A 144,179-nucleotide genomic window follows, 5' to 3' on the forward strand; every position below is an offset into this window, starting at 1 on the left:
AAAGGGTAAGAAGGCACCACTTTAGGTGCTTTTAATAGTTTAAGTAACAGGTGCAGACATTTTATACCAGCCCTAGGGAAGGTGTAAATGTCTGTGCTAATATTTGTCATGTGCATACATACTTTATAATCTATACACATACTTGTATGCTCTACCGAAACTCCATCCTGTGCATGCCTACTGGTAAAGTACACGCCATCATTTCACAACACGTACGTTTCAATTAGTTGGAGTCATTTCCACATGTCTGTTTCCACATCTGTATATAAATGATTAAAATACGAATTCTAAAAGCAGAAATAGTTTAAGTAAAGGTAAGTCCATATAAATAAACAGAAAAGGTGTAATGAAGGGGATCAGAAATAATGTGCTTCACATAAAAGGTCAAGGAATTTTAGTACATATATAAGTACATAAGTATTACACAAGTACATAAGTATTGCCATACTGGGAAAGACCAAAGGTCCATCAAGCCCAGCATCCTGTTTCCAGCAGTAGCCAATCCAGGTCACAAATACCTGGCAAGATCCAAAAAAAGAACATAACATTCTATGCTGCTTATCCCAGAAATAAGTAGTGGACTTTCCCCAAGTCAATTTAATAATGGTCTATGGCCGTCCAGACCGTTTTTAAACCCTGCTAAACTAACCTCCTTTACCACATTCTCAAGAAACAAATTCCATAGTTTAATGACACGTTGAATGAAGAAAGATTTCTGTGATTCATATTAAATTAATATTTTTGTTCCAAGATTCATTCTCTTCAAACCTCTTTTGCCCCTGTCCCTTTGTTGTTTCAACCTCTGTCCCCTCCTAGTTCATCTAGGTCCCACTGTTCCACACTTAGCATTCCTTCTCCTAAGATTCCAATTGCTTCTTTAACTAAAATGAATTATACCACCTGTCTTTTGGACCCTATTCCATCTACCTGGTTAAAACTGTCCTCTCTTGGCTTACTACCTTTCTTTCATCAGATTATATCAACTAATCTTTCCACAGATATTTATTTATTCATAACATTTGTACCCCACATTAGCCTGAAATAAACTCGTTCAAACAATAAAGTGAATAAAATATAATAATGTACAGAATATAACACAAATTACAATAAGTTCAAGAAGCAAATTAAAACATGTGCAGTAAGTAACCAGCGATTTAGACTATCTCAAGGACAAACAAATAATAAAGGGTGGATAGGTGCGAACATAATTAGGCAGGACTAGATGGGAAATGAGATTAAGAAAAGGGTGTGGACAAAATTCAAATAGTTCTTTGTATTCAGAAAGGCCAGACTGAAGAAATGTGTTTGGGGAGGCTAAAGGGGGTGGGGTTAGGGGTGGGGCCAGGGGTGGAGTCACAAGGAGCTGCCTGTGCCTGTAGTGGGAATTGAACTCAGTTCGTCAGTTCCCCAGGACCAAAGTCCACCACCCTAACCACTAGGCCACTCCTCCACTCTACCTTTGCTGTCTGATCATTTAGTTTTTCTATTCGCTTTGGTCCCAGTGTCTCCTGTTTTATGCAGTGTCTTCTTTCCATTTGATATTTTTTCTCTCACTATGTCCACCATAGTGTGTGTGTCCTGTCTTTCATCTGTAGACCTGTCCCTATCCTTCCTCCAGTTTCAGCATCTGCCCTCAAAGTATTCCGATCCATCCCTTAAATTCAGCAGGTTTCCCTCCATCCATATCCAGCATTTCTCCTCACTCCCCTCCCCTCAATCCATGTGTATCTACTTCCTCTGTCTTCCCTCCCCTCCATCCATGTACAGCATTTCTCCTCTCTCCTTTCACCTCCATCCATGTGCATCTCCTTCCTTTGTCTTTCCTTCCCTCCATCCTTGTCCAACATTTCTCCTCTCTTCCCTGCCCTCCACTCCATCATCCATGTCCAGCATTTCTCCTCTCTTCCCTCCCCTCCATCCATATGCATCGCCTTCTTGACTTCCCTCCCCTCCATCCAGCTGAGGGCGGGAAGGAAGGAGGGACCGTCGGAGAGCTGTCTGGCTGCAGCGCTGCGCCAGCCATTCATTTGGGGGGGCAGCAGCCAGGGGAAGGTCACGGTTGGCCTGGGGAGGCTTAGCCTCTCCAAGCCTCTTATATAAGGTGCCTATGATTAGGCTATACCTGCACTCCTTGAGTACGTATAAACATAGGGGGATAGCTATTCAGTGCAATTTAGCCAGGTAGAAGTGGTTTCTACATGGTTAAACCAAACTGCAAGAAGCATTTTCTCCTGCATTATAGGGCCCTTTTACCAAGTTGTGGTAATGGCCATGTGGTAACTTCTCACTTGCCATGCGGCAATTTCAGGGGGGAACACTTACCGCCACCCGCACTAATCCAGCGGTAAAAATACGGAAATAAATTTCCGTAGCACTTGAAATTGCACACGCTGGGGTGCAATTACCACCAGGTTGCTGCGGTAGCCTTGTGGTAGTTCCGGATTGGTGCACGCCAACCCTTTAGTAAAAGGGCCCCTAAATGCACATTACTGCTTAATACAGTTTAGTAAAAGTGCCCCAAAGATTCTGTGTCAGTGCTTTTGGCATAGATGACAAATTGAATCCATTTTCAATGAAAGCTCAAGCCTAAGGAACATGGAAGTGGTACACCATTATTACTAGCAACCTGTGACACATCCTTCTGGGTTCAGAAGGAAATTCTATATATGCCGCCTTAAACATCAGTGCCGTAAAACCACACAGTTAGTGTGATTCTATAAATTACGCCTAAAGTTAGGCATAGTTTATAGAATACACTCAAGTGCCATTCTTGCGCCTAAAATTTAGGCGTACCCATTTTAGGCCACCTAAAACTAGGCCTAACAATCTGCGCCTAAGTTAGGTGCAGATCAGGTGTATTCCATCATAGTGTGCAAAGATTTTTGAAATGCCCACAACCTGCCCAGTCCACGCCCATGGCCACATCCCCTTTTTGACTGTACACATTAGAATTTACACACACTGCGTTATAGAAAACATCTAGAAATTTGTTTGTGTAAATTCTAAATAAAGCCAATTACTGCCACTAATTGGTTGTTAAATACCAATTATCAGTGCTGTTTGGCCTGTTAATCAATTAAGTTGTGTGCACAATTTGGCCATTCGGCTAAATTAGTGTGCACAACTTCAGGCACCATATATAGAATTTGGGGGTCAGTAAATAGAATCCAGTTATTTATTTATCAGATTGAACTGAATCCTCTATAACCCTGCTTACCTGGGATGAAGAGCAGAATCATAAAACGGATTGTCTCTTCTCAGCTATGACTGATTACTAGAGTATATTTGAATTGGGCATTAGAGCCTTTGCTCGACCATAGATCAGATATACAGTGCAATCTGCTTAAGTGCAAGGTTCTGGGACCAAAGAAATACATGCAGTTAACTGGAGCTTGCACTTAACCGTTGTGACTCAAAAAAGAAGCTTGACATCTGATAAACATATGTACAGTACTGTTTATTATACGTACAGTATACAGTCTCCATTAACTGGCGTTATACAGTCTCCATTAACTGACGTTAGGCTTACTTGAAGTAATCAGTCATAGTCCTCTGTACACTCTTGTGTCTGTGAGTTCTATAGACTACGTCTGCCAGATGGTAAAAACTGTCATAGCACTGACATCCAGTGGCCTCCAGATAGGCCTGCACGGTGTTGAGACGCTCCAGCGCTCTTACAAAGGTGACAGGAGGTTGTTGAATTTCGTCAGCATGTGCCTCGCTGCTCATTTCATCATCTGTTTCATCATCAGCCGTTGCCTGTGTGTAGGCACATATCTGGACATCAGTGCTGTCGTCAGCTGTTTGTAGATCGTAATCAATTGTTACGTAGTGCTGAAACTCCTCTTCAGTAACACTGGCTGGGATGTCAATAACAGTTGCATCTTTTTCATCCCTCTCCACATCCCTAACAAAGCTTGCCCAATTGTAGCAGTTCACAGTGGTTGCCTGTGTAACATGATTCCAGGCTTCTTTCTGCATATGTAGGGAATCCAACAGTGATCAATTAAAAGCCAGTTCAACAGCACGTTTATTCTTGCCAGTCTGGTCATCCATAACGCTCATCAGACGACGTAGCACAAGAGCCTGATAATGCTGTTTGAAATTGGCTATTATGCCCTGATCCATAGGTTGAATCAGAGAGGTAGTGTTTGGTGGCAGGAAGACCACCTTGACATTAGACAGCCTGACATGATCACTGTGTGCAGCACAATTATCACAAAGCAACAAAATCTGATGCTTTTGTGCCCGCATTCTAGTGTCTAACTTCTTTAGCCACTGCTTCCAAATTTCCCCAGTCATCCATGAATTTGCGTTAGCCTCGTATGACACAGGAAGTCGCTTAACATTCTTGAAGCAACAGGGCTGTTTGCTGTTTCCAATGACGAGTGGTTCCAACTTCTCGCTCCCATCCATATTGCAGCAAAGGAGGATCGTCGGTCGGTCCTTTGACATTTTACCTCCAGTAGTTTCGGCATGTTTGAATGCAAGTGTTCCATCAGGAATCGCTCACCAGTAGAGACCATTTTCGTCAGCATTGAAAATGTCACGAGGTGCAAACTTGTTCAAGATGGTAGGAAGAACTGAAACAACCCAATTTTCAGCACCAAAATCATCAACGTCTTGTTTTTCACCATGCTGTTTCTTGAATTTTATGTTGTTCCTCTCCTTCCATCTTTCCAACCATCCAACAGTGGCTTTGAATTCAGTTAGTCCAAGACTTTCAGCTAGCTGATTAGCTTTCTCCATAAGCAGTGGACCACTGACAGGAAACTGTCTACTCCTGACTTGAGAAAACCACCGAAGAAGAGCATCTTCTACATCCTCAGCTTTTCCCGCCCGTTTGCGTTTCCATTATGGATTTGTATTGTTTTGCCAGTCTTCCAGAAGCTGGTCTTTCTGCTTCAAGATATGTGAAATTTGACTGGGATTGACACCATATTCTTTAGCAATAGATGCTTGACTTTGTTTGTTTTCTCATTTTTAAGAACTTCTATTCATTCAGCCAGTGTTAAAAATCTTACAGTTGCACAACGACGACGACCCCAGTGTATACTCTAACAACATTCTTTCGCTTATTCTGCCTGTGGCAGTTAAAGGGGCGGTAAATCTGGAATCTCGTTGGTTGTCACGCGCCAATCGGCTTCCATATTCCGTGTGCGCGCTTATGCGGAGTCTTTCCTGCGGAGGAGAGGTCTTAAACCATGCATATAAGCAAATCTTGCACTTATCAGTGGTGCACTAAACCAAAGTTTGTCCCCATAGAAATTGATGGTGCCAAAAACGAGACCGAAGTACGACATGCAGTTAAACAGAGCATGCGCTTATCCGGCGTGCACTTAAATGGAGTGCACTGTAGTTGTGATATAGAGAGAGCCAGATATAATTGCCACCTTTGAAAATTAATGATGTTATGTCTTTTTACTCTTGAATTGAACTGAAAGTAATCTTTTCTAGTCTTTGTTGATGACGTATTGACTTTAAAAGTGGAAACCCCTATTGTATTGTGTTGCTATATTCGAGAAACTGAACTGTGTTTCATTTTCTTGTCTGTATACTTACTACAGTCCACCCAAGTAAAGCAATCCCCGTGGGAAAGAACCAACCTTTGTGTGAAGATCAAGTTAATCGCTCTATTTAGTATTAAATTCACTGACCAGAGCTCCAATTTTCTATAGTCCTGGGAAGACCATTACATCTATAGCAGCATGTCAGGCCATGAAGAAGCATAAATACATAAGCATCAGGCTTCTGCTCACAAGTTTAGAGTGGTTTGGGCTCTTTTTTCCATGTTTGAACTTTGTCTGGCTATAGTGTAGATATGTCCACTGTTCATGCTGGTTTTTGGCAGGGGAAGGGAAAGTGCACCATGCTGTGAAGATGATGATATAACTGGATTCACCACCTAATCACAGCTAAGTTTTGTTTTGATTCAATTCTTTTTCTATCTAGGAATCCTTTGTGTTTATCCCAGTATCTAATTAAGTAAAAGACATGAAGTTTGTACCTCAGGCAATAGAGGGTTAAGGTGCCCTTGTACTAAGCTGTGCTAGTAAATATGTGCTACTTTTTTGTGTATACCTGACCTTGTTTCTGCCATTTTCAGGGCACAGACCCTAGAAGTCTGCCCAGAACTAGCCCCGCCTCCCACCACCAGCTCTGCCACTCAATCTCGGCTAAGCTTCTGAGGATCCTTTCCTTCTGAACATAATTCCTTTATGTTTATCCCTCGCATTTTTGAATTCTGTTACCGTTTTCATCTTCACCACCTCCCGCGGGAGGGCATTCCAAGTATCCACCATTCTCTCTGAGAAAAAATACTTCCTGACATTTTTCTTGAGTCTGCCCCCCTTCAATCTCATTTTATGTCCTCTAGTTCTACCGCCTTCCCATCTACAAAAAAGGTTCATTTGCGGATTAATACCTTTCAAATATTTGAACGTCTGTATCCATAAGCGCCCCGTATAAGAGGCTTGGGGAGGCTAAGCCTCCCCAGCCCGCCACTGCCCCGCCCCGCCGCCGCCGTACCTTTAAATATTATAGTTTTGCTGGAGTCGCGGGCAGCCAGCATTGAAGACATCGGCAGGCTTACGCCGGTTCCAACAGCCTTCCCTTCCCTCGTTGCAAGTCGGATGATGGCTCCGCCCTCTTCTGACGTATTTCCTGTTTCTACGAGGGCGGAGCCATCATCCGACTTGCAACGAGGGAAAGGAAGGCTGCTGGAACCGGCGTAAGCCTGCCGATGTCTTCAATGCCGGCTGCCCACGACTCCAGCAAAACTATAATATTTAAAGGTGGGGGGGGGGGCGGAAGGAAACAGGGCAGACGGGAGAGGAGAGGAGGGTTGCTGCACATGGTGGAAGAAGGGGAGAGGAGAGTTGCTGGATGGAGGGAAGGGGAGAGGAGGGTTGCTGGATGGAGGGAAGGGGAGAGGAGGGTTGCTGTACATGGTGGAAGAAGGGGAGAGGAGGGTTGCTGGATATGGTTGAAGAAGGGAGAGGAGGGTTGCTGGATGGAGGGAAGGGGAGAGGAGGGTTGCTGGATGGAGGGAAGGGGAGAGGAGGGTTGCTGGACATGGTGGAAGAAGGGGAGAGGAGGGTTGCTGGACATGGTGGAAGAAGGGGAGAGGAGAGGGCAGGGGAGAGGAGGGTTGCTGGATGGAGGGAAGGGGAGAGGAGGGTTGCTGGACATGGTGGAAGAAGGGGAGAGGAGGGTTGCTGGATGGAGGGAAGGGGAGAGGAGGGTTGCTGGACATGGTGGAAGAAGGGGAGAGGAGAGGGCAGGGGAGAGGAGGGTTGCTGGATGGAGGGAAGGGAAGGGGAGAGGAGGGTTGCTGGACATGGAGGGGGAGGGAGGAGTGAGGAAGGAGATGAGATAACAGAAAAGGAAGAGAGTAGAAAAACTGCACATGGATGAAGAAAATAGGCAAAAGCTGGATCCACTGGACAGTCAAGTTTGCGGAGGACCCAGCTTTTACTTACAGATGTAGGACAAGAAATGAAGAAGAAAGGCAGAAAGTAAACAAATAAATGGAAAGGAAGCCCTGGAAACGGAGTTAAGAGGACAGATAGCAACAGAATCGGATACTGGGCCAGCACAATCAGAAAAACAAAGTCACCAGACAACAAAGGTAGAAAAGATCATTTTATTTTCATTATAGTGTTTGGAATATGTCCACTTTGAGAATTAGGTGTTCAACATTAAAAGTTGATTTACTTATTTATGATATTTTATCCCACATTAAACATGAATTAGGATGTTTTGTGGCTCTACATGAGAATTGTGATATTATGATCCCTTGTTTCAATATTGTTGACGGTCTGCATTTTCCGTATGGGTGGTATATTGGTGTATTAGGTTCTGCCCAATGTAATATTTATGGTACAGTAAGGTTCAGAGTGTGTTTTTGCACAAAGTTGTGCATAGTGTTTTGCAGTTCAGCGATTGTGGTTAGTATATGCTTTGAGCAACCACTTTATTCTTTGACATATGATACATAGCTAATATCTAAATTTAATAAAAGGTATTAATTGTGACATTTTTTTTTTCTGTGTGTGATCAGACAATTATGGATTTAAGCTCCACCCCTGGCCCCACCCCTAACCCTGCCCCCTTTAGCCTCCCCAAACAGTTGGGCCACCGACCGCCTATGTCTGTATCATATCACCCCTGTTTCTCCTTTCCTCCAGGGTATACATATTCAGGTCAGCAAGTCTCTCCTCATACGTCTTGTAATGCAAATCCCATACCATTCTCGTAGCTTTTCTTTGCACCGCTTCATTTCTTTTTACATCCTTAGCAAGATATGGCCTCCAAAACTGAACACAATACTCCAGGTAGGGCCTCACCAACGACTTATACAGGGGCATTAAAACCTCTTTTCTTCTGCTGGTCACACCTCTCTCTATACAGCCTAGCAACCTTCTAGCTACGGCCACCGTCTTGTCATACTGTTTCGTCGCCTTTAGATCCTCAGGGTGGATTTCTACACCCTTACGTGACCCTTTCCCACGTGCTGTCTATCTCTAGTGCAGCCGTCAAAAAGGGCTTTTTTCTTTTTGTTGAATTTTTGACCTTGAGGCCATTTTTAAATATTTAGGTGGGAGTAGTGTATAGCTAGGTGGGTCACCAGGGGAGGGGCCGCTCCCCCAAACAGATTTCTGACAGCACCGGCGCCTATTTTTGATGCAATCTGTTGCATTTAAACTAAGTGCTGGCATTGTCGGCAGTTCGCTCTCTTCTCTGCTCCCCTCCCCCCATGCCCTCAACCTGGCTACGCTTCTGGGTGGGAGCACTTACCTTCTCCTATTTAAGATGTGCTAAGGGCTCCCACGTTATGGTGCCTTAACTAGTTAGCACAGTGGTAATGTCTGCACACTAACTGATTAGTACGTCTACACCCATTCTCCATCCATGTGTCCTATGTTAGGCCATTTTTGCTATGTTAGACACACGTTAACATCTAATGCAGCTTAGTAAAAGGGCCCTTAAATGACTAGCCCAAGGTCACAGGAAGCAGCAGTAGGATTTAAACTGGGCTTCCCTGAGTCTCAGCCTATTGCTGCAACCATTAGGCTAAATGTGCTCTGGTCATATGAGCAGAATACTGCCTTAACCCTATGCCAGCTCGGAGCTGGTGTTAGTAAAGTTCCATTAAAACTGTTCTCTTTCCTCCCTCCCTCCCAACCAAGCCAAGCAGCCTAGGCTATCCCCACCACCCGCTCAGACATCAGCACGGGGAGCTGCAGGACCAGTGGACCTCCAGCCCCCCTGGTGGTCTAGTGCCACCCAACCTCCCCTCCCATACCTTAAAATGATGAGGATAGAGTAGCACTCCTCATCCTTTCAATACCACCTCCAAATGGTGGTGCCCTGCCCTAGTGGGCAGGGCTTCCCTGCCATATAAGGGAGTTTCCTAAATTTGCATGCTATTAGCTCTGATCAAAAGGTCATTTCCCCACACTGTCCTAGCGCTAACTTTACAGCACTGTTTGGAACAGCACAGGGAAATTGATCATCGGGACCTTAACTTTAGACACAACCAATAACACCATGTCAAAGGCTGGTGTAAATGCTTGCACATAAATGCTGTCGATTACACACATAACTGACAGTATTCTAAAAGGTTGGCATGTAAGTGCTTGGCATGCCCCTGCCTCTTTCATGCCCAAACCCCTCTCTATAGAATTTAGGCACTAACATTAAAGAATAGTGCCTAACTGCCGTCATGCGCATAATTGCAAATTAGTACCAGTAAGTACCAATTAACACCAATTATCACCAATAATTGGTTGTTAGTGCCAATTCATGCCATATTAATTGATTAACATATGTGCGTTACTGTCATTACCCTATAACCTTCACATACACTTTTTGCAAACCAAGGGGTCCTTTTACTAAGCTGCGGTAAGCACTAATGCGTGCTTATCACGGCAAAACTGGCCTTATCGAGTAGTGACGGCAGATAAAGACCTGAATGGTCCATCCAGTCTGCCCAACAGTCACATTCATTCTCGATTCTAGATTAAATCAACAGTGAACGTGCTATTATATACTTAATCATGGTCTTTCTTTGCAGTTTTTGGGACATAAACCGTAGAAGTCCACCCAGCTCTGTCCTTGTATTCCAGCTTCTGGAGTTGCTGTCAAATTCCATCCGAATCCGTCTTCTCATTTGCGGTACACAAATTTTCATGTGCTAAAAAAATAGATATTATTTTTTAGTGCTGGGTTGGGTCTGGGGGTGGAGAGTAGCCATGTTCTACTTTAATTGGTTAGAACAGCCACATTGTCACATCCTAACTGATTAGTGCGTAATAGATGGCAGTAGAGACTCATGCACTAATGGGAAAATTAGTGCATAGCCAATAGTTCAAAAAATAGAAAAAAATGGCCATTTTACCCATGTCGTAAAAATGGACTTAGTGCAAGGGAACAGTGGTGTCCTATGTCGGCTACCACCCAGGGTAGATCGCCGCTGCGCACCCCCTGGCGAATCACCTCCCCCCCCCCAGCGCATCACTCCCCCTGATGCATCACCCTCAGTGCATCACTTCCACCCTCCCAGCCCATCACCTCCTGTAGGTGGAGGGAGCAGTCACGCGGCTGTCGTCTCCACCGGGTCCCTACCCTGGAACAGGAAGTAACACCAGAAGGAGCAGGGAACTCCCTTGCAGCGTGCACCCAGGGCAGACCACCCCCACCGCCCTTGGTATGCCACTGAGTGGGAATGACCTGTGTAAGCACATGTTAATGCTTCTTTTTACCGCAGTTTGGTTAAAGGGCCCCTAAAAGCGAGAACGTGCGTTCAAGATTTTAGAATTAGGGGGATAATGCCACTTACTCATAGCTGAGTAATTCCATGTGACTTGATGTGTCAACATTTAAAAAGTTTTTAAGGCTACAGCAACACATGAATATTTGCAACAATCAACAGCAAGCTGCAAATTTTATCATGGAAGCAGATGACAAGCTTTGCAGATCTCACATTGCTGCAGATATCTACAGCATGAGTGCAGCTTGCTGGCAGTTTCAGAAGACTACATAAGTACATAAGTACATAAGTAGTGCCATACTGGGAAAGACCAAAGGTCCATCTAGCCCAGCATCCTGTCACCGACAGTGGCCAATCCAGGTCAAGGGCACCTGGCACGCTCCCCAAACGTAAAAACATTCCAGACAAGTTATACCTAAAAATGCGGAATTTTTCCAAGTCTAGAACTGTGCTTTTTGAATGTTAGCACTCATGGGCATAGATTGGGGGGGCGAGGGGGGCATTGCCCCCCCAAATGACGATGACAACGACAACATCACGACGACTTAATGTTCTTGCCCATAGCGGCCAACTGGCGGGCGGGACGCCACTCCAATAATAAAAGCAGCAAGCAGCCAGGCTCGACTCCGTCCTTCGCTTCCTGCCCTCTCAGCGTCCCACCCACCTGAAAGGAAATGACATCAGAGGAAGGCGGGACGCAGAGAGGGCAGGAAGCGAAGGATGGAGTCGAGCCTGGCTGCTTGCTGCTTTTACGCCCGCCCGTTCGCCGCTGCAGCTTCGGGAGTGGAGTGGAAATGAGCCGGCCTATCTAGTCCACTGTAAGGAAGGAAGCCATTTGGTAAATCTCTGTTTCCACTCCCGCGCACAGCCGTCGCCGTTCATTCAAAACACAGCAAGCAAACCTGTGAGCTGCTGCATCCACGTTGTCATTCTTTATTGAGAGAGAGAGTGGGGGGAGATGCTGTGTAGGGGAAGAGAGGGGGGGGAGGGAGATGCTGGATAGAATGGGGAAGGAGATGGAAAGAAACAGGATGGACAGGGGAGAGAGGAGAATTGCTGGACAACAGGGATTTAAGGAGGGGACAGGGGAGAGAGGAAATTTGCTAGAGATGGATGGAGGAGAAGGCAGGGGAGAATGGAGAGTTGCTGGACATGGAGCGGAGGGCAGGGAAAGGAGGAGAATTGCTGGACATGGATGGATGGAGGGGAAAGTGGAGAGAGGAAATTGGCTGGATATGGATGGATGAAGGAGAGGGCAGGGGAGAATGGAGAGTTGCTGGACATGGATGGATGGAGGGGAGGGGAGGGCAGGAGAGAGAGGAGAATTGCTGAACATGGATGGATGAATGGAGGGGGCAGGGGACAGAGGACATTTGCTGGATATGGATGGATGGAGGAGAGGGCAGGGGAGAATGGAGAGTTGCTGGACATGGAGTGGAGGGCAGGGGAAGGAGGAGAATTGCTAGACATGGATGGATGTAGGGGAAAGGGGAGAGAGAAAATTGGCTGGATATGGATGGATGGAGGAGAGGGCAGGGGAGAATGGAGAGTTGCTGGACATGGATGGATGGAGGGGAGGGGAGGGCAGGAGAGAGAGGAGAATTGCTGAACATGGATGGATGAATGGAGGGGGCAGGGAACAGAGGACATTTGCTGGATATGGGTGGATGGAGGAGAGGGCAGGGGAGAATGGAGAGTTGCTGGACGGATGGATGGAGGGAGGGGAAAGAAGTCAGGGAGGAGATGCACATGGATGGGAGGGCAGGGAAGAGGGGAGAAATGTTGGACAAGGATGGAGGGAAGGAAAGACAAAGGAAGGAGATGCACATAGATGGAGGGGAAGGGAGAGAGGAGAAATGCTGGACATGGCCATGGGGAGGAAAGACAGAGGAAGTAGATGCACATGGATGGAGGGGAGTGAGGAGAAATGCTGGATATGGATGGAGGGAAAACTGCTGAGTTTAAGGGCTGGTTTGGAACACGTTGAGGGCAGATACTGAAACTTGAGGAAGGATAGGGACAGGGCTACAGATGGTAGACAGGACGCATAAGGTCACAGGAGGATGGTGGACACGGTGAGAGAAAAAATATCAAATGGAAAGAAGACACTGCATAAAACAGAAGACACTGGGACCAAAGCGAATAGAAAAACTAAATGATCAGACAACAAAGGTAGAAAAAAGTATTTTATTCAGAATTTATTAATTGGAATATGTCAGCTTTTAGAAATGTGCATCTGTGATATTTTGCATGTAAGTTTCAATTTTTCTGGTATTGCTGCATTCAGAGTGTGACTTCTTGAGTTAACTATCCAGTTCAGTATTTTGCCTTCATATTTTTTGATTTCTAGTTCCTTGTGCCATGTCTGTTGTGTCATGTGTTTTTCATGTGTGATCAAGGTGCAGTATTCTGCTAGTGTGTAGTATTTGCAGCCCTTTTTGTTTTGCTTTTTTTTCATGAGGTAGTGTATTGGTGTTTTAGAGCCTAGTGTAATTACAGTTCTGCCTTTTCACGCATAAGGTTGTAGCTCGTCCTGTCGTTGGAATTAGTGCTGTTATGGTTTAGTAAGGATATCAGTGTGTTTTTGCACAAATTTGTGAATAGCGTTTTGCAGTGGAGAGATTGTGTGTTGGCCTTACTGAGGTGACACCAAAACATCAGAAAGGGTGTAGAGCCTAAATCATGACACACACTACCTCTTGAAGGATCTACATATATAGCCTATACATTTCTAAGGTCGACACTGGCATGGTATGGGAAAGGGGGTGAGGAAATACTACTGGAGAGGAAGAGGGAGTGCTGGGAAGGGAGAAAGAGCTGGCTTGATATCTCATACATATTCATTATGGTTATTCCCAAAAACAGCCAGCTGTTTTTCCCTTCCTTCCTTCCTCCATACAGTATTAGCATATTCATTTGAATATATATATATATATATATATATATATATATATATATATGCAAATGAATATGCTAATATGCCCCGCCCCAGCCTTTGCCCCCCCCCCTCAAATGAAACAGTCAAACTACGCCCATGTTAGCACTGTAAACTCTTATTTGTTGTATAACTGTCTGCCCTAAATACTAATTAACTGAGCAAGCAATTCCCTGCCTCTTTCCCTGCAGATCTAAGCACCCAGTTGGAAGTCCTTTAAGTTTGGAATGCCTGGGTGAAACCTATTTTTGGCATGTTGGGAATTTTGGCCTTCAGCAAAAAAAAAAAAACCTTACACCTTAGAAAATTTTACTTACTTAATGTTGTATGAGGAAATGTGTGAAACAAATCCAAGGAAAGTGGTCTGCCTACCAGGGTTGGAGCTAGGGTTTCTGGCAGAAGTGTGCTGGGAAATTTTTAACAACAGGCTCTCTCTCCGGGCATAGCCAGCCCTGCAATTTGGGCGGGGCCAAAGGTGGACTAGAGGGGGCAACACATTCTTGTCTCTCCTCCCACCCCCTAGGCATACCTTTGCTGGCAGGGATGCCATGCCCCACCAGCAAAATAAATGGACTACCACTGCTCCCCGCTACTTGTTTCTGGATCTGAGCAGCATGACAGGAATTCTCACACTTACTTGCTTGAGAAGTCCTGGCATGCTGTTCAGAGCTACTTTAACAACCGGTTCCCAAAATTCTTAAAAATCTAACAAATGGCTCTGGTGAGCAGCTCCAGCACACCACTGGTTTCTGGTGATTTCTAGTTCCTGCAAACTAGAAATCAGCAGCACCCCTCTCCCTCTCCCCAGGGTTGCTGCTGCCACAGCCATCAGCAACCTATCTCTACTGCAATACAGTCCAGGAAGGAATTGTAGTGTAAGCTGCACAGTTTCCCGTCTGGTGAGACTTGAAGGCATTAGAAAAGTACCTTAGGCATGTATTTCTCAAAAGCTTTATTTTATGAAAACCTGTCCATCAAATAAAATGTTTCAAAGTAGTTTTCACAGGTAGTTTCTAGAATGCACATATGTTTACATAAATTTGGGGGAGGTGTCCCTGGAAATGGGCTTAGGGCAGGGATTGCAACAACACACATAGAGGCCCTTTTACTAAAGTGAGATAAAGTTTTCCACATACCATGTGATAAGTGCCCAAATTACTGCACCATAAGGGCCTGATTCAGTAAATGGTGCTCAAAATTCAGTGCCAGAAACAATCACTGTGCAGCACTGTTCTATAAAGGATGCACCAGGCTGAGAGGAAGATGCACAAAGGTGCCGTTAAGAATCCATCAGTCGGCAAGCTGAGCATGCGCAGAACAGTCAATTGCTATGCTTGATTGCTCTGCGCATGCTATAGATGGCTGACATACACGCAGACAAGCTGCGTGTATGATAGCAGTAAATGTAGCCCTTTTATTTTTTTTGTAAGCACAAAAGCGCGTTTTTTGGGGGGGTATGGACAGAACTGTGTTGGGGCTCCCTGCCTCCCCGCTGCTGCTGCTGCTGCTCTTGGCTCTGTGTTCTCCAATCAGTGTTGCCATATAAAAAAAGAATTCCCACCCAATACAGCCCAAAACCCGCCCAAAAACCGCACACACCCCACCCCCGCCGTCATCAACCCCGCCCCTTCTGTCATCACCCCCCCCAATATGTCACCTTGCCCCGCCCAATACATCACCAAACCCCGCCTCTGTTGCCGTTAGCCCCACCCCCCGCCGGCCGAAAAACCGCCCAAAACCAGCACGAAAAAAAAAACTAGCCCAAAAAACCGCAACCCGCCGCGGGCAAAAGTTTCCCGCGGCGGGTTGCGGAAAACCACCCAATTGGGCGGGAAAACCGCCCATCTGGCAACCCTGATCAGCATCAGGGTTTGGTTCCACCCCCAACTCTTCCTGCTGCTTCTTTCTATTGGCCGGCTGACATCCTGGAACACCCATCTCCCTGAAGATGGACTCTCATTTGCTGGCTGCTGTCCTAACTCCTCCTCCCTGTAGGACTTCCCAAATGACATCACTTTAGAGCTGTTAGCTGATTGGATCCGAATTTCCTGGTGTCCCCCTCCAGTAGTGAGTGGACGGGACATCCCAAGCTGACACTGTACAATTGGTTTAGCCCCTCTCTGTTGTGCTAGCATGGGGGATGCTGTTTGCCAGCAGAGGTTGTTTGACCCTTGTCTTCCTTGCATTTTTGGTAAGTCACCATTGCTTTTATGCTGCTCCCCCCCCCCCCCCCCCATTTCTCACCAGTAAAATGTCATTTGAGAAAAGAATCATGGCACTGCTTTCATACACGCAAAGAAGCTGCGTGTAAACCGGTGTACTTTTTGTGTGTGTGCTCCATCTTCCCTGCCTGTTTCTCCCCTTTTTCCTACTTGCAATAATGAAGAACCGTCAGGTCCAGACCTCCTGTTAAAATTTCCACGGTAAAGGTACGGACTGTTTTTGTGCATGGGTTCGGAAACGGTAGTGCATTGCACTGCATGCACATTATAATAGTAATTAGCTCATTATAATAGCTTTGCATTCCGTTTTCATTAGATGCTACCGTGACAGGAAAATGGCTCGGAGAACCCTTTTGTGCATTTCCCTGTTTACTACTTGCGCGCTAAACCGGCTAGAACTAGTTTAAAAACCACGTTGCTGGCTCGTTAAGTTTAATGCATCTGGCTCTGAGTGATGTTTATAGAATAGCATTTAGTGCCAATTCCTGTGCCCAACTTTGGGCAGCAGGATTTTTGCCTTCTGAAACCTGGTGTGAATACCGACACACAATTTGGGTGCACATCCCTGATATTCTATAGCACTGCACCCACATTTTCAGAAAGCCCCTGACCCCTCCCCCTATGCCACTCCCATGACCATGCCCCCTTTTGGAATGCACACTATGGGATTTAGGCATCCAGTGTTGTAGAATAGCACAAGGCAGGTGCCTAAGCAAATCCTAATTTGAGAGGGGCATGTCAGGGTATATTACTATGCCCTAACTGGTTAGCGCAGGATTGCCGCAACAGCCCTTAGGCCTACAAAATAAGTGGCAGTAATTGTTTTTTTAAATGACCGTGTGCTAATGGCAACATTAATACAAAAAAAAAACCTGCTGCGACAAAAATGCTCTTACTGTGCAAGAAAAACCTGTGCAAGGGCACACTAACGTCACTTTTTGCCACAGCTTAGCAAAAGGGCCCCTATATCGAATTGTTTTAGTGAAAAAAAATGTACCTGGATCCAAGATGGCGATCGCGTAGGAAGCGTCAACGGACACGCTTTTGAGATTGATCGAATCTCACTGAAGCGAGCATCTTACCCCGTCTGTGTAATGGGGAAAAGACGAGGCAAAGTTCGGGAGGCTCCCCTCGCCCCGGGCGGAATGCCCCAGCTCAAACAGACGACTTTGGATCGCTTTGGAGCAGTGCCCGTTCCCACGATGGTTTCCACTCCTTCTGCTCGAGTCAGTGCTTCGTCACTGAACAGCAGCGGAGACGGGGCTTCCCTAAGCCCCGTCGAACGTGCGGCGCCCCCTCAACCCGGAAGAGAATCTCTCTTGGTGAGCCCTGACGTCTTGGACCGAAGCGGAGTACTGAGCGTTCAGGGAGAGAGCCTACCGGAGAGAAGATCTGGAGCTGACAGCCAAAGAGCCTCGGAAACGCCATCAACTCATGCAGTTTTATCTAAAACTGTGAGTATTCTGGAGCAAGCTGTGAAAGCCCCTCAACCGGAGGTTTTGTTGGGAGAGATAGAAAAACCAGCCGTAGTGACATTAGAGTCACTTTGGGACTTGACATTTAATACTCGAACTGCTTTAAAAACTTTAATTTTTCAAAATATAGAGACAATTAAAGCACTGTCTGAGACTGCATTGAACCAACTACAAATTAATGTTTCTCAAGCCTCTGAAGTCAAAAAACTGACTGAAAGAACTGAAAAATTGGAACTTTTTGAACAGGCTTCAATTAAGGAGAGAAACTATACTCTTAGACGTTTGGAATATCTGGAAAATCAATCTAAAAGATTGTCTCTTCGTTTTTTGAATTTTCCCAGATCACCTTTGATTTCTCCAGTCCAAATGCTTGCTCTGGGATTGGTAGCATGGAATGTTGCTACTATTTGGGCTTTTTCAGGTACTTGCGACCTGAATTGGCCACTGTTGGAAACCGGATACTGGGCTGGATGGACCAGTATGGCTATTCTTATGTTCTTATTTTTTGTACAAATAATGCCAGACAGACATTTTTGTGCCTGCTTTTTTGGCGTTCATATTTTGTAAGTTTCATTTTGGAAAATGGCTGTTCATTTTGGATGTTTTCAGCACAAGAACATCCTTCTCAGGTATTTTCAAAAGGAAATCCCATTTTTCTAGTCTGAAAATAGCTGTGAGATGGACATTTGGGGTTTATTTTTGTTTTTTTGATTAGAGAGGTATGGTAGCCGTGTTCATAGGCGCCGACTCCGTGGGTGCTCGAGCACCCCCAATATTTCATCCACCGGAAGTTCATCCCTCCCTCCCTCCTCCCATCGAGTTCCAGGCCCCCTCCCTCGTTGGGGTTATGGCAGCAGCAGCGGTAAAAAGCATGCAGGCTCGGCTCAGTGCTTAGTTGTTTTCCCTTCTCTCTCTCTCAGCTCTGGTCCCGCTTTCATTTCCTGTTTCCGCAAGGGCGGGACCACAGCTGAGAGAGAGAGAAGGGAAAACAACTAAGCACCGAGCCGAGCCAGCATGCTTTTTACCGCTGCTGCCGCCCTAACCCTGACGAGGTAAGATAGATGACTTTTAAAATTCAGAGGGAGGGGGCCTGGAACTCGAAGGGAGGGAGGGAGGAAGGGAGGGATGATGACCCTGGAACTGGGAGGGAGGGAGGGACCCTAGAACTCGAAGGGAGGGAGGGGGCCTGGAACTGGGAGGGAGGGGAACCTGGAACTCGGAGGGGGGATGAGGGAGGGGGGACGGGGGACATGGGAGGGGGAGGGGGACGAGGGAGAGGGGGAATGCACCACCTGTAAAAAAAAAAAAATTCAGCACCCCCAATCATTTTGAAAAGTTGGCTCCTATTGCCTTGTTAGTCCACTTTTAAAGGTAATCAATAGAAATAAAAAAAAAAAAAATATGGAAAAGAAAATAAGATGATACCTTTTTTATTAGACATAATACATTTCTTGATTAGTTTTCAAAGATTGCCCTTCTTCATCAGATCGGAAATAAGCAAATGTTGGTAGATGACAGTATATATGAGTGAAACATCAAAGCATTTCAGTGACAGTCTATATGCATGTTTTTTTGATGTAATGAGCAGAATGACCCAATTCTGACTTGGACTTTTATTTTTTTTTTTTTAATGTCCCTCCACAAACGCAGTAAAACTGAAATGTAGGCAGAGTACTGTGTGAAAAGTTACTTTAATAAAGAAAAGCATGGGATATTCTTAAGGGAATATGCATTCATGCATACTCACATATCTCACATATCTCCCCTGACGACTCTGCCTCAGTCGCGGCCCTTTGTCATGGAGGCTATCTCTTCTCCCACACTCCCCACCCAGATGGCCGCGGTGGAGGCGTCGGGCTACTTCTCTCACCCTCCTGTAGTTTCCAACCCCTCCTCCTACCGCAGTCTCACTGCTTCTCGTCCTTCGAAGCTCACTCCATCCGGCTATTCTACCCATTACCACTCAGAGTTGCAGTCATCTACCGCCCCCCTGACAAGCCCCTCTCTTCATTCCTTACTGACTTCGACACTTGGCTCACCGTCTTTCTTGATCCCGCATCTCCATCCCTCATTCTTGGTGATTTTAACATTCACGTTGACAACCCATCCAACTCCTACGCTTCTAAATTCCTCACTCTGATATCCTCCTTTAACCTCCGACTATGCTCTACCACCCCTACTCACCGTGATGGCCATTGTCTCGACCTCCTTCTCTTCTCTTCCTGCTCACCTTCCAATTTCTGCACCTCAGTCCTTCCTATCTCAGATCATCACCTAATCACCCTCACACTTCATCACCCTCCCCCTCAACCTCGTCCAACTATAACCACGCCTTCAGGAATCTCCAAGCTGTCGACCCCCCTACCCTATCCTCTCACATCTCCAATCTCTTCCCTTCCATCTCATCTTCTGAATCTGTCAACACGGCTGTCTCTACCTACAATGAAACTCTCTCCACTGCTCTGGATACCCTAGCACCATCTGTCTCTCGCCCCACTAAGCGCACTAATCCTCAGCCCTGGTTAACCCCTTGCATCCGTTACCTTCGCTCCTGCACCCAATCTGCTGAACGACTCTGGAGGAAATCTCGCACCCTATCAGACTTCACCCATTACAAATTCATGCTATCCTCCTTCCAGTCCTCCCTATTCCTTGCCAAACAGGAATATTATTCTCAATTAACCAATTCTCTTGGCTCCAACCCTCGGCGCCTCGGCGCCTCTTCGCCACCCTCAACTCCCTACTTAAAGTACCCTCCGCTCTCACCCCTCCCCCTCACTGTCTCCTCAAACACTAGCTGACCACTTCCGCGATAAAGTGCAGAAGATTAACCTTGAATTCACTTCCAAGCCTTCTCCTCCCTGTGACTTCTTAACCCACTCCCTCAACCAACCTAACCCGGCCTCCCTTTCCTCCTTCCCTGAGATCACCGAAGAAGAAACTGCTTGCCTTCTTTCTTCCTCTAAGTGAACCACCTGTTCCTCGGATCCCATTCCCACCAATCTGCTTACCAACATCTCTCCTACAGTTAACCCCTCAATCTGTCACATCCTCAACCTCTCTCTCTCCACTGCTACTGTCCCTGACACCTTCAAGCACGCTGTAGTCACACCACTTCTCAAAAAACCATCACTTGACCCCACCTATCCCTCCAACTACCGCCCCATCTCTCTTCTACCCTTCCTTTCCAAATTACTTGAACGTGCTGTCCACAGCCATTGCCTTGACTTCCTCTCCTCTCAGGCTGTCCTCGACCCGCTTCAATCTGGCTTTCGCCCACTACACTCGACAGAAACAGCACTCTCTAAAGTCTGCAATGACCTGTTCCTCGCCAAATCCAAAGGCCATTATTCCATCCTCATCCTCCTCGACCTATCCGCCGCCTTTAATACCGTCAATCATAATTTACTTCTTGACACACTGTCCTCATTTGGGTTTCAGGGCTCCGTCCTCTCCTGGTTCTCCTCGTATCTTTCCCAACGCACCTTCAGAGTATCTTCTAATGGCTCCTCTTCCACCCCCATCCCGCTCTCTGTTGGGGTTCCTCAAGGATCTGTCCTTGGACCACTTCTCTTCTCGATATACACCTCTTCCCTAGGCTCGTTGATCTCATCACATGGTTTCCAGTACCATCTCTATGCCGATGACACCCAGCTTTACCTCTCCACTCCCAACATCACAGTCGAAACCCAGGCCAAAGTTTCAGCCTGCCTTTCCGACATCGCTGCCTGGATGTCCAACCGGCATCTGAAATTGAACATGGCAAAGACTGAGCTCCTTATCTTTCCACCCAAACCCTCTTCTCCTCTTCCCCCACTTTCCGTCTCTGTTGACAACACCCTCATCCTCCCCGTCTCTTCAGCACGCAATCTCAGAGTCATCTTCGATTCCTCCCTCTCCTTCTCTGCCCATATCCAGCAGACAGCTAAGACCTGTCGCTTCTTCCTCTATAATATTAGCAAAATTCGCCCATTCCTCTCTGAACAGACCACCCGAACCCTCGTCCACTCGCTCGTTACCTCTCGTCTTGACTTTTGCAACCTTCTCCTCGCTGGCCTCCCGCTTAGCCACCTATCCCCCCTTCAATCTGTCCAAAATTCCGCCACATGTCTTATCTACCGCGTGAACCGATACTCTCATATCACCCCTCTCCTCAAGTCGTTTCACTGGCTCCCAATCCACTACCGTTTACAGTTCAAGCTTCTCCTATTGACCTTCAAGTGCACTCAATCTGCTGCCCCCCATTACCTCTCTACCCTCCTCTCCCCGTATGTTCCCACCCGTAACCTCCGCTCTCAGGACAAATCACTCCTATCTGTACCCTTCTCCACCACCGCTAACTCCAGACTCCGCCCCTTCTGCCTCGCAGCACCTTATGCCTGGAACAGACTTCCTGAGCCCATACGCCATGCGCCCTCCCTGCCCATCTTCAAGTCCTTACTCAAGGCCCATCTCTTCTCCCTTGCTTTTGGCGCCTAACCACCTTCCCCATTCCTGTTACCTACACTGACTACGTAGTCTGTTACCGTTAGATTGTAAGCTCTCTTGAGCAGGGACTGTCCCTCCCCGTGTTTAAACTTGTACAGCGCTGCGTAACCCTGGCAGTGCTATAGAAATGCTAAGTAGTAGTAGTAGTAAAACAAGGCTTCTGAAAGTGAGGACAATTCCATGGGGAGCTAAGGAACTATAACCATACTATCTCCTTTCATTGCAATTTCTTAACATCCTGTCCCTAACAAGTATTTAATATTTTCCAAAATGTTTTGGAAAGGAATTATACTCCTGCATCTTTCTAAGCTGCAATAACATATTGCATATTGAAAAGCATTCCTGTCATAGGAATGTATTTATCAACCCATGGCAAGCATTAATAAGAGTTATTTATTTTAAGAGAGACTATTCACTAGTAATATGTATTCAACATTTCAGAGGTTGATAAATAGATCTCTATAATTTATGTATATAGGACAGGACCCAGTGCAGACCTTTCTCAGAGAGTTCATTTGAACTTTCTTACAGCATTTTGTAGCTTTAATAAAATTTATGGTGTGTGCAGGAAACCCACTATCCATTTGGCATTCATTATTTACAACCACATTTTCTAACTTTATGGGGAAATTTAATTAAACATTTCCATCCTGTATTTTTCATGTCACAACCAAATGATTTGGCATGAGTATATGTGAAGTAGTTTCTGAAATTAAAATATAGGAGCTGTGCCCTTCTTCGTCAGAATGTAGAACAAGGTATCTTCACAGGTTGCATATCCCTCAGGAATGTTAATAAGTCTGGGCTGCTCTTGGCACATCTGTGTGAATCAACAGAATGTGTCCCTGTCTGCCCTGATTGTAATCATCTTCTCCCCTGTCCTTTGATGTCCTTCTGTGAATCTCCTAATGACCCTTATTGGGTCTCCAAATTCCCTGCTCCTGCATGCTTGATGTAATCTTTGGTAAATCTGCCATTGTTACCCTATTCCTCTGGGCTGATTCTGAAAATATCACAGTTCATATGTGTACTGTGGGCCCTGTCTACATAGGCACGCTAATGTTTTTAGCCGCACTAACCATGTAGATGCCTATTATATTCCTATGGGCATCTACACGACTAGCGCGTGCTAATTTTTAGCGCATGCTAAATACGCTAGCGCACCTTTGTAAACATGGCCCTGTATGTCTTTGTAGTTTCTTTGTTATATGAAAATGAATGCATTATTATCTACCGATACCTATACAGACTGAGACTGGACTTAATGGTGTAGAATCAACACAGTTAAGGAGTTTACCTTGAAAACAACAAGAAATACAAGGAATTCAGGATATTTCATTGCTACTAGAAGAATTGATATCTGAAGTAGCACAACGTCGAACTTTAATAGTTTCTTTTGTATTCGAGCAAGATTTAAATTCTGTGATGAAAATATACTTTAATTCCCTTAAAACTTTTTGTGGTCAAAGAATTTGGATTTTTCCAGATGTTGCTGAAACAACACAAGACAGAAGGAAAAAAAAAATTTGAATCTTAGAGAAGAAACGAGCTATAGGGGCAACATATTTACTAGCATACCCTTGTAAATGTTTAGTTAAATATATGGGCAACAAATATGTTTTCTTTGAACCGGAGCACCTTAAAACATTCTTAGAAATGAAAAAGCTATCTATTAAGCCAAATGAGTAAAAGAAGGACAACATGACTGATTAAAGAATATAATGGGGATATAGGCCAGGCCATTTGCTAATGTTTGTCTGATAGTTATTTTTTGATCTCCTATTATCTTAATCACCCCCTGCCATTTTTGTGGTCTAAAGAATTGAAGAAATTGATTTAAAATTTTTTTCTTTAACTTGTTACCTTACTAATTTGTACTCAATATTTTTCAATGTATTACAAATACATGTTTATCGTGTAAAGATTGTTAAAACAATATAAATAAAATATTAAAAAAAAAAAAGAAAATGAATACATTAAGGACTAGATTCTGTAAATGGTGCCCAGACTTGGGTGCCAAACAAAATTAGCACTGAGCTCTATTCTATAAATGACACTGTGGTTTGGGCACCGTTTATAGAATAGTGAGTAGCACTGGAATCCATGCCCAACTTTGGACATGAGGATTACACCAACTGAAAAATAGTATAAATCCTCATGTGTAAATTAGGCGCTGATCCCCCGAATTCTACACTAGTGCGGATATCTGTAGTGAACACCCCTGACCCGGCGATGCCCCTCCCATGGCCATGCCCCCCTTTTCAGTTGTGCGCTAAAAGATTTATGCACGCATCTTTCTAGAATAGCACTTAGCAAAATGCACGCACAGATCCAAATTGTTGGCAATTCTTGCCGGAAATCGGCTCGTTACTCAGTTCAATTGTACGTGCACATTGGGCGTATGCACAGTCTGGAGCACCATAAAAGTGTCCAGGCCCCTGTCACTCTGCTGCACTTCTCCACTGTCCCACCGCTAGTCCTATAACAATTGGGTTGTGGTGCACATGTGCGCCCCAGGCGGGTGTGCATGACAACAGACGCAGAAGGACGCTATCCCACAAGCCACTCCGAGTGGGTGTGGCGGGGTTGAGGCTGGGGTCATGGCAGCGCCATGACAGTAATGCATTGCAAGATGTATATGTACATTCAAATTATTGCCAATAATTGATTATTAGCGCCCAATTATTGGTGATAATTGGTTCATTACCTGATTCAATTGTGCGTGCAAATTGGGTGCTTGCCCAAATTTACACGCACAATTTTGTGCGCAATATATAGGATCCAGTGGTAAGTGCTTAACACCCTTTATTAGAAGGGCCCCTAGGTTTCATTGTGGTAAAATACATCTTAATAACGTCCCCCTTAACATAAGAATATAAGGAATTGACAAACTAGTATTAAAATTCCCTCTTTACCCTATAAAATACTCTCAACACCTCTGTTCCCTAAACTAGCCACTTGCATATGCTTCCTTGTTAATGTTCTTTTATCACATTGTATGTTTTGGTCTCACCAAACTAATTTTTTGCAAACTGCCTTGCTTTCAGTGGTGATGTATTCTTGAAGCAAATAGACTTAACAAGCTAGTTACATCAAAGACCCTAGCATGTGAGTACTAAGTTGATTGATGTAAATGGAATTAACTTGAGAACTGATGTGAGCTGTTGTCTGTCAAAATGAAATGCTGACCTGTTTTTTGAGGCCTGCTATCTTGACTTCCTGTTTGGCATCATGAGATAATGGTATATGACCTACCCCAACCTACAATTCAGAAGTTTATACTGTTTAGAAATTACTGTTTTATTTGTATCTCATTATGTATAAGTGACAGTATCAGGAGGCTGGCCTGAGTAAGCAATGAGGAGAACCACATGTAGCAAGTGTGCAGTGTGTTGAATGATTTTTAAACATTTCAAAATGTAGTTTCATGCCATTGAGAAAACCCTTTTTTGAATAGGGCTATCTCTTATTTTACAATGTCATAAGTTTGATTCAGTAAAAACTTTTTTGTCATTGCTAAAAATGGGTTAATGAATAAGGTCAAGAATATAATGCTGCCTATAATTGCAGTGATGTGAGAATGGTGTCCTGATCTGAGAAACTAGGCTTTTTGTTTTTGCATCTCTTCTATTGCTCCACAAGTCTACAGAAAAATCTTATTAGATAGTGGAAAAGGATTGAGCTGGTATATCAGATGTGTGACTGTAGGGGACGATTGTCTACACTGCTGGCAACATGAGAGCAAAATAAAGACCATGCAGCTGGAGTTCACTGATTCAGATGGGCAAGAATGACTTACACAGTGGGGGTAATATAGAAAGCTACCATGGGTAGAAGTGCATGGTTAATGAGGGTTTAATTCACACATTAGAGGATGAGGGATAGAGCACCTGAATTAAATGCATGCAGAGGAGACTATTAATTAAATCACAGCAATGCAGAGATATTTCTACTGGCGCTCAATGCAAGTACACCGAGAAATTTACCACCATGTCTGAGGCAGTGAACAAGGGTACCCCGGCCCCTAACATGGCGTTCTGCATTACCCCCTTTCCATGATAGTCTAACAGCACCTTCCACCCCAACATAAAACTAAAATGCCCTAGTAGTCTAATGGCTCCCCCTCCTCTCTCTCCACGAACTGATCCAATCATCTCCCCACCCCACAACATAAAACCAAAAAAGCCTTAGAAGTCTAGTGGCCCCCTCCCTCCTCCCAAGCATACTGCCCCATTAAAAAAATTCTCTGGTGTCTAGCAGCAACCCCCACCCCTAAACAGCCCAGGCCTCTCCAGACCCCCTTCTCTCCATCCTCCAGGATGTACCTTCAAGAGGTAGGATCAATGCCCATTCGCTTGTCCCTTAGTGCCGCCATCTTGGAAAATAGTGGTACCTGGGATGTATCACGTGGGGCGAGTCTTTCAAATAAGGGAATTTTTCCCTTGTTTGGTAGTCTCCACCCAGATTATTAAACCATTGAACCTGACTTACCCAGAGCTCTGAAAAACTGACTACCTGTCTCACATCAGTTCAAGAATGGGCCAAAAAATAACAAACTTAAACCAAGCTTCTATGGGTCCCTAACACAAGTGGGCACATACCTGACATCAAAATATCTTTTGGGAAATATGAACTCCCCCTCAAATCACAAGTCAGGAACCTTGGAATACAGCTAGATTCATCACTTACTCTGATCCCTCAATTCCAAGCAACTTTCAAGAGCTGCTGCTATCATTTGCGACAACTATACTGCCTGCATCCTTGCATTGAGATGGCAAATCTTGTCTCAGTTGTGCATGCCATGATAACATCAAGACCGGATTACTGCAATGCTCTCTACACTAGTCTGACTACAAAGGGTCTGCACCAGCCCCAATTCATTCAGATTGCTGCAGCAAAACCAATAGAAGATTCTATGTGCCGTAACCACATCACACCATTTTTTGGCAAAACATTCACTGGCTACCAGTACAATACAGGGCTAACATTTAAAACTCTATTATTTATTTAGATTTTGCTCACACCTTTTTCAGTAGTAGCTCAAGGTAAGTTACATTCAGGTACTCTGGATATTTCTCAGTCCCAGGAGGGCTCACAATCTAAGTTTGTACCTGAGGCAGTGGAGGGTTAAGTGACTTGCCCAAGCTGACAAGGAGCAGTAGTGGGATTTGAACTGGCCATCTCGGGATTGGAAGACCGGTGTTCTAACCACTAGGCCACTCCTCCACTCTATGTTTCATCTTCAAGGCCCTTAAAGGAAATGGTGCAGAGTACTTGAACAGGATTTCCCTCTACACACATTCAAGGTCACTAAGGTCCTCCCAAGGAGTATCCCTAACCACATCCTCTCAAAAAGACATCACACAATGTGATACCCACCAGTGAGCCTTCTCTGGAGTAGCTCTCACACTTTAGCATAAGACTATCTCTACTTCAGGAAGCAGGTAAAAGCTTGGCTCTTCAACCAGGCCTTAATGGAAGAAGTAACTAACTTGCTAGTCACACACACACACCTGTTGCTCTAATTTATCTATCTATATGTTCCATCTTTGCTTATACCTTATGCTGTCTAATAAAATGTTTTATTGCGTATTCTGTTGACATTGTAATGTAGCACACTATGCCATACTTTGTATTATTGCTTGAATATTTTTACTGCTGTAATTGTCTATTGCTTATGTTTGACTTATTCTTGCTGTACACCTCCTTGAGTGAATTCCTTCAAAAAGGCAGCAAATAAAACCTAATAAGTTAAATTAAATAAGAGAAAATTCTTTTATTTCACAGATTAACCCCACGTGGTGTCCCTGGATGCACTGTGCAGGGTCAGGTGCCATCATTTTCTAAAATGGGGGCACTGAGGCAGGAGCGAGTAGGCATCACTCCTGCCTCATTGGAGAGGAGGTCTGGGAGGCCCAGAGGGTGGGGAAAGTGGAAGGACAGGGCAAGGGGGAATTTTTTAATGAAAGAGCAAGGGGGTTGGGTCAGTGAGAGGGAGAGGGCCACTAAATTACAAGGGTGTTTTGGTTTTATTTTGGGGGTGGGGGAGATCAAATCATTTAGGTTTGATTTGGGGGGAGGGAGGAGCCGCTAAACTACCAGGGTGTTTTGGTTTTATGTGGGGGCTGGAAGGTTAGATCAGTTTGGTTTGGATTGAGAAGAGGGAAGGGGGGCTCTAGACTATCAGGGGCCAATGCAGACCTGCAACTCTTTTTTTTTTTTTTAATATTCCCCTTCTTGTCAGTGCGTGAGCCAATCATCACTCACACAATGACTGAAAGGGAGACGTTTTACAGTGAGCTACAGATTACTACGGCAATTTTAATTTGCATGCTCATGCATTTTGACAGTAATTTTGGCTGAATTCTTATGTTAGAAGCCTGTGGCTCTAACACATGGCTTTCTGCATTGGCCACAGTGTGTGAACTTAGACAACCTTGTTGTGACCAAGGAAATGAGAAGAAAGGAAAAGATAAAAAGGGAAGGAGGAAGCTGGAAGATGTGTAAAGACTGAGCAGGGAGTAAGACAAAGAATGGAAAGAGGTAAGAGAAACATTTGGAATCTATCCTACCCTCATTAGGCACCATTCACACTTCTTTTATGATAGCAGAACATCCTTATTTACGATCTCCTCTTTCTTGCCTGATCTCTCATTGGTCATACATTCACTAATTAATTCCCTGCACACTCACCCAACAACCCTACACCATTCTCACTTTTCTTTCTCCCCTCCCCCCCCCATACCCTTCTCCTCTGAGCCCCTAACTCACATTAGAAGTGCCCCATCCTCCAGAGGGCAGGAGCAATCCTCTCTCTTGCCTAGCAGTACCATCTTGGTAGATGCTACCAACTGACCCCTAGAAACAGTATTTAATTATTTATTAATTGATAGGATTTATTTGCCACCTTTTGGAAGAAATTCACCTAAACTGGACATAGGCAACAGACAATTACAGCAGAAAAATATTCAACAACAGTACATATTATGGCATAGTATGCTACTTATAATGTCAACACAATACACATTAAAACATCTTTTTAGACAGCATAGGGTATAAGTGGGGGTAGAATACATGAACAGATAAGACAGTAGCAGGAATTAGAAAATAAGGGTGACTAAGAAGGGAAAATTGCATGTGGAGTCAGAAAAGGTGCATGAAAATGATCTCAATTAAAGTAGAAGTGAATAAGCAAGTCCTGCTATGCTGTAGCTGGTATTAGTCCTTATGTGTCTGTCTGACTAGCTAGTTAATTGCTTCTTTCATTGAAGGCTTGGGAGAAGAGCCAAGTTTTCACCTGCTTCCTGAAGTAGAGAGAGTCTTGTGTTGAGCGAAGCCTTTCAGGGAATGCATTCCAGACTGTGGGGGAGAAGGCATGCTGGTGGGTGTCACATCATGGAATAACCTTTGTAGAGGGTGCGGTTAGGAATATTCTTTGGGAGGACCTTAGCAACCTTGGAGGCATGTAGAGGGAGATCCTGTTCTTCAAGTACTCTGGCCAATTCCCTTAGGATTCTTAAAGATCAGGCATAGAGTTTTAAATTTCGCCCTTATTGCACTGGTAGCCAGTGAAGATTTTGCAGAAAGGAGTGCTGTGATCACATCACATACAACCTTCTTTCCGTTATGTTACAGCATTATGAATCAATTGGAGCTGGTGTAAACCCTTTGTAGTGAAACAAACACAGAAGGCGATCTCTCCACAGGAGAAATGAAGAACACCAGGTACACACAGTGGATACAAAAAGAGTCCTCTCTCATGTGATGTCTTCCCAAACGATGTCTTTATTAAAATCAATAAAAACCTGACACGAATCGTGCTTCGGCCACACCGGCCTGCATCAGGGGTTTATCACCTTAAGTTGAAACAGATGAAACAGCTGAATTGCAATCAAATTGTAAAAGGCCAGGATGTCTGTTGGGGGTTAGGCAGCTCTCACGCTCTTTCCTTCAAAGACAACGTTCCACCCCGGCTCAGTACACGGTGACAGTATCAATCATGGTGGTAATCCGAGGTCAGCACCCATGGTGGTGATGAGGTGTTGCCAAACAGTATGGGCTGTTGCCTATCTGATAGATAGATAGATAGATAGATAGATAGATAGATAGATAGATAGATAGATAGATAGATAGATAGATAGATAGATAGATAGATAGATAGGAACTGAACCGGGTTCTATCAGTTATGCTAGCACTGTGGTCCACAGAGTCAAAAGCTGTTGAGAAATCCAGCAGTACTAATGCTGAGGCAAATCCCATATTTTGATTTCTGTGAAGGTCTAATAAGGATTCAAGGACCATCTCTGTTCCACAACTGGGTCTGAATCCAGATTGTTGTGGAGATAGCCAGCTTCTCTCTTCTAGTCAATCAATATCCTGAATGCAGACTGTTCTATAAGTTTTCCTACAAATGGGATGGTAGATGATTGTGTAAGATCACAAGGAATGCCAGTGGGATTTGAACCGGGCTTCCCTGGTTCTCAGCCAACTGCTCTATTAGGCTATCCCTCCACTCCAATGTTATTCTGATTGTCACAGTGCTTCTCGGTCTTGCCAGTAACTCAGTTTCCCCACTTGATTCATGAGGATTTCGGCCTGCAGGCCTCTTACACACAAAGACAATCCTTTGCCTTGGATCAGGCTTTCCATCTAGATAAAGGCAGAAGCTGTAACAGGGGCAACAACTTTAGTAACAGGATGTTTCCCAGCTACTTATTCTCTTTCATAGTGAATTATTTGATTTTTTTTTCACTCTCTTTTCATACTTGTTTTATATCTTTGTATTTCCTTCAGTATAGGAGGAAAAGCATTTCCAATTTCTACAATGTTGTACTGCATGTAGAGCCTACTTCCTTGGTGTTTTTAATTCATATGTTGTCTAATGTATGGTCCCTTATTCTGTATTTAGTGAGGGTCTGTCTGAGTTCTGCATGTGTGTCTGCTAATTTGTAGTTCCCATGAAGGGATCTGTCACAGTCTGGCTTGATCTATTTTCCCAGAAGGAGGTGTTTTGGTGGACTAGGGCTCAGTGAAATACTTGCAGTGCTGCCTGTGCAATGCTATGTGAGTCCTGCAAGTTATTGTTGTTTTGGTATGGCACATTTACTACTTAGTGCCAAATGTTTTTTGACGTAGGTATCAACTGTTTTTTTTTTTTTGCAGTGTTTTCAGTAATTGGTTTGGTTGTCACCACCACAGTAGGGCATGTCAGTATAATAGGCATGTTTCAAGTAATATTTTTACCTAAGAAAATTGATGGTGTGACATGACTGTCAAAGCCTTTTGTAGCATATACATTGCAGAAGACCATACATTAAATATAAAATACATTTTCATAGATTAAATACTTTTTTGCCTGGTCATACTCCTTTTCATAGACTTAATAGGCCAATAAATTAGATCTTCAAATCTTTTAGAATAGCATAGTCAAAATGCTATGACTCTAATGGTTTCTGCACTGTGGCATACTTCATATTACATCAAAACTGTGTCATTTGCCTTAAGCTTAATGCTTTGTAGGGTAGACTATTTTTGAGTCTGCTAAATAGCACAACCTATTAAAGTAAGCAGTCATTAGGTGCCATACCGTTTTGGGTGTAAGGTGCATAACTGTAGCACCGAAACTCAGCAATTAACTTACTAAAGCACGATGAATGCTGTTTGGACTTAAGGTTCATCATCTTCTGAGTTGAGATATAAGCAGTAAGAACTATACTAGTGTTAATTAGAAATAAATGTAAATGGGTCAAACAAATGGTCCATCTAGCCCAGTATCCTGCTTCCAACAGTGGCCAATCCAGGTCACAAGTACCTGGCAGAAACCCATTCTATGCTACCAATCCCAGGGCAAACAGTGGCTTTCCCATGTCTATCTCAATAGCAGATTATGGACTTTTCCTCCAGGAACTTGTCCAAACCTTTTCTAAAACTAGATATGCTAATCATTGTTACCACATCCTCTGGCAATGAATTCCAGAGCTTAACTATTCTTTGAGTGAAAAAATATGTCCTCCTATTTATTTTAAAAGCATTTCCACGTATTTTCTTTGCATGTCCCGAAAATTACATAAAAGTAAGAGGAAAAGAAGGCCGCTCTGGTACTCGAACGTAGTAGCTGAAAAGATAAGGGAAAGGAGGTTACAGTGGCGTAGCCAGACAGCCAGTTTTGGGTGGACCTGAGCCCAAAGTGGGTGGGCACAAAATTTTCTCTTCTCCGCCCTACCTCCACCTCAAAATATAAATACATTAGCTAATGAGAATCCTCAAGCTCAGTCAGCTGAAGACTTTCTCTGAAGGTGGCCAGAACTCTCTTTTACCAAGCTTGGCAGGCAGCAGCAATGACCCTAAGCCACTGATGCCAGCACCCCACACATGCTTAGCTGTCGATGGCTCAAGGATGCTGTTGCCAGAGCTTGGTAGAAGGGAGTTCTGGCCGCCTTTGGAGGAGGTCCTTAGCTGGGGATGTCTGGGAATCCTCACCAGCTATACAGCAAGGGTTAGGACTGGTGTTAGACCTGCTTGGGCCCAGGTCAGAAAATAAAGGAGGGCTCCCCTCCCCGATTCCCTCTCCTCTTTGCCTCCCTTCCAATTTCCCACCTGCCATTACTATCACACCAACAGAACCTCACCAAATACAGAACAAGGGATCACAAATTAGAAATAAAAATATTTAGACAAAAATTGAAAAGGAACCCCAAGAAGTTAAACATAGCATTACTGCAACACTGGAGACATAAAACATGCATTTCCTTTTCTACAGAACACAATACAAAGACATTTCCTATGCACATTTCCAAAAGCTAACATATTCCATTTAAAACATTCAAAATAAAATGCTTTGTTTCTACCTTTGTTGTCTGGACATTTTATTTTTCCATCTTGCTGGTTCCAATTTCTCTTTTCTGCTTTCCTCTCTGCCGTCTGCTAATTCTTCTTCAAGCGGCTGTAGTCCATTTGTCTTTTCTCCTCTCTCCTGTCTGTTCCCTCACTATTCCTGCTTCTGACATGTTGATCATTCCTTTGTAGCTCTTTTCTGCCTCTCTCTCACCCTTCTTTGTCTCCTTTTTACTTTTCAACTACCTATCAAATTTCCATCTTCTTCTTTCACCCACTAGCTCTCCCATTCCCCATCTCTACTTTCTTGCTCTCCCATTCCCCATCTTACTCCTCCCCATCTCTACTTTCTCTTTTTATCTTTAATCTACTTCCCATTACCATATTTCTACCCTCTGTAATCACTATCTATCATTCATTTCCTTGCCCTCTCCCACAGGGTTCCACCATTCCCATCATCTTCTCCCTCCACCCTTCTAACCAGCATCTGATCCCTTCCCCACCCCACCCCACCATGGTAGCCTTATATTTTCCTGCCCCTTCTCTCTTCATTCCTGTTAAATAGTAATAGTAGTAGTCCTCTCCCCCATGGCCCAGCATTTCCCCCCCCCTCACCACCTACTGTGTACCTCTCCCTCCCTCTCATCCACCCCCATGTCTATCTTCCCCTCTCATTCCCACTGTCCAACATCTCTCTCCCCTTCCCATACAGCATATCTACCTTCCTCCCCTCTACCAGCATGACTAACATTTCTCCCTTCCCTCCACCCCTATGCCCACCATTTTGCCCTCCTCTCCACCCCTATGTTTAACATTTTTCCCCCTCTCACCACCTATCCCCTCTCTATGCAGCATGTCTCCCTCCCCTCCACCTCATATGCAGCCAAGACTTCTCCCTTCCTGACCCCTCCACCCCTTTACTGGATCTCTCCCTTCTTCCCCATGCAGCTTCTCCCCCACCCACCATGCCTCATCATTCCATCTTCCCTCCTCCTCCCTGTGCAGCATCTTTCCTTCCATCTTCTTCCCTCCCCCCGTGCAGCTGCTGTCCCCGTCTTCCCTTCCCCATCCAACATCTTTTCCCCAACATCCCTTCCCCTGTGGTGTGCCGTAACTGTCACCCCATCTTCCCTCACCCTCACCCTCGCAGGCCCGCCCAGCAGCGATTCCAATCGCAGGCTCAGCTCCTTCGGCTCGCACACGCTGCCTGCCGGCTGCCGCTCAAATCTCCTTGCAGCTACTAAGCAGCAGCGCTAACCCGGAAGCCTCTCCTCTGAGCTTCCGGGTTAGCACTGCTGCTTAGTAGCTGCAAGGAGATTTGAGAGGCAGCCGGCAGGCAGCATGTGCGAGCTGAAGAAGCTGCGTGCAATCGGAATCGCTGCTGGGCGGGCCTGCGAGGGTGAGGGTGAGGGAAGATGGGGTGAAAGTTGCGGCACGCCATGGGGGAAGGGACGATGATGGGGACCGGAGCCTGCGACCATCCGGAATCGCTGTGCTGCTGCTGGGCGGGCCTGACCCCAAATTGGGTGGGCCCAGGCCCACCCGGGCCCGCCTGTGGCTACGTCCCTGGGAGGTTAGCCTTCATACGTTATCAGACGATTCAGAAAGATGAAGACAGGCGAGAATACTTGGATAAGCGAAGAGAAGCTTGGAAAGCGGTCAGGAAAGTGAAGAGACAAATGGAAGAAAAGATAGCTAATACGGTAAAATTGGGGGATAAGACCTTTTTCAGATATGTAAGTGACAGGAGGAAGTGCCATAATAGCACTGTGAGGCTCAAAGCTGAGGGAGAGAAATATGTGGAAGATGATAAGGATAAAGCTGAACTGCTTAACAATTATTTCTGCTCTGTTTTCACGGATGAAAGGCAGGGGGTAGGACTGCAGAAAACAAATGCTAAAGGGGATGGATGTATGGTAGACCAAGACCTGTTTACAGAGGAATGTGTTCATGAGGAGCTAGCTAAACTAAAAGTAGACAGAGCGATTGGGCCTGATGGGATACACCCAAGGGTGCTCAAGGAACTTGGAGAGGTTCTGGTGGCTCCGCTGACTGAGCTCTTCAATGCTTCCTTAGAAACTGGAGTGGTCCTGGAGGACTGGAGAAGGACAAATGTGGTTCCTTTGCACAAGAGTGGAAGTAAGGAGGAGGTTGGGAATAACAGACCTGTCAGTCTGACCTTGGTGGTGAGTAAGCTAATGGAAACACTACTAAAGCAGAGGATTATGAGATTTCTCGAACTGAATGCAATACAGGATCCAAGGCAGCATGGCTTCACTAGTGGCAGGTCGTGTCAGATGAATCTGGCTGACTTCTTCAACTAGGTGACCAAACAGTTGGACGTGGGAGGGGCACTAGATGTGATATACTTAGATTTCAGCAAAGCCTTTGACACGGTTCTGCACAGGCGACTGATAAATAAATTGAGTGCCCTCGGTATGAGGCCTAGAGTAACTGATTGGGTTAAAAATTGGTTGAATTGAAGGAGACAGAGGGTAGTGGTAAATGGAACTTTCTCTGAAGAAAGGGATATTGTCAGTGGAGTACCGCAGAGAACGGTCCTTGGGCCGGCTCTTATTTAACATCTTTGTGAACGATATTGCAGAAGGGCTATCTGGTAAGGTTTGTCTCTTTGTGGATGATACCAAACTCTGCAATAGGGTGGACACCCTGGAGGGTGTGAATGACATGAGGAAGGACCTAGCAAAGCTGGAGGAATGGACCGATATTTGGCAACTAAGATTTAATTCTAAAAAATTCAGGGTCATACACTTGGGTCACAAGAATCCGAGGGAATGGTGCAGTATAGGGGGGTGAAGTGCTTCAGTGTACGAAGGAAGAACGGGATTTGAGGGTGATTGTGTTTGATGACCATAAAGCTTCCAAACAGGTAGAGAAAGCAACAGTCAAAGCCAGAAAGATGCTTGGGTGCATAAAGAGAGGGATGACCAGCAGGAAAAAGTCCAAGTGATCGTGCCCTTGTATAAGTCTCTGGTGAGGCCCCATTTAGAGTACTATGTGCAGTTCTGGAGACTGCGCCTATGAAAAGATATAAACAGGATGGAGTCGGTCCAGAGGATGGCTACAAAATTAGTAAGTGGTCTTGAACACAAAAGATATAGGGACAGGCTTATGAACCTCAACATGAATACACTGTAATAGCGGAGGGAGAGAGGAGATATGATAGAGACATTTAAATATCTCAAGGGCATTAATGTACAAGAAGTGAGCCTTTTTCAACTGAAGGAAAACTCTGGAACGAGGGGGCATACAATGAAGTTAAGAGGGAATAGACTTAGGAGTAATCTAAGAAAGTATTCTTTCACAGAAAGGGTAAATGTGGAATGGCTTCCAGGTCAAGGACTGTGTCAGAGTTTAAAAAGGCATGGGATAAGCACATGGGATCACTTAGGAAAAGGGAAGAGTTAGGGGTTACAGAGGATGGGCAGACTGGATGGGCCATTTGACCTCTAACTGCCGTCATGTTTCTATGTTTCAAATCTTTGTACTTTTTGAAAGAGTAAAAAATCAATTTACTTTTACCCATTCTACACCACTTGGGACTTTCTAGATCTCAATCATATCCCCACCTCAGTCATCTCATTTCCAAGCTGAAGAGCCCTAACCTCTTTAGCCTTTCCTCATATTAGAGGAGTTCCATCCCTTTTATTATTTTGGTCACTCTTCTTTGAAACTTTTCTAATTCCACTATATCTTTTTTGAGATACGATGACCAAAACTGAACACAATACTTAAATTGAGGTCACACCATGGAGCGATGCAGAGGCATTGTAATCTTCTTGGTCTTATTTTGCATCGCTTTCCTAATAATTCCTAGCATCCTGTTTGCTTTTTTGGCTGCCGCCGCACACTGGACAGAAGATTTCAGCACATTGTGTACAATGACACTTAGATCTTTTTCTTGGGTGCTGACTCCTAAGGTAGACCCATCAGGTAACTATGATTTGGATTATTCTTCCCATTGTGCATTACTTTGTATTAGTCCACATTAAATTTCATCTTCCATTTGGATGCCAAGTCTTCCAGTTTCCTAAGGTCTTCCTGCAATTTTTCACAATCCACATGAGTTTTTACAACATTGAATAGTTTTGTGTCATCTGCGAATTTAATCACCTCACTCGTGGTTCTATTTTTCAGATCACTTATAAATGCGCTAAATAGCACCGGTCCCAGTACAGATCCCTTCAGCACTCCACTGTTTACCCATGGCCATTTAACCCTACCCTCTGTTTTCTGTCCAATAACCAATTCCTAATCCACAGAAGGACTTTGCCTCCTATCCCATGACTTCTACGGTCTGTGCCCTGATCGTGGCTGGATAGATATGGATGTGCTAGATTGGAGCTTTTCAAAGGATTCAATGACATCTTCAGAAGTTTTGGAACAAGGACAGTGAATGGTCATTATCTGCTGTTATTTTCTTTCCGCCCATTATTCAGCCAGCGGTGGGCAGCACTTTGACTGCCAAAAGCCAGTGATCAACCCAGATATTCAATGGCATTGAATATTTCAACACCGGCTAATGTGTGACCATTTAAGTCGATATGCAGACTTAACCATCCATGGCTTAGTGGGCAAAGATAGGCTTGCTTTTTATGCAGCCTTATTTGGCCACTAAGCCTGGCCGGTTAAATTCCAAATATTGGAACATAACCGGTCATACCCATGGAATGCCCCCACCATTGCCAGCTTTATTTTTGGCATTAACGGGGCATTTTCAGAGGTTGACTGTCTCTGAAAATGATCAGTCATCCACCAAGATGCTAGTTAATTGGTAGGCAGCTGTTCCTGGCTGGTTAAATTGTGCTGAATATCAGCCAATATGTTTCTATGCTTCTTGGTCTTTCTCGAGTCTTTACATCTTAAGCACTGACTGGCTGGCATGAGCAGGAGCGACTTCCTGTCCAATTCCAAAATGGCAACCGTGACCATGGGAAGTCACAGCCACCATTTTTACAGTGCAGCCAGCAGGGTCAGGAGCAACTCAGAATGCTCCTCCCTCAAAGAGGTCACTAGATCACCAGGGCTTTTAAAAGGTAGGTCTAGGAAGGACCTACAAAGGGGGGAAGCGTACGGAGTTACTGGGCAACTCAGGGAGGGAACGTGTTCTCTGTTGAAGAGAGGCTGACTTGAGGGGATGAGCTGCAGTGGTGGCAGTAAGGGGGCAGGGCCATGGTTTCATTTCCTACTGAAAATGCACAGAGGTTTTCAGCGAAAACCCAAATTATGAGTCAGTTTTGGTGCTGAATCTGCAACTGAAACCAAAATTCAGTTGGCATCTAGATTATTTAGAGGTTGCCCAAATTAAATGTTTGCAAAAATAGATTAGTTAATGAACCATTAACACAATAATTGGCTGCTAAAAGTCAATTATTGGCATTAATTCACACTGATTTCGAGTTGCGCATGCACCTGCCTATGTATAATTCTGCTTTAAAAATACACCAAAATCTTGCATGCAATCAAAAAAAGAATGTGGTCATGGGAGGGGCATAGGTAGGTCAGGGACTTTCCAAAAAGTTATGCATGGTATGACAGAAATTGAGGGATATGCATCAGGATTTACACTTGGTTTCAGCAGGCGTAAGTCCAGGCACACAAATGTGGTCACAGGAATTGGTACGCAGTGCTATTAAGAACATAAGAATAGCCTTTCTGGGTCAGACCAATGGTCCAGCTAGCCCAGTATCCTGCTTCCAACAATGGCAAATCCAGGTCACAAGTACCTGGCAGAAATCCAATTAGTAGCACCATTCCATGCTACCAATCCCAGGACAAGCAGTGTCATCCTCATGTCCATCTCAATAACAGACTATGGAGTTTTTAAACCCAGATATACTAATGGAGCAGGCAAGCGGCTGTCAGCTGTGCCGGTCCCCTGCCCCAATATAGGAAGCTGGTGTCAGAGGGGCAGGAGACCTGCAGAGCTGATAGCTGCATGCCTGCTCCATACACCCCTTTGCTGCCTGCACCTGGGGCGGTCCGCCTACACCCCCTCACCCTTAGTATGCTAGAGACTGGGAAACTTATTTGTGATGTGTATTATGTGTTGATTGTTGCTGGAAAATAAATCAAACCAGTTGGAACCAACTGGAGATGAAGAGCTTGCTTATTTGAGTAAGTCCACTAGAGCATTACACTGATACTACCAGAAAGCTACCTGAGGTCAAGTCTAGACCTCTTAACCCTGAGTCCTTCAGGAGCTCCCTAAACAACAAGATACGGTGCATATTCTGTGTCTTCATATAATGCTGCTTTACATCTGCCTGCAAATTCTAGCAAGCTGGCGTGTAGAACACATGTAGGCACTTGTTCTTATGCCTGTAACAATAAACCCATTATACACAGAGCAGGGTGAGCCTGCTAGGTTAATCCCAAAAAATGTATGCTGTTTGGGGTTTTGTTTTGTTTTTTAGCAATAAGGATTAACAAGTTGAAGATTTATGTCTAGCAAATTCCTGAAATTAAATGCTTTTAATTGATCAAGTGGCAAAACCTTTTCAATTCCTGTTCTAATTTTTACATCTTTCATAGTTCAGAAGAAACAAATGTTTCAGATTTTAGATGGTTCTCCTCTTTAACAACTCTTCAGACCATTAAGTAAACTGGGATGCAGTTGTGTACATTCAGACTGAAGCCCCAATGGAGCCTCCCATTTTCACATGTAAAATCTGAATATTGTACACCAGAGAAAAGGAGGAATGAATCCAAAAGAGATGCCAGAGTCCAGAAAAAGGCAAGCTGATATTCTGAATGATTCAGTGACTATAGCTGTTCTAAGGGGCAATTCTGTAAAATGGTAGCTTACACCAGGTCAGTAGAAACAGAGAAAAATATGGGCAGATAAAGGCCATATGGCCTATCCAGTCTGTTCATCCATGCCATCTACTTTCCCTATCACTGTCTTAGAGATCCTATGTATTTGTCCCAAGCTCAGTTGAATTCAGATGCTGTTTTCATCTCAACCACTTCCACCAGGAGGCAGTTCCATGAATTCACCACCCTTTCCATGAAGAAGTATTTCCTCAGGTTACTTCTGAGTCTATCCCCTTCACCTCAGACCGGGTTAGACTACTAGCTCAAGCTTTAGCTTTGTCACAACTTGATTATTACAACCTTGTAGATCTTGCTTCTCCTAAACATATGTTGAAAAGGCTGCAAACTACCCAAAACATGGCAGTCCGGTTGATATTTTCACTAAAAAAGTTTGACAGTATTTGGACTTACTATCAGGCTTATTTTCGAAAGAGAAGGGCACCCATCTTTCGACACAAATCGGGAGATGGGCATCCTTCTCTCAGGGTCGCCCAAATCGGCATAATCGAAAGCCGATTTTGGGCATCCCCAACTGCTTCCTGTCGCGGGGATGACCAAAGTTCCTGGGGGCGTGTTGGAGGCATAGCGAAGGCGGGACTGGGGCGTGCCTAACAGATGGGCGTCCTCAAGCGATAATGGAAAAAAGAAGGGCGTCCCCGACGAGCACTTGGGTGACTTTACTTGGTCCATTTTTTCTTACGACCAAGCCTCAAAAAGGTGCGTGAACTGACTAGATGACCACTGGAGGGAATCGGGGATGACCTCCCCTGACTTCCCCAGTGGTGACTAACCCCCTCCCACCCTGAAAAAAATAACTTTAAAAGCTTTTTTTGCCAGCCTGAAATGTCATACTCAGGTCCATCGCAGCAGTATGCAGGTCCCTGGGAGGGGAGGTATGTGTGTGTCAGCGGTGGCATAGCGAAGGCATGGACGTCCTTCTTTCAAACATTTTGAATGTCCTGAACTGTCCCCCCCCCACCACCACCACCACCACCACAGGGACAGCCAAATTTCAATGGAGTGGAGGAAAGGCCTAGTGGTTAGAGCACTGGTCTTGCAATCCAGAGGTGGTTGGTTTAAATCCCACTGCTGTTACTTGTGATCCAAAATCCAAATAAATAAAGGGGTGTCAGAAGCCTAGCAGGCATGGACATCCTTCTCACAAAAACATCCAGACATAGATGTCCCTCTTACAAAAACATCCACATTTTGGATGTCCTCAACTGCCATTGCAGGGACCGAGGCATAGCGAAAGACATCCTTCACCCATACTCTAAAAAAAAAAAAAAAAAAGACATCCCTGATGAGCACTTGGACATTTTTACCTGGACTTGTATTTTTCTAAGGTTGTAGATGGCAATTTATTTAAGGTTGTAGATGGCTATTATACACGCAGCTTGTCTGCATGTATGAAGCCGTCTTTGGCTTGCGCAGAGCAGCTACACATAATGCTTGGCTGCTCTGCACTGGCTTCCCTTCCTTAGGAAGGAAATTATGTGCAAATGAGCTAACAGTGAGCAGCTCATTTGCATGCGATTTCCTTCATGCATGCCTTTCCGAATCGGTAAGGGAAGGGCTTTTTCCTTTCAGTTAGTGCATCAGTTAGTCCACTGCAGTGCCCCCTAGGGTGCCCGGTTGGTGTCCTGGCATGTCAGGGGGACCAGTGCACTATGAATGCTGGCTCCTCCCATGACCAAATGAGTTGGATTTGGTCGTTTTTGAGATGGGCTTCCTCGGTTTCCATTATCGCCAAAAACCCGGGACGACCATCTCTAAGGTCGACCATCTCAACATTTAGGTCGACCATCTCTAAGGTCGACCTAAATGTTGAGATTTGGGCATCCCCGACCGTATTATCGAAACGAAAGATGGATGCCCATCTTGTTTCGATAATACGGGTTTCCCCGCCCCTTCGCGGGGACGTCCTGCAAGGACGCCCTCAGGAAAACTTGGGCGCCCCGTTCGATTATGCCCCTCCACACCATCTTACACTGGCTTCCAATTTAAGCCAGAGTGCAGTTTAAATTGTATGATCACTTTCTGTTGGTGAATACAAGCCGATTTTGTTGTTCTAAAACTGTTAGGGCCCTGTTTACTAAGGTGCGCTAGCATTTTTAGCGTGTGCTAAAAATGAGCACATGCTAACACTAGAGGCACCCATTTATTCCTATGGGTGTCTCTAGCATTAGTGTACGCTAATTTTTAGCACGGTTTAAAAATGCTAGCATGCCTATAGTGTGGCTTAGTAAACAGGGCCCTTAATGTTTTTAGTGTTCTTTCTATAAAGGGGGAAAAAAAGAGTAAGGATAGTCGATTTTCTTCTCTCTAATCAAGCTGCCAAGGTTGGGACAGAATGTACTGAAATTGGGCTTCTTCTAACTACTTGGATTATAGAAAACAGTTCAAGACCTCATTATTTTGCAAATTTGTTCTGAAACTCTGTTAATCCCTATGTTACTGCTGTCTTTTGTCTGACTGTAGCTCCCAGATAATGTCTGGTCTGCCATTATTGCACTACATTTAGACCTAATTGGGTACGAGTGGATTATAAAAATTCTAATGTAATGTAACCTTCATCCTATGTCCCCTCATTTCAGAGCTTTCTTTTGATTGAAAGAGACTCACCTCCTGTGCATTTATGCTGCATCGGTATTTAAATATCTGTATCATATCTCCCCTCTCCTGCCTTTCTTCCAGAGTATAATATTGAGATCTTTAATTCTGTCCCCATATGCTTGAAGACCACTGACTATTTCAGTAGGCACCATCTGGACCTGTTTATATCTTTTTGAAGGTGCAGTCTCCAGATTTATATACAACTAGTAAAAAAAGGCCCGTTTCTGACACAAATGAAACGGGCGCTAGCAAGGTTTTCCTTGGGAGTGTGTATGTTTGAGAGAGTGTGTATGTGAGAGTGACTATGTGTGAGAGAGAAAGTGAGTGTGAGAGAGAAAGTGAATGTGCGAGTGTGTGTGTGTGAGTGAGAGAGTGTGAGTCTGGGTTCGAGTGTGTCTGTGAGAGAGAGTGTGTGTGTGAGAATGAGAGTGTGTGCAAGTGCGTATGTGAGATACAGTGTGTGTGAGAGAGAGAGAGTGTGTTTCACACAGATACAGTGTGTGCGAGAGAGAGTGTTTGTGAGACACAGACTCTCTGTGAGACTGAGTGTATGAGACCAAGAGAGTGTGTGAGTGACTGTGTGACACATAGAGAGTGAATGTGATACAGTGTGAGACATAGAGTGTGTGAGAGACAGTGTGTGAGAGTGAGAGAGAGAAAGACTGACTGTGAGAGAGAGAGTGTGTGTGAGAGAGAGAGAGTGTGTGTGTGTGTGACAGAGATACCTCCCCCCTCTCTGGTGTCAGCCCCCCCCCCTCTCTCTGGTGTCTGAGCATTACTGTGCAGGACGCTGAGCTCTGGCTGTGCTTCAAGGAACTGACCAATCCTATTTAATAGAATGCACCTCCAACATTCTGAAGCCGAGAAACCTCGTGTGGTTGGTCACTTCTGCTTGTGACGAACTCGGAAGTACTTAATTCAGGAGATGGATACAGAGAGCAGGAATGCCTCAGCCATGCAGTCAGCTTCAGAATGTTGGAGGTGCGTTTTATTATATAGGATATTCTAAATGAGCTCTCACTAGAATCTTATACAGAGGCATCACCACCTCCTTTTTCCTACTGGCCATTCCTCTCCATATGCACTCAAGCATCCTTCTAGCTTTCACTGTCATCTTTTCTACCTGTTTGGCCACCTTAAGATCACCACATGCGACCACACACAGGCCCCGCTCATCTTTTGTGTACAAAAGTTCTTCACCCCCTAAACTTGCGATGTGCGCCTCTGATACTATTCTACAAGATACACACGTTGCTAGGCGAAACATCCATGACGTACAGCCCATTTGCTTTTACACACCATACAACTTGTGTGCCAGTTTTATAAATAGAGTCTAGCACATACATGTGTAAATGCCCATTTGTGATGTCATTCACATGCATAGGTGCACCTATTCTATAAGTGTGTGCATACAACTGGCACCTGAATTTAGGGACTCTTTATAGAATTACCTTTAAATCAGCACATAAAATCTTCCCTTTTCCATAATTCCCTCTGCAGATGAAATAAACTGATTGCTCTTTTCTTTCCTTTTCCTGCCACCTCTAACACTATAGAGGTGAAATATGTTTTGAATGCTTTTCCTGCTACTAAAACTATCCTAATGTATCTAATATATAATTACAGCAGAAATAGTTGAAAAAAGAGCTTCAGGGTAGAGAAATGTTTCATAAAGAGAGGCATAAAAGACGCACGCCTCTCAAACTTTTGGCTTTGATCATACTGCCTATAAAAGGAGCTTTCCCTCTCATCCTCCTGCACAAGCAGACAAGCAACAAAAAAAAAAAAAACCCTGCAACATTTAGGCAACAGCAAATCTGAGTGCTTCGCTTTACGCATTCTTAATGAAAATTATCGGAACAAAGGGGCATGTTTATTAAAGGTGTGCTAAGCAGTTAGGGCTGGATTCAGTAAACTGCACCCAAAGTTGGGCACCAAAAAGATCTGTGCTAAGCTAGTATATTAGAATATTAGTTTAGCACGGATCTTACAATTAAGCCGGCACCCAACTTAGGCACAGGTATGACAATATTCTATAACATCACGCCTAACTTCTGGGAATGTCCCCTGATCCACCCAAACTCCTCCAATTGCTATGCCCCTTTTGAGTTCTAAACTTTAGGCGTGGATGTTATAGAACAGGGCATAGAGCAGATGCGCATGTAACTCCTACTTATGCCAATTAAGTGCAAATCAACTCCAGTTGACTCCAATAATTGTTAGTGCCTAATTGACTAATTAGTTCAATTCAATTCAGTTTTGGTCTTATATACCATTAATATCCCCTGTCTAGGGTTCAGTGCAGTTTACAACATTAGTGGAGCAACAGTTACATTTTTATAAGTAGGTAATGGGTGAATATAATTCTTTACTCATACTACCCCTCTCCTCAAGTCACTTCACTGGCTCCCTATCCGTTTTCGCATCCTGTTCAAACTTCTTCTACTAACCTATAAATGTACTCACTCTGCTGCTCCCCAGTATCTCTCCACACTCGTCCTTCCCTACACCCCTTCCCATGCACTCCGCTCCATGGATAAATCCTTCTTATCTGTTCCCTTCTCCACTACTGCCAACTCCAGACTTTGCGCCTTCTGTCTCGCTGCACCCTACGCCTGGAATAAACTTCCTGAGCCCCTACGTCTTGCCCCATCCTTGGCCACCTTTAAATCTAGACTGAAAGCCCACCTATTTAACACTGCTTTTGACTTGTAACCACTCGCCTCCACCTACCCTCCCCTCCTCCTTCCTGTACACATTAATTGATTTGATTTGCTTATTTTTTTTTGTCTATTAGATTGTAAGCTCTTTGAGCAGGGACTGTCTTTCTTCTATGTTTGTACAGCGCTGCGTATGCCTTGCAGCGCTATAGAAATGCTAAATAGTAGTAGTAGTAGTAGATATGATGTTATAGAGTGTTGTGCGTTGTTATTATAGTGTATGGTAAATTTGATGTATAGGTGCATTTGGGATAGGCACCCAAATTTGGGCACCCGACTTTAGGCAACCTATGTAGGAGTGGAGAAGTGGCCTAGTGGTTAAAGCGCCAGTTTTGGCATCCAGAGGTTCCTGGTTCAAATCCCACCATTGCTCCTTAAGCAAGTCACTTAGTTCTTCATTGTCTCAGGTACAAACTTAGAAATAGCCAGAGTTCCTGAATGTAACTCACCTGGAGCTACAACTGAAAAAGGTGTGAGCAAAATCCAAAATAAATAAATAGAATGTGCTTAGCAAGGTGAGGGCTGGGAGTGGCATGGACTACACATTGCTTATTGGCAAATGTGCATTTAAGGCAGGTTCCGGTGCATCTGAAAGTAATACACAGTAGCAATCTGATTTGTGCTGAAACTGCAGGGCGGAATGCTGGAAAGTCCCCCAAAGTTATTGCAGAAACTTTGCACTCAGGGAGGGTTACTTCTGACTGTAAACCTGCATTAAGTGCAATCACCTAACACTTTATCATAAATATGCCCCAAAATTCTAAGTAGCATAGTTAAATCATTCCAGTTTTCTTCTTGGTTTCCTTGTCAAATGTAATTTTGATCCTGAGCAAACTTTCTTCTGCTGGTGTGTACTCTACACTCCCAGAATCCAGGTGTTTGTCTTCAGGTATCTGCTTGTAAATGGTCCACATGTTTGGATGGCCTTTGTGTAATTTGCATTCAGAAACTTAAGCCTCATAATAATGGGTGTGGTTAAAGGCATCTTGCCAGTTTCTTAATAGGAATTTTAGCTCATAACCATGGACAGGTTCATGCATGTATAGTGTATTCATACACTGTTAACATTTGCCATATGAAATGTTTTATTGAATATATGCTTCCAATTTCTTGTCTAATGTATCCATAAAACTTTTAGGCCATAACATTTCTATTCTTTTATTCAAGCATTTTTTCTGCACTAAACATTAAATGCTTAAATGAGGGGCTGCCCCCAGCCCCAGTATGCTGATGGGAATGTTAGCAGCAGCTCACCAAAGTACATTGAGCCACCTAAAGGCATACGTGCTTTACCCCACTGCCCATCCCCACCTCCCAGCAACAGTGCACACGCTCCACAGAAAGGTCATCATGCCATCCTCACTCCCCATGGCCACCTCAGCTCAGATAGCACCCGTGCCTGTGTACTGCATACCCACCCCCTCAGCCCAACCTCCATCTGACTGTTGCCATCTGGAGGGGGCCATATAATTACTTGACACTGGATATTCTGGGCATTCTGATTTTATCAATGTTTTGTTATTCTTTATTATGAAAACTCAACACAATTTAATGAAATAACAACACTATATGTGACCGTGCCTTTATGTAGTTCTTGCACGTGAGTGGTGATGTGATCTTGGGGGGCACTGCTTCACACTTACCTTTCCAGGCTGCTCCTGATGGATCTCCATGCCCTCATGGAGACATTGTGGGGTGGCAGATGGTGGTGGTGCTTAAATATCTCTCTCCTGTGCCTGAAGCATTGGAGGACAAGGAGCTCAGACTCATGTACAGAGAAACTGGGCTTCCTGTGCAGTGACATTGCTGTCCACAGTGAGGAACGTTCTTCCAAGTATACATATGTAGTTTCACATTATACCTTTATGCTATGAGTTTGTCTTGTTGGGCAGACTTGATGGACCATACTGGTCTTTATCTGCCAGCCAAACCAGGGGCCCCAGAGCCAATTGGGGGGGGCAGGCCCCCATGGCCCCCCGTAACTATACCACTGCTAGCCAGTACCTGATCACCCATGGCCTTCCAGTATGTTTATATTTATTAGAGAGTTGATATACTGTCTTATCTTATAAAAGGTGAAGGCGGTGTACAATAAAATGTATAATATTAAAACAAAACAGGCCAGAAAGTATCTCCATAAAAAATAGAAATGATAAGTATACATTCATACATAATAAAAAGCAAGAGGGAACCAAGCAGGGAAGGGAAGCAGGGTGGGGATAGTAGAGAAGCCTTATGTCTCAGGATTCAGTAGGGCCAGGATCCATCTTATGTGCCCGTAGGGAGACAGCCTTCTCATGGGACAAAGAGCTATCATATTATTGGCTCCAGGGTTCCCTGCTATGTCATCTCATTGGTGCTACTGATCATAGATGTCCCCCAGGTAACAATCAACAGTTCCCAGCTGTTCCTGTCCCTGCCTACTGATAGTCAGTAGCATCACTATGCAAGCCATGTAAGATGTGTTGACCAAAATTGCAAACCTTTTTGACACACAGGTCACCCTCCAGCTGGTCCTCAATCTGCCCTGGACCAGCCTGCCCCAGACCAGCCTGCCCCAGACCAGCCTACTGCCGAGAGGGCCTAGGAGGAAGAGGTGTTAGACCCTGGGCAGTGGAAGGGGCCCCTCACCCCACAACAGGGTCACATCCAGCAGCTGATGCATATAGAAGAAGAGGACCCCTGAAGGGACATGCCTTCACTAGAAGGGGAAGAAGGAGCAGACTAAGATCCCCCCAGGCAGCTAGGCAGGAGATCATAGCAGCTGAGTCTCCCCTGAAACACCTGCCAGCGAGCCCCCCTGACTGCCACCCTTACCCAGCTCCTGCTACAAGTTACAGGCATACGCAGAGATGTGCAGCAGGAGCTTGGAGCCATATGCTACATTCAGGGGCAAATACTGAGGGAGCTCAGAATGCTCTGTGAGGAGCAACTGCAGTAGCAGCTGTAGCCACAATGAAGGCAATAGACAAAAACAGTTGTAAATAGTTTAAAGTGTTATTTTTATTACAACTACAATGTTTTCTGATATAAGCATACAATGTATAGATGCCCTGATATACAAGACTGACAAGCACTGTGGTTTAAATACTACTAGCCAATCCCTGGGAAAGAGAGACTATAGAACAAAGGGGAATTAGAGACAGGGGAGAAAAGTGTCCAAGGGGCCCTCAGTGTCCACAATCAGAGCAGCGCCTCCTTACTCCTTCTCTACTACTGCCCAGGCTCTCCAGAAGAACATGGCTCAGTTCTACACCATAGACCGCTTCACCTCAGTCATAGGCATCATCAACTATACACATGTTGCACTCATACCCCCCTCAGCCACACGAGGACACATATAGAAATAGAAAATCATATCACTGCATGGATATGCAAGTTGTGTGTGATACCCAGGAGAAGATTGTGGATGTGTGTGTTCAGTATCCATGGTCCATGGTCCACCCATGATGCATATATACTTCAGCACTCAGGAATCTACTGCAGGTTTGACTGAAGGGAGGTCACCAGTGACTAGCTCCTAGGTAAGCAGTATAGAGATTCCTAGCCCCCATACCCACTTAAATCAGCAAAGTAGCTCAAGTAACTTCTCTAAAACCAGAACCCTCCAAAACTGTCATAAAATCTAAACTGCCCAACAATATTTGAGATCCTGTGGCTCTGCTGATGTATCAAGTTTTTCTCTCTTCTCCACCTGCTTCTTATATATATGTATATATATTTTAAAAAGATAGAAACCCTTTTAAGAAGAGTGATAGAACTGGAACTCGCTGCCAGAGGATATGGTAAAAGTGGTCAGTGTATTTAGGTCTTTAAAAAAGTTCCTGAAGGAAAATTCCATAGTCTGTTATTGAACTGCATATGGGGAAGCCACTGCTTGCCCTGGGATTGGTAGCATGGAATGTTGCTACTAATTAAGTTTCTGCCAGGTACTTATGACCTGGATTGGCAACCGTTGGAAACATGATACTGGGCTAGATGGACCATTGGTCTGACCCAGTATGGCTATTCTTATGTTCTTATAGAAGTTCTTAAAATGTAGGTGGAGGCTATTAAGTAACTTTTGAAAATCTCTTATGGGCTTATTGCAGAAAATTAGAGGAAGTTAAGTGCTTTCACTTCTCAGCCATCCCATGACTGTAACACTACCATTAATTCTGAAAGCCAACGGAAGAACATGGTTCTCATACTTGAGGGAAACAGGGGCAGAGCTCCACTCTCTGCGCCTGCAACAAGGCACATTCCCGTGTCTTTAGGGTCTCTCAAGGTCCCCACAAACTGCAGGTCTGTTGGAAAGCTAAGAACCTAATGGATATACCCTCACTGTTCCCCTTTGTTTTAACCTTTTTAGAATAAAAAACTATGTGCAAAAGAGTAATTTACACACTAGCAGCTGGAGATAGTATCTCTAGCTTCAGACACCATCTTGAATTTCCCTCTGCACTGTTGCATTTCACCTTACTTTTGCTTGCAACTTAAATATGGTTCATCATCATTTCATTATATGTACAGATATATACATTTTTACATTTTGAAACAACTACAAAAAATAAATTATGATGTATTTTAATAGTATAGCAGTAAAAATGATGGTAGTGTTTGATATGGAAACATTGAACCAGAATGTAACAGCAGCTAAATATTGCAAGACCCATCTAATCAACCCATTTTCTCTGTCTACTGCAATAATGCAAAGCCTATTAACATCTGAATTTATCTTTTCTACTACTAAGGATTCTCCTTGCTTGTACAAGGACGACAACTACTACTACTACTACTGCTTATCATTTCTATAGCACTACTAGATGTACACAGCGCTGTACACTGAATACATAAGAGACAGTCCCTGCTCAGCAGAGCTTACAATCAAATCAAAACAAACAGGACAAAGAAGGGATAAGGGAATTACATAAGGTGGGAATTATAAAACAGGAAGAGACTTTATGCTGGTGGTTTTGTTATAGAGAGCAGCACAGAGAGGGTCCAAAGTACAAAACAAGTCCAAATATCAAAGAAAAGCACCAGAAGCCTTCAAAATCGGAACTCAATTTCTTTATTCGTACACCTTGATCATCAATTCCTTTCTAAATGACCCGACACAGGCCATGTTTCGGTGCACAACGCCTGCATCAGCAGTCAGTCTAAAACATAAATGACAACCAATGGAGTGGTGATTTCTGAGAAGAAGCTAAGGCTTTCTTCTATGGTGGTGACGAAGTTGGATGATTGTCCCACTTCTGGTGAAAAAGTATGCTAAGTAGTCCAATAGGACTGGAACCAGATCTGTCCCTTCAAACTTCAATTCGTGAATCAAAGTTTGAAGGGATGGATCTGGTTCCAGTCCTATCAGACTACTCAGCATACTTTTTCACCAGAAGTGGGACAATCATCCAACTTCGTCACCACCATAGAAGAAATCCTTAGCTTTGTTATAGAGAGCAAATATTATAATATCAGGTAGAGCTGAGTTCTAAGCTTTGAAACTTTGGTACTAGAAAGTTGCAGTGAGCCTCATGAGGTCAAAAGGATGCATGTACTCATTCTGTAGGCCGGACCAATGATCTGGTTACTGGAATGACAGTACTTGAAGAAATATAGCTAGGCTTTGTGCATTAATAATGTTTCATTAAAAGGAAGAGTAGATGATGGCTTCAGCACAGCAAGCTCAGTCATGCCAGTTCCATATCTTTATTTGAGTAAGGGAAGCCTACTGTTGGACCTCACCCTGCTGTGTCTTTTAATTGATTGGCAAACCAAATGTATCAAAGGCAATTATTTTTGAATTCATGTAAACTCTGGAGATTTGGATTTTGCTTATACCTTTTTCAGTAGTAGTTCAAAGTATTTCCCTGTCCCTAGAAGGCTTACGGTGTTCGATGCTTAGAAGAAACCCAATAAAATTAATATAATGTATAACTCGTGCAAGACTTCAGCTCTGGAAAAGAAAGCAAATTGAAAAGTGCATGATATAACCATTGCACAAAGGCTTGACTCATGGGTAGGTGGGGTATGTGAATGTGAGAACTGGACTGTAGATTGTTGTCAGGTGGCTATGAGTGTGAGGTGAGGGTGTAGGGGAGTATAGATCATTTGATGCAGGAGTGTGTAGAGTGTGACTAAGTACACAGAGGGCATCAGCTTGTCTAAGTGCTGAAGGGGAGTATATGTGGTGAGCAGAAGCGGAGGCGGAGCCAGATTGACGGTGCGGGGGGAGTGAAAGCGACGCAAGAGTGGACTTCTGCCGGCGCCGGTGCACATTTTCAATGCAACACGATGAGAAAATAATAGGCGTCGGTGCCAGCAGAACTCCATTTCGGGGAGCGGCCGCTCCCCTGGCGCCCGACCTAGCTACGCCACTGGTTTTGAGTGGATATGAAGGAGAGTATGGAGGTGTGAGTTCAGAACATGTCAGTGCAGGAGATGTACAGGAGTGTGAATGCAGGAGGGCAAGGTGTAAAGGTGTTTTCTGGAGATATCCCCAGTCCTTCTTAAGAGATAGCTTGGCCCTCCTTAAGAGAAGCAGAGCTAAGGAACTTGATGGACAGCAGAGCAGAGACACATAAAGAACTTAGAACCTTAGGCACAGAATGAAGGGAGGAAGAAGGAAGGCCAAGAACTATGCTCAGTGTGCCAAAGTATTCATTGGTAACCATATTCTGAGCATGCAAGGTAAGCCAAGCGTGACTTTTGTTGCTATACCTCTTGTGAGCCAGATAGGCAGGGCAGGCATTCATTTGTGTTCACAAGAAATAAAGAATTTTCCTTTTGTTTGGAACTGAGGCTCTGCTGGCCTTTCTTAGTTAAAAAGGCTTCACTTCTGGCCCAGAACTTTGACCATTTCCTCATGCTATTGTAACCCGGGTCTCGGCCCTTTTCGGGCTAGCTCCAGCCCAACCTAGGTCACAGGGAAAACAATCACAGTTTATTTATTTACTCGCTCAGGTGCTCTGCTCTTTCTCCACTCAGCTCCTCATACTTCCAATCACAGCTTTCATCCAACGAGCTTGGGAGTGGGTAAACAGGTCCGGAATAGAGATCTGGCGTGTTGGGAGTACTTAGAGTCTCGGGGTGTAGCTTTGGTCAGTTCAGAGCACTCACTCTCACTCTCTTGCCAATAATCACGCTGCACTGAGGGTTTTTTAGAGAATGCAACAGAACTTTACTTTAACTACTGCAACTGGCAAATAAATTTACACCCCTGTTCAAGATCATTAGCAACTCTCTTGCTCTTTTTTTTTCATTCTTCCAATATAGTTTTAGTTGTACATATTTATACCACCGCCTGTCCTTTTACTCCTCCCATTGTGCTAGCAATAAAATCAAAGCTGCTTTGTTACTCCTGACTCCAATCCGTTACATTCAAGCACAGACCCATGGGGTATTACACTATGACAGCAGCTATAAATGCAGATGAGGGATATAGGTAGTGTGTCAGCCCCTTCCATCCCTCTCTTCTCTCACTCTGTTCCATTCTGTTGCCACTCCTATTTACCCCCTGACTTTCACCCCTCCTCTGTGTCACTCTCTTCCCTTCCCTCATCTTCCCTTCTGTCCCTCCTTCCAGAGATGGGGAGTCATTACTTTTTAAAAGTACTTAAGTAAAACATAAAAGTACTGGCTTCAAAAGTAGTGAAGAAAAGTAGAAAGCCTAAACCATTAAAAAAAAAAAAACAATACTCAAGTAAAAGTAATATAGTAGAGCTCTCAAAACTACAAAGTAAAAAGTATTCTTAACAAGTTGGACTACAGAACCTTGTATGTTTATAAGCAAGCTTCCAGGGGGTCACACAAGGTCTTTCTTTGGAAAAAAAAAACACCCTGAGCATTGCAGTGAGCAGAAGAACATTAATACACCTATTGAGGAAAAAAGTTGGATTAGTACAGATTAGTCCTAAACAGACACTTGATGCTAACAGAATGCCTGGCCTTTTTCACACATGAAATGTACACAAAAAGAAGGACGAGTTGAGGAGGAAATCCCAAAAACTTTATTAGTAATAAAATGATGACCCAACACGGCCGTGTGTCGGCATCAAAACCTGCATCAGGGGTCAAACAAATCTTTTTAAGTTGTCACTCGATAAAAAACCAAGGAAAATATGGCTTTAGAACTTCCTTAGAACACAAAAATAGCAAAGTCAGCTGTGGAGCACCTCAACAGCAATACACATAAATGACGTCAGTGCCACTAGTGCTTCCTGTGCCAGTCCCGGAATAAGAGGAGGCAGGCTTGGTACAGGAAGCACTGGCAGCACTGCAGAGAACTAGGTCTCCCATGGTAGTTTATTAGCGCGAGCCTGGCAGAGGTGCAACAGGAGGGAGGGAGCAGGGCCATGGTGGATAGGAGGAGAAAGAGAGTAGGCCCTGCACACAGTGAAAGTGCGGTTTAGGCTAGGGAGGCAGCTAAGCCTGACAACAACAAAGTAATAGCCAATCAACAGCTGTTCTAGGCAGGTGTAGAGGGTGGGGACTAGGATTTCCAGGTGATGTCAGACCCTGGCTAGCATCTGATTGGGGCCAAACTTCAGATCGGTTATGGACATTGCTTGCCTGTGATTGCTGTTTTAAAAATGTTACTGTAATTGTTTTTCTTGTGATTATATTTTATATACCGCTTTGACACTAAGGTATAAGGCAGTATGTAAAATGAATAAATCTAATCCAAGCTGTTTTTGGGACCAGATGTTCAGGCCCAATCAGCTGCAGGCTGCGTAGAGGGAGGAGGGATGAAAAATACTTTAAATAAATCTACTTTCCAGGACCCCTGTTTACTAAGGCATGCAAGTGTTTTAGCGCATACTAAAATTTAGCATGTGCTAATGCTAGAGACACCCACTATGTCTCTAAAAATCCTAGTTCACCTACAGTGTGGCTTGGTAAACAGGGCCCCAGATTTGTACAGCTTAAATATAACTCATTACAAGTAAAAAGTATTGAAAAAAATGTAACTTGTTACAAGTAAAAGTACTGCCAATTGTACTTAAGTATTCTGCCTCCCTCACACTCCTCCAACCCTCCTCCATCATTCCTTCTTCCCTCCTATTTTCTCTTTCTTATCCCTCTCAATCTAGGCGACATCTTTTCTGACAGAGGCTGGGAACCTCCAATAACATTTCTTGCAGTGAAGCGTCCAGTATGGCATACTCCTTGCTGGCCAGGATGGGAACTCTCACTAGCATTTCCACTTGAGTTGCCAATCACATCAACACTGCTTCTTCACCAGGCTGCCATCAGCCATGGTACGAGAGCACCTGTTGTAAAGGGTCTGTCTGCCACCCTATTTCTGGCTGCCCTGTACTCTGTACCCATATTTTTGTTAGCACATATGCAAACAAACATACACATAAAGACGGATGAACGGACAGACAGATTGAATGCACCCTTGATAAAAGGTACGCATAGATGAGGGCTAGCTTTCTCCTTAATAGAATATTTGTTCTCCTTCTAAACATGAGTGTTTCCTTCACAGTTTTTGCATTATCTTAACATCTTATTACAGTATTTTATAGTCAATCAAAATGCTGAATTAAAAGCATTTTGATATCCTGCCAAAATCAACATGGATTAGTTTCAAGATAAATATTTACTAAAACTATTAGCGCTTAATTTTATACATATGTTTTCTGTGTGAAATCCTGTTTTACACGCAGAAAAGGACTTGCACACAGAAAGAATGCACCTACTTTTAAGAGATGTCTGTGTGTAAGCATTCCCAGGGGCGTAGAACAGGTAGAACAGAGGTAGGGTTGTAGTATACACAAGGTTTATGGTTTATAAGAGGTGTGCACAGGCAAGTTGAAGCGGTGAGCATTTCACAACTAAAAATACAAATTAAAAAGGAAGGAAAGGAAATCTTTCATCTTATAGGATAGAACCAATCACAACAGACTTATTCATACCATAATGGGATAGCAAAGAAAGGTTAAAACAAATTAATCACCATATTCTGCAGAATGGGAACAGCCATAGAGTTCTCAGTTATTCAAATACATTGATGAAATAGTAGTTTTTTTTTTTAAAACTGTTTGAAAGCATTATAGCTTTGATCAGACTACAAAAATAAAGGTAAGTCATTCCAGAGACTGGGTTCCAAAAAATAAAATACACTGTTCCTTGTGCTCTCCCCCTCTTTGCCTGAGAAGGATTTGGAAGGATCAGTCAGTAATCATTCAGGCAGCGCAAAATCCAAGATGGAGTATATGGAATGACAAGAGACTGGAGATAATCAGGAATACCAGAGTAAAGTGTCTTGAAAGTCACGATAATAACTTTGAATCAGAATCCAATGAAGCTGTTTAAAAAGTGGTGGAATATGGTCACGTCTGTTTGCTCGATATATAAAGCAAGCGGCAGTATTGTGAAGGGCCTGTAAATGTTTAAATTCAGATTGAGCTATACCAACATAGTTTAGTTGAGATAAAGGCACTATAGAGCATCCAGGAAACAATTAATTGATCGAAGTTTAAAAAGGGAGAGGAAGCCTGCATTCAGAACGTCAGAAAAGTGCTTAGAAAAAGTGAATGGGTATCAAGGATCACTGCTTCATAACGAAAAGAGTCCACCAGAATACTGGGTGGACCTGTAATCTAGCATGCTATTGTTTTTTTCAGAGCTGGTATAAATATGTTTGTGGGCATTTTTACTATTGTTAGAACTGGTTCTGGGAGCCTATTTTAAAAAGGCACATAAGCACTTGCATTGCTTTTATAAATAGGTGCCTTTTTGAGATCTCATATAGGCATCCTGCTTTAAAAGTACTCCCTTAATCACCTTCAGAAGTCCTTTGGATTTGCCCTGTGCGTTCTTGAATCCAGATATCATCCTCATTTCCACCACTTCCTCTGGAAGGCTTCTCCACACTTCCACTAACTCCTTAGAGTTCACCTGAGTCTATCTTCTTTCATCCTTCTAGTATGACCTTATTGTTCTAGAGCTTTCTTTCAATGGAAAGCGGTCTGTCTCCTGTATATTTATACCATATAGATATTTAAATGTCCTTATCATATCTCCCCTTTCTCAACCTTCTTCCAAAGCATCTTGTATATATTTATATCTTCAAGCCTGACCTCACATGCTTTATTATGAATAACACTGGCCATTTTAGTAGCCACCGTCTGTACTGACAACATCTTGTTAATATCTGTGATTGCGTGAACCGAGTTAGGTAGGAGGCCCTCATAAAGATACAGCCAAAGAGGAAAATGAAACAAATTTCCTTTATTAACCAATTACTGAGTCTTGTTCCTTCATAATGCAGCAAAATAAATGATCAAGTCTTTCTTAGGTTCAGAGGCAACCTTTACACAAGCTTGTAAACTACTGCCTCTCACCAAACCTCAAAAACAGTGTCCTTAGGAAGCCTACCTTGTATCAGGTCAGGTAGCTTCTACACACTATGCTGTGTATACCCACATTCCACAGTGGCTTCTCTCCTCCTGGGCCTCCCTGATGGAAGCCTCTGTATTGGGCTTATTCAGTTCCAGGGCTTTTAGCTCAATCCTGATCTGAGCCCCGCCCCTCTGACTCTGCCTCAGCCTCTGACTCGGCAGACTAGTGCCCCCTGCTGCAAGGAGGCTGAACTACATCATTCGTGAGGGAGTGCTTTTCATTATATTATTCACTCCCTCACAAGATAATTTCATTATTGATTAATTTAGGATAGTGGTTGTTAGATTTATTGATTTTGCTTTGATTGTGTGATGTTTTACAGTCCTGCCTCTGGAAGAGGCTTTTTCAGATATTGATCTAGTCTCCTGAAGACGTCGTTGAAGCAAAACATGAGATCATGTCAGGACTAGAAGAACTGTGATTTTGTGATTGCGGCTTTGAGACCTTGCAAGTTTTTAAAAGTTGGATCTCTCTGAATTAGTGCCAGCTGACGAGTTCCTACTACTATTTGAAACGTGTCAGTGAAGCACTGTCCAAGCTGAAATGATCAGTGCAACTATTTTCCCACAGCAGCGAAGACTTGTTTAAGGACAATTTGTTTAAGTTGTTGGGTACATTTCACTGCAATTCAGAAGCATTGTTGTAGTTGGGATTGGTGTGAATTTGGAGGTCATTTAAGCATTAGAATCAGCAGCTCGTTATTCATTGAGATTATTTTAAGAGTGTTTTCAATAAAGTATGTTTATATCTTTGTAAAGAGAATTAAAGATTATGATTTCTTTGTAATTTGATAAAATGTTTCTGTAATCATATTTGAGAGATAGTCTATTTATATTTGTGAATATTTCATTTAGGGACATTATGGCCACTCTGGGTTGAAGTTCAAGGTCTGGGCTACCAGCAGATAGAGTGATAGTGTTACTAAAAGGGACACATCTATTTAAACAACCTGGGGAGAAACCCATGATAGAATGGACAGACATGTTGAAATTACATAAGTTTATAATTCGTACTGAACTCCATTCTGCAGCACTGGTCAAATACTGTCATGTCCAAAGGGTTCCCTGGTGTTTTCGTATTTATAAAGAACCAAGGGTTTTAGATGACCAGCAATATGTAGGTCAATGGAATGGGAAAAAAGAACCTGAATTATAGCTACGTCATGCAAGGTTCCATGTTAGGAGTTACGGACCAAGAAAGGGATCTGGGTGTCGTCGTCGATAATACACTGAAACCTTCTGCTCAGTGTGCTGCTGCGGCTAGGAAAGCGAATAGAATGTTGGGAATTATTAGGAAAGGTATGGAAGACAGGTGTGAGGATATTATAGTGCCGTTGTATCGCTCCATGGTGCGACCGCACCTTGAGTATTGTGTTCAATTCTGGTCGCCGCATCTCAAGAAAGATATAGTAGAATTGGAAAAGGTTCAGCGAAGGGCGACTAAAATGATAGCGGGGATGGGATGACTTCCCTATGAAGAAAGACTAAGGAGGCTAGAGTTTTCAGCTTGGAGAAGACGGCTGAGGGGAGACATGATAGAGGTATATAAAATAATGAGTGGAGTGGAACAGGTGGATGTGAAGCGTCTGTTCACGCTTTCCAAAAATACTAGGACTAGGGGGCATGCGATGAAACTACAATGTAATAAATTTAAAACAAATCGGAGAACATTTTTCTTCACCCAATGCATAATTAAACTCTGGAATTCGTTGCCGGAGAACGTGAACGCGGTTAGCATGGCAGAGTTTAAAAAGGGGTTAGACGGTTTACTAAAGGACAAGTCCATAAACCACTACTAAATGGACTTGGGAAAAATCCACAATTCCAGGAATAACATGTATAGAATGCTTGTACGTTTGGGAAGCTTGCCAGATGGACAGAATGCTGGGCTCGATGGACCCTTGGTCTTTTCCCAGTGTGGCATTACTTATGTACTTATTACGTGGTGCTCATTAGATTTAATGCTGCTCACAAGAAATTGAATAGGACTCTGCAAGAGTCTAAAAATGAATTTAAAGCCAAGTTAAAAGTGATTAAACAAGGGCACACTTTATCCCATTATGATCAACAATGGGTGGAACATCAGCAGTTAACTGAGAAATATAAGCTTGTGATTAGAGGTCAGAAAGTGGCAAAATTTAAGAGATCAATTAGATTAAACACAAGATTTTGTGTTTCCGATGGAAAGGGATCGGAAATCATGTAGAAATAAAAAATCTAAGAGAATCGCTTTTATTAATTCATCCAGCGATTCATCAGGGGAAGAAGGCACAGTTTTAGTAAGGATAGTAATAATAGTGGAGCAGGGAATAATAATCCAGCAACTTTTTTACCCCCAGGCAATCAGCAATTAGCAGAGCAGATAGTGGAGCCAGCTATGACTGTAGTGGCCACCAGGCTCCGACAACAGCAAAGGAAGAATCAAACATAATGTTTAATTTCTCTTCTAAAACCTTAACTGCAGCTCAGTAATCAGTCGAGTTTGGGCATGTCATTTGTGCCAGCTCAAGTTTGATCCTTTTTTGACTCGTGTATATTTACATAAATCTTTTCAAAAATTGTGTTTACAATTGTTTTTTGGCCCCAGAGAAATTTCCATTGAGCCAGATAATGAAAAAATGTTTTTAGAAAAAATATCATCTGCATTCCATTTAGTGTCCACCTGGACTAGTTGATTCAATCATTGACATGTTCCAGAGATTAGTGTGCAGGGACCTTCAAGTGCTGGAATCTAATTTTCAACTAAGATATCAAAATTTGTCTATAGCTCAGAAAAATGCTTTAAGTGAATTACAGGCTGATGATACTATTATTATTATTATGTGAGCTGACAAGGAGGGAGGGGTGGTGATCCAGGATAAAGTGGATTATTTAAGAGAAGCTGTAAGTCAATTACAAGATGAACAATTTTATAGGCGATTAGAAAGTGATCCCACCAATCAGTATATGGAATCCATGAAATGGGTTCTTCGTGTGGCTTTTCAAGAGGGCATCTTGTCTATCAAGAAACATCAATATTTGTTTCATCAACATCCAATTGTACCTATCATTTATTTTGTTCCTGAGATTAATAAATCTTTGCAATGACTCTCTGGCAGACCTATTGTGTCTGGCAGAGACTCGTTATTTGAACCAATTTTGCAGTATCTGGATCGCTACCTTCAGCCCCAAATTAGGCAGTTGCATTCTTTTGTACATGGTTCACTTCATCTTTTGCAGATGTTGAGTTTGATCCATTTCGAGGAGGGCCTACAACCTATTTTAGTCACCATGGATGTAATTGCTTTATACACTAATGTGCCACAAAGAATGGTGTTAGAGCTTATATATGCATAAAATTATTTACGGCAAGACACCGGGATACATGACAGACCTCATCGACCTGCCAACCAGAAATAGCCTAAAATCAGCACCATCATACTGTTGGTGGAGGTGTACATTGTACTTATGAAGGCCTGAACCAAGCAGTTTCAGTGCTGCTAAATATCTAATATCTAAGAATTAATGTACAGACGAGGAGAAGTGGAAATTTCTCTTTTTTCTGTAAATTACAATGATATTAAGCAGGCCAGGTGAAGCAAGTACCCCCACCTCTTCCCCCCACAGTCCTCTGACCAAGCAAGTGAAAGACAATGAGCTCCTGCCATTTGTTGTCCATTTGCTGTTCACATGAATGTGTGTATTAGCCTTTGAGAGACTTTTAGGATGCAGATCAAAGGAAGTTCCAGGTGTAGGGGGCAGGGTTGAAAGAGGAGAGAGAGATAGAAATCCTGTAATAAGGACTGGATAAGAAAACATTATTGCAGAAGGGGGAGAATCTCTCCCCTTTTAATATGGCCAAGAGACAGAATTCTTTCCCATGAGAAACAGAACTCTTTCCCATGCCCTTGGAAGTAAGGCTAATATATCCAGGACAGAATTTCCCTTTTACAACCACAATCAGGTAACACCTTATTTCCTTCTCTGCCTAGAACAATTCAAACATTATCTCCCTGGTCCCTGGAGTCAAAAGCAATAGTTCTATTGACAAGAGAAACATAACACCTCTATAACAACTCTATAAGGAAACAATAATTAACCTTTTTCTCCTCTTTCAGAATAGGAGAAAATACTAATTAAAAGGTTTAAGAAAGGTATGTCCAAGACACTTGGACAGCAGACCAAATGCATCCTCAAAAGGAAATAGAAACAGATGCTATATATTTCTTTATTGTCAGGAGATCCTGTCTGAACATGGGATGCTAATTAAGGGGGGTAAGAAGAAACCCTTCCCCCTTCCTGTACTCCTCTGGTATTGAAAGGGAAAAAGAAATCCTATATAATATCTCTCTGCCAGACAGGAGGCAGGTCAGTGTGCAGTGCTCCTGTCTCATGCCAGAGAACTGGGAGTCTGCCCTGGCCTACTTTTCATTTGTAATTTCTATTTCTGTAATATGTTCTTATTTCTACCATATCCTATGACTATCTTCTTAATTTTTTTATCCTAATCTCTGGATAATTAAATAAACCAGTGTTAACCCCGAGAAGCGCTTCTCTGGTCCTTTTTTTCTTTATTTCAGTCTAAATAAGTTTTATCCGCTGTCCAGCTCTTAAGATAACGATTGGGAGGAATTGGATTGTGTAAGTAGTGTGGACCGTGATTAGAGACTCTGGAGGCCACACGAAAAAGCACAAACAATACCTAAACCTCCACTACCCAAGCAGCAAAGGAATCAAATACAAATCCACTTATGCATCCAGCTTTTCCAACTTAAGCGCACAACTATGGATCGCACTACCATAAGTAGTAAAAACTACGCTCGACCACCTAAATTTCCGGAAAGCACTGAAAACAGACCTGTTCAGAAAAGCATACCCCACCGACCCAACATAACAAACCTACGACATAACATAACCAAAGACCGTAATGAACATATCTTAACTCTTCCTCTCCCTCTCTAAGTTCCCCCAACTGTATTTACCATACATGTACTTCATCTTATCAGAATATGATCTTGTATTTGTTCATTCTGGAATCGGCTAACACCATTTACAGTACTATGTAAGCCACACTGAGCCTGCAAAAAAGTTGGGAAAATGTGGGATACAAATATAATAATAATACATCAGAAGCTTCAACAGTTATCTTTATCTCTGGAATGGGTTCAAATTTAGCTCAACTGGAAGAATTAATTATTACTAAGAACTATTTAATGTTTCAAAATGATACAAATTAAAGGGGTAGCCATGGGAGCAAATGTGACTCCCACAGTGGCTTGCCTATATATAGTGCACTTTGAAATCATTTCATTTACAACCTTCTTATATGAAATACATAGCTTTGTGGAAGCTATTTATTGATGATATCTTTTTTTATTTGGACAGCAGATGTTAGCCTTTTGCAGCAATTTTTAAAAATATTTTAATGGCAGAGATTCTCATATTCAATTTGCATGGCAAATAGGTGGTGATAGAGTAAATTTCTTAGATATTCAGATCTCATATGTGCAGGGGCACTTTCACAAGTGTGGATACCATAAAACAACAGATAAAAACACTCTATTACATTATAGAATTTTCCATCCACGGAAATTGAGGGATCGTATACTGATATGATAATTTCTAAGAATTAAGCGGTTAAGTTCCGACTTGGAAGAATTCTTGTATCAAGCAGCCCAAATGAGAGCTCACCCTTCTCGTAAGCCCTATTATTCTGGGAATCTTCAGACCCTTAAATGGCAATTGCACCATTTTCAGCATCACTGGCAGTGCTCTAAACTTCCCCTGGATTGTATGCTTTTCTCCTCTTGCCTTAGTTTTTACCACTCTAATCTCCACATAGCCAGACGGCAGCACTATTCTTCACTTATTGCTGAAGCTTCTAATCATTAAAAAACACTTTCCATGTGGAGGGGCATAATCAAACGGAGACGTCCAAGTTTTGATGAGGACGTCCTCGCAAAACGTCCCTATCCAGGGGCAAGGAAACCCGTATTTTCAAAACAAGATGGACGTCCATCTTTCGTTTCAATAATACAGTCAGGGACGCCCAAATCCTGAAATTTGGTCGTCCTTAGAGATGGTCGTCCCTAGGTTTGGTTGTTTCTGATTTTTGGCGATAATAGAAACTAAGGATGTCCATCTCAGAAACGATCATGGGAGGAGCCAGCATTTCTAGTGCACTGGTCCCCCTGACATGCCAGGACAGCAACCGGGCATCCTAGGGGGCACTGCAGTGGAGTTCATAAATTGCTCCCAGGTACATAGCTCCCTTACCTTGTGTGCTGAGCCGCCCCCCCCCCCCCCCCAAAACCCACTACCCACAACTGTACACTACTACTCTAGCCCTTATGGGTGAAGGGGGCACCTAGATGTGGGTACAGTGGGTTTCTGGTGAGTTTTGGAGGGCTCGCTGTTTCCTCCACAAATGTAACAGGTAGGGGAGGATGGGCCTGGATCTGCCTGCCTGAAGTGCACTGCACCCACTAAAACTGCTCCAGGTACCTGCATACTGCTGTGATGGACCTGAGTATAACATCTGAGGCTGGCAATCAATATTTTTAAAGATGTGTTTTGAGGGTGGGAGGGGATTAGTGACCACTGGGGGAGTATGGGAAGGTTATCCCCGATTCTCTCTGGTGGTCATCTGGTCATTTCGGGCACCTTTTTGTGCCTTGGTCGTAAGAAAAACACGACCAGGTAAAGTCATCCAAGTGTTCGTCAAGGACGTCCTTGTTTCTTTCGATTATGGATTGAGGACGTCCTAGTGTTAGGCATGCCCAAGTCCCATCTTCGCTATGCTTCTGATATGCCCCCTTGAACTTTGGCCGTCCCTGTGATGGAGTGCAGTTGGGGACGTCCAAAATCAGCTTTCGATTATACCGATTTAGACGACCCTGTGAGAAGGACGCCCATCTTCTGATTTATGTCGAAAGATGGGCGTCCTTCTCTTTCGCAAATGAGCCCAATAGTGTCCTAACTGGCCTCTACCAATCCTGGTTTTGTCTATCCCCCCACTCTTATGACTTATGACTTTGCTACAGCCTTTTCTGATAAGCTTGCCCTGTTGTGCTGTTCCTTACCACCCTCCCCACTTCTCTCCCTTCCCTTATAACCAGAATTACCCCTCTCTCTACTGCCTCTCCACCCCAATCATCCCTGGTGCCTGGTCCCACTTCCAGCTCCCCTTCCTCACTGCACTTGAGAAGCTGTTTTCTGTGGTCCATAAGACTACCTGTCCTCTTCACCTGATCCCATCCACTTGGCTTAATATTAACTCTCTGTTTCCCCTTACCTGTTCCATGGTTTCTAATAGTTTCATCTCTGGTTCTGTCCCCTTCCTCCTGGAAGTCAACCTTGGTTAAGCCTGTTATTAAGAAAACCTCTCTTGATCCCTGCCAGGTCTCCAAATATAGGCCAATCTCCAATCTACCCTTCCTTTCAAAACTGACATAGTGGGTGGTCCTTACTCAACTTACCCAACACTTAGATTCTTACACTTTCTTCACCCCTCTCAGTCTGGGTTTTGCCAAGGCCACGCTACTGAGAATACATTGGCTGCCCTTCTCAATGACCTCCACTCTGCTCTTGACCATAGCCACTTCAGGCTTCTTCTCTCCATGGACCTTAGTGCTACTTGTGACCTGGTCAGTCACTCCCTTCTTCTCAGCTGTCTGGCCTCCTTGGGGATTTCTGGTCCTGTCCTAGCCTAATTTTCCTCTTTCCTTAGAGATAGATCTACTGCCATTTTCCCCAGTCTTCAACCTCTCCTTTCCCACTCCACTGTGGTGTCTCTCAGGGTTCTTCACTCTCTCCAATCCTCTTCAACATCTTTCTGAGTCCCTTGGCGACGCTTATTCAATCCACGTCAGTCAAATTTTATTTTTTGATGGGCTACATCTTGTTACGTAGTTTTTTCTCAGTTCCCCTCCTGCATCGACCTTTTTGTCCTTCAATCTTGCCTGGATAAGATTGTTTTTTGGTTGACCTCTTACAGTCTGGTTCTGAATCCCTCAAATTTCTTTGTCCTTTGGGTGTCTAGATGTGCCTCTGCCCCATCGCTCACCCCCTTACTGCATAACACCCTGGTTCAGTTGGTCCAGTTCCTTAAATATTTAGGGGTGGTCTTAGATTCCCAGTTGTGTTTCAGCCCTTACATCTCTGCTATCACTAAGACTTCTTTCAGCTCGCTTCAGTTTATCCAATCTCTCCACCCCTACGTTGATGATGCGTCTTGTGCTATACTGCTGTGTTCTTTGATTCTCACCTGTCTGGGTTATTGCAATGTCGTTTATGCTGGTCTTTCTCAGTTGTCACTTAAAAGGCATCAAACTGTCCAAAATATTGCAATCTGTCTGCTCATTCATGCTTGCAAGTTTGACCATGTCTCACTTCCACTAGCTCATCATCACTGGCTACCTGTTTTATTTCACATCTAGTTTAAGCTCCTTACTTTTGTTCATAAGATACTCTATACTGATTGTCTCCCTTACCTGTCTGCTCTGATCTCTTCCTACACTCTTTCTCAAGCCTTTTGCTCAGCCCTTACCTTCCATCTCTCCCTTCCTCCCTCTCAACTCAAGTCCACCCAGCTCTCAGCCTTTTTTGCTTGGCCCCATCCTTCTGGAATGCTATCGCTCCAGACCTCCATGCAGTCTTATACCCATTTTTGGTCACTTTTGAAGGTCCACTTTTTCACCTTAGCCTTCACACCTTTGGTTGTCTCGTGGTGATGCCCAGCCGTCAGTCCTGGAACTGCTTTTCCCCTGCTATTCTCTTTCTCTGAATTCTGATGGAGTTCCTTTCCTCTATGGATATTAAACTGCTCTGATGTAAATTACTGGCAGGACTGGGGCTATAATATAGACTCTACAAGTATGATTTGCAGTTTTTTGTTCCAGTTCAGGATTCAATTGAGATGGCTTTCCTGTCATCTGTTATAGTTTTTTACCTTGATGTGCTGTTTATTCTACTTCCTTTCTCTCTTCTTAATTACTATTATCTTAATATTATTTTTTGTAAACATGCCATATTTGGATTATTGCATTCCAGCTAAAACGTAACGCAGAAAAAACACAATGTCTTGTACTCACCTCATAACATAACACAAACAGCTTCACCACCATAACCACACCATACTGTTCTCTTCCCGTCTCACAAAATCTGAAAATTCTCGGAGTTACCATTGATCGTAACCTCACACTCGATGCCCACGTGAAGAATACGACAAAAAAGATGTTCTACTCCATGTGGAAACTCAAAAGAGTAAAACCTTTCTTCCCGAGATACATCTTCCATACCCTGGTACAGTCAATGGTACTGAGTCACCTGGACTACTGCAACGCACTGTACGCTGGATGCAAAGAACAGAATATCAAAAAACTCCAAACAGCCCAAAATACCGCCGCCAGACTCATATTTGGAAAAACTAAATATGAAAGTGCAAAACCCCTAAGAGAGAAACTTCACTGGCTCCCACTTAAGGAACGCATCGCGTTCAAGATCTGCACGATTGTTCATAAAATCATCCACGCAGATGCCCCGGCCCCTATGCTAAACCTCATGGGCCTGCCCCCCAGAAATGCCAAAAGATCATCCCGCAAATTTCTGAATCTACACTTCCCCAGCTGTAAAGGACTAAAATACAAGCTGATGCATTCAACTACCTTCTCTTAGATGAGCACGCAGTTGTGGAATGCATTACCTACTACCTTGAAAACTATAGACGAAATAACCAACTTTCGTAAATCTCTGAAGACACATCTCTTCAACAAGGCCTACAAAGAAAACCCACAACCTTACTAAATCCACCCAGTTATGAAAGTCTACTTTCTATACCTATCCGCCTAAATCTTCTCTTCCTTCCCTTATTTAATATTTTCAGATCACTAATTGTACCTGACATCCTGGAATGACAAAGCCATAACAGGACTCTGTAAGCCACATTGAGCCTGCAAACAGGTGGGGAAATGTGGGATACAAATGCAATAAATAAATAAACAAATAGACAGTTTTTTCTAATAGGCAGTATATCTAATAAAATTGGAACATGAACTTGACTCAAATTTTGGGGTTTGTTGAGCTTTATATTGGAACTATCCATTCCTGATAGACAGTGAATCAATTATCTTTGAATGTATCTAAAACTCAAATCCTTTGGCTATCGAGATCTGGTGATTGCCCTGGCAGATTACAATTTGAGGGGACTTTGATCTCTATTAAGCATGGTTTGCAGTCATGGATTCATCACATTCCTTTTAAATAGCAGTTATAAGGATTCTTTTTTAATTATTAAAATGAAGCTAGATTGAATGATTTGCTGAGTGCAGCAAACTTTTATACAGTAATGTAGAGTTTGGTCATGCCATATTTGGATTATTGTAATGTGCTATATAAATGTAAATCCCAAGTCCAGAAAAGTCTCCAGACTGCCCAGAACACGGCAGCCAGACTTATATTTGGAAAGTCAAGATTTGAAAGCGCCTCACCCCTTCGAGAAAGGCTTCACTGGCGCCCCATCAAAGAGAGAATATACTTCAAGGTCCATACAATGATCCATAAGATCATATCAGGAGAATCCCCCAGTTATATGAACAACCTGATTGACCTCCCAATTAGAAATAGAACAATGTCATCGTGAACATACCTCAATCTACACCTCCCAAACTACAAAGGTGTCAAGTACAAAACATACTATGCATCCAGTTTCCTCCTTTCTGGGTAGTCAACTTTGGAATGCTCTCCCAAGACCCATCCAAGCTATTAATAACTATTTACCTTTCAGGAAAATGTTAAAGTCCCATTTTTTTCAAGCAAGTTTACCCTAATGGACCAGCTTAATTCCACCAGATCACCTACGATACTCCTGCTAAGACGTCAATGCTTACTCTGACCCCAATGTTATACTCAATCCCTCATCTTCTTCCCTCCATTCTTTACCGTTTCCCTCCCATTTTCCTTCCCTTTCACCTATCATATCCTTGTCTACCTTCCCTATTCTAGTTCATTACGTTCTTTTCACATGTCCTTTGTAATGCCTTTCATAATGTAAGTAGTTATGATCATCACAATTTATAATACTGTTCCTACATTTCCTTGTTTTTACTGTATTCTTTACCATGTAAGATGCTTTCTTTTACTATGTAAGCTGCACTAGACCTGCTGTATGTGGGAAAGAGCGGGGTACAAATGTAATAAATAAATAAAAATAGTGGTCTATCACAAACATCCTTGCAAGCCCTTCAGGTGCCTTTGAATGCTGCTGCTGCTGCGGCTGCTGCTGCTGCTTGTATAATGGGGAGGGGATCTCATAATCAAGCCTCATTAATCTGATGTTACAAGAGCGTCATTGGTTGCCAGTTGCTTGAGCTACTACTACTACTACTACTTATCATTTCTATAGCGCTACTAGACGTATGCAGCGCTGTACACTTGAACTGTCTAGTTTACAGTGTTGGTCTTAGTTTTCAAGACCCTTATTAATGATGCATCTTTGGGTATTACATCAAGCCTGATAATTTATTGTCTAACATGTTTGTTGAGATCTCAAGGTAACTATTTGATGGATATCTCCTCTTTTCATCAAATCCATTTACAGGAAAATCACTCATGTATTTACTGTAGGACTCATTCTCTGGAATAGTAATTTTCCATTAGAACTAAGGCAGATTCACACGTAATTCCCAACCCCATTATACAACACTCTTTTAAAACCTTATCATCCTTAGATAAAGTTTTAACTACACCTTGGTCATGTACGTTTCATCTCCCCCTTTGGAATAAGTCTAAAATACAAATAAATAAGATGACTCTCAATTGAATTTCATGGCAGAAGCTTGGTATTTGGTATGTGAATGCACTTATGCATAATAATAAAAAACCCTCTTAGTTAACTACTACTACTACTACTTAACATTTCTAGAGCGCTAGTAGGGTTACGCAGCGCTGTACAAATTAACAAGGAAGGACGGTCCCTGCTCAAAGGAGCTTACAATCTAAAGGACGAAATGTCAAGTTGAGGCAGTCTAGATTTCCTGAGTAGAGGTGTAGTGGTTAGGTGCCGAAGGCAACATTGAAGCGGTGGGTTTTGAGCAATGATTTGAAGATGGGCAGGGAGGGGGCCTGGCGTATGGGCTCAGGGAGTTTGTTCCACGCATGGGGTGAGGCGAGGCAGAAAGGGCGGAGCCTGGAGTTGGCGGTGGTGGAGAAGGGTACTGAAAGGAGGGATTTGTCTTGAGAGCGGAGGTTATGGGTAGGAACGTAAGGGGAGATGAGGGTACAAAATCTCATTTCATAGATTCAGACCACTCTAAAATGTGTTGATCTTGTAATAATGATATTGGAAACATTAGGCATTTAATATTTAAATGTTCATATTTGCAATTGAACTGGAACTTGGGACCCTGTTTACTAAGATGCGCTAGCATTGTTCGCATGCGCTAATGCTAGAGACACCCATATATTCCTATGGGTGTCTCTAGTGTTAGCGCACACTAAAAATGTTAGCACGCCTACAGCATGGCTTAGTAATCAGAGCCCTTGGTTTGGAATACCATTTGTAAGATTGTTCATTTAGATATACAAATTTTGTACAAAATAATTGTATTAAAAGAAGCTGTTATAGATTGTTTTTTTCCCAGAAAGATAGAGTCTTATTTTTCACCTTCATTTCACTTGCCATCAAAAGTATAGTTACTCATTGGAAGGATTTAAAATTAGTTGTATATGATAAATGGTGGAATTTAGTGTTACAGGTTTATAAAGCTGTTTTAGCCAAGTGACAAAATAGAATATTAAAATTCAATAAGAAGTGGCATTCTTTACAATTATTCATAACTTGATTACCTAATTCCTTTTCTGTAATATATTATATTCTACTGAATTGCTTTAACTCATATCTATCAGTGAATTATTTGTTTATTATGATGTTTTGTATCACATGACATTATTAGGATTCAGTTCATTGTGATTTGCTTTAACTGTTATCTTTCTGTTTTCTCTGTAAATAAATTTTTTTTAAATAAATAGACTTAAAAAATAAATTTTGAGTTGACTAGGATTTGACTTTAGAGCTTTGAAACTTTTACTAACATCTAAGGGTTCTAAGCTTTTCAGTAAATGACATAGTAGGAATTGGTGGAACAGGGACAGTGAAGTATTACTTTTTATACAGGATATCTACAACAGCTTTTCTTGCAGATAAATAAAGCACCGTACAATAATGTTCAGTGTAGCAACATTTTAGAAAGGATGCTCTACTCAGAGTATGGATGTCTAGGTCAGTATTCTCATATGGGCGTCCATTTCTCATAGAAACATAGAAGCATGACAGCAGATAAGAGACAAATGGCCCATCCAGTCTGCCCATTTACAGCAACCACTATCTCCTCCTTTCCCTAAGAGATCCCACACGCCTGTCCCACACTTTCTTAAATTCAGATGCCGTCCTCGTCTCCACATGTCCACCACCCTTAGATTACTCCTGAGCCTATAACCTATTAACTTCATCCTATGCCCTCTCATTCCAGAGATTTCCTTCATTTGAAAGAGGCTCATCTGCTGTACATTAATGCCACAGAGGTATTTAAACATCTCTATCATATCTCCTGTCTCCCACCTTTCTTCCAAAGTATACATATTGAGAGCCTTAAGTTTGTCCCCATATGTTTTATGATACAGACCACTAACTAATTTTGTAGCCACCCTCTGGACCGACTCCATCCTGTTTATATCTTTTCATAGGTGCAGTCTCCAGAATTGCACACAGTATTCTAAATTGTGCCTCACCAGAGACTTATACAAGGGCATTATCACCTCTTTTTTTCCTGCTGGCCATCCCTCTCCCTATGCACCCGAGTATCCTTCTGGCTGTTTGGCCAGCTTGAGATCATCAGACACAATCACCCCCCCAAGTCTCACTCTTCTTTTGTACACAGAAGTACTTCACCCCCTATACTATACATTTCCCTTGGATTTTTGCAACCTAAGTGTATGCTTCTGCATTTTTGAGCATTAAATTCTGAGTTACGAATTGCTGGACCATTCTTCAAGCTTCACCGGATCCCTCCGCATGCTATCCATACCGTCCATGGTGTCTACACTATTACAAAGTTTGGCATCGTCCGCAAAGAGACAAACTTTACCAGATAGTCCTTCTGCAATATCACTCACAAAGATGTTAAAAAGAGCTGGCCCAAGAACCGATCCCTGTGGTACATCACTGATAACACCCTTTCCCTCAGAGCAAACTCCATTTACTAGTACCCTCTGTCTCCTTCCACTTAACCTCTTTTTAACCCAGTCTCTTTAGTGCCCATACCGAGGGCACTCAGTTTATTTATCAGTTGTCTGTGCAGAACCATGTCAAAGGCTTTGTTAAATCCAAGTACACCACACTAGTGCTCCTGCCATATCCAACTGTTCGATTTTTTTCACTTGGTGAACAATCAGATTTGTCTGACAAGACCTGCCTCTAGTGAAACCATAGTGTCTCGGGTCCTGCAGTGCATTTGATTCTAGAAACCTCACAATCCTCTACTTTAGAAGCATTTCCATTAGTTTACTCACTTCTGAGGTCAGACTAACAGGTCTGTAATTCCCGACCTCCTCCTTACTACCACTGTTGTGCAGAGGGACCATACCCACCCTTCTCCAGTCTTCCAGGACCACTCCAGACTCTAAGGAAGCATTGAAGAGGTCAGACATTGGAGCCGTCAAAACTTCCCTGACATCATGAGTATCATATATTTGTTATATGAATGTTCTTCCATGCTGCCTATTATGGTATCATTCATATTCTTCTGACATTTTTCTGCTGTACATAGCCTTTGGAGTATCTCTTCATAAAGAGATTCAAATAAATCCCATTAAATAAATAATGTATTCTGCAATAAATACGTTATTGTTCAACATACTGAGATTGATAGAACTTCCTTGTGATCTTCCTTGTGATCTTAACTATGAATGTGTTCCCTGCTATCCACAAATAACTCTGTATAAATATCTGCACACCTCCAAAATCTACAAAATCATCATTTTATTGAATGGTACCCTGTGAGCCTGAAAAGCAACATTCCATTAGCAGCATGACAAGGAAGCTCAATATTATTTTTATGATAGTATGATAATGGTCTATCATTATACAGTGAACAGCACATTAAGAATGTTTGTAGGTCAAGTCATCAGTGAGAAGTGGCCTGCTGTTTTCTTCATGTTTAGTATTCCAGATGTTTTAGTCAATGTTTGATTTTTTAGAATCAAATGTGTCGTCCACCATATGCAAAGGAGAAGGCATTCGCAAGTATAAAAAGTTGTCTTCAGCAATCACAATTGCGCGGAGAGCATAACAACATGGTGTATGACAAGGAAAACCACCAAAGGAGGAACAAGGATACCACTACGAAAAGACACAGGAAAAAACAGAAGAGTAGGGTATCTGACGACACTTTCAACACAAAACCAAAGAGGCATAAAGTCCAAATAGGTAAATAGTTTATTGTAGTAAATACCTTTCTGAGACTCGACACGGAGCTGTGCTTTGGCATCTGCGTCAGGAATCTGAGGAAATGTAGCCTCAAGAATACCAGGAGGCAGACAATGTGTCTAAAATGGCTCTTAATGTATCGAGTATGGAGGAGGTGGCCTTTGAGCGCAAACAAGTTGTGAAGAAAAAATCTTCCTTTTCAGTTTGCCCATACCCCTGCTGCCCATGTTGATGATCATGAGGCCCCGGAGCTTCAGTGGGTGGGTATTGTCCATCAGGAGTTTGCCGGTCTCTGTAGGGACCTGCTGCTGGCCTTACACCAACTCCACTGGATCTTGGGTCTCACGGTGGCCACCAATGCCCACCACCAACACCCAGAGTGCACCCTACCACCACAGGCAACAACGTGATGATATAAAACAGCACTGACACTGATAGATAAATGAACAGATTTCTCAGACAGCACCTGACTTGCACACATATGAAGGCACAGGCACAGAGTGAACATAGGTTTAGGGAGCGAGAGGAGGCTTGGCAGACACTGATACAGAGGATGTCGGATAGGGAAGGGTCTGGTGAGGATGTGGAGGGACTTACAGGTGATAATGGAAGAGTGGGGGTGCTGTGGGAGCAGGCAAGGCAGGAGTGTAGTGCAAGTAGCAGATGTCGATACAGAGATGTTGCAGAGGACAAACCTGGGTGGACAGAAACAGCAGTCAGGCTCACAGGCTCTCAGCTCTCTCGCAATGCTAGCAGTGATAGGGACATGCTGCTGTGGCTTTTATTCTCCTTTTAAAGATGGCGTAAGTCCCAACATTTATCTTGCATTGTATGTATGTAGGCATGCTATCCAGAATTGGAGATAGATGTTGAGGACACTGCACCAATCATAACATACCCCCATACCATCCCCAACATGCCTCCGGCAGTCCTGGATATTTTTATGGCTTAAACATTGTGTCCCACCCTTTTGTGAAATGCTGGTTCAGATGTTTTGGGTGTGAAGATATCTATGTGCCAGTATTGGTACATTTAAAGTACTTCTGAAATTACTGTGGAATTTGAAAAGGTATAGAGAAGGTCGACCAAAATGATTAAGGGGATGGGATGAATCATATGAATAAAGGCTACAGAAGTTGGCTCTTCAGCTTGGAGAAGAGATGGCTGAGGTGGGACATGATAGAGGCCTACCTAATCCTGAATGGGTAAACACAAATCAATCTTTTTGTCTTTTAAAAAGTACAAAGACTATGGAACATGCCAAGAAGTTATATAGTAATACTTTTAAAATAAATAGGCAAAAATATTTTTTTCACTCAACAAAAGGTTAAGTTCTGGAACTTATTGCCGGAGAATGTGGTAAAAGTAGTGTAGTTGATGCAGCTGGGTTTAAAAAAGGTTTGAACAAATTCTTGGAGGTAAAGTCCATAAATCATTATGAAGGTAGGCACAGATTAAGCCACTGCTAGTCCCTGGGATCTTTCTGCTATTTGAGATTCTGCCAAATACTTGTGGCCTGCATTGGTCATTGTTAGAAGCTGGATATTGGGCTAGATAGACCTTTAGTCTGACCTTAGTTATACACATATCATGACAGTAATACACCTCACTCCCAAGCCAGTATTTATGAAGAACAATACAATACAATAACATCACTTATATTCCAACAGAGTAGCAGGAAGTGCAGATTACAACCAAGACTAGTCAATTACAAGGAAATACAACTAAAACATTTTTTTTAAATCAATAAAAAATTATAATCTAAATTTAAGAACCTCTGAAATAAATAAGTATTCAAGAATACTAGTAAGAATATAAATAACATGACAATTATTCCAATACCATTGTACTGAAAAAAAACAAAACAAAAAATAACAATTTTTCAACATTCTATGAAACATATAGAGTTAGATTTTAGAACGAAGGTCCAAGTCAGTATGTCACATATAGATTTTCATTTCTCAAGTATTTTCGAACAGGATCTGCCAGCACACAGCCTGTTTTAAAATACATGAGAAATGGACATCCAATTGCAGGCTATGTCCAGCATGAACATCCACTTTACAAACTGAAAGTATGAATAGGTAAATCAAGGGATATATCTGGATTTTCAGAAGGCGTTTGACAAAGTGCCGCACGAAAGACTCCTGAAGAAATTGCAGAGTCATGGAATCGGAGGTAGGGTATTATTATGGATTAAGAACTGGTTGAAAGATAGGAAGCAGAGAGTAGGATTGCGTGGCCAGTATTCTCAGTGGAGGAGGGTAGTTAGTGGGGTACCGCAGGGGTCTGTGCTGGGTCCGTTGCTTTTTAATGTATTTATAAATGACCTAGAGATGGGAATAACTAGTGAGGTAATTAAATTCGCCGATGACACAAAATTATTCAGGGTCGTCAAGTCGCAGGAGGAATGTGAACGATTACAGGAGGACCTTGCGAGACTGGGAGAATGGGCGTGCAAGTGGCAGATGAAGTTCAATGTTGACAAGTGCAAAGTGATGCATGTGGGTAAGAGGAACCCGAATTATAGCTACGTCTTGCAAGGTTCCGCGTTAGGAGTTACGGATCAAGAAAGGGATCTGGGTGTCGTCGTCGATGATACGCTGAAACCTTCTGCTCAGTGTGCTGCTGCGGCTAGGAAAGCGAATAGAATGTTGGGTGTTATTAGGAAGGGTATGGAGTCCAGGTGTGCGGATGTTATAATGCCGTTGTATCGCTCCATGGTGCGACCGCACCTGGAGTATTGTGTTCAGTACTGGTCTCCGTATCTCAAAAAAGATATAGTAGAATTGGAAAAGGTACAGCGAAGGGCGACGAAAATGATAGTGGGGATGGGACGACTTTCCTATGAAGAAAGGCTGAGAAGGCTAGGGCTTTTCAGCTTGGAGAAGAGACGGCTGAGGGGAGATATGATAGAAGTGTATAAAATAATGAGTGGAATGGATCGGGTGGATGTGAAGCGACTGTTCACGCTATCCAAAATACTAGGACTAGAGGGCATGAGTTGAAGCTACAGTGTGGTAAATTTAAAACGAATCGGAGAAAATTTTTCTTCACCCAACGTGTAATTAGACTCTGGAATTCGTTGCCGGAGAACGTGGTACGGGCGGTTAGCTTGACGGAGTTTAAAAAGGGGTTAGATAGATTCCTAAAGGACAAGTCCATAGACCGCTATTAAATGGACTTGGAAAAATTCCGCATTTTTAGGTATACCTTGTCTGGAATGTTTTTACGTTTGGGGAGCGTGCCAGGTGCCCTTGACCTGGATTGGCCACTGTCGGTGACAGGATGCTGGGCTAGATGGACCTTTGGTCTTTCCCAGTATGGCACTACTTATGTACTTATGTACTTATCTCTGTGGCAGCATAGGAACATCCATATCATAAAATGGCCACCCAGACAATTACAAGGAGGCATAGCATACTGGTCAGAGCAGCTGACCAAGCAGCACTACAGGAAACCAGAGAATGGCAGTTCAAATCCCACTGTAGCCTTTTGTAACTTCTTTTTTTTAACTGTGAGACCTCCAGGGACACACACACACACAAACTACTGTGTCTTCCCTTACTGTCCTCAGTGGAGAACTGCTCAATCAGAGCACCTTTCTGTTACCTTGATGTTCTTAGTACCTGGTCTAAATACAGATGTTCATCTTTTTGAACATGGATGTCCCTTCCCCTTCTGAAATTGGAGTTGGACATCCATATTTTGGCGCCTCCCTAGTCCCGCCCAAAACATGCCTAGACGACGCCACTTTAGACTTCCATATCCTGCCTTTATAAAATCAGGATTTGGATGCCCATGTAACTTGGATGTCTAAATGCTGGTTTTAAGATGTATAAAAACACAAACAGAGCTTCGAAAATAAGGGCCATAGTATGTTCTCGGTCTCTCAAATTACTGCTATTGATCACCAAAGTACTTCTTTGTGCTAAAGAGTACTTCTTTTTGGAGTTCATAGGATCTAATATGTATAGGGATCCTATCAAGGTGTGCATGGAAATTGAAGAGGTGAGTTTCAAAGCCCATGAAAAGCTGTTTTCTTGATAAATGCAAGTTTTTATTTTCCTGAATTCTATCTGACTTAAGAATTTTTTCGGTGAATATCATAAACCTTACCAATAAATGCCTTTTAGTGCAAATTTCACACATCCTATGGCTATCTATAAAGACAGTCTGTTTCCAAAATGAACTCACTTCTTAAGTACTTCAGTAACTTCCAATCAAACCTCTGGCTCCCAGCATGGTTGAAAATATTAGTGCCTTTTTTCTTTAAGGATACAGTAGGTGCCTCTGTGCTTTAAGTATACATTTGTTTTTCACTTTGTTGTCTACCTGTATGTTGTTGAGTTGATTTCAATGACTCAGGCATTACTCTTCCTTATTCTGATTATTTATTTATTTGTTACATTTGTACCCCACATTTTCCCACCTATTTGCAGGCTCAATGTGGCTTACATAGTACCGTAATGGCGTTTGCAATGTCGGTTGATAACAAATACAAGGTTATATTGTGGTCTGATGAGGTAGGTGTGTGTCAGGCACCATGAGGGTCGAAGGGAATGTAAATTGTTTATTGTTCCGTACGATCATTGGTTATGCTGTGTTGCTGGGTATGGTGATTTACGGTGGATCGGTGGGGTAAGCCTTTTTGAAGAGGTTGGTTTATAGTGATTTCCTGAAGTTTAGATGGTCATGGATTGATTTCACAGCTTTTGGGAGTCCATTCTATAGTTGTGCACTTATGTAGGAGAAGCAGGATGCATAAGTTGTTTTGTATTTAAGTCCTTTGCAATTTGAGTAATGTAGGTTTAGATATGATCGTGATAATCCGATTCTGTTTCTGGTTGGTAGATCTATGAGGTCTGTCATGTATGCTGGGACTACGCCGTAGATAATTTTGTGGACCAGGGTGCAGATTTTGAAGATGATCCTTTCTTTGATTGGGAGCCAGTGCAGTTTTTCTCGGAGGGGTTTGGCACTTTCGAATCGTGTTTTACCAAATATTAGCCTGGCTGTTGTGTTTTTTGGGGGCGGTCTGGAGTTTTTTTGTGAGTTGTTCTTTGCATCCCGCGTAGATTCCGTAACAGTAATCTGCATGGCTTAGGACCATTGATTGTATTAGGTTTCAAAAAAATTCTCTCAGGTAGAAAGGCTTTAATCGTTTGAGTTTCCACATTGAGTAGAACATTTTCTTTATTACGGAGTTTACTTGGTTCTCAAGGGTAAGGTTGCGGTCGATTGTGACTCCGAGTATTTTTAGGCTGTTTGATCATGCTCACTAACATTCCTTCTACAGGTTTCTCATTTGAAAGTCTAGACTATACCTAGGGCAGTGAATTATCTGAGCAAGTATGAGAAATGTATGCTTTGCAGTGAACAAATTAAAAAAGGCAGAGCTACAGATAAAACTTCCTAGTTGTGTGGGAGGCACCTAAACCTTGCTACTTGTGAAGCTGAGTTGATTTCGATGACTTGTTTTGCCACAACCTTTGCTCTAAATCACTCTCTTTCTGTTTATGCTTGCTAACATCATTTCGTTCTTTCTCCTGGAACTGTGTTATAAGGAAGTAGATTAACTGTGTTGTTACAAGTTGTTTCAGGGCAGAAAGTGCTTCCCACTGAACAGATGTTTAAAAATCCCTCTTATCCTACCCCTCTCCCACTCACCACATTTACCAAGCTTTCCTATATAGATTGGAGTAAGAACAGTTTTACCCAATTGGCTATACAGATCCCTTCCTTCAATTAAACTGCACCTACCAATCCACTTTCAGACTTTAAATATTTTTATTTAAATGTTTATTATCCTGTCCTGTCTGTCTTGACATGACTGTGAGTATCACATAGGATGATCTGTGTTCCTGTACAGTGTTGTATACGTATTGTACAGTGTTGTATATGTATTGTAGTGCTATATAAATGGTTAATAAAAGTCATTATGGTGCTCAGTTTCAAAAGAGAAAAACATCTGAAAAACATCATAAAGCGTCAGAAAGACATTTTTCTTACAAAAACATCTAAGTTGCAATTTTGAAAAACTCTGATTTGAGATGTTTTTCTCCGCTGTTTGTCCAAACTTCAAGAGGTCATGTTTTGAGCAGGACTTGGGCATTCCCAAAGGTTAGATGTGTAATGTCCCTTTGCCTGGGTGCTTCTGGGTCCAGGGTCCAAGCGCGCTGGAATCCCCGTGAAGGGCAGACTCTGTAGAACCCTCATTCACTCATTCACTTGGCATGTGGTGCCTCCACCTGGGGAGTGAAATGTTCACAGGTGGGATGACCCTCTTCTCCCCCAGGAAACTTGAAAGTTAAGTTCCAAATCTCTGTGAGAAACCAAGCTGGCAGGTAAGAAAGACAATAGTTAACTCCGAAATCAACCGTTTAAAACTCAAACAGTTTATTCTTCAACTTCAAACCACAGGAACATCCAACTGTATAAACTCTTCATCAAATACTACAATCTTTAAATAAATCTTCTTCTGGTATTCCCCCAGCAGAACTCCTGTATTCTTCTCCTTAGGGTATATCTTACAAGCAGTGGTGTTCCGACGCTGGCTGGCACCCAGGGCGGATCGCCGATGTGACCCCCCCCCCCGGCGAAATGACACCTCTCCCCCCCCCCCCCCGGCGAAATGACCCCCCCGGGTGCACGCCGCCGGGGGGGGGGGTGCCACGGCGCGCGCCTGTTGCCCTGTCTCCGAGTTCGCAATTCGCATGTGTTCACTGCTCCCTCTGAGTCTGCCCCGGAACAGGAAGTAACCTGCTCCAGGGCAGACTCAGAGGGAGCAGTGAACACATGCGAATTGCAAACTCTGAGACAGGGCAACAGGTGCGCGCCACGGCACCCCCCCCAGCGGCATGCACCCGGGGCGGACTGCCCCCCCCCCCCCATGGTACGCCACTGCTTACAAGGCACTGACAAACAGGGCTATTTACACTTTAAACATCTCCAGTCTGTGCCTAACCCCAAAGATAGTGTTGCAAAGGCTGTGCTCCTCTCTCTGTTTCAGGTTCAGACCCTTCTGGTCTGACTTCTACCCAAGGTGATCTTTGCGTTGGCCTACCCTGGCTATGTGATGGGCACTTCTTGGCTCCTATCCTGCGTCCCTGGGCTGGGTTCTCTCCACTGCCCCACCCAGAACTCTTCTTCTCTCCTTGTACTTAGCCAATGGATTTACTTCTTTTCAATGGGGTCCCCTTTCTCCATCTTTGGGTCACTTGGCAGGGGCTTGCAGGCAACCAAAAATCCACAGATACAAACAGAAACTCAACAACTTCCTGCCCCCTTCCTAAAGGGCAACTAACTCTCTTATTAACTATTAACTCCACCTCCCCTTCAGTACACTTTCTTTCTGCATTTTATTCCAAAGCTACTCCCCTTGAGCTGGGCTTCCTCCCATCCATGGACATCATAGTCACTTCCCCGAGTGACTCTTTACAAGGACTTACGCTGCTAGTAATCTCCAATCTAATAGGGGATTATGGGCATTTTTCTGCCATAATGAAACAAAAGCAAAACGACTGGGGCAAAAATTAAGACAGTGTTGTCTACACCTGTTTCAAACACAACTAAGTTACAAGAAGGTGCCCTAAATTACCAGATGACCACTGGAGCAGTGGCATTCCTAGGGCGGCTGACACCCGGGGCGGATCACCAATGTGCCCCCCCCTGGGTGCAGCGCCCCCCCCCCCCGGGTGCATTTTTACCTGCTGGGGGGTGCCACGCACCTGTCAGCGTCGCTCGTTCCATGCTCCCTCTGCCCCGGAACAGGAAGTAACCTGTTCTGGGGCAGAGAGAGCACGGAGCAAGTGGCGCCGACAGGTGAATGGAAGTCCCCCAGCAGCGTGCACCCGGGGCGGACTGCACCCACCGCCCCCCCTAGGAACGCCACTGCACTGGAGAGATTAAAGCATGACCCCCCCCCCCTCACTTAATCCCCAAGTGGCCACTGACCCACCTCCCACCCCCCAAAGATGTGACAGCGGAACCCACTTTAAGTAATCTTTTGGTTGGTGTTATTGTCTCCTTTGTGGTGCATGGAGATGACCATGGATCCTCTGTTAAATGCTTGGCTGGAATGTGTGCCACAAGGTGATCTGCTTGTCTCCAAGTAGCGGAATCTCCTGATGCAGCTGTCCTTTCCTTCGCCTGCTTCTTTGATGATAGAGAGTACAGACACAATTGCAACGCAGTCAGTGATAGAGAGGACTGTGGTAGCATCATGGAAACAGCTACATAGAGCAACAGGAAGCTTTGGCATTGTAGGCTCTGAGCAAGCAAGTTTGGCTGCTGATTTGTACTCTGCTGTAAGTTGCTCAAAATTAGGCGCTGGGTTGATGCATGTTAAGCACAAATTCTATAAAGGCAGTTCCATACAGAGCTGTCTTTATAGAATACTAGCCTAAGGGATCTTTTACAAAGGCACGCTAGTGATTAGCGCAGGCATGATTAGCGCAGGCATGCATTAGTGCCTAACACAGCCTAGTAAAAGGGCCCATTATATAGCCACTTACATGGCCCTCTTTCATAGAAAACAATGGAAAAAGTTAGTAGTGATGCACACATATAAAATTATTTCTTTCCCATCCCAAATAACTCTGAAATGCAGCAGAAAGGTCCAACTGTACAGCAAAGGTTTAACCAACCAATTCAAAAACACTTTCTCCGTTTCTGGGTTCTACCTTCTCAGTAACTTAACAGCTCTTCTTTCCATAAAGGTGCAAAACTAGGGGCAGTTCAGGGGGCAAAGTGTACCTTTATCTTATTCAGAAGATTCAATAGCCAGCCCCCTGCAATGCTTGCATGTTCAGTTACCCAACTGCAGAAACATCATTTACAAATCCATCTATATGGCTGGAGTTAGTTATCTGGGTTCTAAATGGTAGAATTCAATTCCCAAGGACACAAGAAGAATTACAAACTATCTTCAGGTCAGAAAAGAATTAAAATTGTACCTTTTCAAGAAATATTAAGGTTAATTTTATGTGTTACTAATGTTCTATACTGCTTTGTAGTTGTAAAACATTACTGTAATTTCTCCTAACTGTTAACTGTAAGCCACATTGAACCAAAACTTGTTTTCGGATAATTGTGGGATATAAGAATAAATAAATAAACAGCATTAGCATTAATTGGAAGCACAGCTTCACCAGCCAATGGTAATTTAAAACAAAATAACAATAAGTTGAGGACAGTACTGGCCTTGACTTTCCACTCCAACTACAGCTATCCAAAAATTCCAAGTCAGTGAGAAAAGATTACAGGTTGGTGACCTGGTTTGACCTGGCAGAGTAACACCTCTGTAGCTGCCCCACTTACCCTACTGGACTTCATTCAAGTTACACTGGTCATACACATTGGATTCTGTCTTCATGAATGTCATGTATGATGTGACTATAGAAACTTGGAGGTTCATATTCATTGCATTACATCAAGGTCTTATGACCCACTACAACTGATAAGTTCAAAGCGAATAACATAAAGAGAATGAGCATACTCCAGATACTTACACAAAAATTATCCTAAACTGAATTTAAGAAAACAAACATTAATTGGAAGCATATTTTCTGAGTAGAAAAGTTTTCAACAATGTTTTACACTCAGAAAAATGTTCTATATGTCTCAGAAAAATAGGAAGAGAGTTCCTGGTAGAAGCATCCTGATATGGTAAAGAAGATTGATGAGGGCGCAGGGCCTTCAATTTACAAACAGAAGGAAAATCTAAGAAAATTTGATTTCTGGTAACTCTACCATGGTTCCTATTCAAAAATATAAAAAGATTGATCAAATAGTCTGGAGAATCTCCATGGAAGGCCTTGAATGTCAACACCAAGATCTTAAGTCATAGCCAGCATTATGCACAGAAATTCAATGCAAGGCCATGTCTGGGCTCCAGCATTGAATGTCTGGCTTTATGGGGCCAGCAAAATCATAGCCAGTTAAGGGTCCCTTTTACCAAGAAGCGGTAAAAAGGGCCCTGTGGTGGCATCGGCACGTGGATTTGCAGCACGCCGAGGCCCCTTTTACCGTAGCAGGTAAAAAGCATAAAAAAGGAAATGGCTGTGCGGTAAGTGCACACCTGCCGCACAGACATTTCCTGGGGGAGCCCTGACTGCATCCTATTTAGGAGGTGGTAAGGGCTCTCACAGTAGCCCAGCAGTAACTGGCAGTAGGCCGGCAGTAGTGTCGTATTGCTGCATACCAATGCTGCGATAGCTCTACTGCGCCGTTGTAAAAGGACCCCTAAGTACGATATTCAGCACTTAACCAGCTATGCTGAACCGCATAAAGATAGGACCGACTTATGTGGTCTTATTTTTGTGGTTACCTTGGCCAGTTTAGGGCTGAATATCAGCACTTAACCAGCCAAGTGCTGACTCCACCTGCAGAACGCCCCCAAAATAGCTGGTTTTGAGTTGGGTGCTAACTGGACATTTTCATAGGCACTAACTGCCCCGAATAAGCATTTAACCAACTATTTCTGGTCGGTTAAATTGCTTTCAATATCAACCCCTTGGTTGCCAGATTCATCACCCACATTTGTAACATGAACCCCTTCTCATTTCATATTCACACTTCCTTCCTTTGCAAGTTTTGTTTCTACAGTCTTTGCAAGTGTTGGTTCACTAGCGTTCAGTGCTTATACTCCATTCTTTGTATAAACGCAGAGCGAAATACCTGCGCCTCTGTCCAGTTTTTACCACTCGACCCCTGATGTAGGCGCTTACATGCGCCGAAACACGGACTGTGTCGAGTCCTTTCCTTATCTGTTTCAATAAAGACTGTTGGACCATATCCCCAGTGGTGATTCGTATTTGGTCAGCCTCTACTTTTGCTTGCTGTGACTCTTTGTCGTAGAGGGATCCCCTGCTTTGTTTTGCATATTCACACTTCCATCATTCCCCCTTTCCTGCTTCCCACATGACCCCTACTCCTTCATCCCACCATGCACCTCTATGAAATCAGTCAGGTTTTAATGGTTCTGTTTTCCAAAGGGTTTTTTTTTAAATATATACTGCTGTACTCATTCTGTTGGCTGCCCCAAGGCCACCATCTACTGAGCTTGCATAAAAGTGCACAAATGCATACAACACTGCAAACTACAGCTATGCTACTTCAAACAATTCCTTTCTCTACTAAAGCATTTGAATTGTTAGTGAATTAAATGAGCACCTCTTTTCTGTTTATATTAGTGCATAAAAATGTGTGGATAAAATGGCATGAATACAAATGCATATTTAATGTATTCAGCACTTAAATTAAAAAAACAATGTTTCATCTTTCATAAGAAAGAAGAGCTCATTTGGATTTCAGAACATAGTTTATTATTATCATTATAACGTTTTTGAGAAACGCTTCCTATGTTTGCGTCTAAAGGGGGCTTTTCACAAAGCTCTCTTACCAATATATATTTAGGGATTTTCAAGTAATAAGCTATACACATTACATAGTCTGCATTTTCACATGAATTATTTGCCAAATCAAACTGGGCTTGGCGCTTAGACATAGCTTAGATACTCCTAGCTTGGGTGTAGATTTCCTCCAGGCAGGATGAAGCAAGGTTTTGTTTAGTGTCAAGTATCCCTCCTCTTTTGGTGAGACGCTGTGACTCAGTGTTTATCCACAAAATATTAATTGAAGTGTCTTTGTGTGTGTGTATATGTGTGTGTGTGGGGGAGAGAGAGAGAGAGAAGGAGAGTGATAATCCACACATCTCTCTGCTTCAGAATTCATTCTATATGTATTACTGTACTTGATTGCAGTTCAATTGAACTGATGTCAGATATTTATCATCATGCTGTCATATGGTTCTAAATCTAAGCCATAAATTGACCACTGAATTGCACTCACAGTTTATCATGTTCGAACATAAATCCTTTTGTCACAACCTGCAGTCTTCAAAGCTATACAAGATTTTAAGGGTTTCCAGCAAGGCTGTGCCTTTATCTTACATCTATATTATCGGCTTGATTTTATAACAAGACACCCACCTGAGAACTCCACAAAGATGTCTATTTGAAGCCTAATATATAAAGGCATAACTAAAGAAATTAAAAAGGAGTAGATCCCATGTGGCAACTCATAACAATTTTAAACATCCAAATGAGGGGGCATCAGAAATTCATTTATTGAAGGCCATTGGATCTCTTTTGTCCTATGCCATTTCAAATCCTAGCCTCATTGAAATGCCAATCTCATTGTAAAATATTACAAGCCAAAAAGGCTTAAATACATGAACCATACAGTCTTGCAAAAAAATATATTGTACTATATGTCATCCAAATGAAACAACAAATGAAGGATAAAAACGATTACTTATCTTGTTAGCACAAACTCAGCGTTGAAATAGTTTGCAAAACCCAACACCCACAATATGCTCCATTGGCTTTCGATCAAAAACAACCTGCTTCCAGGGTAGTCAAACAAGATTGTGATACACTCACTTGCAGAGGCAACTACGCCTCCATCTCAACTGTAACGTTCAAGGCCAGCTGCCTATGTGCCTTTACAAAACAGGATCCCAAATCCAGCCCCTTGAAACTGCACAAATGCCAGTGCTCCAAGAAAGGTGTAAATACAGTGGGCCTGATATTCAGATGCAGAAGTTAGCTGGGCTGCCTTCCGCGGTCGGCGCTGATCCTGGATATTCACTTTTGGGCCATTTCCGGTGACCAGCATCGAATATCGGGTTTATTTTTGGCCAGTTTAAACATAACCGACCAAACCGATATTCAGCGTTAACCAGTTAAGTTTAAATTGGCCAAAGATATACCTTCTAGTTCGGCCTAATTTGTCCGCCAAACTTAGCTGGCGATGTGCTGAATATTAGTGGATAGCCGGTTATATCATGCAATATAACCCATTAACCGCTAAGGGGGAGATTCTATATATTGCGCCTAAAAAATTGGCACTGAAATCAGTGCTAGCCAAGTGTATTCTATAATCGGTGCCTAGATTTAGGAGCCAATTATGAATAGCTTACTTGATATTTCAGCACCTAAATCTACGCAAATCCATTTACACCACAGAAAATGTCATGTAAATCCCAGTGTCACGCTTCTCACCCTCACCTCGTGTTTCTCCTCCAGCAGGCCCCTCTGAGCGGGTCGGGTCGTCAGGGGTGGTGCGCCGGCCATTTTGGCAGAGCCAGCGCTCTGAGGGTGCCCCAGGGCAGGGCCTCTCCTGCGGGTCACGGGGTTCACGTCGGGGTCTGCTGTGCTGCTTCCCCACTCCTGGCCGGGCTTCTCGGTTCCGGAGCGTGGCCATCTTCGCCCCACCTCCTGCCTTGCTGTGATTGGACCTCGCTGCCTGACTCCTCCCCCTCTGGTGGGTCAGCCAATGGAGGGCCCTCCTGCCCAGCTGATCCTTGGACTCCTGATTGGGGGGGGGGGCTACTTAAGGAGCTTCCTCTCTTCCCTCTCTGCTTCGGCTTCTACTTCGGTAAGTGATTGATTGTGCTGCATCTATTCTTTAGTTGTTACTTGCTCGTTGCTGACTACTGCCTGAACCCAGATTACTCTCTGCCTGCTGCCTGGCCTGACCACTGCCTGAACCCGGATTGCTCTCTGCCTGCTACCTGACCTGACTACTGCCTGAACCCGGATTACTCTCTGCCTGCTGCCTGACCTGACCACTGCCTGAACCCGGATTGCTCTCTGCCTGCTGCCTGACCTGACTACTGCCTGAACCCGGATTACTCTCTGCACGCTGCCTGACCTTACCACTGCCTGAACCCAGATTACTCTCTGCCTGCTGCCTGACCTGACCACTGCCTGAACCCGGATTGCTCTCTGCCTGCTGCCTGACCTGACTACTGCCTGAACCGGGATTACTCTCTGCCTACTGCCTGACCTGACCACTGCCTGAACCCGGATTGCTCTCTGCCTGCTGCCTTGCCTGGCCACTGCCTGAACCCGGATTACTCTCTGCCTGCTGCCTGCGGCCGTCTGACCCCCGCCTGCATCCGGAAGTCCTGTCGGCTGCCTGCACCTGGAGGCTCAACCCTCGGGGAACGGCGGTCATCACAGGTGAAGCCTCAGGGTTGCTCGGCTGCCCAGCAGAGCGCAGGTTTGAGTCTTCGCCTCTGTGCTCCGCCTGGGCACAAGGACTCATGTATGCGACACCCAGCACGTAGATTTAGGCGCACTGGGCCATATTCTATAATTACATGTGTAAATTTCAGAACTCCCATTTCCCCACCTATAACCATGTCCCTTTTTGCCTGTGTGCATTAGAAGTTCAGCACACATCATTACAGAATATGCTTAGCGACTTCTGCTCCTAAATTCTAATCAGTGCCAAATAGTGCTCATTATTGCTTGTTAAGTAGTGTTATCAGAGCTCATTTAGCTTGTTAATCTTGTTAAGTTATGCACATTGTTATAGAATCCGTGCTGATTTTGGCGTGGATCTCTAGATGCAGTATACAGAATCTGCTGGTAAGTGCTAACAAGCAATATTCAGTGGGAGATCTCCTGCTAAATATTGCCAAATAGCCAGTTAAGTGCCATTTAACCGGCAAGGGGACTTTTCCTAGCCAGTTAAATGTTTTTAAATATCGGTGGAGTACGCTTATTCTCATAAGAACGTAAGAGAACATAAGAGTAGCCATACTGGGTCAGACCAATGGTCCATCTAGCACAGTATCCTGTTTTCCAAACAGTGGCCAAACCAGGTCACAAGTACCTGGCATAAATCCAAATCGTGGCAACACTCCATACTACAAATTCCAGGGCAAGCAGTTGCTTCCCATGTCTGTCTCAATAGCAGACTATGGCTTTAGTTTTCATTTTGTTCATTTCATTCTTTTTGTTGTGCACTAAGGACCCCTTTTACCAAGTTGTGGTAAGAGGGGGACTGTGGTGGCATCGGCACATGGATATGCCACTCGCCAAGGCCCCCTTTTACTATAGCAAGTAAAGCATTGTTTGCCCCCCCCCCCCAAAAAAAAAGAAATAGCCCTGCGCTAATCATAGGGATTGCTGCGTGGCCATTTCTGGGATGAGCCTTTACTGCCACTTTTTTGACCTAGGTGACGGTAAGGGTTTCTGCACTAACCAACCAGGCAGCACTAATTACCGCCAGGTAAGCCCCAGTGCTGCAAAAATTTAAACTATTTTTGTTGCACCAGAAATGACACACACTGATGTTGGGACTACCACTGGGCTCCTGCAGAAGCTCAGCAATAGTCATGATTTCGCGTGCGGCAAAACAGTGGCACGTTTACTGCCGCTTTGTAAAAGAGGCCCTAACCCTATTCTTTGCACACCAATGCCTTCGAAAATCTCCCTGCATAACTTTCAGAACCTAACGCTATTAAATTGCATCAATATTTTCAAATCAAATTTTACACCCGTTCAACTGGCAACAATTCAATCATCTTAAATTTAGAAATATGAGCAAAAAAAAAAAAAGACTTCCTTAATCACCTTTAATATCGCTTAGAAAATAAGGTGCTGTGGTGGTGCAACCCAACCTCTAACAGCATCCTCCTAATTTATTTATTTATTTATTGCATTTGTATCCCACATTTTCCCACCTATTTGCAGGCTCAATGTGGCTTACATAGTTTTGTTATGACATTGTCATTCCAGGATATCAGATACAATTAGTAATGTGTAGAGATTAAGTAAGGGTTAGAAGAAGGAAGTGATTGGGCGGGTAAGTATAGAAGGTGGACTTTCATGGCTGGATGGATTGGTGAGGTGGATTGTTGGGGCTATAGGTTCTCTCAAGAGAGGCTCACCCAACAGGTACCCTCCCTAAAAGGTAACCCACCCTGATGGTGGCACCCCTCCCCCACTTAGCAAACTCTAACCCCCTGGGACTCAACTAGAGTTCACCCTGGTAGTCTAGTAGATGGGCAGGAGCAGTCGCTGTCTGCTTCTGCCCACTTAGCTTCACCAAGTTCAAGATGGTATTGATGACCCCTAGTGGTAGTCATTTGGTGCTACTGCTAGGGGTTAATCTGCCATAGAAGCTCCTTATACAGTAGGTTGACCCCCCCCCCCCAAGTACTACCACAAGTCTACCACTAGGGATCAATGCCATCTTGAACCTGGAGCAGCTACAGGGCAAGAGCAGAAGGGGACCATTCCTGCCCGTCTACAGCACTATCAGAGTGAATCCTGGATGAGACCAGGGGGTCTGGGAGTGGACGTTTGGCCGGGGATTGCTGATGGGGGGTTTCTTTCAACTTGAGGAGGTTAACTGATGGAGGTTCTATAAAGGGGGGTACCTTTTGAGAGGGTTTCTTGGAAAAGGGCACTGTCAGGGGATGGTAATGCTGTTCAGGAAGGTTAGCCTGAACGTTAGCAAGGGCTATGGTGCTGCTATCAGATTTCTAGTAGTGTGACTGCATTTAACATCACTTCTTGAGCTGGCATTAAGTACACCCACGTAAGTACATAAGTATTGCCATACTAGGACAGACTGAAGGTCCATCAAGCCCAGCATCCTGTTTCCAACAGTGACTAATCGTCACACTATCATTAGTTGTGACAGCTATTGTGCAGTGCCATCCCACAAGCTAACAGTCAGTGCCAGTCATGGACTATTGTTGCCCATAATCTGCCCTCCATCCCATGCACCAGCTGTCAATGCCAGTCATGCACTATCACCATTCATGTCCCACCTAAATACTGCATCTACCCACACTAAGCAGCTAGCGAGAGATTCACTACAGTGGTTGGTATTTGCATATGGTAGCTGATAGCATGGGTACACTCTTATAGCCACTGCACGTTAACAACTGTGCTGTCTGCTTTGCACGGTTTAGTAAATATCCTTCTTATTTCTTCGTCAGCTTCACCATCACTGTGATACTTTCCCATTGGTAACAAGTCCCCTAAGGCGTAAGTCACATATTGGTTCTCTCATGTTGTTTCCACCTTATGATCATGACATTAAAAGATGCTCCATGTTGCAGTACATGCAAAAATGCTTAACTCTTTACATTCTGACTCTCATTTAACAATCCTAGAAAGAAAATTAACTCTGTATCTTGTGCATCTGAATGCAGTGGATTTAAGGATACAAACATGCATATTTAGTGTACTGTGAGTCAGGAATTCCGATCAAAATACGGTTGCTGAATACGTTTTTAAATCTTTTGTATTTCCAGACTAGAATGAATGTGAGCACAGAGGTTCTAATTTTCAGCTGGCACCGTTTAATTTAATCCGTGTATTCAGCATCGCTGTCTATATAGGTGCTGAATATACAGATTGAGATGATATGAAACTGAAGGATTTGGAGTCACCAAGGAAGAGGTAAGAGAAAAGAAATGGATGGAATTCTGAAGGAAAAATAGAAGGATAGAAAAGTTGGAAAGGAAGTGAAAGGGAGCATCAAAGCTAATTAAGGGATAAAAGACAGAAGAAAGAGCTGGAAGCCAGGGAGAAGGGATGAATGATAGGGAAGGAACTGGGGCAGGTGAGGGGACAAGAGGCAGAGGAAGGCATGTGAGCCCCATGGAGGTGATTGAGAACAGTGGGTTGGAAATGAGGTTCCAGGGATTGAGTGAAAGACAATGGGGAACCAAAAGTTAAAAGAAGAGGTGAAATATAGCTATAAGCAAATACAGAGGCACAGAAGAGAGAAATGGAGAATAGGAAAGAAAGGGAAAGATTAATGTCAGAGACGGATGTAGGGAAGGAAGGAAGAACACTGAAGAAATAACAAATGAGAATTTGGAAATGGTTTAGGAGATCAAGAAAAAGAGAGTGGAAGGGGACCAGGGATCACATCAATTAGAAAAATGCATTGCCCATTCAACAGTGATAAACATTAAAGGATTTTATTTTCAGTTTTTAGTATTTGGTAAAATCAGTTTGGGGATGTGCATTTCTTGCATCTTTGTATTTTGCTTAGCAAATGAGGAAATGTGCTTTTATTTCACCCATGTTGTTCTGGTCACAGAGACTGTGGTTTCTCAAGATTTCCATTTCTAATTTTTGGACTTTTTATTCTGTTATTGGTTTGTTTTTGTTGTGTGGCCGAGTTAAGGGATTCTCTTGGCATGTAGATTTGTGTGGGTTTCTATTGCAGTGTGACTTGTTCAGCTTCCCCAATTAGGAGATGTATTGGTATTGGTAATCTGTATTTTCAGTGCTGCTTTTTCACATTTACAGTTCTTGCTATTTGTGTTATGACAGTTAATGCTATTATGAGATGGACGGTTTGCCGCACAGGTTCTGAGTAGTTTATTTGCAAGGTGTTACTTCACAAAGTATTTGGCATTGGAAGAACTTTGCATTGTTATCACTGAGGTAATACCAGAAATTGAATGTATATAGAAGAACAGTTGAGAACCACTGTCCCAAAGTGAAAATTGAGCTGAGCTACCCTGTACCTCCTGAGAGGCCTAGTCCTCCCTCAATACAATGATGCAAGCAGAAGCGGAGCAAGGTTGACAGCGCAGGGGGAGCGAAAGCGGTGCAAGAGCGGACTTCCGCCGGTGCCGGAGCACATTTTCAATGAAACTCGATGAGAGAAAAATAGGCGCCGGCAGAACTCCGTTTGGGGGAGCGGCCGCTCCCCTGGCGCCCCACCTAGCTACGCCACTGAATGCAAGTACCTTCTGAGCTGAGGAAAATAAAACTTCCAGGTTCTTAAGTTCAAAGCTATCTCTTGCACCTTCCTACCTATCCTCTTTCTGTGTAAATTCAACTTACGCGCATTTCTTATAGAATACTATAATTTATGTGCATTGCGTGGCTCACTTAGGTATACCCATTTACGCCTGCCATTGGCCTGGAGGGCAAGCGCCGTTTGGGTTTTCACTAGTATTCTATAATGGCACCTTGGTATATGATATCATTAGAGAATTGACACCAAGTAATAGAATTGCCCCCAGTACCTACATACACAAATATGCCACTCTGATGTGCCATTCATTAGATGCAACTCTTGGTCAGCAATACTTCAATTTATTGCATACCATTTATCTTCTTTCTGTTTGACTTAGATTACAAGAGTTACATACTAAAAGCAACAAAACATATTTGGCAATTTTCGGCATTAGTAGTGTATCAATAGAAGAAAGCATCGTAAAGGTTAAAAAGCAAGTTGTACAAGACCATACAAATGTTCTGCTAGTCGCCATCAAGCTAAACGTGCCAGTTGATTTTCTATGCCTCATAGTGTGACCATGAAGATAAGACATTTTTCTTTAAAATTCAAAACAAAGCCTGCAGAAGAAGCTATTCATCCAGACAGCCAGGTGATTATCAATAGCTAAAGCATCTCTACTTTTCCTCTGAATGTGAATCCAGTAAGAACTTGGGCCACTGTTCAGTGATGCACAATTGGTATATATTTTTTGCAATTTTACAGTTTTATCAGCACAGGCTGCACTGCTTTCTTTTATGAATTTTTTTGTTGAATGCTCAAGAAATGCTTCATGATTGAGCATATTCCTTTCCCAGGTGAGTTTTTGGTTTAGGTTCAATCATATGGCTTCTTTTTCCTTTTCCCCATTTAATCTGCATTTACTTTTGAGGCTTATATCTACAAACTTTTATGAGCAGCTTGTATCAATTAGAAAAATAGAATATTAATATAAGTTCTGACTTTGAACAGGGTAGTATTTCTCTACAGTAAGGCAAGTTCAAAGTAGAACTGGTTTAGCAGCTTTATTGGGTGGGTACTTTGGTGAATAATTAGCCCTGAGCACTGAAACCATCAGACCCCGCCCTACCACGCCTGGACATTTTATCTAGATTTGTACAACTAAAAAAGCAGATTGTATGTTGCTTATTGAACTGTGAACATGACAAACTCTTTGTCATGAACTGTATATAAATCGATCTTCTTGATTCAACTGTTAGGGCTGCAGCTTTGACTTTAATTGTGCTATATTGTGATATTCTTGTTTAGCAATTCATATCTGCACAATGATACAACCTCTCTGAAGTTCTAATATTCTTCGGCTTTTTTGAAGCTCCACCCTTTAGATGCTGAAATCAGAAGACACCAGCTTCCATTACAGTACATTAGCATTGCGCTGGCTGCAAAGAAACAGCTGTATTTGATTATTCAGATTTATCTGTATAATAAAGCATCAGATATTAGGGCTGCATTTCTGAAGTAAGCTATGAAAACTGTATGGCTGTTTATAGCTATTCTGCATGCTGTTTTAGATTCTTTAACTAGTTTTGTTCTCACTGCAGCTCCTTGTGACTCTAGACAAAGGAGTGACTTGCCCAGAGTCCCAAGGAGCTGCAGTGGGAACAAAAATAAATAAATAACATACATTGAATCGTGAGATTAATTGCAATTAAAATTTTAATCGAAATGCAGCCCTATCAGATATCATTTGTTGTTTTATTTTTATTTTAAAGCATCATTGCAGTGTCATTCAGGGGTCCTTTTACTAAGCTATGATAAAAAGTGGCCTATGGTAGTGCAAGTGCGTCTTTTGGGTGCGCGCTGAGCCATTTTTTGCTGTGTTTAAGAAAAAGGGCCTTTTTAAGGGGCTGGAAAATGGACACGAGCTAAAATTGAAACCAACGCACATGGCTATTTTTGGCCTGAGACCTTACTGCCACCCATTGACTAAGCGGTAAGGTCTCACTCACTTCCCACACAGTAAGCATGCAGTATGCGCCAACTGCTGTTTATCACTGGGGAAGCGGCCCGCGGTAGAAAATAGAAAATTCTACTGTGGGCAGAGTAGCCTCGTGGTTAGTACAGTGGACTTTGAGCCTGGGGAACTGAGTTCAATTCATATTGCAGCTCCTTGTGACTCTGGGCAAGTCACTTAACCCTCCATTGCCCCTGGTACAAAATAAGTACCTGAATATATGTAAACCGCTTTGAATGTAGTTGCAAAAACCTCAGAAAGGCAGTATATCAAGTCCCATTTCCCTTTCCCTTTTGACGTGAGAGCAAGGACGCTTGCTCCTAGACTGAGAAGGAAGTACCATTAGTAAGTCTCTCTTAAGCTACCCCGGTTCTCTGTTCAACATCAAGGACCCACTCCCTAGCTCGACTGCAGGAGAATTAAGACTTGAATGCAGTGGCGGGGGGGGGGGGGGTGATCCCCTGTGACACTGTGACTGGAAAAAAGAGAATGATTTATTCCCTGTGATGTGGGACTTGATGGGGTAGGTCTGAAGGAGATTTAAAAAAAATAAGTGGTTTTATCCCTGTGACCTGGGTCAGGGTTTTCGACATGAGCCAGGATTTTGTAGACCACAATCATATTTCCCCTCATCCGTTTCTTTTCAAAGAGAAGAGACCTAATCTCTTTAGCCTTTCCTCATATGAGAGGAGTTCCACCTCCTTTAACATTTTGATGGCTCATCTTTGAACCTTTTCTAATTCTGCAATATCATTTTTGAGATACAGCGACCAGAACTGAATGCATATAGGATTGTATCAAGATTCTTATTATCATTTGCTCGCTGCTTTACAAGGATATGCCAAGGGCAGTTCGTTCAGCAAGTGCTTGTGTGCTTTCGGTACTGGTCCTAAGACACTTGTGGTTGAACATTACTAGAACTAGTACCTTACCTGTGACCGTCCTTCAGAGTGGAATAAACTGCCCTTCATACAAAGTCACAACAAAATGTTGCATCTTTTAAATCAATGCTGAAATGCCATCTGCTATGCCAGACTAGTGGACTGCCATGAATTGTCCATACTTCACTGACTCTATGTCCTTGCCACATTTGCGAATGTCTGTTGTTTGTATTTTAGATTGTGTATATTTTGTTACTCACCTTGGATAAAGGCAGGTTATAAATAAAACATGAACATATAATATGCTAGCTGGCTAATGCTTCCATGCCCACTGTCTGCCCATGCCACACCCCCTGACGGAAACTTTCAGAAAAATGCAGTAATGCATGGTTTAACTACCTCAAAGCCCCTTACAGTAGTCATGTGGTTGCCTGTTGTGTTAAGCCCACTTTAACAGCTTAACACACTCTAGTGAAAGAGCCCCTTGGTTATTCCAATTACGCAGAGATATTATTGGACACTGAAGCACTAAGGCACTGTTTGGTTACTGTGGATCAATGATTATATTCACATGAGAAAGTTACACAGGTGATAATTTTTGAATGTTATTATATGATTTTTGGTCCTCTCATAAATGATTGCTCAAAAACATTTCCTAATAAAGAATTTGAATAATAAAAATGAGTTGGTTATAGTGTGGTAGTTGATATTGTACCAACTCCTTGAACTGATCCATCTGTTATAGTGTTTTATCTCATTTGGGGATCATTTCATAACATGGAGTCTATCAGGCTTATTTTCGAAAGAGAAGGGCGCCCATCTTTCGACACAAATCGGGAGATGGGCGTCCTTCTCCCAGGGTCACCCAAATCGGCATAATCGAAAACTGATTTTGGGCGTCCCCAACTGCTTTCCGTTGTGGGGATGACCAAAGTTCCGGGGAGCGTGTCGGAAGCATAGCGAAGGCGGGACTGGGGCGTGCTTAACACATGGGCATCTTCGGCCAATAATGGAAAAAAGAAGGGCGTCCCTGACGAACACTTGGCCGACTTTACTTGGTCCATTTTTTCTTGCGACCAAGCCTCAAAAAGGTGCCCAAACTGACCAGATGACCACTGGAGGGAATCGGGGATGACCTCCCCTTACTCCCCCAGTGGTCACTAACCCCCTCCCATCCTAAAAAAAACTTTTAAAATATTTTTGCCAGCCTCTATGCCAGCCTCAAATGTCATACCCAGCTCCATGACAGCAGTATGCAGGTCCCTGGAGCAGTTTCTGTGGGTGCTTGAGCACCCCCAATATTGAGAAAATTCCTTGTATGTGTCCAAGGAAGGGTTATTTCCACCGGGCTTAGCACCCCCAATAATTTTGAAAAGTTGGCTCCTATGGGTAGGCGGACCCAGGCCCATGCCCCCTACCTGTTACGCTTGTTGTGGTAAATGTGAGCCCTTCAAAACCCACCAGAAACCCACTGTACCCACATCTAGCTGCCCCCTTCACCCCTTAGGGCTATGATAGTGTTGTATAGTTGTGGGTAGTGGGTTTGGGGGGGGGGGTTTGGGGGGGGGCTCAGCACCCAAGGTAAGGGAGCTATGCACCTGGGAGGAATTTCTGAAGTCCACTGCAGTGCCCCCTAGGGTGCCCAGTTGGTGTCCTGGTATGTCAGGGGGACCAGTGTACTATGAATGCTGGCTCCTCCCATGACCAAATGCCTTGCATTTGGTCGTTTCTGAGATGGGCGTCCTCGGTTTCCATTATCGCCGAAAACCAGGGACAACCATCTCTAAGGACGACCATCTCTAAGGGCGACCTAAATGTTGAGATTTGGGTGTCCCTGACCATATTATCGAAAAGAAAGATGGACGTCCATCTTGTTTTGATAATACCGGTTTCCCCGTCCCTTCGCTGGGACGTCCTGCAAGGACGTCCTCAGGAAAACATGGGCGCCCCATACGATTATGCCCCTCCACGTGAAATAATCAAAAAGGTGCTTATTCTATTCTATTCTATTCCCAGCATTTATATCCCACTTATGTCAACATGGAATCAAAGAAAGTAACAAAACAAGTTACAAAATATACTTACTAAACAGGTTCAAAATGTTTACTAAAAAGGTGAGTCTTTAAAGCTTTCTGAAATATCAAATAGTTAAGTAAACTCCAAATTTGAATTGGAATTGAGTTCTAAATTTTACTTGATTGATAGTTAAAAGAGCTTTCATGAAAACATGTATAATGAATGTGTTTAACAGTAGGAAAGCCTAATCGAAGTGTACACTCAAAACATGAAGAAGACCGAGCAACAGAAATAGTCAGTAACTGAGTATGGGCGTAAGAACAGCAATCACTAATAATTTTGAACACCAGGCATGCCACCTTGAATTCTATTCACACAAAAACTGACAGCCAATGGAAACCTCTAAGCAAAGAGGTCACATGATGCAATCCACAACTGAGTATGAGCCTTGCCACAGTATTCTGCAGAAGTTGTAATCTATTGTAAACTTTTTGATGCATACCTACATGCAAAGAGCTACAATAATCAATTTGAGATATAATTGTAGTTGTAGCTTGAATCGGCAGGCAAAAGTGTTCTGTAAAAAAGAGAGATCTAATTGCCCTTAACTGATGCAACATTAAAAAAAAATGTCCTACTTAGATTATTCACTCGACATTCCATTGTCAATTGAAAATCTAAAATGAATCCTAAAACTCTAGAGGATTTGTTCACCAATCCTTAATATAATAGACTTAGGGATATCAAATAAAGAATTGGCAAAATATAATAACTTAGGGCCTCTTTTATCAAGCCGCACTAGGGAACCACTAGTGCAGCCTGATAACAGAGGTCCTTAGTCTTCACAGTATTAATTTCAGATTCCGAGATGCCCAAAGATGTTTTTTTCTATACAATCCAAAACTAAATTATAAGCATCAGTTAAATCTAAACTCAGTGGAACTAGAATAAAAATATCTGCTTAAGAAGATACATAATATTGAGATAACTCAAGACAAGAATCTAAAAAGCTCATAAAAACTATCAATCAAGTAAAACTGGTGACACTGGAGAACCCTGAGGTACTCCATAATCAAAATTCCAACCCCTAGAAAAAATATAATTCTTTTTAACACAATGCTTTCTGTTCCTAAGAAATCCTCTGAACCAATCTAAAACATTCCCTAAGAATCCAAGTTCAATTAATCCACTAGTCAACAAAGCATGCTCAACAGTGTCAAATGCTCTAGACACATGAAACTGTAGAAGAATGAATGGAATCTTCTTACTTAATAATAGTTTTACTTTGAGGCCAATGTTAAAAGTAAAGATGCTGTACTGTGCATTGGCCTGAAACCATATTGAGAGTTATACAAACATTGGTATGAGTCTAAAAAAGACACGACCTGTAATACTACTAGAGATTCCATTAATTTAGCCATCCAGGGTATACTAGCCACTGGATGGAAATTAGAAACAACAGACACATCTGCACTGTCTGGTTTTAGAATTGGAGTTAAAATGACTTTTCCTAGATCAGAAGGAAAATTACCCTCTTTTTAAAAATTATTCACTAATACAGTCAACACCTGACTATTTCTGAATAGCAAATAAGAGGGGTAATGATCCAATAAGCAGCTAAAGCTTTCAATTTAGACTGAACTTCCTTTTCTTGAACTTCAACTAAATGAAGACCAGAATCAGTCAGCAGGAAGATCATTTAAATAATCATCATAATCTACTCCTAGTAAAGTCAATGAAAAATCATGCTCAGAATGAAATAAAGATATCCTGATTTGCTTAACCTTATCCACAAAACAACCTGCCAAGACCTCCGCTGAGGGCTGCTGTGCATCAGATATTGAGGTAACAACTGATGTCTTTGTAAGGTCACTAAATACTTTGAAAAGCATTTTTTGATTTGGATTGTTTACTCTAATTATCTTACCATAATACAGCGTTTGGCCTCAGAGACCACAGAATTTTAAGTTCTTATCAAAGATCTCCAAGAAATTTTAACTTGTAGATCCTTTGGTTTTCTCCAAGCCCTTTTTAGTTGACGACAAGATCTCTTTAGTTCCCCTGAGTTTGAGTGCCAAGGTGATTTGAATTCTGCATTTCTTAGCCTTCTCATTTACAGCCATCAGATATCTTATTTTATGTCTATGCACCTTAATGATATAGTCTTGCTTAATGAACTCCATTACCATCCAAATTCTCTTGCACAAATTTCCACCCGTTCCAAAGCAGATATAAATGTGTATATGTACTCTATCCCCCTAATATTCAAAAGCATTTAACCAGCCAGGATCAGCACCTAACCAGTTAAATGCCCCAATACTAGCTAACCAGATAGCGGCTAGCAGATAGCCGGTTATATCAGCTGACATAATCGGCTATCTGCTCATATTCAGCCACACTTTAGAAGCTATATTTGACTGCGTAATTATGTGAGATATCTTTGGCTGGTTAGAAGATAACTGGCTAAGTCTGATTAATAACATAGCAGGTTATCTTCTAACCACCCAAAAATAAACCAGATATTCAATGCTGGTCAGCCGGGCTAACTCACTGAGGGGCATAATCGAACAGAAACGCCTATCTCCATGGGCGTTAATCTCCGAGAACGGGTCCGTGAAGGGGCGGAGTGAACCGTATTTTCAAAAAAAAATAGACGCCCATGTTTTATTCGCCAAGGTGTGAGCTGGGCGTTTTTGCTTTTCAGCGATAATGGAAAATGAAATCGCCCAGCTCAAAAACGAATACATCCAAGGCATTTGTTCGTGGGAGGGGCCAGGATTCATAGTGCACTGGTCCCCCTCACATGCCAGGACACCAACCGGGCACCCTAGGGGGCACTTTTACAAAAACAAAAAAAAGGTAAAAGAGCTCCCAGGTGCACAGCACCCTTCCCTTGGGTGTTGAGCCCCCCAAATCCCCCTCAAAACCCACTGCCCACAAGTCTACACCATTACTATAGCCCTAAGGGGTGAAGGGGGGCACCTACATGTGGGTACAGTGGGTTTGGGGGGGTTGGACGACTAAGCATTAAGCAGCACAATTGTAACAGGTAGGGGGGGGGATGGGCCTGGGTCCACCTGCCTGACGTCCACTGCACCCCCTAACAACTGCTCCAGGGACCTGCATACTGCTGCTTGGGAGGAGGGTATGACATTTGAGGGTGAAAGTAAAAAGTTGTGAAACATCATTTTTTTGTGGTGGGAGGGGGTTAGTGACCACTGGGGGAGTCAGGGGAGGTCATCCCCGACTCCCTCTGGGGGTCATCTGGTCATTTAGGGCACTTTTTGGGGCCTTATTCGTGAAAAAACAGGGTCCAGGAAAAGTGCCCTAAATTCTAGCTACAAACGCATCCATTATCGGCGAAAGGCGCCCATCTCTGTTCGGGTGATAACCACGCCCCAGTTCCGCCTTCACCACGCCTCCGACACGCCCCCGTCCACTTTGTCCGCATCCGCGACGGAGTGCAGTTGAAAGCGTCCAAAGTTCGGCTTTCGATTATACCGCTTTATTTGTTTTTGTGAGAAAAACGCCCATCTCCCGATTTAGGTCGGAACTTGGGCGTTTTTCTCGTTCGATTATAAGCAGGATGGTCTGAATATTGGCCCCTATCTGTATACACACATATTTTATAAAATAAGCATGTACATCAAAACTCTCTCCTGGTTCCATCCAAACTATTCACCTGCAAATGCCTACATACAGATTGCATAAAAGTAGACACCATCGTGTGGTTCTCTATCTTTGTACCCATCTATATTCATGTATTATTTTACAACATCCATTTTCACTTATCTCCCCATCAAGAGTAATTTTATCATTTTTTTTCTGCATAAAACTGTGATTTGCCTTTGTAAAAGGACATTTGTGAAATTGCCCCAGGGGTTATGCACATAAAAGTAAGTGTGGTGACAAAACAGAGAATACTTTTCACAGTGCACATATAAGCACTGGAGTGGACCGTGTTGTTTATGAAATACACACATTTCCTTTATGTGCTAACATTTACACTTGCTCCAAAGCAGGCGTAAATATCTGTGGCTTCAATCTAGCTATGATTCCTGACAGGTTACCTCTAGTATTTTATAAGGCACACAAGCACCTCTGTTTTCTTTTTTTAAATAAAATATGTGTCTGCTTACCCTTCCAAACCTAGTTGTGATTATTGGTGAGCTTAATGGCATCCTGTTCAATTGTACTGCTGTTCAGTGGTTCTCTCATATACCAGTTTTACTGTTCTACATCCACAATTTGTGTTTCAACATTGAGTGTATGACCCCTGTCGAAGCACAGTCCCCGTGTTGGGTCGAGTACACAATGGTGCTGAGTAAAGTTGAACTCTCATAAAATTACCCTTCACATGTCCAGACTGGACTACTGTAATTATTTTCTTTAAGGATTGCCATACAGGAGAATTCAACTGGTTCAGAATGCTGTAGCCCACCTGCTTACAGGTGCTCAAACCATAACCACATCACTGTCATCATAGACGGTCAGTAGCCAACTGTTTTGGGGAGGCTAAAGGGGGCAGAGCTTACCTCCATCTCCGTGGAAGCGACGTCACTGCCACGGGCGGAGCTTACCTCCGTACTGTCCATGGAAGCGACGTCACGTCGCTGCCATGGAAGTAAAAAAGATAAAACGCGCGCGGAGGGTGGGAGGGCGGGCTGTGGGGTCACAAAAAATGGAAGTCCACGATTGGGCTAGGGAGGCTTAGCCTCCCCAAGCCTCTTATACGGGGCGCCTATGACTGTCATACTGATGGAGTTGCACTGGCTTCCAAATGAATTTTATAGCTACTTTAAAACAGTCAGTTTGACCTTGATGGCACTAAGAGAATGTGGTATGCCTTTTAAATAGAATGTCTCTGTTCTTATGTTGCCTCCTTTTGCCTTTAGCTTGAAAATCTTGTTTGACGACTCTTTTTCTTTCTCACTGGTGGGAGATTGTCTAGCATCAGACACTTGGCATTCTCGAGGGTTGCAAGAATTATTCATTGTTTTGGCAGACAGTTAACAACATGGAGATCAATATTCAGTGGGATAGACCAACCATAATTTTAAATAGATAAGTTATCCGTTCAGGGGCAATTCTATGTGGGCGCATCCTATTGGGCACCCTGATGTCACAAGATGAGATCCTATTCTTTAACAGCATCCAGGCGCCCAGATTCCATTATAGAACACTTTAGGCATGACAATGGCAGGTTACACTAGTGTTCCATGATGGAATCTGGGTTACCAGATAGGATCTCACCATGCAACGTCAGGATGCGCCCACATAGAATTTAGGTGCCCACAGTTACACCAGTTAGAGACTTAGCATACCTGCACATAAGCACAAAAGCATAAGCACCGCCATGCTGGGAAAAGACCAAAGGTCCATCAAGCCCAGCACTCTGTCTCCGACAGCGGCCAATCCAGGCCCCAAGAACGTGGCAAAACCCCAAAATTTAATAACGATCAATGGACTTTTCCTTCAGGAATCTGTCCAGACCCCCTTTAAACTCAGCAAGGCCACCTGCCATCATTACCTTCTCCGGCAATGAGTTCCGGAGTCTAACTACGCACTGAGTAAAGAAAACCTTTCTCTGATTTGTTTTAAACCTAATTTCATCTTGTGTCCCCTGGTTCTATTATTGTTAGAAAGTGTAACCTGCAGTTACCTAAATGCTGCCAGGACATGCACAACTTACAGTATTCTGTAAGTTGTATGCGTCACTGGCCCATGCCCCTCCCATACTCTACCCTTGTGAATGCCTCCTTTGAATTTAAGCACTATGCCGCTTATGCACACCCTTACAACTTACTGTTCAGCCACTTAGCTGTCATTTACATATGTAAATGTTCACTTACCCGCAAAAGTGCTAGTGCACACTTATGTGCTAAAGTAGTATGTAAATGGGGGTGCTTTTCAGCAGAAGAGCCCCCCAGGGACAGGAAAATATCCAGTGTGCCTGAAAGTAACTCACCTTTTCCAAAATGAAACATCCAACTTATGAACGACAAAAAGCAGGGATAGGAATGTCTGTCTGGCATCATTTTGAAAAAAAAAAAAAAAAGCCACATAGATGTCTAAGCAGAGCAGCAAGGAAGATTAGTGGTTAATGCAGTGCACTTTAAACTAAGGGACTCTGGTTCAAATCTCACTTTAACTCTTTTTTTATATAATTGTGAGCCCTCCAAGAACAAAAAAATACCTAATGTAGCTGATTGTACACCACCTCAATAGCCTTCAGACTTGCAGGTAGTTTATATATTTAGGTACAGTAGGTATATTTCTGTTTCTGGAGGGCTCATAAAAAAATGTGAGCTGAAGTGGAACTTGAATCTGGGTGTCTTGGTTTAAGGCCTCCTGCACTAACCACTAGGCTACTCCTCACACTTGCTGCCTACTTTGCTCAGGATGCCTATAATACCTGAGGTTCTCATAGATCCTGGTATTCCTTTTGAATTTCACTTTAAGGGGAGAGGGAGGGAGAACGTTACCACTGGGGAATTATGGAGGGGTCATGCCTTAATCTCTGCAATAGTCAGATGGTTCAATTGGAGCACTTTTGTTTGTTTGTTTTTACCCTGGATGTGATTGAAATAGGTATAACTTAGGACACCCTAAATCTAAGACTTGAATGTTTCTTCCTTTTCAAGTTATTGCCGTTGGATGGCCTGTTTTTGGGCCCTCCCTAATCCCACCCAAAACACACCTCCTGCCGCCCCCAATATGCCCCCTTGATACTTGGAGAAAGGGCTGTGTTGGACCTTTTTTTCTGCCTTTCCAAAACTGGTAGTTGGATGTTTTGGGCAGATAGATGTTTTTTGGTGCATTTTGAGATGTCTATGTGCCCTGAAAATCAACACTTAAGGGGATAATATACAGCCCACAGCAGTAAGTGCATGTAAGCTGCTTCCAGCTGCGGGCTAAACTAACCCCAGATATTCAATGCAGGGGTGTGTGTGGCTTCCAGTATTAAATATCCAGGTATGTATATGACTGGAAATTAACCCATCAGCAGCCAATATTCAGTCTTTTTGCTATCCTAATTTTATACTCTAATTTAGCCGGGTAGCGGACTGAAAATCATTGCCAACTGGCAAACTGCTAGTGCTTCAAGGTCTGCCCTGGGCTGCCCCTAACCTAGCCAGTTAGAGAATTGTTAGTGGATATATTCACAGTAAAAAAAAATCAACAAATAGAGAAAAAAATCCACTGTAATAGACCAAATACCTAAGCAACCAATAGTGGAGACACAAAACCTTACTTCTTACCACTAAAGCTCAGATGGTATGTGTGAGGTGCAAATGTGATATAGATCATCAACTATGAAAAAAATGGAGGAAAAAGGCCTCAGCTGGCTGTGGATGTCAATTAACTATATGCTCACTGGTCCATTCAAGGATACCAGCTGCTTCATGAACACAGCTTACAATTTCATTCATCAGTCAGAAAACCTCCTTCAGAGTCTTTGAAATTTCTTATCATGCTCTCTTCACAAAACAATCATGTCTTTGTGCAAAACAAATTCTATTTATAAACTTTTCTATTTTCAAAAAGTTCACATTTTGCAAATTTTTCAAATGATCATGTCACTTAATCCCAAGTGATGCTTGTACTTGCAAATATATCTATACAGCAGGAAATCACTTAGCTTCGGCAGCAGAGACAATCTCTACAAGGACCTGTTTCACCTCCCAGGCTTCTTCTGGGAATTTCAACAATCTGTCAGTACTCCCAAGTTAATACAGACATCCACAGGCAGATGATCAAAAGCAAACGCTGGCGCTAGAGGCTATTAGCGCCATACTAGCGCCGGTGTTTGCTACCACCCCATGATCAGAGCCCTCGAGCGTGTGAAATAAGACGCTCGAGGGCTCTTAGCACAAGTAGCATGCAAATGCATGCTAAAGAGGTCTCTTAGTGGACGTAGCTTGCAAATGCATGCTAACCAGCACTTAAAGCATTCATCCCCAATGATCAGCGACCAGCCCGCCAAAGATTGGGTCGCTGGCTGTGTCAAACCCTACGCCAGCTCCGAGCTGGCGTTAGGGTTTGCAGATCATTGGGGAGGAATGGTGAGCCCTGTCCAGCATGCATTTGTATGCTGGCAGGCCCCCATTCTCCCCTACAGCAAACCTGCCAGCGAGGGCAGTTGAGGACATCCAAAATTTGGACGGTTCTGTGACGGGGCAGTTGAGGACGTCCAAATTTTGGATGTCCAAAATTGGATGTTTATATGAGAAAGACGTCTTTCTCATAGAAACATCCAATTTTGGACGTCCAAAATTTGGACGTCCTCAATTGCCCCGTCGCTATACCTCCGACACCCCTTTGAAATTTGGCCGTCCCTGTAACAGAGCAGTTGAGGATGTCCATCTTCCGATTTAAAGATGGGCTTCCTTCTCTTTCATTGGTCTCCTGCCCAGACCTGTCAAACAAGTGCGGGAGGATTGTGCTGAGCGTATGCTCAGGCACAATTCTCCCGCACTTCTACCCCATAATCAGAGATAATTGCGCTGCTTAAATTTGCATGCATAGGTCTAATAGCACCCTGCACTGTTCCAGCGCTATTTTAGAGCGCTGTTTGGGACAGCAAGGGGCTTTTGATCATCTGCCTGTCAGCCACACTCAGACCCGCTGCTGTTGAATGTAATAGACATATTCAGCAGTCCTACCCTGTTAAGTGCAACTGAATATCAGTGGCTGCCCAGTTAAACCCTTTTGAATATCTACCCCTAGGTTTTCAGCTGAAAATTCATCTTAATTTAGAAGCTTAGAAGTTAGGTTTATAAATTTAGGACTGCCATTCATTTGCCTAGATTTATGAAAATAATTAATGAACCCACTGCTAAAAATCAGTGCTAAGCACCTTTTCCCTGCCCTAAATCCACCCCTTTTGTTGCAAAGTTTTTAGGCTGCTAAATTTAAGAGTCTAGTGAAATTTTGATGATAAATTTAGGCTCTCAGCCCCAGTAAATTTGCAAAGATGGCAATTTAGGAGCATAACTCTCAAAAGTGGAAGCATAAACCCTTGGAATATTGGGTTGTATATTTTTTAAGCCATGTGATCAATTATTGATGAAGGGTGATTTCTAGAATTATACATAATAAATACACATAGGTAAGGTTCAGCCCTGCACCTATCCCCGCCCCAAAAAACTGAGCAGTCTAAGCCCATGAACTTACACTATTATATTATTTTATGACGCCATCCTCTTTGACTAAAATGTGATTACACACCGTTTCCAAGTGTATGTTCAAGGCCTGCTTTATCTTACTTTTCCCTACACCTTCTGTGGAATACTCCTCCTCCACTGCTCTTTCTGTTTGCATAGAAACAAAGGCTGGACTTCATTCCTCTCTTATCACAAGTCTGCTTCACAACTGCATTTAGTGTTGAATATTAGAGTTAGACAGCTGCAACTGTACACTGAACTTTGAACTTTTTTTATTTTGCTGTCATGAGAACAGTCCTGTTTAGCCTTATCAGCATATGTTTGCAATCTGCTGAATAAGTGTGTGATTCACCCAAATTTGAGACAGAAAATGTTCCACAGAAAAAAGTTCCCAGAGTTTTGTTGACTTAAAAAAACAACAACAAAATGTTTAAGAAATCTTGTATAAAACCCTTTTACCTGACATTCTAGTACAGATCCCACTCAGATCATACAGTTCACCAGCCTCATTTCAATATGGCTAAACTCCATTGCTTCTTTTCTATAGAAACGCATCACCAGTCCAAATATAATGCTTATCTGCAGTAGTGGGGAGAGGAATTATAGTGGGACCCAAGCTCTGAAGCCCACAGGGAAAAAAGTCACAAAGTCAATAAATAACCACATGTAGTTGATTGTCACTGAATATTAGCATTTTGGCCAGCCAACACAATTTAACAGGGCAAGAGACTCTCCTGCCCCATTAAATCACTCTGAATATCAAACCCATTGTTTTTATATTCCTATATCCAAGTCTTCACTCCCAATCCTCAAGAGGCTCCAACTAATCAGGTTTTCCCTAACGAATATGCGTGGAGGAGTGGCCTAATGGCCTAGTGGTTAGGGTGGTGGACTTTGGTCCTGGGAAACTGAGGAACTGAGTTCAATTCCTGGCACAGGCAGCTCCTTGTGACTCTGGGCAAGTCACTTAACCCTCCATTGCCTGCCGCATTGAGCCTGCCATGAGTGGGAAAGCGTGGGGTACAAATGTAATAAATGAGAGAGAGATCCCTAATGAACAAATCTCTCATGCATATTCATTAGGTATATCCTGAAAACCTGACTGATTGCTGGCCCTTGAGAACTGAGAGTGAAGACCAAGGTTCTAGATCAGTGGACTCTCAGGGACCACCTGGCTAGTCAGGTTTTTAGGATACATTTTAGGAGTGGAGGAGTACCCTAATGGTTAGTGCAGCAGGCTTTGATCCTGGCAACCTGGGTTTGATTCCCACTGCAGCTCCTTCTGACCTTGTGCAAGTCACTTAACCCTCCATTGTCCCAGATACAAAAAAAAATTAGATTCTGAGCCCCCTAGGGACAAAGTACCTATATATAATGTGTACATCTAGTAGCCCTATAGAAAATGATTAGTAGTAGTATATCCACAATGAATATGCATAAGAGAGATTTGCATACCAAAAAGGTAATACATGCAAATCTATTTCATGCATATGTATTGTGGATATCCTAGACCATCTTAGCTCAATGTGGTTATACTCTTTTCATTGCATCCTGGCCCCAAAGAGTTTACAATCCATAAGTGAGTACCTATGGCAATGGGAATGCCTGAAGAAAAGGTAGGATTTGAATCCTGTTTCTTTGATGGATAGGCAGTTTTAAGCACTAGGTCACTCCTTTCAATGCATTCATTATAGTCATGTTACAGAATGTGATCTAGGTTCTTGTCACCCAGTTAAAATCCGTTAGAAAAGAAATAAAGTGTTGCTTAGAATTGTATTCTTATATGACATTTTGCATTTATAGTCACTATAATTTGTTGTAAAAAATAACTATCAACACATTAAGGAAGTGTATGTTTCCAGCATAACACAAAATAGGCATGTTACCTAGTGTTTTGAGGTTTTTATTTATTCTCCAATAAACTCAAACAGTGGTGTTTGGTGTCCTTTAACAGTCTTTCCAATGCCAAAAGTGGAGGACCTGAAGAGAGGGATTGGTAGAGAGACCCCTCAATTAAAGGCCATAAGGCTGACAGGAGCAGTGTATAGAGGCTGCTACCCAGCTGAAGTTCAGGCATCCTACTGTGTAGGCCTATGTACAGTTCCAAGAAACAGGTATGTGAACATGTCAGGGCTCAGCTGATTAGACTCACAGTTTGGAGCTCTTATATGTTTGCTTGCTGTGCCATAAAGCCACCCTGGTTCCAGAATTGCTCTCCTCTCACAACTTACAACTTTGTCATGTGACTGAAACCTGGCGATGTCCAGAGTGAACTGGACCTGCTTCAGGATGCCCCCCCCCCCCCTTCGGCTTTTATTTTTATTCACTGTGACTGAGCTGAAAAGCATGGGGCTAGAGTCGCAATCCTATTTCCTACTCTTTCTAGTAATCCTTTAGCTCCCCACTTGTTCTCTCTCACAAAGCTTACACCCCAATCACACCATCCTTCTGTAAAGAATGTGCAGCTATATACAAGGAATAAAAAAAACCAATAAGCAAAAGGTATCTCTCTAATTCACTAAAATCACATGGAAGTCATCATAAAATCCTTTTCCAAGTATTGACCATTCTAGCACCAGTGATTTCATTCCCACATTCTCTGTCCTCTCTACCATCAGCAGATGATTTTGCTAATTTTTTACACCATATGATATCCACTATCAAACTTACTCTAACTCTGCATCTCTATTAGGACAGGTTGTGTCAGCATTGTTTAGATTTACCTCATGCCTTTTTCAATTGTAGCTCAAGGTAAATTACTTCCTGGTATAGTAGGTAATTTCCTGTTCCTGGAGACTGAAAACATAATATTGAAGTACTACCCCCTACTGGCAGCAATGCAGTTGGAGAACTCCTGCTCAGCTCAGAAGGAACAGTAGTTTATACATTCAGCAACACCTGTGCATATACAAGTACAAGTGTTAGACTTGTGAGTTCTTGTACCAAGTAGAGCGCTGCTGAGCCCGGTACTCGGACCAAGTTCTGCTTGGCAGTCAGACAACTCTGGGTTTCACCTGCGCTGACTGCCATTCCCCAGAGGTTGAGCCCGTAGGTGCGGGCGGCCTGCAGGACTTATGAGACGGAGCTGGAAGCAGGGTGGTGAACATATCGGCCAGGCAGGCAGCAGGTCAAGAGAGTAATCCAGGCACAGGTAAAGTCAATAGGCAGGCAGCAGGCAAGAGAGTAATCCAGGTATAGGCAAAGTCAACAACGAGGAACAAAGTAGAGCAGAAGCAAACTATTGAGCAAATAACACCTACCAAAGTAGAAGCAAAAGCATGGAGTCCAGGAAGAGCTCAGCTGATAAAGTGCTGGCGTCTGACATCAGCAGGGACTGGCAGGGAGAAGGACCACAGCCATAGGACAAGAGCAGGGGAAGGAGGAACCTGAAAACCAATAGGAAAGAAGCAAGGGAAGCCAGGCAGAAAGAGAGAGCAGACCCAGGTGCAAGGAAGCAAAGCAATCAAGGAACCTAAAGCCAGAGAAGAACTACACACACATGGCTCAGGGCTGTGCCAGTCATTTGTGCATGTCGATGGGACCCCGCACAGCCCGAGGACGCCGCTTGTGTTGAGGTAGGGGACATGACAACAAGTGGGCCATCCAAAATAGATGCTTCACATATACCTGCTTTTTGTGGGGTACAGCTGGACATAGCTGCTATCCAGGTAAATTGCTGACTGGGACTAGCCACTGATGTTCAATGGCACTATCTGGTTAATGCTGCTGAAAATAATGACTGACTGCCTGACCGCCCCTGCACTATCAGGTCATGCCAGGGAGTCACATGGGTAGAGCATAGACTGAGCTGGCAGTTACCAGTGGTGTTCATTTTACTAACCAGATAACCAACCAGAAAAAAAAGACAGAAAAATTGCTTTCCTAACGATCCAGTTAGCTAACCAGACAGTGGTTTGAATATTGCCACTATCTGGACAGTGCAGTCGCTCTGTCCAGATCTTTAGTATCAGCCACAATCCAATGCTGAATATTTTTTTTGGGGGGGGAGTACTGTGGTTAGTGCTTTAAAAAGAAAAACCTCATGTTTCAATGACTGGTTCATTAAAGTGTAAGTGTGAGCTCAATTTTATTCATGATTCATGAGGTAATCAGGTAGCGTGTGCTAATGTGGCTGCACTGCCGATTGCCTCCAGGAACACCCCCGAGGTAGAAAATAGAAAAATATTTTCTACTGTGGGAAACAGTGCATGCCAACTTCAAAATTATCGCTGGGTGCCTGCGCTAGCCCAGCGGTAGTGTCGATTTGGCATGTGCTACCTATGTGTTAGTCCTACTGCAGCTTAATAAAAGGGCCCCTAACTAACCGTCAGTTCTGGAGGCCTTACCCACCTTTATCCAATAACTTGTTAGATAGACATATACACACATATAGAATGTTGCATTAGAAAAAAAAAATGTCAGTCCTACATTGCTCACATAATTCTGGATACGTAATGATATATACGTCCAGAATTCTAAGTTCAGTTGGCCTAAAATTAAACTTAAAAAACACTTATGCATTTTCAATATTGACCTATGATGTTTATCGATTTATCATTCTAGAGGGGATTGTGTACGGATAGTTATACAAAAGTCACAGTGGATTCCAGCTACTCAAGTGCTGTAACTGTCTGTAGGTGTGAGGAGCTTACTGTATGCACCTTCTGATAATTGGGACCATGAGAAATGGCTAGGTGTGGTGTGGCAAGTGGGTGGGGAGACGAGGGAAGTTCGTGAGCTGCCAAGTAATGAAAGATCTCAGCAGCGAGCTGCTTTCCCCATTTTCTTTAGTGTTTGCATTGGTGCAATCAGGTGCCAGATGAGTAGCTTTTACTACAGCTCAGGGGAGGAAGACAGTCAAGAGGACTGAGAAAATGAAACTTTTTTTTATTGTGCTTCTCTTTCCTATGTTGCTGGATTAATGGGAGGGAGAGTGAGTGACAATTATCATTGGCCTATACAATGTCAGAATAATGTCAAGGGTAAGAGGAGCAGGGTGCTTATGGCTGGGGTAAAGCATCCTTAAACCATCCCTGCCTGGCTGTTCCTTTCTTTGTCAATCCTCTCTCCATTTGTGTGTGTGTGTGTGTGTGTGTATGTGTGTGTGTGTCAGAGGCGCAGCCAGGTTTTGACATCAGGGGGAGCAAACTTTTGTAAATTAGGCGCTAGTCAGTGTCGGACAGGCGACAGTGTCAGTATTGTCGCTCAGGTGCAGTGACTGTGGCCGGCAATGATTAACACAGGTTGCCTCTGCTGCATCCCAACTACAAGGAAACTGGAAGTTACATTAGGAGGCGAGGTAGCAGAGGTCCCGAGACTGGCTAGAGCAGGCAGCCTGTCTTCTTAATTGCAAGTAAAATTATTCAAATTGTGGCCATCACCTCAGGAACACTCCTTCCACTAGTAGAAACTTTGTATAAATCAGATGGGCTTTTGTTTGTATGGTGACTCTATAGCATGTGGAGCCCATTAGTCCTGCGCATTTTTATTTTTGGTGACAAGGGCCATTTTTATTTTTGGTGACAAGGGCCACCAAAGGCAGTCCTTTCCCCAGAGCCTACTTTCAAATATAGCCAGGCAGTTTATGAAATAACACAAATAACACAATAAAGACACTAAAACCGATACAGAAAACTTACCACACCATATTCACCTATGAAAAGCTAGTACTATGACACTGGGCCCTAGAGCACCAATACATCTACTACTGGTAAAACAGAACAAGAGTTCTAGCAGAAACTACTTGCCCACAGAATACCACACCTTGGTCACACACCAAACACAGAACAAGGGATCACAAATTAGAAATATAAAGATACAAATTTAATTGGGAACCCCAAGAATTCAAACTAGGCATGTTCCACAACATAGGAGAAATGAAAACACAAATGTATTTTCTCTTGTACTGAAAAAAAAAATACAAAAGACATCTATGATTCACATTTCCCAAAGCTAACATATTTTACAAAATAAATTCAAAATAAAACACTTTTTTCCACCTTTGTTGTCTGGGTATCTTATTTTTTTCAAGCATGTTGGTCCCAGTTTCTGCTTTTCTGTTTTCCTGTCTGTCTTCTGCTATCTTTCCAGTGGGTTCGGTCCATTTGTCCTTTCTCCATTTCATTCTTATCTTCTTCTATGCCCTCACTATATCTGTCTCGGACACATTTCCTCTTTCTCTGTTTTCTGTCTCTCCCCTCAGATTTTATCTTCACTCTTCAGTCTTCCACCTATATTTCACTTACCAGTACCTATCAACTTTCCATCTTCTCCTCTCACCCCTACCTCTCCTGTCTCACTCCTTCACTAGCCTCATATTCCCTTCTTTTTTGCCCACTCCCCATTATACAATTCTACCCTTACTACTTACCATCCTCCTCTCACTCATCTCTCCTTGAGAACCTCCATGGTCTCTCCCCATATTGTTCCATCATGCCAACATCCCTCCCTCTCCCTTCTTATTCCCATGTAGCCCAGCATCTCCTTGTCCCCCCCAACCCTTCTCTCTCCTCCACCACTATGGTCTAGCATTTCCCTATTCCCTCTCTCTGTCCCCTCCACCCCTATGGTCTAGCAATTCCCTGTCCCCTCTCTCCCCATTTCTTCCTTATTGTGCCAGGAGACATGGCTACACAAATCCCCAATGCCATGTGCCTTCCAGGTTGTATAGACAGCAAACTGCACACAAGAAGTGAAAGCCTGCTAAGTGTACACAATCCAGGAAGGAACCAAACCATCAGGGTTTGTGTAGCTGCATCTCCTACAGGTCCAGCATCATTATCTCTCCCTTTCTCTTACTCACTGTCTCCCTCCTCCTTCTATGGTCTGCTATCTTCCTTTTCTCTTCCCACTTTCCATCTTTACAACACCAGGCTTCCCAAGCAGATTACAATAGTTAACATAAAGTTGAACCCATCAGGAAACAGGATATTGTCACTGAAATTTGGCCATCTGTATTATATAGAACAGTGTAGAAAAATGAGCACAAAATACAGAGTTTATTAGTGCTGTTTCTACCAGCTACAATAACTTTTAAGCTGTTTTAGTGATACTCAGTTGTTATTTCATGATATTTATATCTCAAAATCTATCTTCAAGGGACCACTGGTTAATAATATATATCTTTCCAGTTTCCTACCAGATGGTAGTTGGTTAATTTTCTCAAAGTGTGTAAAAAGCAAATGCTTTAACAATCAAGGACCTCAAAGTTTCCAAGCCTCGCAATTCTAAACAGAATAAGTGCTCCTTTCAAAGAGTGCCAACGCTGTAACTGGAGCTATATTCTTATCATTGGTCCAAATCTTTTTATTGGAACGGGTAAAAAACAAACCAATGTAAAAAAAACTCTTTAAGAGAAAAAACATTGGTTTCTCAAAAAAAAAACCATTAGAATAAACAAACACTACTACTGTGAGAAAAATTATCCAAATTCAATTTACAAAAATCTATAATCCACGTTTAATAATTCTTTGCAGATAAGCCCAATCTGAATGTTAGCACCCTCCTACCCCGTATACAACCGTGCACTTATCTCTTCCAACCTCTATATTAAACATCTATTAGGCTTGGCTCTGTTCTTTTCTCTGCCAGTCGACAACGGCCATTGAACTACTACATCCGGTTGGTATTTTTCTCGGTGCTCTTATCACACTCAGTTGGCTTCAGTCCTGCCCTCAGGCTCCCATAATCATCCTCTACAAGAGCGCCTTGTTTTCTCAAGAAAGCTCGCTGCTTCAGGAAGAAATGTTCCGCGTATTATAAAAAGAGGAAAAAAGACCAAACGTCAGCCGGTGTGGCTAAACGGTAAGGTAAAAGAAGCTATTAGAGCCAAAAAAACAATCCTTCAGAAAATGGAGAAGGGAACAGACTGAAGACAATAAGATAAAACATAAGGAATGTCAAACCGAATGCAAAAAGGAGATAAGGAGGGCTAAGAAGGACTTTGAAAAAAAGTTAGCGTTAGAAGCAAAAACATACAGCAAAAATTATTTTAGGTATATTAAAAGCAGGAAGCCAGCTAAAGAATCGGTAGGGCCGCTGGACGACTGTGGTGTTAAAGGGGCAATCGGGGAAGACAAAGCCGTAGCGGAGAAATTGAATGAATTCTTTGCTTCAGTCTTCACCGAGGAGGATTTGGGAGAGATACCAGTGCCGGAAAAGGTATTTGAAGCAGACGAGTCAGAAAGACTAAATGATTTCACTGTAAACTTGGAGGATGTAATGGAACAGTTCTGCAAACTGAAAAGTAGTAAATCACCGGGATCGGATGATATTCATCCCAGAGTATTAATAGAGCTGAAAAATGAACTTGTGAAGCTACTGTTAGTAATATGCAATTTATCCCTAAAAACAGGTGTGGTACTGGAAGATTGGAGGGTGGCCAATGTAACGCCAATTTTTAAAAAGGGTTCCAGAGGCGATCCGGGAAATTATAGACCGGTGAGTCTGACGTCGGTGCCGGGAAAAATGGTGGAGGCTATTATTAAGAATAAAATTACAGAACACACACGCATGGGCTACTGAGACAAAGTCGGCATGGTTTTAGTGAAGGGAAGTCTTGCCTCACAAATCTACTGCATTTTTTTCGAGGGGGTGAACAAACATGTGGACAAAGGGGTGGATATTGTATATCTAGATTTTCAGAAGGCGTTTGATAAAGTGCCGCATGAAAGACTCCAAAGGAAACTGGAGAGTCATGGGATCGGAGGCAGTGTATTATTATAGATTAAGAGCTGGTTAAAGGATAGGAAGCAGAGAGTAGAGTTAAATGGCCATTATTCTCGATGGAGAAGGGTGGTTAGTGGGATCCCTCAGGGGTCTGTGCTGGGACCGCTGCTTTTTAACATATTTATAAATGACCTCGAGATGGGAGTAACTAGTGAGGTAATTAAATTCGCAGATGACACAAAATTATCCAGGGTCATCTCGTCGTGGGAGGAGTGTGAAAAATTACAAGAAGACCTCATGAGACTGGGGGATTGGGCGTCCAAATGGCAGATGAAGTTCAACGTTGACAAGTGCAAAGTGATGCATGTGGGAAGGAGGAACCCGAATTACAGCTATGTAATCAAGGTTCCGCGTTAGGAGTTACGGACCGAGAAAGGGATCTGGGAGTCAGCGTGGATAGAACGTTGAAATCTTCAGCTCAATGTGCTGCGGCGGCTAAGAAGGCGAACAGAATGTTGAGTATTATTAGAAAAGGGATGGAAACCAAGCATGAGGATATTATAATGTTGTTATATCGCTCCATGGTGCGACCGCACCTGGAGTATTGTGTTCAGTTCTGGTCGCCTCATCTCAAAAAAGATATAAAGGAATTGGAGAAGGTGCAGAGAAGGGCGACAAAAATGATAAGAGGGATGGGACGACTACCCTATGAGGAGAGGTTAAGACGGCTAGGACTCTTTAGCCTGGAGAGAAGGCGGCTGAGAGGTGATATGATAAAGGTTTACAAAATAATGAGCGGCATAGAGCGGACAGATGTGAAGTGTTTGTTTACGCTTTCTAACAATAATAGAACCAGGGGACACAAGATGAAATTAGAATGTGGTAGGTTTAAAACAAATCGGAGAAAGTTTTTCTTTACTCAGCGCGTAGTTAGACTCTGGAACTCATTGCCGGAGAAGGTAGTGACGGCAGCTGGTCTTGCTGAGTTTAAAGGGGGTCTGGACAGATTTCTGAAGGAAAAGTCCATTGATCGTTATTAAATTTTGGTTTTTTTGCCAGGTTCTTGGGGCCTGGATTGGCCGCTGTCAGAGACAGAGTGCTGGGCTTGATGGACCTTTGGTCCTTTCCCAGCATGGCAGTATAAGCTTATGTGCTAAATCATGATAATCAAGCATTTCTTCCTGAAGCAGCGAGTTTTCTTAGAATCTAATATTAATTTAATCATTGAAAATTCTTTTCATTTATCTTGATAAATTGTTGCTTAGCACTGTCACCAATATGGCCCATGTTTTGATAGGACTATCACCCTGTATGGGTTATGTAGCGCTGGAGTGTATCCAGCGGTAAATGGGTAGTGCCGCATGAAATGGCCATGCAGCAAGTGCTTTACTTGCTATATGGCCTTTTCCTACAGAAAAGAAAGACTACCCTTTTACCAGCTGCGGTAAAAGGGGGCCTCAGCATGAATCACAAACACACGCTGACACCAATGCAGCCCCCCCTTTTGCCACAGCTTGGTAAAAGGGGCCCAAATTTAATCACCTTTTGCACTGGGTTTACTAAATTACTAAATCCAAATTGTTGCACTTGGGCCAATAATTGATTATTAGCACCAAATTATTGGCACTAATTGGCTCATTATTCAATTAAATTGTGCATGCAAGTTGGACATGTGTCCAAATTTCCACATGCAACTTTGAGCATCATTATATAGAATCCAGGAGTAAATGTCATCTGCCTTTCTAATGCCCAGTCTCCCAGTCTCAAAATGTTCTCTTGCAATTTCTCACAATCTTCTTGTGATTTAACAAATTGAATAACTTGGTGTCATCAACAAATTTGATCAACTCACTACTACTACTACTACTACTATTTAGCATTTCTATAGCGCTACAAGGCATACGCAGCGCTGTACAAACATAGAAGAAAGACAGTCCCTGCTCAAAGAGCTTACAATCTAATAGACAAAAAATAAATAAAGTAAGCAAATCAAATCAATTAATGTGAACGGGAAGGAAGAGAGGAGGGGGTAGGTGGAGGCGAGTGGTTACAAGTGGTTACGAGTCAAAAGCAATGTCAAAGAGGTGGGTTTTCAGTCTAGATTTAAAGGTGGCCAAGGATGGGGCAAGACGTAGGGGCTCAGGAAGTTTATTCCAGGCGTAGGGTGCAGCGAGACAGAAGGCGCGAAGTCTGGAGTTGGCAGTAGTGGAGAAGGGAACAGATAAGAAGGATTTATCCATGGAGCGGAGTGCACGGGAAGGGGTGTAGGGAAGGACGAGTGTGGAGAGATACTGGGGAGCAGCAGAGTGAGTACATTTATAGGTTAGTAGAAGAAGTTTGAACAGGATGCGAAAACGGATAGGGAGCCAGTGAAGGGTCTTGAGGAGAGGGGTAGTATGAGTAAAGCGACCCTGGCGGAAGATGAGACGGGCAGCAGAGTTTTGAACTGACTGGAGAGGGGAGAGGTGACTAAGTGGGAGGCCAGCAAGAAGCAGATTGCAGTAGTCTAAACGAGAGGTGACAAGGGTGTGGATGAGGGTTTTGGTAGAGTGCTCGGAAAGAAAGGGGCGGATTTTACGGATGTTGTAAAGAAAGAAACGACAGGTCTTGGCGGTCTGCTGGATATGAGCAGAGAAGGAGAGAGAAGAGTCAAAGATGACCCCAAGGTTTCGAGCTGAGGAGACAGGGAGAATGAGAGAGCCATCAACAGAAATAGAAAATGGGGGGAGCGGGGAGGTGGGTTTGGGGGGGAAAATGAGAAGCTCGGTTTTGGTCATATTTAATTTCAGGTGGCGTTGAGACATCCAGGCAGCAATGTCAGACAAGCACGCTGAAACTTTGGTTTGGATGCAAGGTGAGATATCAGGGGTAGAAAGGTAGATTTGGGAGTCATCAGCATAGAGGTGGTAGGAAAAGCCATGGGATGAGATTAATGAACCAAGGGAAGAAGTGTAGATAGAAAAGAGGAGGGGACCAAGAACAGAACCCTGGGGTACGCCGACAGGCAGAGGGATAGAAGTAGAAGAGGATCCACCAGAGTGAACACTAAAGGTGCGGAGGGAGAGGTAGGAAGAGAACCAGGAAAGGACAGAGCCCTGGAATCCAAGTGAGGACAGGGTATCGAGAAGTATGCTGTGATCGACAGTGTCAAAAGCAGCGGAAAGATCAAGAAGAATGAGGATGGAATATTGACCTCTGGATTTAGCCAGTAATAGGTCATTGGAGACTTTAGTAAGCGCAGTTTCGGTTGAGTGGAGAGGGCGAAAACCAGATTGTAATGGGTCAAGAATAGCATGTGAGGAGAGAAAATCAAGGCAGCGGCGGTGAACAGCACGCTCAAGTAATTTGGAGAGAAAAGGAAGGAGGGAGATGGGTCGGTAATTAGAGGGACAAGTAGGGTCAAGTGAAGGCTTCTTAAGGAGAGGTGTGACCACAGCATGTTTAAAGGCAGCAGGGACAGTCGCAGTGGAAAGTGAGAGGTTGAGAATGTGACAGATAAAAGGAATAAGAGTAGGAGAGATGGCATTAAGAAGGTGGGTGGGAATGGGATCAGAGGAACAGGTGGTACATTTTGAGGAAGAAAGGAGAAGTGTAGTTTCCTCAATAGTAACTTCAGGAAAGGAGGAAAGGGAATGAGGGGAAGGAGAGAGAGGGGAACGGACTAGTGGAGGGAGAGCTGGTGAGGTAGAGAAAGCAAGGTTTATCTTTTGAACCTTGTTGTGAAAGAATTCAGCAAGGGTCTGAGGAGATAGTGAAGGGGGAGTTGGGGGAGGGGGCACCTTGAGGAGAGAGTTCAATGTGGTGAAGAGAAGTCGAGGATTAGAGCCAAGAGAGTTGGTCAGTTGGATATAATAATCCTGTTTGGCACGTAAAAGAGCAGATTGGAAGGAGGTCAGCATGAACTTAAAGTGTAAGAAATCAGCAAGGGCCCGAGATTTCCGCCAGAGGCGTTCGGCGGAGCGGGTACAGGAACGTAGGTAGCGGATATTAGAAGTCAGCCAAGGTTGGGGTTTTGTACGCCTTACAGGGCGGGTCATCAAAGGTGCAAGAGTGTCTAAGGCAGAGGATAGAGTATTGTTGTAAGAAGAAACAGCCTCGTTGACAGACGTGGATGGTGCCACAGTAGAGAGGAGGTTTGAAACATGGGAGGATAGAGATGAAGGGTCAATGTCGTGAAGATTCCTAGATAAATTAGATAGGATAGGACGGGACTGGGAGGGAGGAGATTTAAGTGTGAAAGTTATAAGATGGTGATCAGAGAGGGGAAGATCGGAGGCAAGGAAACTAGAGGGTGAACAGTTGGAGGAGAAGATGAGATCAAGACAGTGACCATTTTGATGAGTGGGGGAGGTGAAGCATAGTTGGAGATTAAAGGACGACGTTAAAGCGAGTAACTTGGAAATATAAGAGTTGGAAGGATCATTAGCAGGAATATTAAAGTCACCAAGGATGAGAGAGGGGGAGGAAGGATCATGGAAGAAGGCAAGCCAGGCATCAAAGTCACTGAGAAAGGATGAAAGGGACTTATCAGGGGGACGATAAATGACCGCTATTCGAAGAGGCAGAGGAGAGAAAAGGCGGATAGAGTGGACTTCAAAGGAGGAAAAACAGTGAGATTGAGGTGGAAGAAGGGGTTGAAATCTGGAGGAGGGAGAGAGAAGTAGTCCAACACCGCCCCCACGGCCAGCAGGGCGAGGAGTATGTGAAAATAGATAACCGCCATGGCACAGGGCTGCGACTGAAGCAGAGTCATCAGGGCAGAGCCAGGTTTCTGTTATGGCGAGCAGATGGAGGTGACGCGAGATAAAGAGGTCCTGGATATAGGGGAGTTTGTTACAGATAGAGCGGGCATTCCATAGGGCGCAAGAGAAGGGCAGAGAAGAGGAGGGGAGTAGAGGAATAGAGATGAGGTTAGAGAGGTCACGGTGAGATCTGTAGAGTTTGGATAATAGTTGGTGAGGAGGGCCAGGATTGGGATTGATGTCACCAGCTGAGAGTAAGAGAAGGAGTAAAAGAGAGCGGAGGAGAGTAGGAGAGGTGTGGCCACGAAGGCGTCGAAGGCGAGAGGTATTTAGGTGGAATGGGGAAGGCAAAATGGAGGGAAGAAAGAGACGGAGATTAAAAGCCAAAAAGGAGGAAGAGGGTAGGAGAGAAGGTGAGGTGATGAAGTCAATGGATGGGAAGTGAGTTCCTGTAGCGGAGAGAGGTAGGGGGTGAGGGAAAAGATTAGGAAGGGACAGAGCTAGGAAGAGAATGTGAATAGGGGCCATAAACGATTAAGGTACTTTAGCAACTGGAAAAAGATTAGATACAAAGAGAAAATGCCCCAACGGCGCGCGGCACCTAGAGCGGAGGCCCTGAGTGGATCGGGGTGGACCTGGGTGTCACCCCGGAGAAGGCTGTAAGGATATGCAGATGAGCTGCAAGTCCTCCACAGCACCTGAAAGGCAGCCGGTGGTAGAGGTGGGTACCTCTCAGCTGAGGAAAGGCTTACCAGGGGTTAGGCCGAAGCCAGCATTCCTCCCCCTGAGGGTCGCCTGATCCTAGCCAAAAAGCACCTGGGAACTCTGGGCACTTGGAGAGAAGGCCCTGGGAAGGTCGGGGTGGAACTGGAGTCACCCCGGATACAGCTGTGAGGAAATGCAGAAGGGCTGCAAGTCCTCCACAGCACCTGGTGGGAGCGCTGGGCACCTAGAGCGGAGGCCCTGAGTGGATCGGGGTGGACCTGGGTGTCACCCCGGAGAAGGCTGTAAGGATATGCAGATGAGCTGCAAGTCCTCCACAGCACCTGAAAGGCAGCCGGTGGTAGAGGTGGGTACCTCTCAGCTGAGGAAAGGCTTACCAGGGGTTAGGCCGAAGCCAGCATTCCTCCCCCTGAGGGTCGCCTGATCCTAGCCAAAAAGCACCTGGGAACTCTGGGCACTTGGAGAGAAGGCCCTGGGAAGGTCGGGGTGGAACTGGAGTCACCCCGGATACAGCTGTGAGGAAATGCAGAAGGGCTGCAAGTCCTCCACAGCACCTGGTGGGAGCGCTGGGCACCTAGAGCGGAGGCCCTGAGTGGATCGGGGTGGACCTGGGTGTCACCCCGGAGAAGGCTGTAAGGATATGCAGATGAGCTGCAAGTCCTCCACAGCACCTGAAAGGCAGCCGGTGGTAGAGGTGGGTACCTCTCAGCTGAGGAAAGGCTTACCAGGGGTTAGGCCGAAGCCAGCATTCCTCCCCCTGAGGGTCGCCTGATCCTAGCCAAAAAGCACCTGGGAACTCTGGGCACTTGGAGAGAAGGCCCTGGGAAGGTCGGGGTGGAACTGGAGTCACCCCGGATACAGCTGTGAGGAAATGCAGAAGGGCTGCAAGTCCTCCACAGCACCTGGTGGGAGCGCTGGGCACCTAGAGCGGAGGCCCTGAGTGGATCGGGGTGGACCTGGGTGTCACCCCGGAGAAGGCTGTAAGGATATGCAGATGAGCTGCAAGTCCTCCACAGCACCTGAAAGGCAGCCGGTGGTAGAGGTGGGTACCTCTCAGCTGAGGAAAGGCTTACCAGGGGTTAGGCCGAAGCCAGCATTCCTCCCCCTGAGGGTCGCCACATTGATAAATGTGTTTAAAAGCTCTGGTCCCAGCACAGATCAGTGGGGAACCCTATTATTTACCCTCCCCCATTGAAAATATTGGCCTTTTAATCTCACTCTCTATTTTCTATCTTTCACCCAGTTCTTAACCCACAATAGGACATTGTTTTCTATCTCATGACTTTTTAATTTCCTCAGGAGTCTTTCCAGAACACCAGAAATTAATTTTTTTTAAACTTGAAAATGTTCTTAATTAATATCCAATTCTCGGGATATATACTTATTTTTGAAAATTGTGAATGGGACAACAATACAAGGAAGCTACTCAGGGGCCGAAGCAGTAAAGTGTGCCTTTGCTGCAGTTGTATACTCAAGATTTTTCTATGCTCTTCTTATTACCAATGCAGAGAGCCTTCTAGCATGGGAAAATCTTGAGTTAAACCACTGCAGTAAAGGATAATGCAGTGAGCATGCTAAACATGCCAAATCCTTGAATAAGAAATTGCTTCTGATGTTAAAAAAAAAACTGTATTAGAATTCAGGGCTGGCACAAAGGTGCAGCATGGGAGCAAAGGAACTATCTGAGATTAAATGCAGCACTTCACCTCAGATGACCCAAAGATCACTGGCGGCCAAGGTCCCCTCCCAATCCCCCAGATACTCCCAATACCCCCCCCCCCCCCCACCCACCCACACACACACACACCTCCGACAAATGTCCCAGCTGGCCTACTGGCTCATAACCACAGAACCCTCCACCTTGAATATTTTCCTGATGGCCTGTGGCCTCCCCCTCCCCCACCAAATGCACTCTGGGGGACCCAGACCCCATGGAACTCCGTTCACTCACTCTTAAGTTTGGGAGGCAAGAGCGATGCTCCTTCACTCTTACATCCATGCTGCCATCTTGGAAAATGGCGGCATCTGACGCTGTGTGGTACATCTTGTGACACATTGTGCAGGATCAGTAGGCCAAATAAGAGTAATTGCTGAACTTAAGCATATGGTACTAACACACGGTAACTGCACAGATCTTCAGTGCCAATCCTTCTACTCAGCAATAAAAAGTATGTAGCTCAATTCAAGTGCTGCATCTGTAGATGTGACAGCAGTGTTTCAGCAATCCTGCCTGCTTCAGGGGGTCAGAGCGCTACACAAACAGCCCAGCACTTCATGGTCTCCTGTCTTCTTGATGTTTAGATCCATGCTGATGGATTTTTGATATGCAAGCACTTCTAGGAACGTTTAAACTGCTGGTCTCAGGCACTCTGGGGATTATGTTAGCGGACAAATGATGAGATAAGGAACCTAGCAAGCCTTTAACAGTAGAAGAATTGGCATTGAATATTTCTCTTGTTTTGATGTTCCATTCACTATTTTTAAAAATAAGCATATATCCTTAGAATCTGACATTAAATAAGGAATTTTCAAGTTTTTGAAAAGCTTTATTTTTACTGGTGTTCTGGTGAAATGTATATTCTGTCTTATTTTATAAATGCAGTGCTCATATCCTCATGCACAAATTTATATCCGCCTCTATGCATCTACATGCATATCTGCATATCTTATAAAATATATATATGTGTTGTAATGTGGCCCAAACTATAACCCCATGAACACTCCCATACAGATCACATAAAAGTAGACACACTCTTGCAATGTAGATACTATTTATCCATATATACCCATGGACTATTTTAGAGCAGCCATTTTCTGCATATAAAACATGCTTTATATGGGAACATTTCTTTACAAAATTACCCACATAGGAGGCAACCTTCAAACTGTCTCTATTGGCACAGATTTTGCACTCATTTTGAAAGAGAAAATAAGAGCAATCTTTCTCTGTAGAATTCTGTACCTGTTTCTTGTGAGGACAGTAGATTTTCTTCAGAAAACACATATAGGGGCCCTATTACTAAGCTGTGTTAAGCAGCTAATGTGGTTTTTAACTGCATGGTAGGCATTAGAATATATACCTTTTTAAAAACAGCAGCATATGGTAAAAAAAAATTGTATTTATGTATTTTCTGCATTTGTACCCCATATTTTCCAACCTAGTGGTAAGTTCAATGTGGCTTACAATTAGCTTAGGGGTCCTTTTACTAAGGTTCGCTGAAAAATGGCTTGTGGTAGTGTAGGCGCAGGTTTTGGGAACGCTGATCCATTTTTCAGCGTGCCTGAAAAAAGACCTTTTTAAAATTTTTGCCGAAAATGGACATGTGGCAAAAATCAAAATTGCAACATGTCCATTTTGGGTCTGAGACCTTACCGCCAGCCATTGACCTAGCGGTAAAGACTCACGCGGTAAGCGAGTGGTAATGACCTACACGTGCCAAATGCCACTTGGCGCCCATCCGATACGTACATCTGAAAATAAAAATTATTTTTCGGACGCGCACCAAAAATGAAATTATCGCAAGAGCCACGCGGTAGCTGGGTGGTAACTCCATTTTGGCGTACATTGGGTGCATGTAGACACTTACGCGGCTTAGTTAAAGGGCCCCTTAGGTAGATAAGTATCAATTTGTGAGGGTCATCACTAGCCTGGTTCAGTTATGTCTGTGATCATGTGATGTGGTGTGGTGGCTGGGGGTCTCCTTAGCTATGTGATTTCGTTGGTTACGTGTTAGCTGTCTAAACAGGTGTGTGTAAGAGAGAATGGTGTCATAGGTGGGTGGAGGTATGGCTGGCTGGTGCATGGGTTGGTAGTACCACACACTAGCTATCATGACTGCCAAGGAGGAGGAGGAGGTAAGTGCAGCTGTGCTACTTGTAGTCTGGTAACACAACCACAACCAAATGGCAGAGGATCGTGGTCCCCTTGCCCTTCCCCCTACATCCTTCATTCCTCACCCCTTCTACTTACAACCCCGTTCCTACAATAGCAAGCCCAACCTTCAATCACAAGACCAACCCCCATAACAATCCCAATGCCCCCTGATACACCAACCCTGTGCCTCACACATACCATGCCCCCTGACAGAAAAACTCCACCCTTCAAAACTCCCTTCCCCTAGGACCTACCTGGGGGTCTTTAATGGCAGTTTATGGGGTTTTTGGTGGAAGGCTAGTCTTTACTGAAGATGATGTAAGAGATCTACCTGTACCAGTAATGGTTTACAAGGGAGATGATGCAGAAGAACTCAAAGAAATATTGCTGAACCTGGAAGACATATGATCCAAATTGACAAATTAAAGGGTAGTAAATCATCTGGACTGAAAGGTATGGAAGTACTGAAAGAACTGAAACATGAAATTGCTGATCTGCTGTTAGTGATTTGTAACATGTCAATAAACTTGTCCATAGTACCTGAGTGGCCTAGTGGTTAGGGTGGTGGACTTTGGTCCTGAGGAACTGAGTTTGATTCCCACTTCAGGCACAGGCAGCTCTTTGTGACTCTGGGCAAGTCACTTAACCCTCCATTGCCCCATGTAAGCTGCATTGAGCCTGCCATGAGTGGGAAAGTGCAGGGTACAAATGTAACAAAAAAAAAAAAAAAAGATTAGAAGGTGGCCAATGTAATGCCAATTTTTAAAAAAGGTTCCAGGGGTGATCCAGGAAATTACAGACCATAAGCCTGATTTCAGTCTTTGTCCAAACGATAGAATTCTATAAATGACACATGTACCTACACATTCTGCCCAAATTCTACCCATGTGCATGCTCACTAGCAAAGTACACACCATAAAACATGGCACTGACTTTTCTGCTAGTTTGTATTCTCTATGTACACTTGCATGTTTAAGTGGCAAGACTACCACCAAAGCTAGAAGCATCCTTCTAGAAATACCCCCTTAGTGCTAGCAGGAGTTGCAATGGTCCTGTCAGTTCCATTTGTAGAATATCTTTGAAAGATTTTCAACATGTTCATAAAAATGTTTTCAAAGGAGGAGGATTTGTGCTTTGATTGCACTCTCGTCTGTGTTGTGTTGCAGCATGTTTGCAGACAAGAGTGTTTTATTATTGCTTAACATCCAGTGATCTATTTCAAATCTACTGTTTGTGACTCACAGACTGTAGAAAACTCTTAGAAAATGTTCACATATCCTCTTTTGAACTGACCTCTGAATATTCCTGTCTGCAGCCTCTCCCCAGAAAGATATAAAATGTATACGGTACTTAATATTTAATATATACTAAACCTCATCCCGGCATCCAGTAGCTACTTTTTACCTGCTACATGCTCATGGGAACAAGAAGCATCAGATCAAACAATTTGATAAATGATTTTCAAATGAAAGGGAGTTGACCGTGGCAACAGGCCAAATGCAGACAGCTAAAGCCGTAAATTACGCCTACACGCCCAATAAAAAGAAAGAGAGAGAGACTGTGATATTATTTTGCTTGGTGAGCTGCGTCCTTGCTTCAGTAATTGTAGCATTTTCTTTTTTCATATCCAAGTAATGCATCACAAGCCTGCCCAGGGATGAAGGAAGCTTTGTTTCTGTATCTCTTTTGCTAGAGCTTTTCTGTAATGCAAATGAACGCTTAAAAGGCAATTTTATATTCCAGGTTCCATTATTTATGCATGTGTTGTATATGTAAATGTTTAGAATAATGGTATATATGTGCATACATATTTAAATATGCACATAAATGCAAAAATGGGGCACTGGTTACAATAGATTATTTTATCACAAGTTGTGCTATTCTGGCACAGGGTCTCATTGCATAAAATGAGGCCAGTGCTAAAAATAAATGACTTGTATTAAAATACCCTACCTTAACTGTAGCTCACTTTGATAACTTTACCCCATAGTGTGTATTTGGAAGACACAGCAGTGGAGCATGGGTGGGACAAAGACGAGGACTTCCATTTACACTCATAACTTATGGAATAATGTAAATTGTGTGTGTCCCTGCTGTATTTAGGCACTTGCAGTTATATCAGTTCTATGGCTGGCATATTTGCAGGTGCCCTAGTGCTAAGGAACATCAAAAAGGTTTAATTGACAGGAGACAGCATCACATGACAAAGCTGAAGTCATAGCCACCATCTTGATACACTCAAACTCAAGCAAACTAATAGTTCACACCAAGCCATGAATAGGCAGTCCTTATTTCTAATAAGCGTTTGCTATTGTTTTGGGTGACTCAATATGATGGCAAGCTCCACCTACTAGCTTCAGGCCAGATAATGGGCCAAGCACAATCCCACCATCCCCTGTCAATTAAACCTCCTTGAGGCACACCAATATCAGGTGTACTGGTATTCTATAATAGAACCTTGGTGCCTAGGTTCCATTACTGAATAGGCTGCTACCACGCTGCCTCGGGGTACCTAAATGAAGGTTCCTAGTTGAAAAATTATCCTCTTTGTCCTTCCAAGGGTCCACATTTTCCCCATCAACTTATCAAGGCGACATGGTATAGTATTACAGAATCATGGAAAGCAGGGATGCTACATAATCTGTTTTCTTGTCTAAGGATGTGAATTCGTTAGCATCCATTCAGTTTGTTAGCATGCTTTAAGTGTATTAGTGCATGTTAAAAAGTTTTCAGGCACATCAATTTTTTAAACAACATGTGAAATAAGCCATAAAGGGTCTAATGAATGAAAAAGAAGTTTTGCCCAGTGTATAACTGTACTACTGTGTTACTGACCCTCTCTGGATGTTTACAGTCAATACTCCTGGTCTCATAAGATCTTGTCTTCTCTGTAAAAATGGTAACCATGAACTCAGTGCTTCTGAGTTTGCCATTGTATCTTGGTTTGTATGAATACTAAATACATGAATTAAAAGGTGTGGTCATTTCAGTTGCTCTCCATGAGTTCTTGCTCAGCCTGATACAGTTTCACCTTTGTCTAAAAGCAATATTGTTGGCCTATATTTTTAAGAATGCATTAGCATTCTGACTGCTACATCCTAGTACTAAAGGCTGCTGGAATCTTACTTAACCGAAGGGCTCAATATGTGTGAAGATGATCATTACCTAGGTACCTCTAAAACATAGATTAGAAAACAGAAAATGGAAGTACAGCCAAATTTTGCGCTTATCTCTTGGCACTCCCAAAATAAAGACTCTGTGAAACTGAACAGTTGAAAATGACCTTGGGAAAGTAAGTTAGACTGATGATATAATGTTGCTTGATCAAAACATGGCTGCTCTTCTCTCACCCAAGAGAGCAGGATCTATGGAGGTTCAGTGGATTGTGATAAGAACAGGACACACAAACTCCATCCTCAGATGACTTTGCAAACAAACAGCCTAGTAATGCATCCTGTAATTTACATGTATATTTAGACATCGAAACATTGAAACATCCTTAACTTATTCTACACTGACCTTGGAAGGGATTATAGTTCTCAAGAGCTAGTCACACATTTTTTTAAAAACAGCCCAATAAAAAGAAAAATATTACCTACAGTATAACTTTATTTGTTAATCTTTCTTTCTGACACTTCAAGAAAGGATAGAATCCCACAATGAAAACTAAGTGGCCTTTATACTAAAGGGTTGCCACATGGCAAACCGGAACTACTGTTGGCCCACTACAGCTGCCAATGGTAGTTCTACCCCCAGTATGAGGCATTTCCAGCACTGCCAGAATTTGGGCGCTGCCCGATTACTGCCAGGTAACCCCCCTGCAGTGATAATTTAAAAAAAATTTTGGCAGCGCCAGAAATGCCGCATCCTGGGGGTGGAGGTTACTGTTGTGTTAGTGCAGGAGACCTTACTGCCACCTCAATGGGTGGCAGTAAGTGCTCCTCACAAAATGGCCGTGCAGCAAGTGCGAACGCAACGCATAGCTATATCTTTCCCCCCCCCCCCCCTTTTTTTTGCCCACTGCAGTAAAAGGAGACTATCAGGGACATTTTCGAAAGAGAAGGACACCCATCTTCCAACACAAATCGGGAGATGGGAGTCCTTCTCTCAGGGTCGCCCAAATTGGCATAATCAAAAGCCGATTTTGGGTGCCCTCAACTGCTTTCCATCGCAGGGATGACCAAAGTTCACAGGGACATGTCAGCACCATACCGAAGGGGGGACTAGACGTGGGCATCCTCGGACGATAATGGAAAAAAAAGGGTGTCCCTGACGAGCATTTGGCTGACTTTACCTGGTCCATTTTTTTCCATGACCAAGCCTCAACAAGGTGCCCGAACTGACCAGATGACTACCAGAGGGAATCAGGGATGACCTCCCCTTACTCCCCCAGTGATCACCAACCCACTCCCACCAAAAATAAATTTAAAAACATTTTTTGCCAGCCTCTACGCCGGCCTCAAATGTCATATCCAGCTCCATCACAGCAGTATGCAGGTCCCTGGAGCAGTGTTTAGTGGGTGCAGTGCATTTCAGGCAGGCTGACCCAGGCCCATCCCCCCCTACCTGTTACACTTGTGCTGGTAAATGGGAGCCCTTCAAAACCCACCCAAAATCCACTGTACCCACATGTAGGTGCCCCCCTTCACCCCTTAGGGCTATGGTAGTGGTGTATTGTTGTGGGAAGTGGGGTTGGGGGGGTTGGGGGGCTCAGCACACAAGGTAAGGGAGCTATGTACCTGGGAGCAATTTCTGAAGTCCACTGCAGTGTCCCCTAGGGTGCCCGGTTGGTGTCCTGGCATGTGAGGGGGACCAGTGCACTACGAATGCTGGCTCCTTCCATGACCAAAGGGCTTGGATTTGGTCGTTTTTGAGATGGGCATCCTCAGTTTCCATTATGGCCGAAAACTGGGGACGACCATCTCTAAGGTTGACCTAAATGTTGAGATTTGGGCGTCCCTGACTGTATTATCGAAATGAAAGATGGACGCCCATCTTTCATTTCGATAATACGGGTTTCCCCGCCCCTTCGCCGGGACGTCCTTAGAGATGGGCGCCCTTAGAGATGGGCGTCCCTGTTCGAAAATGCCCCTTCACATGCGTGGCAAAAACTCACGCTGCTGCTAGCGCAGAGCCCCTTTTATCGCAGCTTAGTAAAAGGGGCCCTAGGTAAGCTTAAAGCTTTGTGAGATTCTGCCCTAAAGGTACTAAATATAAGAACTGAGCAAAATTTCCACTGAGCTTCCTCTGAAAGCTTCAGCTTGCATGACTCAAATTATAGTTACATGATTATAAGTTCCACTTTAGGAGTCAACTCTGTGGAAAAAGATGGCGATGTCATCACGGACAATACGTTGATCTCTTCTACTCAGTGTGTGGCGGCAATGGAAAAAGAAAATAGAATGTTAGGAATTATTAGGAAAGGAATAGAAAATAAAACAAAGAATATCATAATGCCTCTGTATCTCTCAATGGTGCAACTGCAACTTGAAATGACCAGAACTGCGCACAATATTCATCTCAATAAAATATAGTGGAACTGGAAAAGGTACAAAGAAGGACCACCAAAATGATTCAGGGGATAGAATGGTTCTCATATGAGGAAAGGCTAAAGAGTTTAGGGCTCTTCAGCTTAGGGAAGAGATGACTGAGGGGAGATATGATAGAGGTCTGCAAAATCCTGAATGGAGTGGAATGGGTACACATGAACTGATTGGTTACTCTTTCAAAAAGTACAAAGATTAGGAAACACTCCATGAAGCTATGTAGAGGGGCATCTTCAACATGACATCTAAGTCCAACTTTGAATGTTTTGCTAAAAAATTCAAGTGGGGAATATAGCCATTTTCAAAACAGAAAAAAAAATCTATCTTTTTTTTTTATGGCTATTTACTAGATGTTTTTGTGCTCTGTGCATTTAACTTTTGGTTCATTAAAAAAAAAAACATCGGAGTGAAAAACACACAAAATCAAGTCATTGGGATGTAGGAGGAGTCAACATTCCTAGTAGACTGATAACACAGGCATCTCAGCACAGCAATGGGGCACCCTAGGGAGCACTGCAGTGGACTTCAAATAAATACTCCCAGGTACACATCTCACCATTGCTCCCTTATCTTGTCTGCTTAATACACCCCCCCCAAAAACAATAGCACTTATAGGTAAAGGGGGCACCTATCAAACATATAAATGGCAAGAGGCGGACTCACTCGCAAATGCGCAGTACAGACCCTCTCTGTCCTGCCCCCTCATCAATACGTAATGACGAGGGCGTGACAGAGAGGGAACCTGCGCACCTGCGAGTGAGGGAACCGCCGTCGCCACCGCTCCCCACCCCCCCAGGGTTGCCACTACCCCCACCCACCTGGAGTCACCGCCGCCACCCACCCTCAATCCGGCCCGGGTACCTGGCTTCACTATTCAAACCGCCAGAACGCAGCACACAGCTCATCTGAGCTGCCGTTGGCCTTCCTTACCTGCCTGTGTCCCGCCCTCGCCGACGCTACATCACACGAGGGCGGAACACACGCAGAGAAGAAGGAAGGCCGACGGCAGCTCAGATGAGCTGTGTGCTGCGTTATGGCGGTTTGAATAGTGAAGCCAGGTACCCGGCCCAGGTGGAGGGGTGGCAGAGGGGACCCGGGGGGGGGGGGGCGGCGGCGACCCCGGGGGGAGGGGCGGCGGCAGCAGCGACCTATCCAGGGGGGGCCTTTCAATCCCCCCTTCCTTTACTAGCCCGTTTTTACGGGCTCAACAGCTAGTATTTTATTAATTTAGATTTTGCTCATAGCTTTTTCAGTAGTAGCTTGGCATGAGTTATATTCAGGTTCTCTGAGTATTTCTCTGCCCCTGGAGGGCTTGCAATCTAATTTTGTACCTGAGGCACTGGAGGGATATGTGACTTGCCCAAGATCATAAAGAGCAGCAGTGTGATTTGAACTGACCACCTCTGGATGTTAAGCCTCATGCTCTAACCACTAGGCTACAGTGGGTTTCTGGTGAGTTTTAGAAGGCTCACAGTTTCCACCACAAGTGGGGGGCGGTATGGGCCTGAGTCCACTTGTCTACAGTGCACTGCACCCACCACTAGACTACTCCAGGGACCTGCATGCTGCTCTAATGGACAGTGGTCTTTTAGGGCACTTTTTAGTGGCTTATTCGTTAATAAAACAGACTAAAACATCCAACTCATAGCTCTGGACGATTTTGTTTTGTTCCATTATGGCATAAAAACGTCCAAGTGGAACGCCCAGATTCTGCCCTTAACACACCCCAGACATGCCCCTTGATGGGCATCATAGAAAAAGTCTAAAAATTGGTTTTGAAAATACCAATTTGGTCGTTTTTGTGAGAAAAACATCCAAACGCAGATTTATGCCACGTTTTGGGCATTTTTCACTTTTGAAACTGAGCCCCTATATAGTCATACATTTGAAATAAATAGGAGAAAAAATGTTTTTATTCAACATATAGATACACTCTAGAACTTGGCCAAGTGAATGGTAAAAGCAGTTGATCTAGCTGAGTTTTTAAAAGTTTTAGAAAGTTTCAGACAAATTTCTGTAGGAAAGTCCATAAAGTATTATTAAAGCAGAACAGTGGAAAGCCACTACTTATCCCTGGGGTCCATAGCATGGAATGTTGTTACCTTTTGGATCCTGCCAGGTACTTGTGACCTGGATTGACCACTGTTGGAAGCAAGATACAGGGCTAGATGCGTCTTTGGTTTGACCCATTAGGGCAACTCTTATATTCTTATGTAGTTTTTCTCTTGAAGACAGGAAGGTGGTAGAACTAGAGCACATGAATTGAGGTTGAAGGGGGTCAGGCTCAGGAGTAATGTCCGGAAGTATTTTTTCACAGATAGGGTGTGGGATACATGGAATGCCCTCTTATGGGAGGTGCTGGAGATGAAAACGGTAATGGAATTCAAACATGTGTGGGATAAACACAAAGGAATCTTGTTTAGAAGGAATGGATGCACAGAATCTTAGCAGAGATTGGGCGGCGACACTGGTAATTAGGAAGCAAAACCGGTGCTGGGCAGACTTCTACGGTCTGTGCCCTGATTGTGACTGAATAGATATGGATGGGCTTGAGTGTAAATTTTAAGGGGTTTCGACATTAGCTTCAGAATGTTAGTACAAGAACAGTGCTGGGCAGACTTCTACAGTCTGTGCCCTGATTGTAACTGAATAGATAGGGATGGGCTGCAGTGTTAATTTTAAGGGGCTTCGAAGTTAGCTTCAGAACTTAGTACAAGAACAGTACTGGGCAGACTTCTATAGTCTGTGCCCTGAGAATGGCAGGGACAAATCAAACTCTGGTATACATAAGAGGTATCACATACCACATACGTCCTGCATATTATGGACTCTTGGGCAAACGCTTTTCAACTAAAGCTTAATACAGAAAAAACACACTGCCTTGTTCTGTCTTCCCAGCGCAAGTTAATTCATCCAACTTCTATTGTTGTTAACAATCTCATCCCTATCTCTGATCATTTGAAGATTTTGGGTGTTATCTTTGACCGTTTTTTAACATTTGAAAGACAAGCAATGGCGCAAACACAGAAGATGTTCATCATGATGTGGAAGCTGAAGTGGGTACGCCACCTCTTCGCGAGGCATCTCTTTAGAAATATGATACAATCATTAGTGCTTTGTCATACAGATTACTGCAATGGTATGTTAGGGTGTAAAGACTTTGTTTTGAGGAAATTACAGACTGCCCAAAATACAGCGGCAAGACTTATCTTCAATAAAGCCTGGTTCGATAGCGCAAAGCCTCTTCTCGCTAAACTTCACTGGCTTCCAATCAAGGAGCGAATTGTATTCAAGGCTTGCACCATGGTACACAAAATCATCAATGGGGTTGTACCAAATTACATGCTGACCATGATCGACTTGCCTGCCACAAATGCTGACCCAACATCGCGATTATATCTCACCTTGCATTACCCAAGCTGGAAAAGATGTAAGCATGGCTCTATTCAGGCATCAAGCTTTCCATTCATCAGTGCGCAAAACTGGAATGCACTTCCCAGAGCCATAACCAGTCTGAGTGACTACCTTCTCTTTCGCAAGGCACTAAAAACGCATCTGTTTGCACAAATATTTTCTATAAGACCTATGTAGGACTATAACCCCTGCAAGCATGCAAACGTGGATTCTGGTTGGACCCATTCTTTTGTACCGTTCTATGTAAAGTGTCTTTTCTTTCTTGCACTTTTGCTCTTCATTTCTAATTTGTCTCTGATATCACCCAGAGAACTCTCTCTCTCTCTCTCTGGTTTTGTAAGCCACATTGAGCCTGCATGTTTGTGGGGATAATGTGGGGTATAAATACATTGATAAATAAATAAATAAAATACCATGTAAATGAGTTTATCTTGTTGGGTAGACTGGATGGACCGTACAGGTCTTTATCTGCCGTCATTTACTATGTTACTATGTTAACAGTGGTACTGTATTACTTCATGCTGATGTGCATAATGGAGTTTCTACTTCTGGTCCCACCTTATGCAATGTGCTCTTATTTCTAACATTAATGATGTCAGCCTGCACTAACAGTAGCAAAGTTTAGAAAATCCATTCCAAAGGCTGCCTTACTTCAAAATGGTGCTAGAAAACTGCTCTGCATTTTTTTCCATGCTTTTATTGCCTCGCTTTTTTTCTGAAATTTAAATGTGCTCTCAGGTTAGAAGTCTTTCCTCCCTCAAATGTTATAAAAACCTGTTACTAAGTAACCTATAATAGAAATGATATCTATTCATGCACACACACAAATGAAAAGAAACCTTTGTCAAAAGTCAGACTTTGAACTTTACCAGTGTTGTTGCTGGCCAGAACTAGGATTAGGCAAGTTGATTGTGATTCATTTCTAGTCAGGATGAATGATATTGGTTATTCAGAACTGCAGCTGACTGTTCAGTTCATTGAGGCTGCTCAATATGTGTTCACTATAATAAACTTGGGTTCAAAATAATTTATATTTTTTATATATGCACTTTAAAGTGTTTTAAATGTGCTCAGACCATACCGTTTGCACCCATTATATCCCCAAGAGGAATATGTGGTGGTGTCACAATGGAACCATCATTGCACATACGATGTTCCGCCTCCTAATAATTGTGTATGTACATACAGCTGAGCCCAAGTAGATCTTTATCACCAGTGTATGCATATATCTATAATAAATATGTATAGGTCATAAACTACTCACATTAAATACTATTAAGCTTAAGCTCAGACCTCCACCCATACAATATGGTGTATTTCATATTACCATCTAATACATAGATAATAAGCCATATAATCCAACATTTGTTTGAACCTAAAGGAGGTATATACTAATTCATGACACCCTGATCTCACTTCCCCCACATATCTTACATAAACCAACCTACAATACAATAAACACATATAAGCACACATATGTGTGACATTTTTAAAGTCAGACTTCAATCATGCTTGATAAAATCTATGGATCTCTCCAAGATCCTGAGGCAAAATCCATTGGGTTTTCTCCAATGGATCTCAGGGAAATCCAGTATGGATTCTTTGAAATCTGAAATGCACGCTCCAGCTCGCAGATATCCATGCATTTTGCTTTAGGGCCCTGTTCACTAAGCCACCCTAGAGGTGCATTAGTATTTTTAGCTTACACTAAGCATTAGTGCGCGCTAACTATGTAGATACCCATAATATTCCTATAGGCATCTACACAGTAAGCGCGCGCTAATTTTTAGCACCCGCTAAAAACGCTAGTGCACCTTAGTACATAGGGCTCTAATGTGCTGATTTTTTACTGACAATAGAGTCTCTGTCTTGCAGCGAGGTTTAGAAACCTGAATAGGGAAAGTGCATCTATTAACGCACATTTTGTTCCTTTGTGCACCTTAAACTTTTAGTGCATGCAAAATCAATGTAATGTTCACCAACCTAACAATTAATGCATGTAAAGTCAACTTGCATGCATTAAAAAGTTCTAATGTGCATTAAAAATTGAGCTGATTTGTGAAAGATGCCCGAACATTCTTAGCACCAATGAAGCCCAAGTCAAACTAGGTAGGTGCTGGACTCAGAGCCCAAAACTATGTATCAATTCTCTAATGCATCAAACTGGCATAAAATTACTTAAATAAATAACAATAACTTTTGGATATTTAATGCATCTTTCCAAATGATACTTTAAAAAAATGTATATACCCCTTTACAAACAACGCTGCTCATACAATGTTACATTCATAAAAATGATAAAACAAAATAAAATCATAAAAATGCATTCCTCTCACAACACAGTCTACAATACTGTTACCATAACAGGCACATTGAAGGAAATTCTGTAACAGTGCTATATATTTGGGTGCTTACTTTCCTTTACAGAATACTAGCATAACAAGTTAGATGCATGCTTATAATTTAGGTGCAAGCACTTATGCCAGCCACAGAGCTGCTCATGGGTCTTGATATACTGTTTTCCGTGGTAGAACCAAAGCAGGTACTTTCTCTGTCTCTAGTGTGTTCACAATCTAAGGGCTCCTTTTACTAAGGTGCACTAATAGATGTGGAGGGGCATAATCGAACGGAAACGCCTATCTCCATGGGCGTTTATCTCCGAGAACGGGTCCGTGAAGGGGCGGGCCGAACCGTATTTTCGAAAAAATGGACGTTTTTGAGCTGGGCGTTTCTTTTTTTTAGCAATAATGGAAACGAAAAATGCCCAGCTCAAAAACGTCCTAATCCGAGCCATTTGGTCGTGGGAGGGGCCACGATTCGTAGTACACTCACACCCCTGATATGCCAGGACACCAACTGGGCACCCTTGGTCAGGGCAGTGGACTTCAGAAAAAGCTCCCACATGCATAGCTCCCTTACCACGGGTGCTGAGCTCCCAACCCCCTCCCCCAAAACCCACTACCCACAAATGTACAACACTACCATAGCTCTTAGGGGTGAAGGGGGCACCTACATGTGGGTACAGTGGGTTTTGGAGGCCTCCCATTTACCAGCACAAGTGTTACAGGTGGGAGGGGGGATGGGTCTGGGTCCACCTGGCTGAAGTGCACTGCGGTACCCACTAAAAGTGCTCCAGGGACCTGCATACATGCAGGCCTCTAGGACTTGTTACTGCTGTATAACATTGGCACACCAGTTTACACCTGAAGACGAATCTCTCCGAAAACGTCCTTTATTGGAATAAGCATGCTTATTCACAGTTAACTGCAGATCAGAGGTTGTGCCCCACCACTGGCAACGAGTCTCCCTGGTAGTGAGATTAGCAGGTCAGAGCTGGCAGAATGGTGTACAATGCCCTCTTTCAGCCACATTCAAGGTAAGAACTAAGTTCTCTAACGTGGCTAACACATGGAAGGGATCTAAAACTGGCTTACAAAAATGGCCACTACCTCATGGACTACCGGAAACACAACAGGGCACACTCTGACCCAGTAGGCAGGGGGAAAAGCATCATGGGAGAAGAGCCTACCAACTACCAACATCGTGAGACTGTAACAGAAGCTAATGAAATCACGGAGCCCAATACCCTACACCCACCACAATGCAATGCTGATGTGACCCTGTACTGCCACATCTGACCCAGGGAAAGGCTGTGACAGGATCGAACATATTCTGCTGTCATGGAGGTGGGTACGGCATTTGAGGCTGGCATAGAGGCTGGAAAAAAAGTTTTTAAAGTGGGTTTTCTTTTGGTGGGAGGGGGTTAGTGACCACTGGGGGAGTCCGGGAAGGTCATCCTCGATTCCCTCCAGTGGTCATCTGGGCAGTTGGGGCACTTTTTTGGGACTTGTTCGTGAAAAAAAAGGGTCCAAAAAAAGTGACCCAAAATCGCGGTAAAAACGCTTTTTTTCAATTATCAGCTAAAGACACCCATCTCTCCTCGGCTGATAACCATGCCCCAGTCCCGCCTCCACCACGCCCCGTCAACTTTATTCATTTCCGCGACGGAGTGCAGTTGGAAACGCCCAAAATCGGCTTTCGATTATATCGATTTGGGCGCCTTTGTGAGAAAAACGCCCATCTCCGGATTTGGGTCGAAATATAGGCGTTTTTCTCTTTCGATTATAAGCTGGTTAGCGTACCATAGTAAAAAGAGCATTATGGGGGTTTTTTTCCTATGTGGGGCAATGGAGGGTAAGGGGACTAGCCCAAGGTGACAAGAAGCAACAATGAGAATTGAACCTAGTACTCCAGAGTCTCAGCCCACTGCACTAATCATTCTATAATTTGCATGCATAGTGAACGTCCTCTTCCAGGCTCTTCCTGTCCAAGGACGTTTTGTCCAGACTCTTCCTGTCCAAGGAAGTTTCATTGATAGGATACGGCATCACATAGTAAGGCTGGGGCTATAGCTGCCATCTTGATACACTCAAACCAAAGCAAACTATTGGTCCATGCCAAGTCAGTCCTTATTTCTAATAAACATTTGCTATTGCTTTGGATGACTCAATATGGCAGCAAGCTCTGCCTCCTGGCTTCAAGCCAGATAATGGACCAAGCATGCTTCCACTGTCTCCTGTCAATTAAACCTCCTTGTTCCTGCCCATCTTACTACTACCACTAGTAATCATTTCTATAGCACTACTATTATGTACAGGTACTTTCTCTGTCCCTAGAAGGATCACAATCTAAGTTTTTTGTACTTGGAGCAATGGAGGGATAAGTGACTTGCCCACGGTCACAAGGAGCTGTAATGGGAATCAAACCCAGGTTACCAGGATTAAAGACCGCTGCACTAGCCATTAGGTTACTCCTCCACTCCATCTTCCAACTATGTGCTATTGCATTTAGGCATCTTTTTATAGAATAATGCGTACGTGGTATTTAGACATTTTCACATGTATGTGCGCACACATGTATGTATATGCGAGCATTCTAATCATTTATGTGCATGTTCAGTGCATAGATTTACAGAGTTGTCCCCAGTAAGTTTCTGTCTGGTAGAGCTTACGATATAAGTGGGTATCTGAGACAAAAGGAGTATCAGTGAGGAAAGTGGAATTTGAATCTCAGCTTCCCTGGCTTCAGCTCATTGCTCTGCCCACTAAGATCACTCCTTCTCCACTTGACACTAACTGCTATAATGTTGCTGGCAGAAGTCATAATTTTATGAGAAGGCTGTTTAGACAGTGACTTTGCTGTTCCTCCTCCCCAAGCTTGTCAGTTTGAGAACTGATTCACATCAGCATCCAAAATGTCTCACTTGAAAATAGGAGTAGAAATTAGCTTGGCAAATTTAACCTCTAGATTTCTGTTTGGACTGGATCCATTTTGGGAAATTAAAACCAAATCAGTCTATTCTGAACTAGCATTTATTTATTTATTTGTGCACTTGAAATAAATGTCATCTATTTAGAATAGCTGGTTTCATGAAGCTTCACACTGTAAGTTTCTCTCATAGTTATAACAGCTTCTCATTCTCTGTTCACTCCCATGACAATAACTTTATTATGAGTGATCCCTAATTCTGCTTATCGAATAATCTCTGAAGTTAATGTGAACTGGTTATGTGAGTGGCTGAATGTTTTCTTGGGTGTGCTCACAATGTTGACAGAAAGCCACACCTCACTTCTCCCATAATATCCGTCTCTTATGCTACTCCATGTCTCAGACATTCATATCCAGGCTAGCATACAGCGACTTACTAATACCATGACACATTTTTGTACTGATTCACATAATCATATTTTAATTTACAATAAGACAGATATTTTTTGCTTCTTCACAGTTTCATTTACCTTTCCTGCAGTTTCATCTATATATTTATTGTTTTGAGTCACGGGGAGTCCAGCACTTGAGAGATCTGAAGAGCACATTTTCAAAAGGTTACTTGGAATCTATACGTGAACAATAAAAAGTTGCATGGATTTTTAGTCACCCGGAACTAGGTGCATACTTTCACAATGGCTATACTTTTAGTCTAATTTAAAAGAGGAAATTGGGAGGACGTTTTGAGACTATGATTAGAAAACATACACATGTATTTGTTTAGTTTTAATTTAACTTATTCAAATTTGCTTTACCTCCTTTGCTAACTTGCAGATCAAGATGATTTACAATCTAAACACACAAAACTTACCCCCTTCCCTTTTACAAAGCTGCACTAGCGGCTGCTGTGCGGCAACGCCAACACAGCCCATTCACTTTGAATGGGCTGTATTGGCATTACCGCACCGGCAGCTGCAAGTGCAGCTTTGTAAAAGGGGGGTTAATGAGAAAGGAACTACAAATTCTGATAGCAAAGAAACAAATTCATTCACACAGAACCAATTAGCCTTAAAGGAGGAGCAAGGAGAGCAATATTCAAGAAATCACTGTAGAGACAGAGAGGAAGATACTAATTAGGATGGGGGGGATAAGAATTGGGGAGAGAGAAGAGGGTAAGGGAGGAAACTTGCAGGAGAGAAGACTCAGTGATAAGAGATTGTAGGGAGGAACGAATGCAAGATGGAAAAGCCAGGTTTTTAGGGCAGATTTACATTTTTTAAGGGATGGTTCAGCTGGAATGGAAAGGGGCAAAGAATTTCATAGGGACAGAGCTGAAAAGAAAAAAGCCCAACATCTGGTTGAGTCCAGAAGGTCCCGCTTTGGACCAGGCAATACAAGGTGGTGGTCATTTAAAGAGCATAGTGGGCAAGCTGGGGAATACAGGATGAGTTATGATAGATGCAGGATGAGACATACCCTAAGTGACTTAAAAGTGAGCATAAGCGTTTTGAATATTATACACAAGCACATAGTAAGCATGCAGCTAGCCCACCTACTTTATGCCATTGTTCAATAACATGTAAGTGCACATGCATATTTTTGGTCTATCAACATTAAAATGTCCCTTCAAATCCCATCCCAGCCACAACACGTTAGACCCTAACTGTATTGTCACTGCAACTGAGATTTCTTCGTCACGCATGACTTCTCTGGTGCAACCCTGTCTTCGGCGAACGATCCTCAGGTGGGGACATTCCGCCATCTGACAGGTCATTCCGGGTTCCGCAAAACCCTACATCTGGTTTCCCAATACTATTGGTGGCCTCGCATGGTACAGGATGTGCGCCACTTTGTTACCACATGTCCCACTTGTGCTCGCAACAAGGGAATTGCTGCCAAGCCCTGGGGCCTCCTTCAACCCATACCCATCCCGCAAAGACCGTGGCAAGATATTTACATGGATTTCATCACCGACCTCCCTCCATCCCAAGGCAACACCGTGATTTGAGTAGTGTGGATCGTCTATCCAGGGTGACACATTTTACACCAATGCTGAAACTGCCTTCTGCATTTACAATGGCCCAAGCCTTCATACAACATTTCTTTTGGCTTCACGGACTCCCTTCATGCATCATTAGTGATCGAGGTCCTAATTTACATCCCAGTTCTAGAGGTCCCTATGTTCTTCACTAGGTGTCACCACCCACTTTTCTTCAACCTATCATCCTCAAACCAACGGCCTTGTTGAATGCATTAATCAAATACTCAAGAATTTCCTACGCATGTATGTGAATGGCTGCCAGGATGATTGGGCCCAGTTACTCCCCTGGGCAGAATTTGCCTATAACAGTCATGTACACAAATCCTCTCGTATGTCACCCTTCTTCATTGTCTATGGACAACACCCTTGACTATCCTTACCTATTCCTGTTACCAATCATCCACCAGTTCTTCATCGTACTCTTGAAGATCTCCACAATACCTGGAACAAGGTACAGGCTAACCTGTAATGAGCCGCAGCTACGTCTGAGTACTTTGCGAATATCAAGAGAAGGATGGCACCCATCTTCCAACCTGGACGAAAGGTCTGGCTCAGCACCAAGTATTTGCGATTGTGACTGCCATCATTCAAATTTGCTCCTAGATTTATTGGACCTTTTGCTATCCAATCTAAGGTGGGAAATGTCACTTACCACCTGGGGTTACCCACCAATCTCAGGATCCACAACAATTTCCATGTATCCCTCCTGAAACCCTTCTTATCCTCCAAATGTCATCCGGAACCTCAACATCCTATCATTCCCGAGACTGAACCAGACCCGGAATATGAAGTAGCCGATATCCTGGACTCCAAACTATGAGCTGGCAAACAGTATTACCTTCTGTCCTAGAAAATCTTTGGCCCTGAGGACAATTCCTGGGAACCTGCCACCAATATTCACGCTCCGGACCTAATCCATGACTTCCATGTGCATTATCCTTCCAAACCAGGTCTGAACCATGGGGGGCCCGTAGGGAGTGGGTACTATCAGGACTTACTTCCTCACTGCGGGGTGCCTGGTCGGCAGCATTGGTGACCACTGTGGCACTGGGCTCTGCCCTCCGTGCACCGCTGCAGGCAGCCGCTGCAGCACTCAGTCTCTTCTCCCTCCTCCCCTCCTTGCTCACAGTCCCTGGTCTCTGTGCACTGGCACGGACGGCCAACACAGCTTTGAGGGGGATGGCTCCTCCCCTGCTGGGCTCCTATTGGGAGAGGTGTCTGCTGATGCCAGACGCTCTCCCCTCTTAACGAGGAGCTGGATCCAAATTCAGGGCCTCAGCTACTGTGAGTGTTTGAACTGACGCATTCCTGCTCCTTCTCTGTCTCTGCTAGCCTCCTGCCTAGACAGAATCATGAACCTGATGTCATCTCTGGAAACTCCCTGGCTAGACCTGTAGCCTGAACCTGACGTCACCTCTGCTAGCTGCCTGCCTAGATCTGAAGCCTGAACCTGACATCGCCTCTACAAGCTGCCTGCCTAAGACCTGAAGCCTGAACCTGATGTCGCCTTCCTTAGCAACCTGCTCCAGCCTAGCCAAGTCTGTGCCTATCTCCTGTCCTGGCATTACTAAGTCCTGCCAGCTGCCAACTCCCAGGGGCTCATCCACTGGGGATCGGCGGTCGCCACAGGTGAAGAACCGAGATTGTCAACAGCTCTTCCTGGAACAGAGTGTCGCGTGCTCGAGGACCTTGGCATACTGTCAGGCTTCTTCCCCGGGAGCACTGGGTTGGTGAGTCCGTGGGCCACTACCATGGAGCGGCAGTGGCAGGCAAGATCACCTTCCAGGTAGAGATGAAACAAGACTGGACCGGAACCCCGGACTGGAGTTCTACACAGGAATACACGGAACTGGAACGCACCGGACAGGTGCGCACTGGAGTGGAGCCCGCTGGACTGGAACACACTGGAGGGCCCCACTGGACTGGAACATACAGGAGTGAAACCCGCTGGACTGGAACACACTGGAGCGGAACCCACGGGACCGGAACCCGCTGGACTGGAACACACTGGACCTAGGCTTCACCTACGCTTGACCACCTTTCCCCGAGGGTTGAGCCCTCAGGTTCGGGCGGCCGGCAGGGCTTACAGGAAAGACCGGAACTGGAACTTGTAATCAGGAACAACAGGAATCAGGATCCATGAGTGCCCCCAGGCACCTAGGCGAAGGCAGGGCAGACCGGCAGGGAATGTCCGGGTTCTGGCAGCAGGCAGATTCAAAGCAAGGGTCAAGTCAAGGAACAAGACTACGGCTGGAGCTTCAGTATCACGGAGTACTGGCAACAGACTGAACAAGGGCAGAAGCTCCAGCAACAAAAGAAACATACACGGAACACCAGCAGGCAAACACCAGAAGACTAGTCAACTATACAAGCTAGTAGGAAAGCTATGCTCAAGCTAACAAGTCATACACAGGAAACATACACAGAGCAAACGCAGGAGACCAGTAAAGCTATACACCAGCTAACAACAAAGCTGTGCCCAAGCTAACAAGTCATACACTGGAAACAAACACAGAGAACTAGCAAAGCTATACACAGACTAACAAGCCACACGGTGCCTAAGCTGGCTAGTCTAACACCAGGAACAAACACAGAGAACTAGCAAAGCTATACACAGGCTAACAAGCCACACGGTGCCTAAGCTGGCTAGTCTAACACTAGGAACGAACACAGAGAACTAGCAAAGCTATACACAGGCTAACAAGCCACACGGTGCCTAAGCTAGCTAGTCAAACATAGAAACTCACACAGAGCAAATACTGAAACAGTGTACAGAGCACTCTATACACCAGGGCCCTTAGATGAAATGCAAAGGTAAAGGGCTGTAGTCTCTAAGTGATTAATAAAGCCCTTCCACACCAGAGGCACAGCTGCAGCAATCACCTTGCATCCAAACAGAGGCTTGACACACAGAGCAGTCAGCCCAGCGGGAGCCATCTTGGATACTGGCATAGAGGAGTTGGCGGCAGCCATCTTGGAAGAGGCATAGCCCACACAGGTGAGGTTCAGTAGGGCAATCAGCACACAGAGCCAAAGAGAAACTAAGACAGAGACAGACACAGAGACAAGCAGAAGCCAGCACAGCCACTGACTCCCAGAAACAGGGTAAGTCTGAGGGTTGTCACGGCCACAGACGTGACACAGAGGTCATGCCTACCTGCATATACTTGTGCTTTGGCAATAGCAAAAGGGCTCACCTAGCCTGAAACCCAGACAGACATGACCAAATTTAGTCAAGTGATGAGCCGCTTAGCGTATTCTATATACCGTGTGGAAATTTAAGTCTATTCTATAAAATTTAGGCATACTTTAGAGACTACACCAAGGCGTAATTTTTTTTCTGCATGGATTTTTCAGGTACCATATACAGAATCTAGCCCTAAATGTGAATTCCATATCAGCAACTTGTGTAGTACCGTGAGCTGCCGTGAGAGGTCACAGCAACCATTTTAGACCAGTGCCGCAAGGCTCAGGAGCGAGAGGTCTGCGCTTAGGGTTACCATATGTCCGGATTTACCCAGACATGTCCTCTTTTTGAGGGCATGTCCAGGCAACCGGACAGGTTTTGCCAATCTGCCCATTTGTCCGGATTTCTAGACAAATGGGCAGATTGCTAGCCTCACCTCCCCTTACTTACTAGTGTCCTGGTGGTCTAATGACCTCTTCCGCCTTCGGGACAGGAAAGAGCCCCCTCTTTCCTGCCCGTAGCGCTGTCCTGCATGCATCCTTCCTGTTGCTGATCCTCAGAGCTGATTCAAAATGGCCGCTGAGAGTTGAAGTGACCTCGCGAGACTTCAACTCTCGGCGGCCATTTTGACTCGGCGCCGAGGATCAGCAACAGGAAGGATGTATGCAGGGCAGCGCTCCGGGCAGGAAAAAGGGGGCTCTTTCCTGCCCCGAAGAGGTCACTAGACAACCAGAGCAGTATTAAGGTAAGGGGAGGGGGTGACGGGGACAGGGGGGAGGGGAAATGTGGCAGGGGGCGGAGCGAGGGGGTGACGGGGCGGGGTATGTGGTGGGGTGGGGCATGTGTCCTCCTTTTTGAGGGACAAAATATGGTAACCCTAGCAGTGCTCATAACCCCAACGACCCGCTGGACCACCAAGGGATACAGGTAAGCCCAGAGGGAGGGCCTGCCTGCACGGCAGGGGGGGCAGAGGTGGGGGGGTCTTGATGTGAGCTGGTAGGGGAAAGGAAAAAGGAGACATTGGCAGGGAGCAGGAGGGGGCTCAGAGGATTTAGGTAAAAAAAAAATTAAGTCATGCGGGCCGGCCGGATAGCCTGATATTTAGCCAGAGCCGCATAACTTTTATGCGGCCCCTGGCTAAATATTGGCCAGGCTAACATAAGTGCTAGGCACCCAGTCTGCCCATAAAAATCCCCGATATTTAGTGCTAGTGCCTGGCCTTGGCCTGGAACTGAATATCAGGGGATGTTAGCCAGCGACGATCAGCATTTTTAAAAAAGCTGACCGTCGCCAGCTGACTATCAGGGGTCTGTTTATACACATGTAATTTATAAAGCAAAGCCATCCTAACTATAACCGTGGCAACTCCTACATGCCATCTTCTTGGCTGTACCATTTTAGGAAAAAGAGGTTAAAAAAGAAATCTCGGTATAACTCCAAATATCAACTCTGCTGTAATCCAGAATGCCTGATGTTATTAACTTCTCTCAAAATGCAGTTTATAAGGAGAGGCCTAGTGGTTAGGGTGGTGGACTTTGGTCCTGGGGAACTGAGGAACTGAGTTCAATTCCTGGCACAGGCAGCTCCTTGTGACTCTGGGCAAGTCACTTAACCCTTCATTGCCCGCCGCATAGAGCCTGCCATGAGTCGGAAAGCACGGGGTACAAATGTAACAAAAATAAAATAAATAGATTACAAACAACCATAAATGACTAAAAGAAGAGAAAAACAGATCTCAGCCTTATTGGGAAACATTCCCTGGGCTATTTTCCATTTCTTTCAATGGTCCAAAAAAATCTCCTCTTATGAATAACCAATAATATAAATTCCAATTCAAAAATGTAAGAAATGAATTCATCAACATAGTCCAATGGAGGCCTTCATTTTGCATATAGCACTGTTTCAGGGACTGTCTCAATTGCTGCTTTCTTTCTACTTTTATCATTTTTTATATACAAGATTCTTTTCATCTATCCTGTGGCATTTGGAAGTGCCTACCCCTTCACCCTACTCCTTTGGCTTGCTTATAATGGTCATAGGGATTACTGTTCCTCCACCTTTTGTGGATTCTTCCTTTTTCAGCATTGCTTAGTCCATCACTGCAAAATGAAGACCTCTGTTGGGCTGACTAAGCTACACTGCTGGATTCGTTTGTTACATGTTTGTATTGAATTTACATTTTTGGTTATTCTTCAATGGAATGTTTTGGAGCCAATGAAAGAAATAGAAAATGGCCTAGGGGAAGTTTCCTGATGAGGCTGAGATCTGAGATCCATTTTTTTTCTCCTGTTTTAGTCATTTACAGTCATTTGTAGTTGC

Source organism: Microcaecilia unicolor, chromosome 1, assembly GCF_901765095.1.
Source record: "Microcaecilia unicolor chromosome 1, aMicUni1.1, whole genome shotgun sequence".
In the NCBI taxonomy this organism is placed as follows: domain Eukaryota; kingdom Metazoa; phylum Chordata; class Amphibia; order Gymnophiona; family Siphonopidae; genus Microcaecilia; species Microcaecilia unicolor.